Source organism: Eumetopias jubatus, unplaced genomic scaffold (assembly GCF_037043125.1).
Source record: "Eumetopias jubatus isolate StellerSeaLion01/CBP00866 unplaced genomic scaffold, mEumJub1_p1.0 scaffold_4, whole genome shotgun sequence".
Lineage (NCBI taxonomy): Eukaryota > Metazoa > Chordata > Mammalia > Carnivora > Otariidae > Eumetopias > Eumetopias jubatus.
The window spans coordinates 92,749,381-92,887,281 of record NW_028274810.1 but is presented as its reverse complement, the minus strand read 5'-3'; the positions used below and the strand labels follow the sequence as shown (position 1 = coordinate 92,887,281).

Sequence of the window (137,901 nt, the reverse complement as noted above, 5' to 3'; positions counted from 1 at the left end):
GAGAGACAGAGCACACGATGGGGAGAGGGAAAAGTAGGCTTCCCGCCGAGCGGGGAGCCTGATGCGGGGCTCGATCCCAGGACCCTGGGATCATGACCTGAGCCGAAGGCAGACGCTTAACTGACTGAGCCACCCAGTCGCCCCTTTTAAGGAGATTTTTCAACAAATTTATCTGGAGCACCAAAACCTTAAGAAAAAAAGCTGTTCTGTAGGATATTAAATATGCATCAACTCTTGAGGAGGGAGAAAAGGTCTGTTCTCCGTAGATTTGTGTGGCCACTGGGAGCTGAAACACTGGAAGAGAACAATGGACAAGTGACATTGTCAAGGAGTTGACGTGCCTGGTGTGGCCCCCGCCATGGCAACCTCGTCCAGTGTTTACCACGAGCAGCAGGGTGAGACACGCATGCCCCTTTCTGGACAGCCCAGCTCTGGTGCGGCCACATGGAGGTGGCGGTTTGGGGAGGGGGGTGAAGGGAAGCAGAAGGCAAACAAATGAGGGGTAAAGGGGTGGTTGGGGACAGCCCCTGGCACCCCGTCCCTGGCAACATCAGGGTGTTCAGCTGTTAGAGCCATGACCACCACGCTAGGCTGCCCCTCTGGAGTGGAAAGGGACAACCACTGACAGAGAGAGAGACAGCAAGAGAGGGAACCCAGGCAGGGGGAGTGGGAGAGGGAGAAGTGGGCTCCCTGCTCACTGGCTGGGCAAACTGAGGCAAATCCTTCCCTCCATGGGAGAGGATAATACACAAGCGGCTCCCACTTCTTGGGAGGGGAGCATGTTTCAGGCTCTGCGCTTCGTGTGCACGGCTCTCGGCGAGCCTGTAGTTGGGCACTGTTAGAATTCCTATTTCACAGATGAAGAAACTGAGGCTCAGGAAGTGTATTAGTTGTGTTCAATGTCGGTGTCCCTAGGTGTGGCCCAGGGACACCGACCCCCGCCTTCCCTCTGCTGGGTACAAACCTTCCTAAGATAGCTTTCAGTTTCTGGAGCACACGCTGGTTTCCAGAAACTGTGCCGAGCACTTTGCATCCATTTATCTCGAGTCCTGGCTCCTCATCACAACCTTCCCTTAAACGTCACCTCTGAGGGGCGCCTGGGTGGCTCAGTCGTTAAGCGTCTGCCTTCGGCTCAGGTCATGGTCTCAGGGTCCTGGGATCAAGCCCTGCATCGGGCTCCCTGCTCAGCGGGAAGCCCGCTTCTCCCTCTCCCACTCCCCCTGCCTGTGTTCCCTCTCTCGCTGTGTCTCTCTCTGTCAAATAAATAAATAAAACCTTTAAAAAAAAAAATCACCTCTGAGCTGTCTTCTGCGGCTTCTCTCATCCCCTCACCCCCTCTGGCTCACTTCGTTCCCTCAGAGCACTTAATGATGAGAAACCCATTCATCTGTTCCCGCGGACTCTGCTCCCTGTCCCAGAACACACGCACCTCAAGGGCCGGGACCTTACTGGTCTGGTCCGCTGTTGTGTCCTCCACACTCTGTGCCCGTCTGGCACATAGTAGGCACGATAAACATCTGTTCACTAAATGAATGAGTCCTGACCAACAACCCGGTGCAGTACCATGACCAGCAGAGAAGGAACCCGAGACCCAGGCAGGAAACAGCTTGCATGGAGTCTCAGGGGTCCCAGAGTCAGCGGGTGATGGAGCAAAGATTCCGACCCAAGCAGGAAGACTCCGGAACCTTCTGTGAGGAGTCCTAGTGGCCCCTCCCAACTGCAAACGTGGACGTGTGGAAATGCTTGTTCCTTATCTCATAAGAAGAGGGAGGGACTGTGCCTCTCCCGGGGGTGGGGGGGCAGTACCAACCCTCTGATTGAGTGGGCCGGACTGGGAAGGAAGGCTTTTTGCTTGTTTTCACTCTCCAGGAGAGCGCAGAGGTTTGCACCCCTGTCGAGGCCAGGCTGACTGGATTAGAGTTAACAGCTGGCCCGAGCCCGTGCCCGGCGGGAGGGAGCTCACATTCCCGGGACTCAGGGAGGGAGCAGCTCCCCACAGCCCGGCCACATTCCAGGTCGGTCATTTTCTTGAGCCCAGATGTTTGCTAATGAGCTGGGGAGAGAGGCTTTCAGCCCTCTACCCCAGCTCTGGGCCCCACATTACTCGGCCCCAAGAGGCTGGCCCGGGGCCAGCAGGCTCTGGCTTCAGGCCCGTGCCCTGTGCCAGCCAGGCCTGTCGGGGCAACTGGCTCGCTGCTGCCAACCAGGTGCATCTCCGTGAGCTCGGGGACTCTGGCGTGACAGGTTCTGCCTTTCCTGCAGGGGCCCCGTCACCTTGGCTCCCGGTGGGGTAGCATCCTCACTGCAGCCTGATGGGGAGAGGCTCTGAGGCAGCCAAGAGGGTGTGGCGGGCGAAGGAGCACAGGTTTTGGCCTTGTCAGGTCTGGGTTCAAGTTCGACTCTGTCAGTCACTAGTGGTGTGATCTTGGATGGGTCACTTAACTTTCTGAGGCCTCGATTTTTCTCTCTAAAACAGGGATAATGTTGAGACTGTGGTAAGGATTCGATATGATAAAGCGGGCGTGATACTGGGCACACACTGGTGGCTGCTGGTATTATTGACCAGTCACCTTCCAGGCTTCCTGCACACGTTGTAGTCCTTCTGTGATGACCAGTCTTCCCCAGGCAGGGGTGACTCAACACCAAGTCCCGTGTCCTTGATTAGGTGGTTGGGATTGTTCTAGAACCTCCCTGCGTTTGAGAGAGTCCTGGCTGAACTGTCAAGGACTACTAGTCCCTGCTCTCTGTGCGATCTGACAAGCTCATGAGGCTACACAATTAGCTTCCTGCAGTGTTGGAGTAGCTTCTTTCAAAATGCAGACATCCACTGCCCACCCTGCCCAGAGTCTGCATTGAGAACGGTGGCAGTAAGCACAATGGTAAATATTTCCTGAGTGCCTACTGAGCACCAGGCAGTGACGCTAGGCTTTGCAGGACTTGGTCATCTAACAGACGGTAGCTGGCCTCATCTCCTGCTGTGTGACTTTAGGCCAGTTACTTAACCTCTCTCTAGGTTTTGCTTCTTTCACTTATAAAATGGGGATAACAATACTGTTAATCTTATAGAATTATTGTGCCGGTGGCAAGTGCCTAGAATGGGAGCAGGCACCCACTGAGGTGCTCAGTATGTGTGAGCTCTTGTGATTGTTATTGTACATACAAATACCATAAGTAATATACACATTATGTATTGTAGGATTGTTATTCTTGTCACTGTCCTGGGAACACTTATCTATGGTGGTTAATAATTACTTCCATTCAGCCAAATATATCGGACACGTCCTTAGGCCCTGGGGACACTGAAATAGGCCATCACTGCCCTCAAGGAGCCGACGGTCTAAAGGAGGAAAGAGACCCGCACAACCAGCGTAGAGGGAAATTGGCACTGCCAGAGGCACTGTTCCATGCCCAGCGACACACCTGAGGAGGGAGAGGTTTATGCTACTCGAGGGTCTTGGGAAGTCTTTCCAATCTCGTGCTTAAAGAATGCCTTTGCCGGGAGAGGAAAGGAGAAGGGAACCCCAGGCCGAGGGAACAGCATAAGCAGGAGCTAGGAGGCATGGGGATGCGTCTGGGTTTGGAGCAATTGGAGCACACCTTGGAGTTACCAGCAGGCCACTAGGAGCCACCCCAGATGCTCAGCCACCTGTGACACCGATAGGCCAGGGGTAAAATACACAGACACGCCCAACTCTGATAGAAAGCAAAATCTCCAAGTCCCCCGATTGTGTCCTGGGCTACTACTTTCCAGGAGCAAAGCTGTTTCCCCATTCCCCTGAGAGCACGCAGGACAGAGAGGGCACAGCCGCCACCGGCCCAAGCGCGGGCTGATTAGTCGGACGGCCGAGGCGACGCTGGGCGCCGGGCCTGCGTTCTGCCCTTCCCGGGAGCCAGAGGAGTGAGTCCGTTGGTCGGCGCTCCTGTTCTGTAGAGTCCTTCCGGGGCTCTCACACCCTTCTCCGGATGCCGAGACCGGTGCCTGCGCTGAGAGGAGGCTGGGCGGACGCCGAGGGACAGCGGGGTCCCAAGAGCCGAACCTGACCCGGGTCGTGCCCGAGAGCGGATAGGTTGGACGCACCGCGGGCCTGCGGAGCCGGGACGGTCGCCCGGCGTCGGGACTCGGTGGACTGGAGCGCCACAGCCTCGCAGCAAGACCGCAACGCCCCGGTCCCCACAAAAGGGAAGACCTCCATCTTTGTCACCCCGAGGCGCGGCCAGTGTCAGGAAAAGTGAGGCGGAGGGAAGTTCGGAGCGCAGAGAAAGCCGGCGGAGGGCGCTTTAGGACGGGCCGGGGCGCCGGGCTCTCTGCCCGATGCCCGGGGCGCCGGCCGGGGCGGCCCTGCAGCTCCGCCGCGCCGTCGGATCGCCGCGAAGGCCGGCCCGAGGCTCGCAGGCGGGGAGAAGGGCCGGGCCGGGCGGCCGGGGCGCCCCCTCCCGCGAGCCCGGAGGGAGCGGCAGTGCGCGCCCGCCCGCTCTTTCTTTTTCGCGTCCCTCCCTCCGCTGCCCCCGCCCTCGCTCCCTATTTGGAGCGGAGACACCCCTGACGTCGGAGCCGCTCGGCTCGCCGCTCCCCCGCACCGCGCGCCCGCTCGGGGCCGCAGACGGCGCGCAGCGCAACCCAGCCGAGCCTCGCGGGGCCGCCGCCAGCCCTGCCGGCCGCCTCTCGAGCCTCCCCGGGGGCGCCGGGCCTGCCGCCCCCGCGGCCCGCAGACAGCTCCGCAGGAACCGGCGGGCGCGCCGCGCTCCCCGCCGCCGCGCGCGCGGTAAGTCCCGCCCGGGCCGGCACGCGGGCGCCCGGCTTCCAGAGGCTTCGGCCGCAGCGGCAGCGCCGCGCCCCCGGCCCGTCCGGCGGCCCGGGGCACGGGGCGGAGGCGCCTCCGGACGCCGGGGCTGGGGACGTGGGCGCGGCACGGGGTGGCTGGGGGGCACCGCTGCGCCCCGAGCCGGTGCCCGGACTCGCCGGGGGTGTCCATTGCTCGGTGAGAGTTTCGGCGGCCGGGAGAGAAAGGGAGGGAGGTGCGTGGCGAGCGCACGCCGGGCGGGTCGAGGGCGGGTCGGGCCGTGCGGGCGCCGGGGCAGCGGCCGGAGCTCGGCCGTGGGGCTCGCGCGTCTCCCCGGCTCTGCCCGGGCCTCGCCGCGCCGCGAGCCGCTCCGCTCCGGTACGTTTCTGCCTCCTTTTTGTCTCGCTCCCTGCCTTTCGGTCTCCCCATCCGACTGCCCGTGTCTCTCGTCTCTCTCTTTTTCGTCCCCCTCTCTGTTCGGTCCCTTTCTTTCTGTTTCTTCCCCCCTTCTGCCTTCGTGTTCAGTCTCCCTGGGTTTGTGCCTCTGCCTTTATGTTCTCTCTGTCTCTCCGTCCTTGCCCCTCTGGGGGAGTCCCTCAGGGTCTGTGCATCTCCCTGACCCCCCCACCCTCAAATTCAGACAGCCTCCCAGTGGGGTTCATGAATAGTTTCCTAGACCCGGTAAAAGAAGCGAAACCGTCCCCCTCCCTTCCGCCTGCCCCCGGGGCCTGGCCTGGGTCATCCCCCTGGAATTGAGTCTGGGGCAGGGGGAGCCAGCCTTTCCGGGGGCTCAGTTTTCTTAAGAATTCCACCCCCGCGAGGCGGCCCGGACAACGGGGCCCCGCTGCCGGCCACCTGCCCGCCCCGCTCCCTGGGCGGGGCGGTTCTGATCTTTTACAAGCTGCTGTAAAGGGGGCAGCTGCCTGCCTTGGCGTGGCCAGGGGCTTGGCAGGCATCAGGGGAGAAGGGCACATTTTCAGGCTTTCTGAGGCCCTCGCCCAGCTGGAGGACACCAGCCTGTAACTACGGGAACCCCAGGAAAACAGAGGTCAGGGCTGGAGGCCAAAGGCTGGGCGCTGGCTGGGAAGGGCGGTGGGGAAGCAATTTGTCAACAAGGGGCCCCTCACCCTTTGTTACTGTGGAAACCACCAGCCTCCAGAAACTCCCCCAGATGCTGCGACTGCTTGGGTGTGGTTTGCCTTTAGTTGGGGCCAAAGAAAAGGCAAGACTGGAGCATTTCCTTGGTGACCCATGCCCCCCCACCCCCACCCCGGCAAGCTGGACCTCTTTTCCCCTGGGCCTGCGCCTTGGAGGGGTGGATGGGGGGAGTAGGTGGTCTGCATTAGCCACCGGTATATCCTCACTCTTTTAAAGTGAGATTTCAGACTGCGTTTGGCTCTTTCTCCCCACCCCCAGCCCCAAGGGTCGGAGGCTGCAGAGTGGGCAGGGATGCTGGTGAGGTCTGCAGTGGGACTTCTGCTGAGCAGATGTGCGGTGGGCCCTGCAGCAGCTCATTAGCATAGATTTGTTTTGGAGACCGTTTTTGGTGTGTGGGCAGGAGGGTCTGCAGGTGGGAGAGCCGTGGCCTGGGTCTGGGGGCTGGAGCCCGGAAGCTGGAGCCGCCTGGCAGAGGCGGGCAGGCCTTTGGAGCATGGGCCTGGCCCTCTGTGTCCGCCCCCTGGACAGTTAGTTCATGCTCTGCCAGAGCAGGGAGGAAGGAAGCCACCCTGCGGTGAGACTGGGGTCATGGAATCACAGTGGCCTTAAGCAACACGCTGGAGCCAGACTGCCCTTGAGGGAATCCGCTTAAATGGACATTCCCAGGCCATGCTCCCTCTTCTAGAGCAGGCAAACGTGGGGCTCAGGGAGGCAAAGCAAATGTTCAGTGGCTCCGTCTGTAACTATTAGACTGTCTTGCGCCCAGGCACACAGTGAGTCAATGGATGAGCTTGGGCCTGAACTTGTCCCTGGACCCCAGGGTGGGCCCGGGAGAGCCTGCTGAGCCGATCAGGGCTGGGGTCTGAGGCCTCTTGGCCCGCATCCCAGAGCGACCTTTCCAGCTGCACCATTCAAGGAAGTCCCTGCGCTCATTCCAAGACCTGCAGGGACTGCCCCAGCCTGGCTGAGCCCAAGCCTAGGGCTGTGGCCACAGAGGCCACACCCTCCACACCCACAGCAGGGGACAGCCTGGCAGCCGGGCCCAGCCTGTTTTCTCCGGGGGGGGGGGGGGGGGGCAGGGAGCTGATCTCTCCAAGACCCTGTCCCTTCAGTCAGTGGCTCTAGGGTGAGAGTCTGAGGGCGTTCTTCCTCTCGGCTCCCGCCCTGGCCGGTCCGGGTGGCAGGCAGCACTCTACAGTTTATAAAACCCTTTCTGCGCTATCATCTTATATGGTTGAGTTTCCCCTAAATCCACTCTCATCAAGGCAACTGCAACCCCGGATTTAGGTATTTTCAGGACCGGCCCAGGATCTGGTGGGAGGACGTGAGGGAGGGGGAGGGCGAGGGGCATCTTGCAGGAGGCAGGGGGGTGGGGGCAGAGTTCAGGGACCCCAGGCTAGCCCTAGGGGTGACGTTACTGAGGCTTTATTCCGTGGCAGCCGCCCTCTGCAGGCCTTTCTGTGCACTCCGTGTGCCCACCTTACAGATGAGGAAATGGAGGCACAGAAAGTTTAAGTTGGCTGAGGTAGGATGTGAACCTGGGTCTGTGACAGTCAGTGGTGGGGAACCGAGAGCTGGCCCTGTGTGTACATGCACAGGAAAAGCAGGAGGGGGGGGGTGCTGGGGTCATCTGGTCTGATCAGCTCAAGAACAACACACCACAAAGGCCACGTGCTTGCTGTGTGAATCGTCATGTTGCCCGGATGCTGGGCCCACAGGTAGAAGCCTCCGTCCAACTCAGGTGGGGCTGTAGGTGGGAAAGGTGCCAGGAGAGGTTATGGGAGCGGGAGTTGAAGTTGGGGAGAAGCTGCCTTTGCCACCAAGGATTTGCCACCTGCCCTCACCTGCTTCCACACCAGGCTGGTTGCTGTAGGGAACGGTGACACCAGGGGCCTGTGTGGATGTGTGACTGGCGGCGAGTGGACCATTCTAGCAAGAAAATCCTGGTGTACGTGGCCTGAATATTCAGATTTGCCCCAAAGAGGAAACGGGCAGCAATTGTTCTGTTCTTACAGAAAATCGACTCTGCTCTACGAAGGGTTTCACGGTGGGTGTGGGTGGGCTAGAGGTCTCCCTGGAAATTCTAGGCCCCTCCAGTGACTTGAAGACTTCATTCCAGGCCCTAGAATCCAGGCAGCAGGGTGGGTGGCTCCTGTCAGCAGTGCTCTTATGGGGGCCACAGCTCCTAACCTGGCTGGGCCTCAGAATCATGTGGGAGTGTTTGTAGATGATGCCCAGGTCATGGCCTGGACCTGTGGGGTCAGAATATCCAGGGCTGGGGCCCGGGCATGTGGGTTTTGGCAAGTATCTCCGGGAAGATGCTAGGTTCTGGGAGGGGTGGAAACAGAGAGAGAGGACCCCAAAGGCCCAGCCACGAAGCCTGTTCTTGCTGCCCCACCCCTGGCCCCTCCCCAGGGACCTTCCGAACCAAGGATCCTGAGAAAGCCACCCAGCGGCTCTGCTGTGTTTGTCCACTGCCCTGTTCTCTGGTGTGAGAGATCTGGGGGCTCACCTCCTTGGTCTGTGCCTCAGTTTCCACGGTGCTGGCATGGATCAGCCAGCGACCCCTCCCCTCCCCCACGGAACTTTCTTTCTGTGTTGTTGGCAGCCTCAGGACGTGTCTGGTGTTTGCACAAGGCCTCTGAGGATCTGGGGGGTTTGGATTTGGGAGTGGCAGTGGGGTGGTGAGAAGACATTCCCCCCCCCGCCCTGGGCTGAGGATGCCCCCATTGAAATCTCGCCACAACTCTGAGGCAGGGTTGTATCAGGCCTTTCCTGAGGCTCCAAGGACCCAGGGGTCAGCCCTGGCTGCTCTCTTATCAGTTGGGGCATGTGTGCGAGGGTGTGTGTGTGTAAGGGTGTGTGTGGGGGGTGTGTGTGTGGGTGTGAGGGTGTGTGTGAGGGTGTGTGTGTGTGTGAGTGAGGGTGTGTGAGGGTGTGTGTGTGAGGGTGTGTGTGAGTGAGGGTGTGTGTGAGGGTGTGTGTGTGAGGGTGTGTGTGTGAGGGTGTGTGTGTGAGTGAGGGTGTGTGTGTGAGGGTGTGTGTGAGTGAGGGTGTGTGTGTGAGGGTGTGTGTGTGAGGGTGTGTGTGTGAGGGTGTGTGTGTGAGTGAGGGTGTGTGTGTGAGGGTGTGTGTGAGTGAGGGTGTGTGTGTGAGGGTGTGTGTGTGAGTGAGGGTGTGTGTGTGAGGGTGTGTGTGAGTGAGGGTGTGTGTGTGAGGGTGTGTGTGTGAGGGTGTGTGTGTGAGGGTGTGTGAGTGAGGGGGTGTGTGTGAGGGTGTGTGTGTGAGGGTGTGTGTGTGTGAGGGTGTGTGTGTGAGGGTGTGTGTGTGTGTGAGGGTGTGTGTGTGTGTGAGGGTGTGTGTGTGAGGGTGTGTGTGTGAGGGTGTGTGTGTGAGGGGTGTGTGTGTGTGAGGGTGTGTGTGTGAGGGTGTGTGTGTGTGAGGGTGTGTGTGAGTGAGGGGTGTGTGTGTGAGTGAGGGTGTGTGTGAGTGAGGGGTGTGTGTGTGAGTGAGGGGTGTGTGTGTGTGTGAGGGTGTGTGTGTGAGTGAGGGGTGTGTGTGTGAGTGAGGGTGTGTGTGAGTGAGGGGTGTGTGTGTGAGTGAGGGGTGTGTGTGTGTGTGAGGGTGTGTGTGTGAGTGAGGGGGTGTGTGTGAGGGTGTGTGTGAGTGAGGGTGTGTGTGTGAGGGTGTGTGAGTGAGGGGGTGTGTGTGAGGGTGTGTGTGTGAGGGTGTGTGTGTGTGAGGGTGTGTGTGTGGGCTCTCATGGCACTGGAGTCAGGAGTGGGACTTGAACTCTGCTCCCAGGTAGTGTGAATAAGGATAAGAGACGCAGCCTGCTGGGGCAGGGAGCCCCAGGCCTCTTGCCAACTCCGGACCCTTCCCTGGACACCTTCTTTCCCTCTGTTTCTGGCTTTATCCTCTGGGAGCCTTCCCATCGGCAAAGGTAGCAGGTGCTTACCTTGCTACCGTCCATGCTCAAATCCTGGTGTTAGTCAATCCTAATCTTATAATCTTGAGCAAATCTCTTAACCTCCCCGTGCCTCAGTTTCCTCCTCTATAGGATGGGGGAGACAGTAGTATCCATCTCATGGGGTTGTAAGGACCGCGTAAATGCGTACATGTTAAAAGCACCCGGAACAGTGCCTAGTCCACAGTTAGCACCAGCTCTTGCTACTGTGAGACAGGCAGGGAATGTGCTGGGCTGTTAGCGATGAAGCCCGTCTCCTTGCTTTTGTGAGTGCAGTCCCTCAGCCAGGAGCTCCCCCCTCTCCCCATCATTGGTAACTCACTGCAGTCCTGAATGAAATCCAGAATTAAGGGGGCGCCTGGGTGGCTCAGTCGGTTAAGCATCTGCCTTCGGCTCAGGTCATGATCCCAGGGTCCTGGGATTGAGCCCCGCATCGGGCTCCCTGCTCAGTGGGGAGCCTGCTTCTCCCTCTGCTGCTCCCCCTGCTTGTGTTCCCTCTCTCTCTCTGTCAAATAAATAAATAAATTCTTAAAAATAAATCCAGGATTAAGAATCTCTCCTTCTTTGCACCCCAGCCATCTCTGACTATCTGAATAGCTGCTTCCTCGAAACCCACCTCCTTCGACCTCCTCCTCTAGACTCTGAGCTCTGAGTGGGTGTAGGGTCTGGGGCCCCAGCTTCCCCTGCCCTCACCCTTGCCTCTGTCTCCTCCACCACCTAGAAGGTGCTCAGTGGACTGAGCGCTAAACTGTAGGGAACCGCACGCCTCAGTGGAAGAGCATTGCTTGGCCCGATTTGCTGGGGTGGGGGGGCCTTGGGGATGACCCCTTGGCAAAGCAAGGGGGGTTGTTGGCCTGGGGAAATCCGTCTTCCCACCGTGGTGTTCTAGGAGTCCCATGACTTGTGGTGTGACCTTCAGGGAGGGAGGAAGAGATGAGAATCCGTGGGTGAGGCTCTTGTCACAGGAAGGCAGGTCCCCCTGCTGTCTAAAAAAATTAGCTGAGTTGCCGCTCGAAAAAACAAAAAAAGCATAAACCAACAAAAAAGAAAACTTGCTAGCAAAGAGCCCACCCCAGCGCGAGGGGGGCAGCAGGGATTCTTGGGGATTGGGTGTGAGGGCGGCCGGAACGTGGGTGCATCCGATGGCAAGCGTGTGTGGGTGGGAAAGACTAGCCCAGGGTGCCCCCTGCCTCCCGCTCACGCCCAGGGGCCTGAGGCCTGCCCCGCCTTCCCCGCGCTCTGGGGACTGGGGTTGAGGACTGGCCTGAGCTGGGGGCCTGCTGATTGCATCCTCCCAGGCCTTATCCCCAGCAGTGCTGTACTCTCGATCTTAGGGTAGGGGCAAATAGGTGCAGAGAGGTGAGCTTTATTCCTGGAAGTCACACAGCTCCCAGGTGGGAAGGCCAGACTTGAACCAGGGGACTCCGGGGGCTGTGCTTGTGGTGGGGGCGGGGCAGTTGGCCGGGGCTCAGGGCTGCTGGCCTGGATAAGCAGACCGTGGCTCCAGCCCCCTCTGAGGTTGGCTTACAGGACTCCCCCCACCCCCCAGCCCCACTCCGTGGGCACCGCTGGATTAGCTCCGGCCTGTGTACTTGCTATAACCTGACCCTAATAACCAGTCCCCATGCTCCAGGCCCGTGACGCCCCTAAAACCTCACCGCTGCCCTGTCTTTCAATAAGCCTGATTATTCCCCACCCCCAGTCTCAGCTCTGCCCCCCCTTTAGCCTGGTCCTGGCCCATGGCTGCCATTCCAAACCCCACCAAATTCAGCTGCAAAGCAGACCCGTGGGGCTCCAGGCTACTTCCATACCACCCCGGTCTCAGCTCCCAGTCACCTCCCGCCCAGCCCGGTCTTCCTGAGGAATCGCCACAGGGTCAGGTAGAGGACAAAGTCCCCAGACCTGTCTGAGGTCTCTGAGGGAGCTGTGGCCTTGGGTGGTCCCTGCAGGGCCCCTCGTGGTGTGCTGTGGTCAGACCCCGACTCGGAGCCTAATTCCCTAGGCACAGAAGAGGACCCCGTGGGGTCAGGGAGCCTCCTGGATGCTGAGCTTGTTGAAAAATTAGTTGGGTTGCCAGTTAGGAACGAGTCCGTTCTATTTGGTTAGGATGTGATTGTACTGAAAACATGGGCTTTGCTGTCCATCTTGTGAGTGAGACCGGAACTATCTGGGTGAGAGCCAGGGCCATGACACAAATGTATTGGGATGGGGCAGGCCGTCCCGACTCACCTCCTACTGCTCTCCCCGCTTCACCCCTCTCCGCTGGCGTTGGGGTCCAGTGAGATGGGACTCGTCTCTGCTTCTGGAGACCTCCTGCAGGGAGAAGGGGCTGAGCAGAACTTCGTGGGTGGAGAGAACACAGTGATGTGGAGGTGGTCACAGCCCTGCAGGCTGGCCTGGTCCCTCCCCTAGAGCCCAGCTGAGCCAGCCCACCTAGGTTTTCCCTGGAGCAGCAGACAAGACCCCCAACCCCTCCGCCTTCCTGGACACTTCACCAAGGAGGCGGGCTGAGGGTGGGATCATTCTGAACGGGAACGTTCCCACTCTAGTGCTGGGCGTCTGTGGGACAGCACCTGGCCCCTGATCCCGACTCGGCCATGCCCAGGCCCCTCTTGGGACCGTCCCAAGGCATGGAATCCCAGACTGACTGAGCTGGACCATTCTCGAGCCTGGCTCCATGTCAGAGACGCCTTGGAAGCTTGCTAGAAATGCGCAGTCCCGCTCCACCCTAGAACCTCACTCCGCAAGTCCCCAGGGGACTCAGGGGATTCTCATGACTTGCCGGGTTTGGAAACCAGCGGTCCAGGGCACCTCACTCATTTTAGAGGTCGGGACACTGAGGCCTGGGTGTCCAGGGTCGCAGAGCAGGTGCAGACTCTTTGCTCCCCATCCAGCGCCCTTTCCCATGTCCTGTCCCCAGAGCACCCCCTTGCAGGCCTTGCCCTCATTTTCAAGTCACTCTGAAGCCTCCCTCTTCCATACATTTGGAGGTGGGGGAGAGGGCAAAACCTAGGGAGGCTGAAGTTGGGGAACACTGGGAGAGCCCCCGCTAAGAGCAGTCCTTTAGACACGCTGCCCTGCAGCGCCATCTTCTGGCAAATTCTGGTATTAGTGTCTCCTTCCATCCAGTTTACAGGGGGTCAAGCGCTTGTCTTGTTTTTTTTCTTGAAGATTGGGATGGAACTGGGGGTAAATAAGGATGTATGGAAAAGACTCAGGGCTTGAGGCTCTGGTGGGGCATCCAAAAAAGAAATAGCCTGGTCTGGGGTTAGCCGTTTCACCTGACGCCCAGCCAGCCAAGGTGGTCCAAGAAGTCACAGTGCTGGACGGAGGAGGTTAGCCTTTCCTGGTGGCTGACCTGCGGGCGGCATGCCCAGGAGACGCGCTGGGTGGCCAGCCCCTCGAGGGCAGGCACTGCGTTTCCTGGGTAAGCTTTTGTGTTTCCCAGAGGGCCCGAAGCATCACAGTCCTCTGCCATCCCTTCTCTCCATCCCCATTTCTTAGATGAAGAAACCGAGGCACAGACGTAAAAAGTAACTTGCTCGAAGCTGCACAGGAGGGTATCAAAGTAACACCCACAGAGCGTGCATTATCTGCTAGCCTCACCGCTGAGGGCTTTTGTGTCATCTTCCTGACGCCCATCCACGTGCATATGTTAGCAGCCCCATTGTCGGGGTCCAGAAAGGCAAAATAACTTGTCCAAGGTTGTGCTTCGCTGGCAGGTGGTAGAGCTAGGATTTGAACCCAGGCAGTCGGGGGTCAGAGCCCATGCTTGTCGCACCGCCGTCCCCTCTGCGCACGGCCCCCTGGGCCCTGCCGGCCTCACCTGCAGTCTGTGCTCAGACCTAGGGCTCTAGGGGCCACGGGCACGATGCTTCGGGTCCTGGTTGGGGCCGTCTTCCCCGCAATGCTGCTGGCCGCCCCGCCGCCCATCAACAAGCTGGCCCTGTTCCCGGACAAGAGCGCCTGGTGTGAGGCCAAGAACATCACCCAGATCGTGGGCCACAGTGGCTGTGAGGCCAAGTCCATCCAGAACAGGTGCGGTACAGGGGTGGTGGGTGGAGGGGCTGGAGACGGGGGCCAGGAGGGAGGCAGAGGACAAGGCGGCCCATCCCTGCCGCCGCTGCCGCCGCAGTGTCACGAGCACAGTGACCTCTCCTCCCACAGGGCGTGCCTAGGACAGTGCTTCAGCTACAGCGTTCCCAACACCTTCCCGCAGTCCACCGAGTCCCTGGTTCACTGTGACTCCTGCATGCCGGCGCAGTCCATGTGGGAGATCGTGAGTACTGCTGCCGCCCCTACCTGCCCCGCCTCCACCCACAGCCCGCGCGAGCCTCGGCCGCAGGGCTTACCCGTCAGGCCCCACCGTGTGCCGGGGCTGAGGCTTGTGCTGGGCATCCAGACGTGGCCCTTGCCGCAGGATGGCTTATGCGTCTGACGCCAATGTGCGCAGGACAAGAGATCTTTCTTATGTCAGTCACATGATGAAATCCTTAAAGTGGTTTCCTGTTGTTTTACGATGAGAACCCAATCCTTGCCGGGTCCCACAGTGCCCAGCATGGCCTGGTTTCCCAGGCTCTTGAGTTTGTCTCGCCTCTCTCATCCTTTTTACTTGCTTGACACTTGACATCAGTGTGCTTTCTTTCAATCTCTTACACCTGCTCTGCTTGCTGCTACCACAGGGCCTTTGCACATGCTCTTTTCCCTGTTTGGAATGCCTTTCTTCTCACCCAGTTAATGTCTATTCATTCTTCTGCTTTGGGCTCAGCACTATTCTCAGTGCCCTTTCCCATCCCCCTGAGCACCATGTGCCCCACGGTTTTCCATCTGCATTTGGATGATTGTGACAAGTCTTTCCCCCGCTGCTAGGCTCTAATTTCTTTGAGGGACCATGCCTATCCTTGCGTCCCCAGCACTGGCAGGGAGTAGGTGCTCTGTGGAAAAGGGAGGAAGGATGGGAAAAGAAGAGCTATTGGGAAAGTGTGAATTAGGAGAAGAGTGAGACCCCTGCAAGGTCCGGTAGGGCAGACCTAGGCTGGGCTGCGGCTTCGGGATGGGGCTCTTTGAGGAAGTGATGTCTGAGCGCAGACCCCAAGGTTAAGTAGAAGTTAAGTGGGCCAGTTTGGGGCAGGTGGTCCAGGGTGGGTTAGGTGAGCACCTTCCACGCTGAGGGAACAGCATGTGCAAAGTCTCGGGCAGATCCAGCAGCTCAGAGTTGGTGGGAGTGGCACAAAGTCAGGGGTGGAGAGGCAGCCTGAAGGTCCTGGGAGGGGGGGCCTTGGTAAGGAGTCTGGACTTTTCTTCAAGTGCAGTGGGGAGCACTGAGGGGGGTTGTGGGCAGGGCAGGCCCCGTTGGATTTCTCCCCTCAGGCTGCTGTGAGGGAATGGGTAGGGAGGTGGCAGGACTGGCTGAGAGGAGACAAGTTGGGCGGCTCCTGCAGGGGCTCGCCCTCCTGCCTGTGGAGGGGCCCACAGAGCTAACTGGGGTACCCTCCCCAGGTGGGCTCAGGCATTTTGGGGTCTCTGGGATTGTCAGTCCCGTGAGGAGTGTTGTTGCCCTTGGGGCCTCTGGAAACATGTCTTCCCTTCTCTTCTGTCCTCTGCAGGTGACCTTGGAGTGCCCCGGCCATGAGGAGGTGCCCCGGGTGGACAAGCTGGTGGAGAAGATTCTGCACTGTAGCTGCCAGGCGTGCGGCAAGGAGCCGAGCCACGGGCTGAGCGTCTACGTGCAGGGCGAGGACACGCTGGGCTCCCAGCCGGGCACCCGTCCCCACCCCCACCCTGGAGGGCAGACCCCTGAGCCCGAGGATCCCCCCGGGGCCCCACACGTGGACGAAGAGGGGGCTGAGGACTGAGGCCCCAACTCTTCCTCCCCTCTCGTCCCCTGTGGAATGTTGGGTCTCACCCTTGGGGGAACGGTGGGGAGAAAGGCTGGAGCCCCCCTTTGGCACTGGATGGACTTGGGTTCAGACTTGGACTTGGAATGCTTTCCGGTTGCCATGGAGATCTGAAGGGAGGGGTTGGGGCCAAGCTGCACAATTTAATATATTCAAGAGTGAGGGGAGGTAGCAGAGGTCTTCAGGGTTCTTTTTCGGATGGGGGGTGGTTTTCTTCCTTTCTGCCTCCTAGAGATGTGCCTTCGGGAGGGGAAGAGGTTGGCTAAGCTGCTGAGGTGGGTGTGAGGTCCTCACCGCCCCTGCTGGGGCAGGGCCCCTGGGGTGCAGATGGTGGAGCGGGGGCCCTGAGCTGAGGGTGGGCTCCTTGCCAGCAGCAGCCCTGAGGGAGGGGCTGGGCCCAGGCTATAGGAAGACCCCTGGCAGAAGCTCTAGCCCCATAGGCTTCCCCAAAGGCCTCGCATCCCCAGGACAGCTTCTCCCCAGTGGTACCGAAATGGCCCTCCCTCGATGGCGTACTTGGGAGTCAGGTCTGGGCAGGACCCTGCTGACTCATGGCCCTGGAGCTGGGAGCCAGGCTCTCAGGGCCTGTCTGGCTTCCTTGGCTTTCCAGGCGGTGGGGGAAGGCAAGGGAGGAGCCTACCTGGGCCAGGGGGAGGGGAGGGCTCCGGGACCATCACCGGAGTACCCTTCTGCCCCTCCCTCTCCGAGATGGTAGTGCCTCCCACTGCCCCCCAAGTGTTGGGCCTCTCGGAAAGCTGATGGAGCCAGCCTTCCCCTCCTGGGGAGCTCTTTCTAAATTTCTGACAGCAGTGAGGCTCCAAGGAGGGACCTGGGTGGGATGGACTCTGGCTGAGCCTCAAGAAACCAAGAGGAGGAGGGGGGAGGGCTCATGGCGGCCAGTGTCCCCGTCCCACCCATCCCCTCCCTCCCGGCTGCACTTTAACCCAGAGGGGGAGTGGGGTCCTGGGGACAGGGCAGGCGGGCACCCACACCTGCCTGTGTCTGCTCTTCTGTCCCCAGGGCGGCTGTCAGCTTCCCCCCCCACCCCCCGCCTCCTGCCTGGGGCGCCCCGCCCCCCCCACGGCTGTTCCGACAAGAGCTTCCGGAGCTTGTAACCAGTAGATTGTTTCCCTGAGTTTTCTCATGAATAAATTCGTTCAATGCTTGTGTTCTCTTCCTCACGTGGTGGCTCTGCCGACCCAGGGTCCCCCAGGGGGCCCTCCGCGAGGCCCGGGGGAGGGGATCAGGCTACACAGTGAGCCCCGCGAGCAGACCCTGTGTGCGGCCCACTGGCCGCTGCCTCCCTGGCTCCCACCTCTTTCCTTGGGCGCCCATTTCCAGCCTTGTGTATACCTTGGGTGGGCCTCCAGACCAGGCACGTCTAATCCTGACCCCTGGGGGCCCCTTGGGCTTGCCTCATGCCATCTCTTACCCCTCACAGTGACCCAGCATCAGCCCTTCCCTGGACCCCAGTCTAGCCCGGCCCAGAAGAAGGGGAAAGAGACGAAACCAGTGGTTATAAAGGAATATACGAGGTGGGGTGCTGTGCTAAGTACTTTACATAAAGTCACTCAATCTTCATCACCACCCTGTGATGCAGATGTTGCCCGCACCGTACAGATGAGGCGTGGGAAGAGGGGAGGGATTACGTCATCTGTCCAGGGCCGGGCAGTTGGGAGATGGCAACCAGGGGCTCGAGCCCAGGCCTGATCACTGCTGTCAGCAGAACCTTAGCGCTTGTCATTTGTCCGTCTCCTGCCATGTGCCACGTGGGTGCCTGACCACCTCACAGTGACCCTGTGGGCTTGGATCATTACCCCCATGCCATTACCCCCATGCCCCAAACTCTCCATCATTGAGACACAGCAGGGCTGGTGGGATGGGTGAGGGCCCGGACACTTTCTTCCTCACCCACATTGCTGTAAAACGCCACATACCAGGCAATTTGCATATATTACTTCTAATCCACGGAAAATCCTGCTTTTGCAACGGAGCGCGTTTATGCCCTGGGAGTGCTCTGCACGGGCGGGGAAGCCGCGGCGCCCGGAGTCTAATCTTGCGCCCTCTAGCGACAACGGTGGTGTACCACACGCGTGATTTCCTCCGCGGACGCGGTCTTCCCTTCATGGCTGCTCTGTGCTGTTGTGCAGATTGTGTACTTTCCAGCTCCAGAATGGCGCTTCTTGCAGTTGTGCGGACGTAACCATCCACGGGGGCCCTGCGTCCCTGACGTGGAGTTGGATTGGAGAGAAGTATACCTCCTGCGTGCAGACTTCAGTGGCCCCTAGTCTGGTAGGGACAAGCCCTGGTCATGTTAATAGCCATTCTATACGGCTGGAGGTGAGGCCTGACCCAAGGGCGCAGAGAGGATGCTGCGGGGCTTCCAAGGACTCGGGGACCAGGTCCAAATGCAGGACTTCCTGGGGCCGTGTCCCTGGTGCTGGACCTCTGAGAACCCAGCACCGTGTTGGCAGGATGAATCTTGGTCAGGAGCCGCCTCCATCCTGTGTATGGAACCAGGCAGGGTAGACATATAAAGAAATTAAGAGGCTCGTTGGAAAGAAAGCAGGAAGGTGGGTTGGCGTGGCTGGTGGCAGGTCTGGAATGCTAGCCAGAGTTCAGACTTCATTCTCTTTGCAGTAAGAGCCCCGAAGGGCTCTGCACAGAGCTGGGTTTCCGAGAGAGCGGAGACAGACGGCGGTGACTGCACCAGTCCGGGCAGAAGACAGAGACGAGAGACCGTAGAGGCCAGAATCCGGTGGGGGCAAAGGGGAGGCGGAGCCAGGCAGGAGAGGCGCCGCTGATTGGATTCGGGAGCAGCAAATGGGAGGAGCCAGATTTGAGTGCTGACGTCACCTGTTACGCCAGCCTGCAAATGGGCGTGAGATGGGGAGTAGTGACTTCGATTTTCCTTGTCAACCTCAAGCTGAACCACCAAGAGGGCCCAGAAAAAACATTTCAGGTTCTCTGCCCTTCGCTCCCCCCCACCACCCTGCCCCACAGCAATGGTGGAAAGATCTTAAAATCTTTACAAGGGATTAACACTGACAGCACAGGCCCCTCTCGGCAAAGGGCGGGTAAGTAATTAGCACCAGCTACCCAGCCTTATTTGCCTACACGGAGCCTACAACTCCCAGCTCGTTTTCTTCCCCTGCTCCAAGCCTCTGGGGATATCCAGTCAGCCTGGGTTTAAATTCTGGCTGGGCCACTTCCTAGCTGTGTAATCTTGAGGAGGTCAGTTAAACTCCCTGAGGCTCAGTTTGCCCATCTGCAAAATGGGGACTAATGATCGCACCTCTCTTACTCCCAGGGTCATGGTGAGCTTTACATAAATTAAAGTACAAGTGGAGCTTGGAACAGTGCCTGGCATGTAGTAAGGACACGTGGCTGGCTCAGTCCGCAGAGCGTGTGACTTTTGATCTCAGGGTCCTGAATTCAAACCCCATGCTGGGTGTAGAGCTTACATTGCAGAACAAAACATACACACACAAGAAAAATGCCGGCTGTCACCATAATTATTGAGAATGAAAGATTGGGTCACAACTGCTGGTGGCTCGGCTGATAGTTTTGTTCATTCATTCATTGAACAGATGTTTACTGAGAGCCTGTTAAGTGCTGAGGATACAGCAATGAACAAAACAGACAAATCCCTGGCCTCATGGAGTTTATCCAGTTAATCAGCACCTTCTATGAGAGCAGCTTTGAGCAGGCTTTACAGCCTCCCTGGATCTCGGTTACTCCATCCCCATAATGCGGAGCTCCGGTGGGCATGGAGGTCTGGGGCAGGGGATTCAGAAGAGTCAGCTGTTCCAGCGTGGCACCAGCCTTCTCTTCCAGAGAGGGAGCTCCCCATGGCTAGAAGTAATTGAGCAAAGGCTGAGCATCCCTGAAGGTCCCTCTCTACCCTGAAAGGTTAAGGAAGTCTGGGGCTTTATTATTCCATGACAGGTATGATAAACTTAAGAGCATGAGCACACACATGGAACTTCTGAAAAAGTTCTTAAATTCAAGATAATAGTGTGGCCACAAGGTGGCACCACCACCCAGGCCCAATCTTGAAAAAAATTTTTTTAAAAAAATTATAGTTAAGGGGATGCCTGGGTGGCGCAGTGGGTTAAGCATCTGACTCTTGGTTTCAGCTCAGGTGGTGATCTCAGGGTCATGAGATGGAGCCCCTGTTGGGCTCCATGCTCAGCGTGGAGTCTGCTTAAGACTCTCTCCCTCTCTCTCTCTGCCCCTCCCTCCCGAGCCCGTGTGTGTGCTCGTGCGCTCTCTCTCTCTCTCAAATAAATAAATAAATCTTTGAAAAAAATTATAGTTAAGGGGCGCCTGGGTGGCTCAGTCGTTAAGCGTCCGCCTTCGGCTCAGGTCATGATCCCGGGGTCCTGGGATCGAGCCCCACATTGGGCTCCCTGCTCCTAGGGAAGCCTGCTTCTCCCTCTCCCACTCCCCCTGCTTGTGTTCCCTCTCTCGCTGTGTCTTTGTCAAATAAATAAATAAATAAATAAAATCTTTAAAAAAATTATAGTTAAGTACGGATCACAATATAACAAATGTCTCTGAACCCGTCACCCAGAATGAACAAATATTAACAAATTTGTCATGTTTTCTTTAGGTCTTTAAAGAAAATAATAAAGGCCCCGAATCCACAGGGCTGGTATGCAACAGCAATGGGATGCCAAGTCTGGTCTTTACGATTTTCAGTCTAGTGCCTGGTGTCCTGTCCTCTGGGACATGGCAGAAATTGTCATAGGGGAGTCACATGGCAGGGAGGACGGGCCTCCTTTTCCTGCCACATAGACCCATCTGTGGGCACGACTGGGACTCTGGGCCCCAAATAGTGGCTTGGGGGTGGGTGGGGCGCTGCAGGGTCTTGAGGTTTTTCTATCTTGGGTGTTGGGCAGTCCCGAGTTTCAGTTCCACTTCGTCTCTTGCTGCTGGTGACCTTGGATGAGGCCCTTGGCCTCTCTGAGTCTCAGTTTAACACCTATCTATCAGCACTATTGTAGTGGTAGGAATAAGAGAATAATAAAGCCCCTGGAACATAGGAGGAATCTTACATGTGGGGGGTATGACTTTTCTATTTCTGTGGAGGGAAAAAGACCCCCTTCGCTCTCAGATTCCCTTTATGTTGCTCTTCATTTTCTTTTTCTTTTTCTAAAGCAGTGATCCCTTTATGATGACTTTGTCTATTATGCTTACTGTTTATTGTCTGTCTCCTTCCACTAGAACATAAACTCCATGAAGCTGGATCTTTGTGGTGGTTACTGTAGTGTCCTAATTGGCCAGAACAGTGCCTAACATCTAGTAGGTGCTCAATAAATGTATATTGAATGAATGAGTGGGATCTGCAGTACTGATCTGTGAAGCATCTGGTAGAGACTCGTCTTAGCTAGGGGCGAGAGAGCACCTTCAGAGGGTGCTCCCTGCAGTGGCTCTGCCCCATCTGGCCTAGGGATTCCCAAATCTGTTCACACTCTTTGTTAGATTGGGAGTACCAGCACATCAGGGACTTCATCCTTCCCGCCTGTTGCTGTCGGGGAGTGGTAGATTTCTGCTCAAAGGCAGAAATCCTCCCCGAGGAGAAGGTAACCTACTGTTTAAAGGTTTGAAGGAAGAATTTATATGGGTTATTATATATTATGTATACTATTGTATACATGTACATATGTGCATATATATGTGTGTGACATCTGGGTGTCAAGCGAGCTCCCCAGTAGCTCCCAGTGGGCTCCCCCTGCTAGCGCGGCGACCCCCGCTGCGGGTGGGCAGCGCCCCCACTGGGAAGCAGTCCTAGATAAAGGCGGCCACAGCCCCTCCTCTGAACTCCTCCTGCGCCGCAGCCACGTCAGGTGGGAGAGGGGTGTGCGGGGACTGGGCGAGGCGGGGGGAGGGTGGAGGCCGCGACCCGGAGGTGCGGAGGACCCCGCGCGCTGCGGGGCGGGGGCTCGGCTCTCCCCGCCCACCGCGGGGCGGGGCGCAGGCTCCGCGGCGCTGGGACCGCGCGCTCCTGGAAGCGCCACCCGCTCCTCCGCGCGCGCCGGCCCCTCGCGGTGCCTCCCGGGCTCCCTGGGCGTCTGCCCGGCCCGCGGCCGCCTCTTCTTCCCCAGCCCCGCGGCGCCTGTCGCAGTCGCCGGCAGCGGAGCAGCGCCGAGCGCCCAGGTACCGAGCGCGGGCGGGAGCGGGGCCGGGGACCCGGCGGCGGCGCGGCCGCCGCTGCTGCTCCTGTCCCCGCGGGCCGGCCGGGCGTCCTCCCGCACGCTGCAGGGGACCGTGACAGCCCAAGCCCTGGCTGCCTCTGCGTCGGCTCGGAGACCTGCCTTCCCCACCGGGGGCTTTGCTGTGGTTCGCGGGCCCCCGCCCTGCCACCCCAAGTGACCGCGGCTCGCGACCTAGCGCCCCGGTACGCCCACCTGCCGCGGAGGGGGCTGCCCCCTGCCGAGCGCGCACGTTGGTCCCCGGCTCCCAGCTCCTCAGGTCCCCGCCCCAAGCGGGCGTCCCCGTCCCGACCCTCCCTCCCGCCCCCTCTAGGGGGCTCTGCTCCCACCGGTCCAACCTCCCAGTCATCTGCGGTCCTTGACTTCCCGTCCGCTCCCTCTCGGGGACACTGCGCCTCATCAGGTGCGCCCTTCCAAACTCCCTACCCGTTTGCTCCGTGTCCCCACCTCACACCATATAACCCCTCTCCATCTTCCTTGGGTCCTTGCCCCTTGACCTAGTGCCCCTGTTTCTATCTTCCCATCTGACCCCTGGTGACGGTCTGTTCCCACCGACGACGCCCATCCAGCCTCCGCTCCTCCAGTCCCTCACCCAGGCCTCCCGCCCACCCTACCTCGTCCTCCGGACCCCTCTCGGGCCTGACGTCCTCGCCCCCCGCCCCCATGGTCCCGGAGCCCGGCCCTGCCAACAACAGCACCCCGGACTGGGGGTCGGGGCCGCCGTCGGAGCTGGCGGGCAGCGGCTGGGTGGCGGCCGCGCTGTGCGTGGTCATCGCGCTGACGGCGGCGGCCAACTCGCTGCTCATCGCGCTCATCTGCACGCAGCCCGCGCTGCGCAACACGTCCAACTTCTTCTTGGTGTCGCTCTTCACGTCGGACCTGATGGTGGGGCTGGTGGTGATGCCGCCCGCCATGCTGAACGCGCTGTACGGGCGCTGGGTGCTGGCGCGCGGCCTCTGCCTGCTCTGGGCCGCCTTCGACGTGATGTGCTGCAGCGCCTCCATCCTCAACCTCTGCCTCATCAGCCTGGACCGCTACCTGCTCATCCTCTCGCCGCTGAGCTACAAGCTGCGCATGACGCCCCCGCGCGCCCTGGGACTTGTCCTGGGCGCCTGGAGCCTGGCTGCCCTCGCTTCCTTCCTGCCCCTGCTGCTGGGCTGGCACCAGCTGGGCCGCGTGAGGGCCCCTGCCCCGGGCCAGTGCCGCCTGCTGGCCAGCCTGCCGTTTGTCCTCGTGGCGTCGGGCCTCACTTTCTTCCTGCCCTCGGGCGCCATCTGCTACACCTACTGCAGGATCCTGCTGGCCGCCCGCAAGCAGGCCGTGCAGGTGGCCTCCCTCACCACCGGCACGGCCGGCCAGGCCCTGGAGACGCTGCAGGTACCCGGGGCGCGCAGGGAGACCCGGGCTTGTGGGATGGAGAGGAAAGAGCAGGCGTTGGGTGCCCACGCGGCATCCATCGCTTGATATATACACTTGCTGGTGACCTCCAAGTGGGCATCTCCAACACACACGACTCTTCTGCATTCTAGACTCAGTGCTAACTGTCCACAGGACAGCTGCGTCAGCATGCGGGGCAGGCTTCGAGAAGGTAGCATGTGCTAAGGGAATTCAGGGTGTCCCCACCCTCCCTGTCGTTCCTGTCATGGCAAATGGCACCATCATGGCAGTACCCCACAGAAACTCAGGAATAATTTTTCTCCCTCAGGCTCATGGGGTTCATTATCAAGGCCTGTTGGTGCTGTCCCGAACACGTACCACCTCCAAGGCCACCGCCCCTCAGCCAGGCCCCTATTGCTTCTTTCCTGGAAGCCCTCGCTAGTCTCCTACTGGCTTCCCCTGCTTCCTCTTCAGACTCACTCCTGTCTACTCTCTGCCCAGAAGCCAGAGCATATGACAAAACAGAAGTGAGCCCCTCACTCTTAAGATAAAAGAGGAGACCCATGTTGGGATCTGGTCTGGGAATGTGGTCCTGCCAAGCTCTCCAGCTTCACCTACTCCCCTTGCCCTCTCTCCTTATGCACCAGCCCTTCTGATGTTTCTGGAAGGCACCAGACTGCAGTGTCCAGGACTTGGCATCGCTGTTCCCTCTGCCTGGACAGCTCTTCCCCTGGAGCTGCCCTGTCTGACTCCTTTTCAGCTCACAGGTCACCTCTTCCCAGAGTCTGTCCCTGACCACCCTGTCTGCAGACCCATCGGCACTCCCTCACCCTGTTATTTATCCCAACCGTAGGTTTATATGTTGACTTGTTCATTGTGTCTCTCCCCCACGAGAGTGTAAGCTGGGCACATCTGGGGCGGTTTTGATCCCCACTGTACATCCTAGGTGCTTACTAATGACTTGTGAGTGCTAAGGCCCTGCAACGTCTGGAGTGCGGTGGCTGTTCTTGTCACTCAGGCCATATGGCACCCGAGTCTTACTGTCTATTGTCCTAAACCCCCAAGGAATGGGAGTTTAGGTTGATGAGGCCTGAGGCCCAGAAAATTAGGTCACAGGCCCCGAGGAAGGTCCTGATGGGGCCCTCCAGTCTTGATGTAGCCCCAGGCGGAGGAGGCTCCTGCAGGATGCGGGTAGTACCTGGGGGCTTGGGTGGATGGGGGCTGAAAGGCGGGCCCTCCGAGCAGCTTGCCTGCCCCATCAACCAGGGGAACAGGCCTTGGGTGGACAGGAGGTCCAGGCTGCAGTCCTACTCCCTCCCTCCGTCTGTGCTCACTGGAGAACTTTCCTGAATCACAGTAGGTGGCTGTGACCCTGACTCTGTTCTCCAGCAGTAGGAAGGCTGCCCTAGGGCATCCACACTCTCTCCCTGGGTTCTTGTAAAGGAGCGTTTCCCAAACTCGAGGCATCTGGAACCACCTTGGGCCGTCCGCCTTCTTTCCAGCCACCCACACGCCTCAGGCGGCTTCCTTCTTCTGTAGTTTGCGTTTTTCTCTCCATCGCCTCACTTATCTTTTTACTTCCATGCATTTGTTTAGAAAGGAAACTTCTTATCTCTTCTGGAAATGGAAACTCGGGTACCTTTGCCATAAACAGAAGGCGGTCCCAAAGACAGGGGCAGTGCGTGGTGGGAACCCCAGCAGGGTTGCTGAAGCCCGGAGGGGAGCTCCAAGTGGCCCGGCCCAGGCTCGCTTCCTCTTTGGTGGTAGCGGGGTGTTAAAGACAGAGCGGCATCAACACCCACTTCCTCTTGACACAGCCGGAAAAGGAGCTGGAAGAGTGCTGGAAAAGGCTCATGTTCTCAGTCTGTCATTTAGTTCTGTTATGGGTCATCTTCCTCTTCCGCGCTTTGGGGAGCTCTGCACCAGTGACTAAGGATGTGAGGAGGTGGCTGGTCTTGGTGAGGCTGGGGTGGGACGGGTCTGGATTTTCCGTGCCAGTGTCACCTGTGACACACTTTTCTGTCCCTGAGGCTAACTGGCTGGTGCCAGGATTGAACCTGAGACTGTGGCCTGGAGCCCCCGGGGTGCTGTCCCATGGTTTCTCAGTGCCCACTGTGTGCCGGCACCTGGCCAAGTTCGTGCCCCAAACACTCACCCCGGCAAGGACTACCATCATCCCTGTTGGACAGATGGGGAGCCCGGGGTTCCGAGAGAGGGGAGGTGTCAGAACCCACCACTTCCCAAACCACTCAGCTCCTAAGCCAGCCTCCTGCCTGCCTGTTTTCCTTATTGTCTGCACAACTGCCTGTGTTTTGGGAATTTGTTTCTGCGACATAGCCTCTACTCCATCTTCCTGGGTCACGACCCCCTTTCCTCCCACCCAAGCTGGCCGGCCCCTGAGACTAGGCTTCCAGCTGGGCACTTGAGGCTCCCAGTACCTGGACCTAAAGGAATTGATGAGAACGAACAAACCTTGGGGTGCATTAGACCCTTATCCTCCTGTCCTCAGCCCTACTTAGCCCTGAGCTCCCTTCCCCAATCCAGCCGCTAGCTTCTCCACGGTGGGTAGGGGATTGGAGGGGGACATGGGTTTCTGAAGCCCCAGCTCCTCTGGGTTTGAGGCCATGGTAACTGAGCAGGCTTGAGTATTTTAAGCTCTCCTCCCACCCCCCCACATCTGCTAGGTATGTGAACAGGCTTTTCAGAAGCCACCGGTCAGCTCAGTGATTTCAGCCAGGCTTTCCCAGCCCCGCGGCCATGAGGTGGGGGTCTCGCTTACAGCTGAGGCAGAGACTGGGCTGGGGATGAAGAGCGGGGCCTGGGGAGAGTGGTTTCAGAGCGAGTGAGATGCCGCCAGCGTACGGGAGAGAGGGAGAGAGAGACAGAGAGAGATCTGTGCCAGGGTGGGATGGTGCTCATCCTCGGGAGGGACCCTTGTGGGAGCTCAGTGATGGCGAGCAGCAGGTCGGCCAGGGCGTTTGCCTCCCCAGCCTCTTTGTCTCTGCGTCGGGACCTGTGCCTTTGGTTTGGAGCCCTTGCCCCTCTGTCTTCCTCCGCACCTCATCTTCCTTCCCTTCTCCCACCCCTCTCTCCTCTGGGTCCATCTTGCCCCCTTCTCTGCCCTCTACACCCTCCCGTCAGCCTCTCCCCTTCTCTCCCATCAGTTTCTCCCCCTCTCCTCCTCCACCAGCCTTTTCCACCCTCCCTCACCCAACTCTGCCTCACTTTGTCTTAGCGATCTGTCTTCCCTTCCATCGCGGTCCTTCCTCCTCAGAGGAGGTGGCTGTGATCACAGAAATATCTCAGAGGAGGAGGAGGGGGCTGAGCTGGGAGAGGCTGACAGAGGAGCAGCGCCAAGAGCATGGCAGCCTAGGCTGCTGCTGGGGACAAGGTGGCCCGGAGCAGCCAGAACTGGCTGCAGGAGCTTGTGCATCTGGCTGGTCAGGGGTTCAAATGCTGCCTCCTTTCCCTCCCTGCTGACGACTTTGGACCAGTCATTCAGCTCCCGCTGCCCCAGGGGTAATGCCACTTATCACATGAGGCTGTTTGAGGAATCAGTGAGATAACATATGTCAGCCTGGCACATACTAGGTGCTCAGCACGTGTTAGCTCGTCCCCTTTCCTCTTGGAGGTAAGATATGTGGTTCTGGAGAAATCATCATCCCTTTGAGCCTCTCTAGGGAAAGAAAATCTGCCACTTCTGCCAATAACAGCATCATCACCAGAAGCAAAGAGCTGAGTTGGACTCGAACAACAGAAATGCTGGCTGACGCTTACATGGGGCTTACTGTGTGCCAGGCACTGATCAGCTGACTTTGTGCATATTATCTTCATTAGTTCTTACTACAACCCTGTGAGGTAGACGCCACTGTAATTGCCATTTTACAGATGAGAAAGCTGAGGCACAGAGAGGTGAAACTCCTTGCCTGAGGTCACACAGTCAGTTAGAGCCACGATTTGAAACCAGACCATCTGGCTCTGGAGTCTGTCTTAGAACCGTCACACTACGAGTAGGTGATCGTAAAAATTTTGAATTACACAAGGGAATACATAAATACACTTTAAAATAAAAATCCAGGGGGTGCCTGGCTGGCTCATTTGGTAGAGAATGAGGCTCTTGATCTTGGGGTCGTGAGCTCAAGCCCCACGTTGGGAATAGAGCCTACTTAAAAAAAAAAAAAAAAATCCAGCCATAGAGATAAAGTGAAAGACCTTCCCAAATCCCACCCAGTCACCTTCTGTTCCCAGGGACACTCTTATCGATTTAGGATATTTCTTTCTACTCCTGTATCTTTGTGTTTCCATGTTTGTTTATGCACCCAAAGGACTTAGTGCTTTGTTTTATGTATTTTTTATTTAAAAAAGATTATTTATTTGAGAGAGAGAGAGAGAGACCACAAGCAGGGGAGAGGGAGAAGCAGGTTTCCCGCTGAGCAGGGAGCCCGAAGCGGGGCTCAATCCCAGGACCCTGGGATCATGACCTGAGCTGAAGGCAGCTGCTTAACTGACTGAGCCACCCAGGCACCCCTGTCTTCTGTATTTTTTAAGCAAACGGAGTCCTGTTGTACCTATTATTTTGCAACTTGCCATTACCACTTAATATTGATGTTATGTCTTGGAGATCTTGTCATTTGACCAATTATATTCTTTTAAACATCTATGTTGTCAACTGTAGTGGGAAGGTACTATGTTTTATTTAACCGCCATCCTTCCATGCACATTTAGGCTGTTTCAGTTTTTTCCAGGAATAGTGCTGCAATACACCTGTCCATGTATCCCGAGTGTACAGACATGCTCGGGTATTTATTGCACAGGGGAACCTGTACATGGGACTGCCTCCTGGAGGGGCAATGCCAGCCTGTCATCCAGGCAGCTGCCCTCGGTGTCATTAAGGGGCATGCGGACAACAGCACATGGCCGTGAGGGCAGAGAGAAGTGGGCAGGTGCAGCGGGCAGCAGCTGGACTCAGGGTGAGGTCAGTGGCTGTCACAGGCCTCTGTTCCATGAGGGCCTCTGGTGACAGTGCTGGGGGTCTCTGTAAACCCCCACATGCGGAAGTGCAATTTCTGGAGCTAGAAATGACTTTGAATTCCTGACTCAACCCTTATCTGCTGCATGACTTCGGGCAAGTTCTTTTGCCTCTCTGTGCCTCATCAGCAAAATGGGGATAATAATACCTACCCCAGGTCAAGACTGAATGGCACGATGGGTATCAGATGCTGACACATAGTAAGTGCTCCCTAAATGCGGATGATGGTGCTGATTGGGGGTCACTTGGAGTGCTTTGCTTTGAGGCCTTGTACTGGGACAGTGTGACCTGGGGAAGGTCCCCTATCCTCTCTGAGCCTTGGTTTCCTTCTCTCTTCCCTTTTGCCTGTGTTCTTGGGTCAACTCTTTGGGGAAAAGAAGAGAAAAAAAAACAAACAAACCCAGTGTTTTCCCAGGAAGATTCCTAGAGAGGGAATCTGAGGCCATCTTTAATTCCTTCCCTGGAGCCCCCCTTCCCAGTGATTGCCTCTCACCCAGATGTCTCTCTGGTGTCTCAGTTCCCCAGTGCCTTAGAGCTCTGACAAGATCGGGGCTGTCTCTTGCCCCACCCAGGTTGCCAGAGGTCGGGCAGCGGGGGGTAACCTGTGTGAGTGGCTCCTCTGGAGATGGTGACTCCCTCCTTCCCTGTTATCTATCCCCATCGATGGTGGCAATTTGAAGGGATGGCAGATCTTTGGGGGTGAGCAGGAACCTCTCCTCCAGGCTGACCACGGTGGGGCCACAGAAGCCATATAGAGTCTACCCTGGAAGGGAGAAAAGGAGACGATGAAAGAGAAAAGCAGAGGCTTTTCCCCCTCCCTTGCTACAGCATGGTGAGTCAGAGCATTTGTCCTGACATCTGTGCTGCTTCGGGGAGCTTGAGCTGCTGGCAGAAGGACAGGGCTCCTGAGGATGCTCAAAATTTCCCCAACCTCCAACACATACCACTGAACCAACCTCAGGGCTACTACGTATGTAGCACTTAACTCTGTATCGGGCACTCTGCATGCATTTATTTTCCACAGCCTCGCAATGACTCCACAAGCTGAGTATTGTTTTTCCCATTTTACAGATGTGGAAACAGAGACTGTCTCAAGATCACAGAGCGAGTAAGTGGTAGAGGCATGACTTGAAGCCAGATCTCTTGTCTTAGAGTCTAGCTCTTGCCTCCGCACAATGCTGCCCCACCCAGACAGAGGGGAGAAATCAAGATCTTCTCTTAGGCTGCTCTTTGTGAATTTGTCCTTGGTATTCATATAACCAGATTTCACCTGGATAAACATACTGAGGGGTGGGAGTTATGGTGTGCTTCATCTCTCCCCTCCTGCCCACCGCCATTCTAGACTCCTTGATCCTATGGAAAGATAGCGTAGACCTGGGGTTTCAGCACCACGGACAGGACATCAAGTCTGGATACCCTGCGCAGACCTGCGCCTCAGAGCGGGGTGGGGGTTTGGCTTGGGTGCTCCTGGGGACTGACACATCTTCTTGGCTTTGCCTCCTCCGCCCCCTTTCCATCTGCGAGGGTTGCCTGGGAATCAGGTTCCCTTCCTGCCTCCTTCTGACTCTTCCAATTACCCTATACTCAACCCACCCCTGGCTCCCTGGAGAGCTAAGCTGGGCTCTCTTGCAGTTTAGGAAATGTTGGAGGAGGGGCACCTGGCTAGCTCAGTCAGAGGAACTTGCAACTCTTGATCTCGGGGCTGTGAGTTTGAGCCCCACGTTGGGTGCAGAGATTACTTAAAAATCTTAAAAAAAAAAAAAAAAGAAAGAAACGGAGGAATCCCTTGCTCCCACAGGCTAGGCGTGTTCCCAGGCTGCACACACGACCTTTACACAGTTCAATGAACTGTGCACACCTTGGCCTACTGGTATTTACTTAAATTATAAATGTAAGTTGGTCCCACTTTGTGTAAAACTGATGTATGAAAATCCAAATTGATTACAACCTGCACCTTAGAAGAGGGCTTCCTGTCCCAGCTTTCGTGGGATTTGGGGGTTTCATGGCCGGGCCTCAAGGTGATCTCTGAACCCGCTGGAAATGTGGGATGTTTTCTCCTTCTCTGTGTGTGCATGTGTAACAATTTATACGCTTTTTGTTTTCTGGGGAAAGTTTTTGTAGATTGCATCGGATTCTCAATGAGCTCAGAAGCTTGAAAAAGTTAAGGAAACAGCTGAGCTAAAGGATCCGCCAGTTCAGAGCTTTCTAATGTTTTGGGGCTGCTGGTCACTAGTTTGCAAAGTCAAATTCTAACCTCCTCATGCCTGCGTCCCCTTCAAGGCTGCTGTGGGGCAGCTTCTTTCTCCTTTTTTTCTTCCCCACACTCCAGCTCTTGAGGTCAATGTTTGGGAATGAAGATGTCTGTCAGTCCACAGTGTAATTTGAGTTATAAAATGCTGAGGTCACTAGCACCCCTAGTAGCCTAAAACTGATTTCATTGCATACATTTACTCTGTGCACATTCTCAGAAAAGGACTATTTTGTGCAGCATGAGGGTAATGGTGCAGGCAAAATCATTACTCCCAAATATGAGGAGAATCTGTCTATGAAGATGATTTGTCATGCCCTGGGTGGCAGCAAGACATCTTTTGTCAAATACTGTTGAATTGCAACTAATTCTTGTAGGGCCAGAGGCTTTGTGTGGTGCTGGGGCTCGTGGTCACGTGTGTTGACTTGTGCTGAGTGTTGTCTTTTGCGAGGTGGGTGTGGGGGGGTCTCCTGAACTGTCTGACAGTGTTGGTCTGTCTCACTGCCCTTCTTAGAGCGCCTTGTGTCAGGGTCAGGGCTCAGTGCTGGGCCAGCATCAGGGCTCAGTCTATTGCTGAGCTCAGGCCACAGTGTGGGACTAAGGCTGGGCTCAGTCCGGTCCAGGGTTGAGGCTCTGTTTGAGACCTTGGTTATGAATTTCTGTGGTAACTATCCGGGCTCGGTCTGGAACCATGAGCAGGGCTTGGTTTCTTGCTGATGTCAGGGCTTGGTCTAGAGCCAGGATCAAGGTTGCTCTGGAGTCAAGGTCAGGTCTACTGTTGGGGAATCTAGCACTATAGTTGGGGCTCAGTCAAGGATCAGGAGGGCTCAGTTTATTGCTGGTACTAAGGCTCAGTCTAGAATTAGGATTGAGGCTTAGTCTGTGGCTGGGATCAGGGTCAGACTGGGGCTGTTTCGCAGGTGACTTATGTATGTGGCCTTCCTTCCACAGGTACCCAGGACCCCACACCCAGGGATGGAATCAGCTGATAGCAGGCGTCTGGCCACCAAGCACAGCAGGAAGGCCTTGAAGGCCAGTCTGACACTGGGCATCCTGCTGGGCATGTTCTTTGTGACCTGGCTGCCCTTCTTTGTGGCCAACATAGCCCAGGTAATGCCACCGCAGGGGGCAGGTGAGTCCAGGCCTCGCTGGGGAGGCCCCGAACTGCACCCTAACCCAGACATGGGGATAGAGGGGGGTGGGCTGCCTCTCATGGCCTCTGTGTTTGTGGGTTCCTGTCCCATCCATGCTGGCCAGGGTGGTCTGTGACCCTGCTCCGGGACCGAGCATGATGTACCCCATCTCTCCAGGCTGTGTGCGACTGCATATCCCCGGACCTCTTCGATGTCCTCACATGGCTGGGTTACTGCAACAGCACCATGAACCCCATCATCTACCCACTCTTCATGCGGGACTTCAAGCGGGCCCTGGGCAGGTTCCTGCCGTGTCCCCACTGCCCTGAGGAGCGCCGGGCCAGCCTCGCCTCACCCTCTATGCGAACCTCTCACAGCGGCCCCCGGCCCGGCCTGAGCCTGCAGCACGTTCTACCACTGCCGCTGCCACCTGACTCCAGTTCTGACTCAGGCTCGGGTTCCGGTGGCTCCTCGGGCCTGCAGCGCACGGCCCAGCCCCTGCTGCCTAGAGAGGCCCCCCGGCAGCCCCCGCCCTCTGCCAGGGCTGCCACGGTGGTCAATTTCTTCAACATCGATCCTGTGGAGCCCCAGCTGCAGCTGCATCCCCTTGGTGCTCCCACGAACTGACCCGGGCTTGGAGCTGGTCGGAGGGAGCTGGACTGGATAGAACCAAGTCCCCAAGTCTTTGGACCAGCTCTTGGCTAAGGCTGGCAGGCTGCAGGTGTCCTGGGGGCCCTCGGAGCGCCAGTGGGGTGCACTGAGCCAGCCCCCACGGCCCACCCCTGGGGGGGGGGGAAACAGCTGGCTCAGATACGGTTTTCTCCAGGACGCCCCACTGCTGAGTGCAACCTGTGGGTGTGTGCGGACGTGGCTGGAGGATTCTGGCAGAGGGGAAAAGGACTTCTGGGTTCAGGTTAGGGTGAAGACAATCATCTTTGACATTTGATGAGACTGCAGGGGAGGGATGCCTCTGTCTGCAGAGGTGGATGAGTGCTGGGCTGAGTCCCTCATTCCTCAAAGGGTAGTCCTCAGGCCACCAGCATTTGTGGTACCTCCCTGGAGTTTGTTAAAAATGCACACCATTACCCCCTCCCCTCCCGCCACCCAAGACCTGCTGAGTCAGAATCTGCATGCTCGCAGGAGCCCCGGGTGGACTGTGTGCACCGTATAGTTTGAGCCACGCTGGCTTGGATGATCTTTAACCGTGAGAATGATTTGTTTTCAGTCTGGACAGTGCCTCAGGATGTGTGTGGGGCTGCACAGAAAAACACCTGGCCTGGGAGTCAGGAAGGCAGAAATCCGAATCTCCGCTCCACTACTCACTAGCTCTTGCATAGGTCTCTTAACCTTTCTGAGCCTGGTATTCCATGTACAAAGTGGGGTAACAATGCCTGCTTCATAGGGTGTCACCAGAATCAGGAGAACATGTGTAGAGTACCCAGTACCTACAGGTGGTCCTGCCGTAGGTGGTACCAGCTGTTGCCACAACTCCTGGGCATCCAGCCCCCTTGGCCTCTCGCTATGGGCCAGGAAGCGCTGTTTGTTCCTACTGTTTTTCCCATCTCCCTCCTCCTCTTCAGCCCTGGCCCAGATCCCACCACCTGACTGACCATGGCTCCCCACCTTTTTGCTCTGGTTGCCAGGCGGGGCTCCCATCCCCGCTCCCAGGCTGCTGCACCACCTCTCCTGGGGGGGCAAAGCGGGAGCTGGTGGTTTCTTGCTCAACACCAGGAATAGGTCTCCCTCCACCCTGGAAGGGAACTAACTGATGGGGATAGACCAGCCCATGGCCCCACCTTCTCCTGGCATTGCCTGGGTCGGCCAGGGAAACAGGAGTGTTGGCCACTCGGGTCCGCAGAGCAGGGTGCAAGAGCCCGGTGTGGGTTGCTGCCCTCAGGTGGGTCGGTGGACCCTGGCACAGGGACCTGGGTTGTTTTTGAGGGGGGACTCTTGGTTCCCACAGTTTACCTGCCACAAGGTCCTTTTCAGTCTGAGGCCCCCCAGATCCATCACCCCAAACTCCCAGGGAGCCCTCCACTAGTGGCCTGGGGCTCTCCTTGGTGCTGATTAGATTCAACTCTGGCCCCTGTCACTGGTTACAAGAGGGCTCATGGTGCTTGTTGGGGCTTCCCCTCCGCCCCCAGGCCTGCCCGAGTGGAGTCTCAATAAACACTAGCTGAGGCAATGACCGTGGTGTGGACTGGATTTGCCTGAGGGGTCCCTGGGGTTGGAGAAGCAGCTGGTGGGAGTGGGATGAGACCCTGGGCCACATGAGCTGTGTGGACTCACAGTAGCAGTTCTGTAAATATTTGTTGAACGAACAAGCAAACACACACATGCGGGGACCCAGCCACCCTTAACAGTCTAGTTCCTTCTGCTGTCCTCCTCCGGGCTGCCTCCTCCCAAGGCCTCGTCAATACTTTCTCTGCCTGGGCCTTGGTTTCCCCATCTGCACAATGTGGGAGAACCATCTCTGGCCCCTCATTCAGGGACAATGGAAGGAACATAGGAGGCTTCCATGGAGACAGATTCAGTAGCCGAGAACTCGGGCTCCGGAGTCTGACTGGAGTTAGAGACTGACCAGCTTTGTGACCTTGAGGAGGTTACCTAACCTCTCTGGGTCTCAAGAACCTTCAGTAACATGCAGATAATAATAGTAGCTACCTCATAGGGTTATCGGTAGGGTCAGCCAAGACAACCCACGGAAGCACTCTGTCCTTGCTAAATTCTCAATGAGTGGTACCTATTATTATTTTTATTATAATCATTATTCCCCTTTCCTGCTGTAGGAAATCCTTCCCCCGTGTAATTCATTCTTGTCACCAGGCCCACTTCCCACCCATAGTGCATGCTGATTCAGCATATATTCATCACGCTGTGAGTTACATCCAGAGCACCACACAGCACAACTGGGGGGACGCTTCACATCACGTCCATGTGATCCATGCTCCTGGGGTTCTGCAGTGCACAGCCTGCATATGGCCCTACAGGCACATCTGATCGCACCTCCCCAGAGCAGAGTCAGCTGCGGGCTCCCCACCTGCGTCCACTCTGTAGGTGCATCAGTGGTGCCCCGTGGGCTGGCGGGCAGCCCTGCTGTGTGGATGGAAGAGCAGGCATCCACCTGGACTCACTGGGGCCGTGAAAGCCCCCTGGGCCCCCAGATGGCCAGCCAGCCCCCACAGCTGCGGCCTGAAATACAGGAAGCCCAAGGCTGGCAGAGTCCTGGGGCTCTAAACTGTGGTTGGTTGTCTCTGCAGGGCTCCGGCCTTGCTTCCTCGCGGAGGGAACGCTATCTCTCTTCGACTCCCCTCCTTCCAATGCCTTACTTTTCAGTCCTAATGCCTTGAACCTGGGAGAGGCACTGGTGGAAATTCAGAGCTCACGTGGGGCAGCTGGTGGAGGGGTAAGGGAGTGTTACATGGAGGAACCTGGGAAGGCAGCTCAAGTCCCCTTCTGCGGTCAGTCCAGCCCTGGGCAGGGCCCCTGGGTCTCGCTGGCACAGTCGGGGCAGCCCAGTGGGTTGGGGCCCGTGCCGTGGCTGCAGAGCTGGGGGCTCCCAGCCGGGCTGGTAGTGGCAGGAAGGGAGGCACCTTCAGACTGGTCCAGCCCCGTTGGCACCTGGACTCGGCTAGGGTCAGCGGGTGTGGCCACTTCGGGGTTGTCTCCGGGTGTGGTCTTGTCTGATGAGGAGGTGGCTGCTACCTGGCGAGGCTCCTCTTGGGGCGGACTGCCCGGGGTCAGCAGGAGCCCCTTTTCATCCCAGCCTGGCTTGGTGTGGATGCCCACAGTCTTCAGGATGATGTCCATCTGCCTGGCGTAGTCCAAGTGGCCACTGACCTGCAGGAGGGCAGTGAGTGAGGGCCATGGGGGGGGGTGGCGGTCAGAGCCCTGCCCTCCCCAGGGCCCCCAGCGGAGCTCTTGGGCCTCACCCTCTCCCTCTGCAGCCTCAGCCACCTGATCCCTAACGCCAGGACTCCAGCTCTCAATGACCTCAAATCCAGAGTGGGCTGGGAAACCTCTGGGCCCACGGCCACTCTCGAATTTATTAAACATAGATGAAGGATGTTTCTCTATAAAATCTGGGTCCTTTGGGGGCAGGAATCATCACTAAGACAAAGGTTGAGGACTCAGAAGAAGGGCCCACCTTCTTCCTCAGAGAATAGAGTTACCCCCACTTTTGTGTTGGGATGTGTCAGTGAGTGAAAAGTAGGGGTGACTGAGAACACCCGATGCCTCACGGTGATCACGGACAATGCCCAACACGTAGTATATCCTTAATACGCTGTGATGAACTTACTGGATACGGTCCTTTGACAGGTGTTGGCTCCTACCTGTAGATGAAGGAATTGAGCCAAGGAGAGCTAAGGTGACTTGACCAAGGTCATATAGCTAGGAGGTGTCAGAGTTGGATTTTGAATCTGGGCCTGTTCTCTTCATAGCAAATGAGTTGGGGAGGGGAACTTTGAAAATCATTGCCATTTTACCAAACAGGAAAGCAATGTTCATAGAGGGATGGTGGTTTGCTTAATGACACACGACACGTGAAGAGCAAAGCTGCATGGGGCTGGGCGTGAGATGCTGCATGTGCAGTAGTCTGCTCAGCTCAGATCTGCTCCTGAAATGCAGCTGTGCGCTACCCCCCACCCCCAACCCAGTCCACAGGGTCTGCTTTAGTGCCAGAAGCAAGCGCAAGACAAAACATTCCTTTTTGTTTAGAAAGAAGACTGGGGTGGGGGGGGAACACTGCGGACACTTAGGGAACCACACAAAGGCTCAGTTGGTAACATCTGCATTTCCATTTGAATCACAAATCACACTGAGCTATTCAAATGAGTTTTCAAGAACACAAGAAGACAATTCCCTGTAAGGTTTTGTTACTTTCTCATAACCAGAACCTGCTGACTTCTCCTTCCTTTTTTTTTTTTTAAAGATTTTATTTATTTATTTGAGAGAGAGGGAGAGAGAGAGAGAGCACAAGCAGGGGGGGCAGAGGAAGAGGGAGAGAGAGAATCCCAAGCAGACTCCATGCCGAGCGCAGAGCCTGACACGGGGGCTCGATCCCACGACCCTGGGATCATGACCTGAGCCGAAACCAAGAGTCGGACGTTCATCGGACTGTGCCACCCAGGAGACCCTCATTCCTTTCTTTACAAATGCTTTTAAACAATGTTCAGTGAACACACACAAGTATACACGCATACAAGGGGCTTTTTAGATCCCTGGGTTCAGGGTGGAGGTCAAGGTGGGGCAGTGTCTTCCCACAGAGGGTGGACATTACTGGCTGCAAGGCACTGGAAAGAACCTGAGTTCGGCGTCAGCAGAACAGGGGTTCCAGCCTCAGCTTTCTCTTACTAGTAACTGGGGGAGTCCTTACAATGCCCTGAACTCCAGCTTCTCCATCTGTAAAATGAGGATCAGGACACCTACCTTGAAAGTCTACTACGAGAGTTCAAGGGCCGGGCACTTTGTAGGAATCAGCATTCGTGACCTCTAACTATTATGTTCCATATATGGCCCAAAACACTTTCATAGGGACATTACCTAATTAGAATTAGTGATACCTACCTTGTGGGGTGGGTGGGAAGAAATAATACATACAAACCATGTGGTATAGCACCTGGCACATGGCCAGTGCTGCATAAATATGAGCTCCCTTGCCTTAGTGTCCTTGGAAGGGGCGATGGAGGACAGAGGGCAGGGCCTTAGCGGGGCTGATCCATTTGGGAACCCCAAATGGCTGCTGAAGCTCTAGCCATCACATCTCAATTCCAGCCAGCAGAAACCTAGACGCACAGGGACAAACCAGAACTATTGAAGGGCTTGTGCTGGGCTGGGTGGAGGCAGACAGGAAGGAAGGAAGGGCTCGTGGCCACCGGCTGTAGCTGATTCCAGGGGGAAATCCCACCATGCAGCTCTCCCAGAACGCACAGCTCTGGCCTTCCATGACTCCAGCCAACTCGTCTCTGAGCTGCCACTCTGCAAAGACCCAGGGGGACCGCTTGCTGGCAGAATTCCAATTTTACCAACTTTAGCCAAAGGGATGGGAGAGCCGAGGTGAGGCGGGTGGGAGAAGAATCTCTTCTTGGTGGCGGGAAGGTCCGCTGTGGCTGATGCAGGACCATCTCTCCAGCTGTCTGGATGGAAAGGGGCCACCCATCCGGATTCACACTGGGGGTCACTGGTGCTGAGAAGCCCTCCCTGACCTTCCCACGCTGGCCGGGGGATGGTCCCTGGGGCTCCCCTGTGACAGTGTTCGCTGCACCCCATCGTCTTTATCTGCTCACACGTTTGTTCTCTGATGGACTGTGAGCCTAGAGAGGGCATGGGCCACTTCCGACTCACTCGGGGCCCACAGCTGGCCCCGTGCAGCGCTGCCAGATCCACGCAACGTGGACGGGCCTCGGCACCACCTGTTTGCGGCCTCGCAAGGCACCGCGGGACTTGCCCAAACAAGGGGCTGCTGTCCAAGCCTTCGCCTGCCACCAATGCCTTCCAAGCCTGTCAGGCCCCTTCGGGTTCCTTTCCCTCCTGGGCCTCCGTGTCCTCATCTGTAAAACGGGGATGGCAAAAGCACCTGCACCGTGTGTGCGGGTGTGAGCAGTCAGGGAGCTGACACACGGGGCGGAGTCACGGACACGTGAGCGCGGTGGCCTCCAGCCCAGGCTCTGGTATGTTCCCCGGGCTCCACCCCTCACAGGCAGCCTCGGCTTGCACACCTGTACGGCGGGGCCGCCATCCCCCCGTCACCGGGACGCTGTGCGGACTGGCGACACACGATCTCTAATACATGCGGCGCCGCGCCCGGCACATGCCGGCTTTGTCAGCCTGAGCTCCTGCCCCACCCTGGGCTAAGTTCTAGAAGCCAGCTGGCATTTCCTCTGGGACATTAGAAGTTCGGAGACCACTGTGCTGGCTCTCGTGCCCCCCAGAAACCTCACGAGTTGGCCCCTCGGGTGGCGGCACCCCCCACCCGCTGCACCCCTGGCCCCACACAAGGCAGGTGGGCGGCCCCGCCACAGGAGATGGCCCCCCGCCTGCCCGCGCCGGGGCCAGCCCCTCACTCCCTGCCGGCTCAGGCTAGTCCGTGGCCAGGAGCCACCGCAGACCACGTCTGGGTCGGTGGCCGACGCGGGGCTGGTTCACGAAGGCTCTGCCGGCGTCGGCCCCGCGGGGAGAAGGCAGACGGTGCAGGCCTCGCTCTGAGCACTGGGCAGCCGGCGCGCCCGCCACAGCAGTAACGGCGACTCTCTCCAGCAAGAATCCTCCAGAAAAACGGGAGGGCAGCACAAAGGCAATGCGAATTACCTCCAATTACCCCGAAAGAGAGCCACTGCTTCTTGTGCTGTGCCCCTAAGGGGTCATAAGGAGCTACGATCAGGTAAGAGCCAGGAAGCTGCCTCAACGACGGTCCAAGGCGGGAGAGGGGTCTCAGGGGCAAAAGAGCCAAAGGGGGTAGCAGGGGCAGGAGAGGAGGGACCTAGCATTGAAATGAAGGCCTCGTACGGGCCGAGCATCTTACACGCGCTGCCCCGGAAGGTGAGTCCCCCCATTTCACAGATGAGAAAACTGAGGCACAGAGAGGTTAAGTCACCGGCCTGAGGTCACACAGCCAACACACCAGTGGCAGAACCTGGCCTCTCTGGGGCCAAAGGCTGCGCTCTTGCCACTGTATCCCCCTCAGGGCCTTCCCAGGGCAGAACGTGGGTCTTGCCAGGGTTCTGTGGTGTTTAAAGGGAATTTCATTTACAAGGCTTTCTTCTGATCCTTTTTACTTTTGATTCAATAGGACAGTGACCCCAGGACACAGGTCAGGAGGCCTCGCTCTGGTCCTGTGGTGTCTCGGTCTGGTCACTCAGCTCACCTCACCCCACAGGGAGGTGGACAGCACAGCCCTGGGCCTGGTGGCACAGTGTTCTGGGGGCGGGGTCCAGGTGCCCAGCTCCACCCACCATCAAGGTGCGGTGGGCGGGGAGGGGGTCACTGGCACGGGCTGCTTAGAAGCCCGAGTCCTCCAGAGTGACCTTCCCTCGGGGGGGGCTTCAGATGCCCCCAGAGGGTCTGGTCTGTCTGCTCTCTGGCAGGGTGGTGCCTTATGGAACCTGGGGGAATGGGGATACGCTGGGAAGTGCTTGGCACTTGACCACTGGCAGCCAACCATGTAGTAACTGGAAACTGGGGTTCTTCCTCTCATGGGCCCCTTGCATCGCAAGGATTTGCACTGGCCCGAGCCTGCCTGGGGACGTAACTGCAGCTTAGCGCCCTCACCCTCCGGGTAGCGGCACCTCTCCCACTGCTGGCCATATCTTCCTGAGCAGAAGCGATGCCTACTGGCCTCAGACCTGGGTTTGAATCCTGCTCGGCCATGTTCCTACTGTGTGACTCTGGGCAAGTCCCTTAGCCTCTCCGAGCCTCAGTGTTCTCATCTGTACAATGGGGATGCTGGTGCCTGCAAAGGCTCAGGGCAGAGCTAGATATGGAGGCTGTCCCACAGGAAGCTCTTAGCTCTCTGTGACAGTTGAGTGCAGGAGGCTGAGCTTCCTTCAAGCCCGAGAGGTGGCCCTAGAACCTCAAGTTCGGTGCGTCCCACCCCATCCCCAGCAAGAATTCTCTTGAACCGGTCGCCTGGGTGGCTCAGTGGTTGGGTGGCTGCGTTTGGCTCAGGTCATGATCCTGGAGTCCCGGGATCCAGTCCCACATTAGGCTCTCTGCTCGGCGGGGAGTCTGCTTCTCCCTCTGACCCTCCCCTCTCATGCTCTCTCTCACTCTCTTCTCTCTCAAATAAATAAATAAAATCTTAAAAAAAAAAAAGAACTCTCTGGAACCATCTGCACCCCCCGACCTAAGCTAGCCTTTGATGTCCAGGACTATTGTGGGGGGGGATGGGGGGGGCCTGTTCAATCGGCAGGCTTTGCTCCCAGAGACTGATCTAAAGGTCTGTGCAGGGGCCCTTTGGTCTGCATTTTATTATTTTTTTCCCAGTGTCCTTGGGGGGGTGTCTTGCATTTTCAATAAACCCCCAGATGTTTCCAAGGTGGGGGTTCCTGGAACACCTTCCCTGCTCTGCATTCCACAGTGTCACAGCCTGGCCATCAGGGGCTTCTGTGGTCTGGCCCCAATCCCTCCACCTGTGTCCTCTGGGGGCTCTCAGTACTTCCAGGGGAACTGGACCGTCCTGATAAGTAACTGGGGGTGGGGTGGGGCAGGGAGGGCACTAATGTAGGGCCCAGAGCAGGGGCTCTGGAGGTGCACATCCGGGCTGCTGATGGCCACTTGTGTGACAGGAACTTTCCTAAGCCTCAGTTTCCTAGTCTGTGAAATGGGCATAATCATGGCTGCCCCGGGGGCTGGGTGAGGATTAGAGACAATGAGTGTGAAGGACGTGGTGACAAAGCGCCTGCTCAGAGACGGTGCCTGTAAACAGGAATTACTTACCCACCCCCCCACAAGCAAATTCTCATGACCTCCCTCCTCCAGGGTGAAACGGGCCAGTGTCCCTGGGGCCAGGGGTGGCTGGGCTGGAGTCACGAAGCACCCCCGCTGGCAAACGCAGAGCCCGAGGCGGGATGGCGATACTCACGACAGAGGACAGGTCCACATTCTCCACCCTCCTGTCCTGCAGCAGCACGGGCTGTAGGCCGGCCACGCGCAGCTGCACGGAGGACGTGCGGTACACGAAGCTCAGGAGCCAGTCCCCCCTGCGGGCAGACAAGGGGGCGACGTCAGCCCTGGGGGGCCCACCTGGCCCTGGGAAGCCCAGTCGGAGCCGTGCACCCGTGGGCAGGATGGTGGAACAGCGGCTGCCTCTTTGGGGGTGAAGCCCGGGCCACAGCAGCCCTAGAAGGCTGTCCGTTTTGTCCCTGCGGGGGTCCCCAGAGCTAAGAACAGTGCCTGGCATGCAGCAGACGAGTGCCTGCTGGATGCATGCATGCGGACCCCGGACGACGTTCTCACGGGTAAGCATGTGGCTTTGGAGGGGTTTCCGGCTCGGGGGGGTGCCGGGCAGTGGGTGGCCGCTCTAGGGCTCCATGGGAAGAGAAAGGCAGCGGGGGTCCTCCTGGGGGCTTCTGTGCTCTGGGGGACGGAACTCAGGGGTCTGGGTTCCTGTCTGTCTGTGAGCTGGGGGGCCCAGCTTGCCCTCTGACGCAGGTCCAGCCCAGCCTGTAGGCCTCCCTGCCCTCAGCCATCTTGGAGGCGGCAAGGCTGGCTGCCCAGGCAGGTCCTGCCCTGGGAACACACCTTCACTTGCACGGGTGCGGTGAAGCCCACTCCTGGCACCCTCATCCCTAGCCAGACACACCCCTACAGGATTGAGGGAAAATAACCCTGGACCCCGTGCTACCTGTTTCTTCAGGTACCGTGAGCACTGTCCACGGAGGACATGGTCAGAGGGGCCCACGAGACAGCCTTCTCCTTGAACCCTTGACTTTGTCCAGTTGAAGCCGGGCCAGCCGCGAGCCGAGCACTTGGCCTCACTGCTCAGCAGGTTTGTGCAAGTGGACACTGCTTGTCTCCCCTCTGCAGGGGGCGGGGGACTTGCATCCAACTTAGCACATCTGGTTGTGTTTTATTGGGACTGACTCCCACTCTGGTTTGCATGGCAACGTGAGACCATGGTATTTGTGTGCTCATGTGGAAGAAGGGTCTCTCTTGCAGTGCTGCATGAACCAAGAAGGGGCTCAGAGTCCGGGGTCCCTGGGCGCTCTCCAGGCCCCCTCACAGGTGGTCTCTGACCACAAGGGCGCTCCTGTGCTTACCACCCCAGAAACCCCTGGAAGGACTGGGACAGAGAGTTGAGGGGGCCCTCTACAGGCCCTCCTGTGGTGTCCCACACGGAGTGCCCCAGCCCTGACTCCCTTTCTACTGTCATCCGCCCGGTCCCCCAGGCAGAAACCAGTGGGGCAATGTCAGGCCCCTTTCCCCCAGTGGCCAACCCACCAGAGTCCTGCTGATTCTTCTCACCTGCCCCCATTCCGGTCTCTCTGCCCCAGCCCTGCGATCAAGGCAATGGCCTCCCCTCCCACACGCCACCATGGCTTTCCTGAAACACCCATCTGACCACGGCCCTTCTCTCTTAGAAGCTGATCGTGTCTCCCCACGGCCTGTAGGCTTTCTCTTCTAGAAAATTCCTTTACTTTCTCCAGAGAATAATGCTTACCAGTCCCAGTGATTATCTTAATATTGAGGGCCCAAGAAGCACCGTCTCTAAGAGCGGACGGCCAAGTGGAGAAGAAAGATTCACCCAAGTTGTTCTCTTGCACTAACCATGACTTAATTGCATCAGATACTGGGAATGAGGGTGGTCCGTAAACATTTCTGTTATAGACAGTTATAATGAGCCAAGTCAGCATCATCCCTTCCACATTGTTTCTGTCTTCATTATGACAACACTCAACTTAAAATGTTAATTGCTTCTGGCCTGCAATGTTTCTGCTGAAAAAAAAGTTAATTGCACTTCCTTGTGTACATTTAGGAACAGAACAGGAACATATGTTAGAAGGTTCCATATCCTCTAAACTGTGCTGAGCAAACCACAGGGTCTTCCCTGGCATTCAAGACCCTTCTCCATCTAGCATCTGTCTCTCTCGCCCGGGGTGGGCCATAATCCCACACACAGGACCACACAGAGCCAGGCTCTAGTCCTGCCTTGTCAGTTCCTAGCTGTGTGAGCTTGGGCCAGTTGCTTGGCCCCTCTGGGCCTCAGTCTCCTCACTGCATCTTACTGCCCAGGGTGGGCAGGAGTGTATACTAAGACGGCACATCACGGACACGGTGCTCATGCACGTGAATATTCAGGAAGCATCTGGTCTGATTATGCCTCCCGCTCTGGGAACTCTTGCTTGGCCCAGTCTCCCCGTGTCTGGTGGGCTCTTATCCATCCTTTCAAAATTCAGCTTGGATATCATCTCCTCCGGGGAGTGCCCCTGAGCCCCTCCACCTGATATTGTTAATAATTTGCCCCTCATGTGCCTGGAATATATGCTCCTTTGGGGACATGAGTCCCATGTCCTCTGTGTGTCCATTCTTGAGTCTTTTCCTTTTCTAGGCAGAGAGTTTTTTTTTTTATTTTTTTTTAAGATTTTATCCATTTATTGGACAGAGAGAGTGCACAAGCAGGGGGAGAGGCAGAGAGAGAAGCAGACTCTCTGCTGAGCAGGGAGCCTGACGTGGAACTTGATCCCAGGACCCTGGGATCATGACCTGAGCTGAAGGCAGATGCCTAACTGACTGAGCCGCCCAGGCGTCCCTATATTATACATTTATAAATGTTTAGTTTTTGGTAGTTTTGGCCTGAACACTCTCCTCCGCCGCCACCCCCCCCCCCCCCGCCATGCTTAAGGAGGTTCGAAGCAAGTAAAACACCTTTGGGGGCCCAGACCATGACATCTTGGTTGGTGCTAGAAACTACAGTTATGGTGGTCTGTGTTCCTTCCTCCTACTTTCCCTGCTTTCCTCCTCCTCCTCCTTTGTCTCCCTAGAGAGATGGCTCAGGATCTCACAGAATAATTGAAAACCAAGCTTATTAGCCTCAGGTTTGCAGCAGAACATATGGGTTTAATAAGTTTTTGCTGCTTTCATATTGCACCCATGCAATTTTAATTCCTTCCCTTTGCTGTTTATGAAAAGCACCAAAAAATCATGTGCTATGTGAATGGGCCCAGTTATTATAACTGCTACAGTTTATTGAACACCTACTAAGTGCCTGCCCTTTTCCTAAATAAGGTCATTTAATCTCCCCAGAAGCCCTGTGCAGGAGGGACTATTATTCAACAAGTAACTGGCTGAGCCTAGATTTTAACTGAGTACTTTTTTTTTTTTTTTTTAAGAGAGAGTAAGTGCATGGGGGGGTTTGGGGGGATGGAGAGGGGCAGAGGGAGAGGGAGAGAGAATCCTCAAGCAGACTCCCTGCTGAGTGCAGAGCCCGACCTGGGGCTTGACCTCACAAGCCTGAGATCATGACCTGAGCCGAAATCAAGAGTCGGACGCTTAACCAACTGAGCCACCAAGGCGCCCCAACTGAGGACCGTTGGACATCAAACCCGCAATGACTCTGTGCCTCTGTTTCTGTGTATCTAGTCCAGCAGGATCACAGAAATCAGAATGTGTGGGATCAGAAAACTGGCACGTTAAAAATTTTGGTGGATATGGCCACTTGTTCTCCAAAAAATATTTACTAAATTCAACTGTCACATCAACAGTGTATGACAGTGCCCATTTCTCCACATCTTCACCAGCACTGAATGTTACTCATATTTCAGATGTTTGATAATCCGATGGGTGATAAATAGTATCTTACTGATTTTAATTTGCATTTATTTCACTCATGATGAGGTTGGGCATCTTTTAAAAAATGTATTACTGTGGGGTGTCTGGGTGGCTCAGTTGGTTAAGCGTCTGACTCTTTTGATTTTGGCTCAGGTCATGATCTCGGGGTCATGAGATATGGTCTGCATCAGCCTCCAAGCTCAGTGGGGAGTCTGCTTGAGATTCTCTCCCTCTCCTTTTGTCTCCCCCCTACACTCTCTCTCTAAAATAAATAAATCTTTAAAAAAATTAATTGTATTTATTCTGTGAGTTTATGTGTAGATATCCTTTGAACGTTTTATTAGTTTTTTTATTGATTTGCATGGGCTCTTTATATATTATGGCTCTGTCTTTCGTTTCTTCGTTCTTCCTACCATGTCCTAATTCTAAGAACTCAGCTTAGAGTATACGTGAGAGAGCTAAACTGATGGTCAGAACTCCTGTGTCCTGGCTAATGTCCTCTGTCTGTGGCTAAAAGTCATCTTTATCTTGAGCTCTGAACTATAAGCTGTTGCTGTGGGCTAAATCATCAAATGATAAAGACTTCCCAAATCTGTTCCATTTAGTTTTGTGTCCTACTTAGGATGGTTGGGCTTAGATCAAAATTAAATTTAACTGGCCTTAGTTTTCTCATTCGTAAATGGGGATTAAAGTACTAACACCACAAGGTTTGGGGGAGGATTAAAGGAGATCATGACCACAGAGACAGGACGGCACGCGGTAAAGAGTCTAACATCCCTGATATCTTCCCACTCACGTTGTGGCACTGCTGCATTTTTAGTTTTGACTTTTTAATAACTGTCTATTTCCGTATGTGTCCTTTCCACTAGACGTGAACCTCTCTCACCAGGCCCATCTTTGCACTCCCGTGCCCAGCTGCGGTCTCGGGCACAGAATGTTGGACGATCCTGCGTCACCCCCAACCTCAGCTTGGAGCCTCTTTCTCCCTGCAAACCCGAAACATATTCTTTAGAATTGGGAATCCAGCACTTTGCTCTTTCTCTGTGTTTTGCCTTTCCTGTGATCTCCCCTGCCCTCTGGCTTCAGCGGAAGCTGGGGACCCCACTGGCCCTCACTCCAGCTCCGACTTCTCTGAGCTCTAGTGTTGTGTTTCCAGCCGGTTGGGAGAAAGGTCATGTTCATGACCCAGTGGATCGGCTGCTTCTCCGAGTCCTACCTCCTTGTTTTCTAAATTGTTCATATTTTAAGTTGTGTTCACGGAGCCCACAACAAGTCAGCCAACCTTCCCGTTTTCTAAATTCCAAACCTGTTCTTTGGATCAGGGCTTAGAATGTCACCTTCTGGTCCATACCCTGAGCTTTGGGTCATGACCATAAAATGCGCGTCCCTTATCTAAAATCCGGGAGGCTGACTGTGTTTCAGGATTCAGGCCCAGGTCTGTGTGATTCTAAATCACTGCTCTTCAACACTGTCACCCCAGCCTTTGCCTTTGGAGGGGCCCAAGCACCTTCGCAGGCGGTCCTCCTGCAGCGGCAGCGGTGGGCTTCCTCTTCCCTTCCCCAAAGTCTGGGGCATGGCCTTGGCCAAAGCTCCCGAGTCCCCCTTCACCAAGCCCAACAAAGGGTACCTCCTTTCCAGCCTCACAGCCACCAGCCTTCACAGGCCCCCCCACATCTTGCTGAGGGATGCTGCCCGGTGTGGGTCCTGGCTCCTCATTGTCGGCTGACTCTTCTGTTACCCCACCTGAAACGGGGCTCTGGGGGCTTGGCCCACACCCTTGCCCACCCCTTCCCGCACTGCTGAACGGCGCCCCCAGGAGCTCCTTGGCGGCATTCGCAGACCCCTGCTGGGGCCCAAGCTTTGGTTTTCAGTCCGTCCCACTCACCACATGCCTTTCCCCCAGATCATGGTGGCCAGCCTGGACTCTCCTGTCACCCCGTAAGCTGGCCTCAGACCCAACACAGGGAGCCCCTGTTCCTTCATCCTATGGGGACAGAGTCCTCCCCCCGCCCCCCCCAGTCAGAACACCTTGCTCCTAACAGGCCAGAGCCCCACTGGTCCCTGGGATCCTCCAGGACAGGGGCCAGGCCTCGAGCGTCTGCACACTAAGTGCTCGGTTAGTACTGTCACCCCCGGCGCAAGACTGGGACAGACCTGCTGTAGCCGTTAATGATCCTCCCAGACACCACCTTCCGGAAAGGCTCCCAGTGCTTGGCTTCTCCTTCTACGGGTGCGCCCAGCAGGACGACATCCTCAATGATCCCTTGGCAATCTGGAGAGAGACCCAGAAAAGGCGGTCAGTGTCCCTGACCACAGCGGGTCCTGGAAAGAACGCTCCAACAGTGGGGGCAGAGATGGATGTCACACGCACACGTGCTCACACACACACACACGTGCACACACAGTAGTGGGGGCTTCCACACACTGAGTCGCAGGCCAGGGGGCTGATCTCTTCCTGCAAAGCACCATTATCCCTCTTTTATTTATTTATTTATAAAATATTCTATTTATTTGAGAGTGAGAGAGCACAAGCAGGGAGAGTGGCAGGCAGAGGGAGAAGCAGGCTCTCCACCAAGCAGGGAGACTGATGTGGGACTCGATCCCAGGAACCCGGGATCATGACCTGAGCCTGAAGGTAGATGCTTAACTGACTGAGTCACCCAGGTGCCCCCATTATCCCTATTTTAGAGTTAAGGTAAACCACAGACACTGTCAAGATCACATAGCTCGGAAGTGCCACAGCCTGAGGTGGGACCCGGTTCTGTTCTCAGCATCCGTGACGCTCCCAACCAGCCATGGGCTCGGAGGGAATATCTTTAGAAGGGACCGGCGGGCCCCAGGTCATCGTGTACATCAGGGTGAGGGGGCGATGCCCAGCCCTCCTCGGCAGCAGTTCCCTGGGGCCTGGGCGGCGCGGCGGGAAGGCAGGAGGGAAGGGAAAATGGGGGCAGACGGGTCCCAGGGCAGGGGGTACATCCATCAGTTTCACTGACCAAATGGCTCAGATACATTTTAGGTGGGCTTATTCAAAGTGCGATTCAACAGACCAGGGCTGGCCCCATGGACATTTGTCCTGTAAACACAGAAAGAGGACAGCATCATTTCTTCTACCTTGGGGCAGACTAGAATGCAACAGTTCGCAGACGGGCGTGAGCACACCCTGAGAAGTGCCGCTCCTGACCGAGAGGGGCGCATGTCCCCCCCGGACCCCCTGTCACTCTCTGTCCCCTCCTCTGCTGTGCTTTTCTTCTTGGCACGTACCACTTGTTTCTGTCTTTCTGGGTGCGGTGAGGGCAGGTGCTCTTGCCGCCTCCGTCCCAGCTCTACGGCCGGGTCTAGAACAGTGCCTGGCCTGTGCCTGGTGCTCCGTAAAGATTTGAGTGAATGAACGAAGAGGAAGTTCCGTCCCTCAAGGAAGCCAGGATGTGTATTTTGCAAAGCCTTTGTAAAGCCGTGGCTTCAAATAACTTCTGGGTATGGGACCTGGGCCGGGTCACTGAACTTCTCTGAGCCCACAAGTGGGTGACGCCACTGGCCTTGAGGGTCTTTAGAATTAAGTCACAGCGTGGGAACAACCCAGCAGAGGCGATGCACAGGGTAAGTGAGTGTGGCCTCCCCTTGCCCTGAGCCTCCGCCTCTCCCCAAAGGTGGCTCTTTCTAATGCTTCTGAGTGTCTGTATGTCCTGGGAAGCAGCATGCTCAGTGACACTGCTGGGGAATGTGCCCAAGAGGGACCACTCTGCCCTGTCTTCCACGTTCCCACCAAGGGCCACAGGCCTGGTGGCTTCCTCTCTCTGGGCTTCAGATTCTAACCAGAGCGCTTCCAACTGTTCTAGGTCTGGGATTCCAGCTCAGCACTGGTCCAGGCTAACAGGTGTCCAAGCACCCCTGGAGTATCAAGTGTTCTTAGGGCTCTCCTGTCTCTGATGTTGAAAGATGCCATGGCGCAGGATTCTGATTTCACCCCTTTTGTTTCCAGAGCGATGATAACCTGGCAGAAGGATTTAAAACTTCAGGAAGCCGGCAGTGTGTTCTGAACAGCAAGGATGACTCAGGGGCCCCTTGATAGAACGGTTATTTCGGGTGCTTCTGTGGCTGGCAAGGCCGTAGAGAATGGGATTTTATCCTAACCCCTGCTCTTGGCAGGTGAGGAAACTGGGTCTCAGAGGGGATGGGGCATGTCCAAGGTCATACAGGTAGTGAGAAGCAGAACCCAGACTGCTTGGACGGAAGTGGCTGGGTCCTTGGGGCCATGCTCTCTGCTGTTTGAACCAACAACGCAAAGCACCGTGATCACGTGTGGGTCATCACTGTTCCCAGAGTGCCAAACGGTTGTTGACCTGGGGCCAGTGACTGAGCTCAGCAGCTCTGCTCTGGGGGCTGGCGGCTCAAGGTACCTGCTCAGCCCCACATGATCTTGCCTTCTCTGGAGGGCGGGGACCCCTTGTGGCCAGCAGTGGGAACGCAGCATTCCTGATGGGTTGCCCTGAGCCAGTGGCTGAAAGAATGCTGTTAGGAAAAGCCAAAAAAACGTAGTGGCCTGTGACCTTGAACTGAGACCGGTAGTTGAACCTCACAAAACAGTCCAGAATGCAGCCAAATCAAGTCAGGGTGGGCAGTGAGCTGGAAACACATTTACCCATCCATGACACCTGGGTGGCCCTTGGTCCTCAGGCCGTTTGCCACACTCAGACACGTGCCTTAAAGAGGGTTTGTTGTCTGCGAGGCTGCAAACCCGGAGACAAGCCATGTGGCAGGCTCTCGGTAATGCACAGGCATCAGCTGAGGGAAGTCGGCGAGAATTACTTTGGACCCACCCAACGCAGACTCCTCTATGCCAGGTCATCATCACCTGCCCGGTCCTGGGAATGGGATGGTCCAGGACGGGAATCTGGGGTCAGGGGAAAGAGGGTGCTGGCTGCTATAGTAGATGCTGGAAAGGAACAAATCTCAAATTTCACCGTTTGGTCCCAACCCTTCTAATACCAGGAGGTTTCATCCTTCTGGGTAAAATAGAGAAAACCCTCCCTAGGTGCTGCTTTACTGTCCAACGGTGTCCTCACTGCCTTTTTGCTGCAGCGACAATGAATGTTTGTTGAAACATGTTTGGATTTACTTCTATTGCTACCATCAACTTTTCTTCTTGTGAATTTTTTTTTTTTTTGAGAGAGAGAGAGAGAGAGAGAGAGAGAGAGAGAATGTGTGCATCTGTGGGGCAGGGGAGGGGCAGAGAGAAAGGGAGAGAATCTGAAGCAGAGCCCAACATGGGGCTTGATCTCATGACCCTGAGATCATGACCTGCGCCGAAATCAAGAGTCGGACGCTTAACCGACTGAGCCACTCAGGTGCCCCTCTTCTTGTGAATTTTTAAGGTATGAAGATAGTTCTCTAGCTTTACAAATAGACTTTTGATGTAAAGGGAGGCAGGAATCCAGCATGGGTTCAGTCACCTTCAAGTCAGGAGACATGGCCTTCAAGCCTTGGATTTCTCACTTAAAAAAAAAAAAAGATTTCCTTATTTACTTTAGAGAGAGCCAGCAAGCAAGGCGGGGCAGAGGGAAAGGGGCAGAGAGAATCTCAAGCTGACTCTGTGCTAAGGACACAGCCCAACTCGGGGCTTGATCTCACAACCTCGAGCTAATGACCTGAGCCGTCAAGTGTCAGACGTTCAACTGACTGAGCCACCCAGGTGCCCAGATTTCTCTTTTAAAAACAATTCTCTGTATGTTACTAATATCCTGCTTTGTGGGGCCCCTTAGTGGCCCAGTCAGTTAAGCAACTGACTGACTCTTGGTTTCAGCTCAGGTCATGATCTCAGGGTTGTGAGATCGAGCCCCTCGTCGGGCTCGGTGCATGTGAAGTCTGCTTGGGATTCTCTCTTCTTCTCCTTTTGCCCCTCCCCCCTCGTTCTCTCTCTCTAATAAAAATAAATATTTTTTTATTAAAGATTACAATTTATTAGTCAGAGAGAGAGAGTGTGTGAGTGAGCAAGCGTGCACAAGCAGGTGGAATGAGAGAGGGAGAAGCAGGCTCCCCGCCTGCTTCTCAAGCAAGGAGCCCGATACAGGGCTCGATCTCAGGACCCTGGGATCATGACCTGAGCTGAAGGCAGACGCTTAACCGACTGAGCCACCCAGGCGTCCCCAAAATAAATAAATCTTTAAAAAATATCCTGCTTTGAGGAAGAAAAGGGGAGTATGTCAGAGGGGGAGACGAACCATGAGAGATGATGGACTCTGAAAAACAAACTGAGGGTTCTGGAGGGGAGGGGGGTGGGGGGTGGGTTAGCCTGGTGATGGGTATTGAGGAGGGCACGTTCTGCATGGAGCACTGGGTGTTATGAACAAACAATGAATCATGGAACACTGCACCAAAAACTAATGATGTAATATATGGTGATTAACATAACAATAAAAAAATTAAAAAAAAAATATCCTGCTTTGTTAAAGCTGGAGGCCCTCTACCCTGTTAGAACTTTGATGTAAAGGAGGCTCTGAGCCTCCAGGAATTAAGAAAGAAAAGCTTTGCCAGTCATGTCTTTACCTCTCCACTTCTAGTCCTTTCTGTCGTTCACATGTTTGGTGAAAAACATTTCTTTCCCACACTTTCTTTGCTTCTACCTCTTGTTTTTATTCTTGACACAGGAGCCAAAGTGATCCCTTTACAACGCAAGTCATAGGCATGAGGCATCTTTTGGGGGTGATGGAAATGGTCCAAAATTGGGTCATGGTGATGGCTGCACAACTCTGAGTATTGACTAAGTATCACTGAATTGTACACTCGGAATGGGGGATTTTGTGGTGTGTAAATTATGCTGCAGGAAAGTCAAGTCATTTCAATCCTGTACTCAAAACTCTCTCATGGGTCCCACGCCCCCTGGAGTAAAAGTCAGTCACGGTGACAGCCCTCAAAGGCCCACGTGACCTTCCCCTGCTTTCTTCTTGCTCACTCTGCTCCGGCCACGTGGCCTTGCTCTTCCCTCTTCCCGAATGCTCTTCCATCTGATTTCCACACCTCCACCCTCCCTCACCTCTTTTTTTTTTTTTTAAGATTTTATTTATTTATTTGAAAGAGAGAGACAGAGCACAACCAGGGGGAGAGGGAGAGGGAGAGGGAGAAGCAGACTCCCCACTGAGCAAGGAGCCTATCATGGGGCTTGATCCCAGGACCCTGGGATCATGACCTGAACCGAAGGCAGACCCTTAACCATCTGAGCCACCCAGGTGCCCCTCCCTCACCTCTTTGCTTAACTGTCACCCTCCCAGGGTGGACAAATGCACACACCCCGTGCCTCACCTCCCTTCTTTGATTTTTCTCCATTGCCCTTAAGACTATTCTGACTTCCTACCTGTTTTGCTTTTAAAAGCCTCATTTATGGTCTGTCTCCTACTAGCATGCAGGCTCCCCCGGGGCTGAGATTGGTTTTTTGGTGCTCTCCAGTGAATCCCCAGTGCCTGGAACAGCACCTGGCACAGATGCTGAGCTCCACAGCTATTTGTGGAATGAATGAAAGCAAGCAACGTGACTGAGCGGTAGGAACGCTTCATGGTGAGAATACATGGAAGGAGGTTATTTCTTCTTTTTCTTTTCTTTTTTTTTTCCTTCTGGCACAACTCCTTCCCAGCAGCTACAGTTGGGGATCTCTGAAGACTGGCTAAAAGCAAATGAAGAGTGCTACCCCAGCTGAGAGTAAATGGAAGCGTCTTTAATCACTGTTCTCAGCTCTTCAGTTGCTCATTTCCAGAGCTCTGTTCTGGGGGGATGGAGGCTACCGAGCACGACCGTAGTCTGCAAAGGGCAGACGAGCGAGTGGTCCTTCTGAGGCTAATGCTGGCCCGTCTCCTCCCCTGGCTTTGGACAACATGATCCAAAGGCTCATGGTAACCCTCCCAAGAAGAACCTGATGTCAGCTGTATTTATAGACTCCCTTGTGTCTGGCCTACCTAAGAAGACTCAGGGTCGCCAGCGCCTTTAGCTGATCCGTGGTGCAGCTCAGGGGTGCCCAATCTCCGGGCGGCAAAGCTCCAGAGTGACTCTGAGGGCCTAAGAAACTGCATAAGCACCAACAACCGTCGGCCAGTCAAATGCCGCCAAGGACTCACACAGCAGGTGGCATGATTTCAAGACTATGAGGATGCTGTGGTGACTCCCAGGAGTCATGGTCAAGGTTGCTTTGGGTCATCACATATCTTTTCAACCAGGAGACCCTGAAAATGGGACGGCTGCCAGAGGCAGGTCTGTGAAGACGTCTGCCATTAGAAAGGGCTCACGTGCTCGAGAAGGCTGGGCATCACGGGTCCCGGGGAAGCGGCCTGGCCTATGGCATGAGAGAAACCTGGGTTCGAATCCCCGCATCACCGCGGTCTGAAGAGAGGTCAGTTATTCAATCATGTGGGTTCTCAGCTGCCTCATCTGGCAGATAGAATAAAAGAATATTGATTCTCCAGGGCCGGCGTGAGGCCGTGTGTTTGTCTTTGGAGACTGCCCGGCCACTGACAGAGACACAGCTGCTTCTAGCCGGCCGCTAGCCCACGCACTGCCGCGGCTCAGCAGAGACCTACCAGACCTACCTGTCTGGTAGGTGGCAGCAATGAGCGGAACCTCTGCAGAGAAGCAGCCGAAGAGCTCTAAACCGGGGTTCAACACTTCCTCCCTTACTTTTCTTTAAACAAAATTTTAAATTGTGATAAAATGCACATAACAAAATTTGCCATCTAACCATCTTTAAGCGTGCAGTTCAGTCGAATTAAGAATGCTCCTGTTGGGGGTGCCTGAGCGGTTCAGTTGTTAAGCGTCTGCCTCCGGCTCAGGTCATGATCCCAGGGTCCTGGGATCGAGCCCCGCATCGGGCTCCCTGCTCCGCGGGAAGCCTGCTTCTCCCTCTCCCACTCCCCCTGCTTGTGTTCCCTCTCTCACTGTGTCTCTGTCAAATAAATAAAAAATCTTAAAAAAAAAAAAAAGAATGCTCCCGTTGCCAAGTTATGGGTCCTCACTTCCGTCAAGCAGAATCTAGATAAATTAGTGTATGTCTTGTCCAGCACGCTCCTCACGCTTCCCACAGTTCCCACTGCATGCCTGACAGGACCCTTTTACCACCTGACCCTCTGAAGATGGTCTTAGCTTTTCAAAAAAAAAAAAAAAAATCAAGAGCTGGGGGCACCTGGAGGGCTCAGTCGGGAAAGCGTCTGACTCTTGATTTCGGCTCAGGTCACGGTCTCAGGGTCATGAGATCGAGCCCTGGGTCGGGCTTGGTGCTGGGCGGGGAGTCTGAGAGTCTCTCTCTCTCTCTCTCTCTCTCTGCCCCTCCCCCTCCTCTCTCCCTCTTGTAAAAAAAATCGAGAGCTGAGGATAGACAGCTTCTGTATGACGGCAGAGTTCTGTTTACACTATAGCGTTGGCCTTGAAAACTGTATACAAATTAAGTTTTTGTGAAACTAAATATTCTTACAACATACCAAGTAGGGTCGGTTCTTCCAAAGAGCCCTGTGGAGAATCTTTCTGTACAGTAAGGGGACCCTTTGTCACTGGGAACGACCCCTTTGTCATTGTGTCTTGTCCATAACAGTGGGCTTTCTTCAAGTGAGGCAGGCTTGTCCAGAGCTTTCCAGGTATTTCCAAACAACCCCCTCTAGGAGTTCACAGAAATCTCATCAAACGGCTGGAAAGGTGACATCACACACTCCCACATGCCTATCACGTTGTCAATAATGAGATTCCCCTGGCCTGCAAAGACCAAAGGATCTCAAACTTGAGAAGCTAAAAAAGCAGCATTTTCTCCCTCCTGGCAGGGGGTCATGTGTGCAGGGAGCGATAAGGCGGGAAATGAAGGAGGAAATTATCTCTTGACTGCGGGTCCAGAAAACAAACCTTGAAGGAAATGATATGCACTGCATCTAACAGAAACAAAATCCGCTCCAAATACACACACACACGCTAAGCACACGGACAGAGGCAGCCAGAGAGGGAGGGAGGCTGGGCAGGAAGGGGGCTGGAGAAAGGGAGGCTCTGACTATCCCCCATCCCCCCCACAAGAATGAGGTTCACACTGGAAAGAATCACCTCAGGGAGCCCGTCTGGATAGACTGTAAGGATCTGGGATGAATTCCTGAGGGAATGAGTAAGGCTTTATCCACCCCCCCCACCCCCGCCGCCTTCGATTCCCGTCTCTTTGACTGGGCCATGCAAAGTGGTGAGGCCGGCACCAGCATCCCAGGACCCTGGACATTCATCTGCATGCCTGACCTCTCCTCGCTCTCATCCGGGGGACAAAAGCCTGGTCTGTCTGAGGACAAGGCAACTGGTGAGTGCAGTTCCATGTGAGGGACATAAATCACGTCCAACGTGAAGTCTGCTATCACGGAGATGAAAGGGCCAGGTGACCGAACGGCAGTCTGTTCTGCATGTCAGCTGGTATCTAGTGGTGACTCAGAAACCGTTTTCAGCCAAGTGGGAACTTAGGAATTCAAGGGCCAGGCGGCTGAAATGTATCTGTGTGAGCTTATCCACAAGCTCTTTTGCCTTGGGTTTATTTTTTTTTAAGATTTTATTTATTTGAGAGAGAGAGAGAGACACAGCGAGAGAGGGAACACAAGCAGGGGGAGTGGGAGAGGGAGAAGCAGGCTCCCCGCTGAGCAGGGAGCCCGATGCGGGGCTCGATCCCAGGACCCTGGGACCATGACCTGAGCCGAAGGCAGACACTTAACCGACTGAGCCACCCAGGTGCCCCTGCCTTGGGTTTATTTTGCAGACATCGGGGGTGGTAATGTTGGTCCAACTTCGTAGGGGCTGGGAATGAAATTGAAGGGAGAGATCTTGCAGCAAAGGTTTTCTGTTTTCTTTCCCCCCTGTAAATAAAATTCTAGAATTCGATTTTATAACCCCCCTTCTTCGTTTCTTTATCATCATTATTGTCATCACAGCTTACTTTGGGAGAGGCTAAGTGCTTTCTATGCATATTATTTCATAACTCTTCATGAGGATCCCAGAAGGTAAGCGGGACTACTCCCATTCTAGGATGGGAAAAGCACGCCTCAGAGACACTAAGCAGTTTGTCCCCGTTCACACAGTAAGTGGCGTCCTGACATTTGATTATTCCTACACGTTCTCTCCTACCCTCCTGTTCCTTTCCCCTTGGCTATCAAATAGAACCTTGAACCGAACTATGTTTATGGACAACCGTGACATCTTCCAAAATTGTATTTTAAATACAGAACACACACAACCTGCCAAGATGAGCATTTCCAATTTGGCTGATTCAGGAGACACATTAGCAGGTTAAAATTTGCTAAAAGGTTAACATCCTGATGTGTGCACCAGGCCCAGGGTATGTGACCTCTTGTTTTGGTCATCTCTGGTACATCCGCCAAACCAAGTGGGTGAACAGATACTGCTAAGAGGGAGAAATATGGTCCCGGGTTCTGGGCACCGTGCTAGATGTTTCTCTATATTGTCACAGTAATCGTCACTGCCTTTCCTTTTTGTTGTTCGTTTTTAAAGATTTTATTTTTAAGTAATCTCTATACCAACGTGGGGCTTGAACTCACAACCCCGAGATCAAGGGTCACTCGCTCCACCGACTGAGCCAGCCAGGAGCCCCATCCACTGCTTTTTGAAGTAGATCCTTGGTGGTTATTGCAGCAAAGGTCTGTTAGAAGTAAACTTGCTCAGTTTAAAAATAACTGTATTTTGTCCTTTATCTTGAACGATAGTTTCACCACACATAGAATTTTAGATCGACCGTTCTTTTTCTTTTTCCTCTGGCTTCTACTGTTTTGAGAAGTCTCATCAGTCTAGCTGAGCTTTCCGGGCAGTTCTACAATCTCGCTATGATGGGTGTGTGTATAAAATAGTTCTCCTACTCAAGACTCATGCTCCTTGAATCTCAGGAATCAATTCTGGAAAATGCTCAGTCAATAAACTGTATCTCTCTCTCCCACTGTCTTCTTTCGGAACTGATATGACGCAACCATTAAGCTCTGAACTTCTCTCCATGTCCTGGCTCCTTACCTCTCCCTGGTGCATCGTGGGTAATTTCTTTCTTTCTTTCTTTCTTTTTCTTTCTTTTCTTTCTTTCTTTCTTTCTTTCTTTCTTTCTTTCTTTCTTTCTTTGTTTCTTCTTTCTTTTTCTTTCTTTCTTTCTTTCTTTCTTTCTTTCTTTCTTTCTTTCTTTCTTTCTTTTTCTTTCTTTCTTCCTTCCTTCCTTCCTTCCTTCTTCCTTCCTTCCTTCCTTTCTTTCTTTCTCTCTTTCTCTCTTTCTCTCTCTTTCTTTCTTTTCTTTCTTTCTTTCTTTCTTTCTTCTTTCTTTTTCTTCTTTCTTTTTCTTTCTTTCTTTCTTCTTTCTTTCTTTCTTTTCTTTCTTTTTTCTTTCTTTCTTTCTTTCTTTCTTTCTTTCTAAGATTTTATTTATTTATTTTGACAGAGAGAGACACAGCAAGAGAAGGAACATAAGCAGGGGGAGTGGGGGAGGGAAAGGCAGGCTTTCCGCTGAGTAGGGAGCCCGGGACCCTGGGATCATGACCTGAGTCGAAGGCAGACGCTTAACAACTGAGCCACCCAGGCGCCCCCACTGTGAGTAATTTCTTCACATCAATCTTCCGATTCATGATCTCTCTTTCTCCCTTTGTCTAATCTACCATTTAACCCATCCATTAAAGTTTTCATCCCAATGACTTTTTTTTTTTTTCACTTCTACAAGTTTCAATTTGACTTATTTTCAAATCTCCCTGTTTTTTTCCCGGTGTCTTCTACTTTCAACTTATTGATAATGTTTCAATTTAAGTCCTTAATAATTGTAAACCTACTTTTTTTTTTAGGGGGGATCCTTCAGATGGTTCTTTCAAAGATTGAGGGTCCATCCCTGATGCTTGTTGTTTCTGTAACTTTTCCAGGTGGTGGGTTTTTAACTTGTGTGTTTTAGAAGTCTGGATTATGAGCTCGTTTTTAAAGCTGGTCTTATATGGGATCCATCTGTGTGGCCTGGATTGAGGACCTATTTTCTCCGAGTAGTCTGGTGTCAGTTGTTTGACTTGGGGGATTCCTGGAGCCTGTAGGTGATAAACATCTTAACCCTAAATCCAAGTGAGGCATGGTCCTGTGTCTCCGAATTCCCCCAAGAGATATATTTTTTTTCCTCCCTCCAGCCAGGGAATGTGCTTACGGCTCTCATTTTCTGCTTCCTCCTTGTTTCTCATCTCTGAATGATTTCCTTTAATTTGGGGAGTGCTGCTTTACAACTCTTTATTCCACTCGAAATGGATGGTGCAGTGATTGCTGGCGAGGGACAGTCAGGGCAGAGAGCATGGATCAACCTGCTGGTGGTAATAAGTCTGTAGGACAAACTCCGCCATCTCTTTGCATGAGCGGCCCCGCCAAACGGCAGAGCCCCAGATTGTGGAACGGCCAAGGTCCAGCAGCAGCCAGCATCTCTGAATGTCCCTGTGAGCATGAGTGTGCATTCATGGACCTCTGGGCCTAAGCCCAGGTCACCGGTGACACATCATGAACTTAGCCTTTGCTCTTCCATCTCTCTGGCAATGACTTTCTCCACTTGGGTCTCTCACCCGTCAGGGGCCTGCTGGTGTCCTCTGGGATGCTGTGGAATTCTCAAAAATAACCCCACCTGAATTCCTTTCATTTTTAAAATGCGCCACACAGCTTTTATAGAGTTTCGGTCATTTTCAAAAAAGATCCAATTTTTCTTTGTATTTTCTTATAAGAAATTCTTTATCAGACCATTTCCTCCTGATTTTCATCTGCAAAAACATGAGGTCACTGAAATGGCAGCACACTTTGGGCAGTTGTGCTTGGATGGGCAGAGCTTTTGCTTGGAGAATGTGTAAGCAGGGGTCTGAGGCTGGCCCTGCGCTGCCTAGCTGGGGAGTCAGGACCAGAGGGCACCTCTCTGTGTCCTCATCTGGAAATGGCCCAAGAATCCCTAACTTGCGGGGCTGCTGGGAAGGTTCCAGGGGATGAGGTCTGGAAACACCTGTTATAGCGGGGATTCGATAAATATCAGTCCCTTCCCCTCTCTGTATCTTTGGTGCCTAATAAATGCAAACAAGAAGGCTGTAACTGGGTGGCATGGGAATTTCTCAGGAAGCAGGAGCAGCTTCTCGGCTCCGCACAAGCCCTCAATAAGGGCAGTCTGTAGACCCTCCCCAGGTACCACTCGCTGAAAACCAGCCTGCGCTGGGCTTGGAGGAGCCCTTTCCCACCACAAGGTGGTGCTGTGGCGACCACCAGTGGTCTCCAGGGCCTGGCACTACGCTAGGGGCTTCCTGGAATGCCATTCAGGTTAGAGAGGGTGAGGGCGCTCTGCCAGGGGGTGGGCTGACCACACTGCAGAGCACCTGTTCCCCCAGGGACCCCTGAGAGGAGCCATAAGAAGAGGGGTCTGGCCCTGGTTCTGCCTTTACCAGCTGTGCAGTCGGGGCAGGTTGTGTAAACGCTCAGCTAAAAAATTAAAGGGCGGGGTGCTTCTGGGGGGCGCAGTCAGTTAAGCGTCCAACTCTTGGTTTCAGCTCTGGTCATGATCTCAGGGTCGTGAGATCGAGTCCCGACCTAGGTTCCGCGCTCAGTGGGGCGTCTGCTTGAGGATTCTCTCCCTCTGCCCCTTTCCCCATTCATGCTCTCTTTCAATCTTTAAAAATGAAAGGGACCAGTCGAGGGTCCCTGTGGGCGGTAGAGAGAGGCCTGCTGTGGGAGTCTTCACTTACATCTGTGTGACTGTGGACAAGTTCCCCGGGCTCTCTGAGCCTATTCTCTTGAGCACCGGATAGCACGGCCCTCCCTCCCAGGCTGGCTGTGACGGCTGATGACACCACGTGGGAAGGGCACTCGGTCAGCTGGTTTTTTCGTGCGATGCGGCTCACCCAGCCCCAGCCCTGGGGAAGGAGAGTGAGAAGAGAGGCCCCCAGGACATGCAGATGGGTGGGCAGGTGCAGCCGCAGGTGGGGATGCCGAAGGACGGGGAGGGGATGTGGTTGGCAGGGAGGTCCCATCCCTTCCGAGTCCTCCCCAGGGAGTCTGGCTGACCTCTGTCCCCTGAGCAGGTCTCTGCTGACCGGTGGATAAACAAACACAGCAAGGGAAAAAGGTGCTCATATCAAAGACTCGAGGCAGCACCTGCATCCGGGTCTCTGCGTTCCATTCGACAGATCAGGCCCCTGAGTTCTGGACCCTGCTCTCCTCTCCAACCTTACTTTTCCCAACTTCCCAGAGAAACCTGGGCTCCTGTTGCCTGCCCTCCCCAGACTGTTCACCTTCCTCCCTCTGGATCTTTGCTATTGCCAGTCCTGGGCTCAGAGGCATCCTGTCTTCCTCCCAGCTTGTCAAGGCTCACCTTTTCTTCCAGGCTTGCCACCACCTCCCTGAAGCCATCCCTGCCTCCTGGAAGGAAAGGCTCTCTCTCCTTTGAGCTGCTTCATGTCGAGGCCCATGCAATGCAGCATTTGCTACTGTTATTTATGTTCTAAGGCTGGTATCTATTCTAACTAGATTATAGGCAACTTGAGGGCAGCAAGCTTATCATGAGATGCAGCATAAGAGAAGGGTTCACAGGAGATGGTTTGGAGTCAGACGCACCCGCGTTAGCATCCCAGATGTGCTGTGTGTAATCCCAGATTACTAGCTGTGTGTCCTTGGACAAGTCGCTTAACCTCTCTGGGCTTCTGGCTTCCCATCGGTGAAAATGGAAAATGTAACACCTGCTTCCAGTTGTAATAATGCCCACACCTTCCAAGATCAAGAGGGGTCCTCTTCCCGCCCGGCACATAGCTGGTGCTCCACGAATATCAGCTCCCTTCCCCACTCTCCACCTTGGAAAGATGGTTTCTTGTTTTGGAGATGAGCAGTTGTTCTCTCTCAAACTTCAGGAGAGTGTGGCAGGGTGAACTAAAAACCATGCTTTCCACTGTTGTCTGAGCCTGTGATCCAGGCTCAACCACGGTCCCTGCAATTTCCAGCAACCGCTAAATGACAAAATGTAAAATCACCCAAATGGAAATGCAACCGGGGACTTGTCACCTGATTAGCAGTCTCCTCAATACCCGGCTGCTCATGACAGCTCAAGAGATCATCACCTCCCGTCTGAGTTTCCAAAGAAGCCCCTGCGCCAACCTTCCTGATAACTAGGAGGCACCCTGGGGAGATCATTCCCAACCACGACATTGTCCTCGCGGTTCCAGGTTTGTAACTTCCAGTAGAGACCTTTCTAGCTAACCAAAGGCAGAGATGTTTGAGGCTCTGAACCTGAGCACTCAGCTCCTAAAAGGCAAGGGTGTGCTCTCGGACAGAATAAGTCAGGGAGAAACAGAGCGTCTCGCTACCCATGGAGCTGGCATCTCCACGCTCCCTCCCGGAAGTGAGAAATCTGCAGTCGTGGCTTTCCACAACTTTGCTTGCTAGGAAGCTAATAGCAAAATTCACAGCTCAGTTATCGCAACTGGGTAATCACAGGAGAACATATAATAACAGGAACAGTGACAAACCTAGTGGCTGCTGAATGCTACTTGCCAGCCATTCTGCTGAGTGCTTACATATATTATCCCCCTTGCTCAGCCTCTGAAGAAAGTACTACTAGACCCATTTCACAGGCGAGGAGACTGAGGCACAGGGACTAAGTGCATGCACCTGTTTGCGGGGCTAGTGAGCGGCAGAGCTGGAATTCGGATCCAGGCCTGGCTGCGGGGTCCGAGCTCCTTCTGCTCCAGGCCCTGCTCTTCTGCATCTGAGCTTCCCAATTGGCTCAGGCCTCTACTCACACAAGTGTTCCTTCTGCTCCTCATGTCTACATTTATCCTTAAGCTGTTGCATTTGAGGCTGTATTCCCTAAGAAGTCCTGTGAGTCCTTTGAGGAAGGAGATGGGGCTTTGCAAAAATTAATAAATGGACGTTTGAGAAAATGAGTGAACAAAAGATGGAAGAAATAAACAATAATGAAGAACATTCTAGAGACCTGAAAGCTCAGAGTTCACATGGGGACATTCCATGCTGGGGTGGCAGGGGCAGGAGCCCCAAATCTCAGACCCTGTCATTAAAACGCCAAGTATGGGGGACACACTGACCCACAGGTGGGAACTTTTTATCTTCTGTTGCAAAACAGGCCAGGCCATGTTTTACAAGACGGCAGTTTGACAAAAACTGGCTAAGCAGGCTGGATGATCGTGGGCATCTTAGCTACAAGGAAAAACCCCAACAGTTTCCATTACAGAATGCTGTGAACTGAGATGGTTAATTAATATGTAAATCAATGGGACTTGCGGTGTTTTCTTCCCTGGTTGGAATCCACCCAACCCCCATGGGAGTGCACCTTCTCTACACAGCGTCTGGATTCTTCCACGCTTATCAACCGGGACTCACACAGAGGACGGACTTACACAAGATTCTGAGTGAGGGGAGTCCCAGGGAGGGAAGGAAACTGCGAATGGCCATGAGAGGTGGGATCTGTCCACGAGACTGGGAGACTGGGGGGTGGTCACCAGGGCTGACCATGGCCAGGAAAAGGAACACTCCTAGAGACCATCCCCTTCCTAGCTCTGTGTTCACCACGGAAATTCTGGCAGATAATCTGTTTCCCTAGGAGCTTGGGCAGTGAGCATGGACATCTGCTCCATCTGCTGTCATCGGAGGGTGACAATTATTGGTGACCTAATGAATCAGCATTCAGTTCCCAGCACTGTGTCTTGTGAGTTTGCTTGATGGGACTCTGATTAGCTCTGGGTGCAAAAGAGAGAGAATCATGTTTCTGAAAATCCCAGGAGCAGACCTGGGGACGTGTGGGCCACCCATGTAGGGCTTGGGGCTCTGTCGCCATGCCAGCAGCCCCCCTGGACAACATCTGAACATGAGCAGCCTTAGCAGATGCCCTGGGCAGAACCTGACATCCCCCAGGCCACAGGCCATTGATGCTCAGATGAAACTGACTCGTTCCTAAATTCCTAACCACCCTGGGGCAGAGTAGTAAGCTTCCCGTCACCAGAAGCAATTAAGCAGAGGCTGGTAGACACCTCTGACGGATGAGGCCAAGGGGATCCTATATGCGTGGAGGTCTGAACCAGAGGATTCTGAACAGTCCCTTGGAACCTGCATGTAGAAGTCTGTACTTCCTGGTGTTCATGGGATGGGAGAATGCACTGAGGCCCTTGCTGACCGACCCCAAGGATGTTGTGAAATGCCCTTGGATCACCAAACTGTGATCAGACTGAGTGTTGAGTGGCCCTTCCAATGTTCTAATGCTTTCAACACTCAAACCACCTACCGTATCATAGCCAGTGATCAAGCATTTCCTACGTGTCAGGCTGGTGCAAGGTGCCCACTATGTGCCGTTTTCTTTATCTTCACTGTATCTCCCCACGAGGTGGGTGTCATTAGTTCCACCTCACTCATGAGGAAGGCTTGAAGAACATATGTAACCTGCACTGGGTCACAGGGTTAGCAGTGGAGTCAGGATTTGAACCCAGGGCTCTCCGACCCTGAGCGCATGATTTTAACCCTGTGGCACAGAGAACTGTGGCCTTCTGGGTAGTTATTGGCAGATCCTTCTATAACTTCTCATAGAGTTAACTCTCCTACGTTACAGTTAGGAGGAGGAAGCACGTCTACAAATGCCCAGACGGGGTGGTAGGAGAGACAGGCCAGGGAGATAGGCTGATTTCTGGAGGACCCCCAAATGGTAAGTGGACTCATCTGTAGGCACCGGGGGCTGGTGGCTCTGCCCTGTGGGTTGATGGTGGAGCAGAGAGGTCAAGCCCCAGAGGCCAGGTGAGACAAGCCCTCCAAGCCTTGCCTTCTTCATACAACCGTGACAACCCAGGTTCCCTGTGTGAATAAATGCATTTCAGCAGGTGGCAAGTGCCAAAATCAAGGGTGTCTTTATCTCCAAGAGGATGCAAGTGCCTTTCCAAGGGAGTCAGCAGCCTAATCTGTGGCCAAGCCCGGCAGAAAGACCCTGTTAGTTTAGATGAAAACAGCAAATGGATCCCATGTTCTGCTGAATCATTCCTCCCCTGGGAGCTGCCATCTAAAGATGTTCCTGTCTTATGGCAAGCTCAGAAGCGGTGTGCATTACAGCCCAGAGACATCCGCCTGGATAAGCTAATGGAGACGGGAGAAAGGAGTTCTTGTTTACTGAGGGTCCACTGCGTGGCAAGCACTGTATTGTCACATCCACTACATGGAAAGGCTAGTGGAGGGGCTAGAGTTGAACCCTGGGTCTGCCATTTGTACATGATCGCACCTCTGCCCTGTTCCAGGTTCTGTTCCAGGGGCTGGTGACACAGGGGAGAAGGAAATGGCAGAGTCCCTGCCTTCAACCTCTTCACAGGCAAAACAGGAATATCAATACCTACATCTCAGAGCTGTTTGTATGTTATGCAAAGTGCTTAGCGCTGTGCCTGGTACGTGGTTAAGTGTTCAATAAACAGAAGTTACTAAATCCCAGAACCAGCCTGAGAGGCATCAGTGTCCCTATTTTACCAATCAGCCTGAAGCTCAGAGGTGGAGTGACTTGCCTTCAGAGCACCCAGAGAGTAACAGAGTAGCAGAGCCTGAATTTGAACTCGGGTTTCTAGAATCTAGGTCCAGTGCTCCTTCTTGATGTCATCTGCCTTGGCTGCCACGATCCCTTGCATCTTGAAGATACAGGAAAACTGATCAGGTGGCACCAGCTTACAGATGGAGCAGGGATGGGGGGGCCAGGTCCCACTTAATGAACTCACTCCAGGGCCCAGAGTGCAGCAGGCCCAGCAGCCTATTATTTGAGGAATGAATTTGCCGACAGGAGGGCTGGCGCATCTCAGATGTCTCGCTGACTACGTGGACAGGGCTACTAGGCAGAGACAATGTGTAATGCCTCTAATTAATTCCCCTCAAATCCTTTTGGAACGAAGAGGAGAATAAATGCATCAATAAACTGAAACAGGACTGATTTTTTGGTTCACGTGGCCATTTCCTGGCTCAGCCTGCTACCATGAGTCAGTCTGAATTGGGCTTACTTTCCAACTACTTAATTTTTGAAACCTTTTAAAGCAAACACAGAGAAAAATGAACAATCCATTACAATCTGGGGCCCAGACCCTCTCAGCGAGTGCTTGGACGGTGGCTCTTCTTGGCACCCGGTGCTGCTCCCTTACCCCTGCCACCTGCCAGAGCCAGAAATACCCTTGGTTGGAGGGTCCGTCACTCCCAAAGCACATTCATCCCGTTGGCTGGCAGATGGGCCATCGGAAGGGGCCTGTTCATCTCTGGGAATTCTGGCTGCATGTATTTCCTGCCCAAAGGCACAAACATTTGCTGGCAGGTGCACATTTTGTCTCAGTTCGGAGTGGGCAGGATCATTGCACAGGGTGTGTGCGTGCTGACGGATCACGCCTGCTGGGCAGTCTGGAAGTGGAGGGGCCCAGGTGCCCTGGGTCACCGGGAGGCTGGCCCAGGTCGTGGGGGTCTGTGCATTGTCCTCTGCAGGCAGTGCTCACGGTGAACTTCCTGGCTGCATTCATGGGCTTCCGTAAATCAACTACTAACACGTACTGGGCACCTCCTAGGGGCCAAGTCCTGGGGAAGACTGAAGCCAACAGGCAGGTCTTCTGTGAGGCTGACCACCCTCTGGTCGGGGAGGGAGACCAGTAGGCCGCCCAAACAGGATGGCCCCCACTTAGGGCTTGGGTACTGGGCAGGAATCCCAGCTCTATCACCTCCCGGCTCTGCCTTTGGGCAAATCCCTTCAGCTCTCTGGGTCTCTCCCTCCTTCGCCACCATTCTATAAAACGGGACAAGGAATACCCGCCTTGTGAGGATGTCTCGAGTATCAGTTAGTAACACTTTGCCATTAGGCCTAAGCACGGCATCCCGCCCTGTCGCGGCCAACACCCCAAACAGAAGCAGGCCCGCGCTGTATCCTCTGAGAGAGAGCAGAAACAAGGTTACCGCGCCAGGTCTAGTTTGCAAAGGAACAAGCACCTCCCACCAGCTGCTGACTCCTCCATGAGAACAGCTCTGTCCCCAGCAGCCGGGGCGCCGATGTCCGAAGATACAGACACCCCATGTGACTTCCACAGCCTCCTGAGAACACGGCTGCTTTTCTACCAAGTACAACCTGATGAACACGGGTAACCTTGGGACTCATGAGTATATGTTTTCCCTTTAAGAGCCTGCCACGCGCGTATGTGTGTGAGCTATCTGGTAAACCTGGCCTTCCAAAGTCTGACTAGTTTACACCTTTTTGCAAGAAACACTTTTTAAAAAAAAGATTTTATGTATTTGTTTGACAGAGAGAGAGAGCGAGAGAGGGAACACAAGCAGGTGGAGTGGGAGAGGGAGAAGCAGGCTTCCCGCGGAGCAGGGAGCCCGATGTGGGACTTGATCTCAGGACCCTGGGATCATGACCTGAACCGAAGGCAGACACTTAACGCCTGAACCACCCAGGCGCCCCAAGAAAATCTTTTTTAAAGATTTATTTACGTGAGAGAGAGAGTGTGCGTGCATGGGCAAGGAGGGGCAGAGAGAGGGAGAATCTCCATCAGACTCCCCATTGAGTGCAGAGCCTGACCCGGGGCCCAATCTCACGACCCCGAGATCTGGACCTGAGCCAAAATCAAGAGTTGGACATTTAGCTGACAGTGCGCCCCAGGCGCCCCAGATATACTATCATTTTCCCCTGTGTTTCATAGAAATCAGTGCAGTGGAGACAAGTCAAGTGACTTGCAGAGTGCTGGGTCTGGGACTCCCAACAGACACTCTAACTGCAGAGCCCACAGGCACACGGTTCTTAAGCTGGCAGCTTCTCAGTGGGGAAGTGGCCCGTCACAGTGTGACCGCCCAGCCCTGCATCTCGCTCCCCTCCTCCCTGCCGGGCCCGGTCTGCTGAATGGGGGACCGGAGGGTAGGCTGTGGAGCCCTGGAGGCCAGGGGCTTGCCGGATGGCTGGTACGAGGGCTGCACAGCCGGGCTTTGAGGGCCTCCCTGGAGGGCGTATGTGTAAACGTGCATGTGTGTTGAGCAGGTGCATATTTGTGTGAGCACGTGTGTGTCCGTGTTTCTATTTGTTTCACTTTCTGGTGTGGGTTAAAGAAGCGTGGCCCGCAAGGTGCTGCTAGAGTCCCCGTCCGCTCCTTCGGCCTACCCTCCCCCCAGGGCTGTCAGGGAGTCATGTTCTCTGGATTCAGGACCCTTCAACTCCCCTTTGCAGGTTGGTGTGTTTTGTTTTCAGCCTCCCATTTCTGGGAGCTGTCAGGAGTTCCCTCACTTACTCTCCAGAAAGAGAAAAGGAAATGGGGGAGGGGGTGGTTATGAAGAGCTCTGTGGCCCAGCTTTGGAGAGATGGCCCCTCCATGTGGAGGTGCTGAGAAGGCCAAGGGCATGAAGCAGATTAACCAAGAGTGGCCTGCACACCCCGGGCCTGGGAGAAGCCATCCATCCTAGACTGCCAGGCCACAGGCCACATTGCCCACTGAGGTGCACACAGCTGCCGCTATGCTGGGAATAAGCCAGGGCTAACTAAGGGACAGACCCCCTGGAGCGTCTATGACCAAGGTCACGGCAGAGAGTTACCAGAGCCCTCTCAGAACGATCAAGAATAATAAGACTTGTTCAGGGGCGCCTGGGGGGCTCAGTCGGTTAAGCATCTGCCTTCGGTTCAGGTCATGATCCCAGGGTCCTGGGATCGAGCCCTGCGTCGGGCTCCCTGCTCAGGAAGGAGTCTGCTTCTCCCTCTCCCTCTGCCCCTACTGCCCCCTCCCCTGCTCATGTTCTCTCTTTCATGCTCTGTCTCAAATAAATAAAATCTTTAAAATAAGTAAATAAAAATAACATGCAGAGGTTTTCTCTATAAATGCAGACGAGCTATACTACCAACATAAAAAGGCCTCTGTTGTTCCTGTAAAAACTTACGAGCATCTGTGCTTGGCACAAAACTGAGCAGGGCATGGTTCTTCCCTACAAGGAGCTTCGAGAGTGGGGAGGCTGACATGCAGACTCCTGCACCCGACCCGCGGTGGGCCTTATTCCTCCACTTGGTTCACTCACCACGGGTCCACCGAGTACCTAGTAAGTGCCAGACGTGGGCAGGTGACAGGCTCGGGAGGCAGGGATGAGAAAGAGAAGCAGCACCCCCCGCCCCCGTCGGAGCTGTGGTTCCTGGCCAGGGCTACACACCACTGCTGCCCGGGGGAGCTCCTTCCACGATAGGGGGTGACTGACCCCTTCTGCGGAGGGCCCCAGCATATATGTTTTGGGAAAAGAATGGCCCAGGTAGTCCTGCTGCGCACTCCTAGGTTACAGTTAGCGGGCCGGCAGGACTGACGAGTAAACAGGCGGTTCTCAGCAGTGACGCCGGTGCCGGGAAAGATGCTCCGGCAAGAACGGAACTGTGGCTTGGAGAGATGGTCGGGCGTTGGGGTGGAGATCACACAGCCTCTGGCCAGACGGCCTGCTCTGCCACCCGCTAGCCATGTGATTTGGGCAAGTTACCTACGTCCGTATTTCAGTTTGCTCATCTGTACAATGGGCACGACACCAGCATCAACCTGATGGGGCTGCTGGGGAGGACTGCGTGAGACCACAGGGGGGAAGAGCGTCAGACTGTGCGAGTGCGCACACAGGCCCGTGGGTGAACGAGAGGCTGCCCTACGCGGACTCCCTTCACAGGACCCACTCAGCTACTCATTTCCTCCATGATTTAGAGGCTGAGCATCTAACAAGTCATTCCAGCTGCCTAACCTGGCATTGAGGACTTATGCCAGGCTCCTGTCCTAAACATCTCCTGCCGTACCACCGCGGTCCCCTTTCACAGCTACAGAAACACCAAGAGACCCCTCCTTCGCTGTGCCGGCCTGACTCTCCAGAATGCCCTTCCTCTAGCCCCACTGGATGACCCCTACCCGCTGTTCAAGGTCAAGGTCCTCCACAAAGTATAGCCAGGGGTTGAGAGTGAGGCTTCTAGAGCCAGGTGCCCTGGGGTTGAAGCCTGGCTCTGGCACTTGGGATTTGCATGGCTTACCCTGGAGGCCTGTGTTATCTTGTTCTCAAAGCACGGAGAATGGCTACCTCCCAGGGTCGCTATGAGATCGAACGAGATCCTGCACGTAAGTGCTTTTGTGTACGTGGCTGGCGCACAGTGAGTCTGCACCTGGTGCAAGAGCCCATCAGCGTGTGCTTGAGTCCCTTGCCCCAAGTCAAGTTCCTCCATCTTCCTGAGCACCCAACATATGCCAGGTGCAGGGGGAGAGGGTGGGGCCCAGACAGACCCCGCCCACCTGGAGTTCCTGGTCTCACCTGGGAGCCAGGAAACGGACACAGATGACAAGGTCCTTTACACCATACTCACCAAAGCTCCCTGTGCAGAATAGGTTTTCAGATCAGAGTTTAGAAGCAGAAACACTCACCGAGTGTCCCCACATCAGGGCAGCTACTTCACATTCATCATCTCATGGTCTCCCGGCCAGCCTTCGAGGTATGGGTACCAAGCCCCATATTTAGATGAGCAAGCCGAGGTTCAGAGAGGTTAAGTGACTTGTCCAAGGTCCTGCAGCTGGTCAGCAGCGAAGCTGGGACCCAAATCCGGGTCTGCCTAATACCGAAGCCCCAATTCTTATGGGTGGGCCATGAAGACCCAGGGGAGGGAGCAGTGACCAGGAAAGAGGCAGGAAGGAAGTTGCCTTGGGAACCATACCCCCAAATGCTGAGCTGTAGGAACACCTCAATGTCTTGCCAACCTGCCCTGCCACTGAGAGGCCACCTGCCTCCCTCCTGGCAGTTCCCAGCCTCACATTCAGCTGATGGGTGATCTCACTTCTGACTGTCACAGCCAAATGGTCAATGGTAATTAATTCAATTTGTTCAGCAGGGAAATTGAAGACTTGGCTTATAGTAGTGATCTGACGTTAATGTGTAATTTATGCTAGCTGGAGCCACAGACATGCCCTTCTCCTCTGAACTGAGAATGGGTCCTACTAGAAGACCATGTCACTCCAGGTAATGAGGAGCCTGGCTTGTGGTCTGCTGCTTGGATTGAGGAAGAGATGGCTAGGGAAGAGCAAGATGATGTCAGCACAGAGAGTAACAATTCTTCCATGCCCCCCCAGGGATGAGCAGATTCAGAGAAGGGAGGGCCTAAGTGAGGTGCTAGAGGACGTGTTCACCAGGACCCAGCATGGGGCCAGGTGCCTGACCTCCATGCCCTCTGGCCTTTGCCGCTGCCCACATGTGACATTAGCCTCTGGTTGCAAACAGACATATGGATGTCCAGGGAGGCTTTGTCCTTCCCCAGCCCCGGTGACCCAGCTGAGCAGAGGCAGGACTCAGATCCAGGTCTCTGCGGACTGCAAATCCAGGCTTTCCTTTATCCTGGCACAGAGTCTGGATTGCCCTTTGGTGAAGATTTGCTCCCCTCCCCACCACTGTGGGCGGAGCGCGCTGCCCCACCCTGACCACCCGGGGCTTGGCCATCACTTGCTTAGGCCAACAGAATGTGCAGAAGATTAAAAATTGCCAAAAACTTTTTGCTCCTCCTCCCATTCCGGAGAAGGCATTTTCCCTCTGCCCCCTTGAATCTGATCTATTTGTGACTTGTTTTGACCAACAGCATGTGGCGGAAGTGATACGTTCTGGAACCTGGCCTTAAGAGGTCTTGCGGCATTCACTCCTGCCCTCTTGAAACGCTGCCCAGAGAGAACCATGTCAGGATGTCAGCCGAGCCTGCTGGAGGATGCGTGGTCCACCAGAAAGGACTGAGGCATGCCAGGTGACCACCAGCCAGTGGCCAGTCAGGGAGGGAGCCCGGCTGGCATGTTCCAAGCACTCCAGCTCTGACTGCGAGCCCACGAGCGAGCCCACGAGCGAGCCCAGGCGCGAGGAGGAGAGGAACTTCCTAGTCAACCCACGGAACTGTGAGAAATGCCCAGTCATTGCTGTTTTAAGCCCACTAAGTTTGGAGAGGTTGTTTGCAGCAATAAACAGCTGATACAGAATGTTAGTAAAGACGGCATGAGCAGAGGTCTAAAATGTGTGCGTGTGGGGCATGAGCAGAGGTCTAAAATGTGTGCGTGTGGTTTGCCTTGGCTCTGGCACTCTGTGATCTACCCTGAGAGGAACATGCCCTGGGGGGCCGCTGCTCCTTCAAGCTCACGGAGACAAACGCAAATGGGGCAGATGTGAGCCCAGCCCACAGCCTGGGGCCAAGCCTCTCCAACCCGTGGCCAGAAACAGAGCCTGTTCTAGAGCCACCAAACCACAGCAGATCCTGAGCATGGAACTATTTGGTGTTGTTACCCTCTGAGTTTGGGGGGGGGGGATAGTTTGTTATGCAGCATCACCTTAGCCAAAGCTGACTGATAAACCATCCTGCCTCTAACCCACACATTTTTAACAAAGGTCCTGTGTCCTGCATGAGAAATGCCATCCCCCTAATTTTCCTGAGAGATTCTGACAGTCCAGTTATCATCTGTACAAAGTTGCAGGAGCACAGAACATGGCGTTATGCAGGGGGAGTCAACGGTGCCGCTGTGGTCCGACAAAGCCCTTTACTGCAGGGGATAAACAGCTGAGGGCGGGGAGACGTAGTGGGAGGCGGTTCCTCCCGGCCGGCTAGAGGGTCCCAGGTGGATTATTTGTACCAGGTAGAGTGGGAAAGGCAGGTAAGGGATGTCTTTTAACTTGCTCTGCTCTGGTGATGTCTAGTTAGGGGAAGAACTTAGGCAGAAAGTACGGTGTTCCCTATGGTGGAAGTGGAAGCTCACCTGCACCAGAGCCCCAGGTTCAGCCCTGCTTCCGGGCTGCTTTTTGCCGGACCTCTGACCCCAGCCTGGATTTCCCCGGTGAACACAGCTCCAAGCTGGCTCCCCAGGCCCTTCTGCATAGTGGTCCCGGATTACCCAAAGCTACTGGAAATAGGACAGAGGTATCTCTCCAATGCTTAGTGATGCAGACAAAACCGGGTGACAAGGGGGCTGTTGAAGGCTACAAGGGAGTAGGGTGGGGTGGGGCACTTCTCCAAAATGACAGAGAGAAGATGACAGGGCCTTCTGCAGGGCTCACCCACAGGGGTTTGGCCCTTCCATGGTAAATGCCAAGGACGGCACACGTTGCCCATGAAACCAGGAAAACAGCTCTGGTTCTCAGTCCAAGGTGGGGAGACATTTTAGCAAAAGAAAAAGAACAGGAATAAATCAGGCCCCTAAGGTCCAGGGTCTCTCGCACACCCTCCGGGGATGCCAACGCCGAAGATAACACCAGTCAGCCCCGCCTGGTTCCCTCAGGTCCAGCCAACGGCGAACATTCCCACTCCTTCTCACTTGCCGGCAGTGGGTCAGCAATCGGGTCGCACACTCAGGCTGATCGAGGAGTGGCCAGGGGCCATCTACAGGGCTAGCCTCAAGCAGGCAGCAGCTCTGAGAGCATAAGCTGCCAACAAACATCCCAGAGCTGAATCTGGTTAGAAGGTGCAGAAATACTGTATGTAGGACACCTCAAAACAAGCACACAGGCTGGGTATTATAACTCCGTTCTGTAAGTGGGGAAGCCAAGGCCCAGAGAGGCATTCCAGGAAATCCCCAGTGAGACCGCTGGGCAAACTCCAGCTCTCTCTGCTGCCCACCCTCTGCTCCCAGGCCGGGGGGGGGGGTCAGTGAGTCAGCTCCTTCTCTTGCCTCAGGGGTCTGCTGCTGCTGTGCTCCCCCAGAAGAGGGGTGAGTCTGGGTCCCGCAGACCGTGCGCCACTCCCAGGGCCCCAAGTTCTGCACCTCCCTCCGCTAGCTGTCCCCCGCTGACAGATCTGTCCCAAACCGGCATGCCATCCTGGGGACCTCTCCCACCCAAGGTCTGAGCAAAGGCACTCAAGCTTTCCACTGCCCCAACACTCAGAGCGTGTCACTGGACGGCAAGACACACATCCAGAGGTGTCCCTAGTTGGCTTGAATGGTGGTTCCCCCATAAGGTATGTCCACCCGGAACCTGTGGATGAGAACTTCTTAGGAAGAGGTATCTTCAGATGTAATTGAATTATGCAACTGTAATAAAGTTAAGGATCCTGAGATGAGATCATGCTGGCTTTGCGGGGGTGGGGGGGCTAAATCCAATGACACTGTCCTTAGAAGAGAAGACAGGACGGAGAGATGACGTGAGGACAGAGGCAGAGAATGGAGGGATGCATCTACAAGCCAAGGAGGGCCGGGGACTGCCGGCCACCCCCAGAGGCTGGAAGAGACAAAGGATCGTCCCCTAGGAACTTCAGAGGGAACGTGACCTTGCTGACACCTGAATTTCAGACTTCTCATCCGATTCCCTTCCTTCCCGCTCAAGAACACTACATGCACATGAGAACACCAAGGCCAATGTCATTATTACAGGACTGTTTCGCATCCACTCAAATTAACGTACAGAAAAAATAAAACCATTTTCCAAACGACTTAACCATTTTGTCTATTTTCAAACTATTTTTAACTTCTAACTACTATCACCAAGAACTGGGAACACATTCACAAGGCTCATGATCCCTGGCCCAGAACCCTCTGCCTGGGGAATGAACTTGGGAAGGGTTTTCATCTGTGACAATAAGCCAGACTCACCTTTCTCCTGAGCCATCTCTTGCAGACAGAAGTAGATGACCCTGGCTCCTAGGCTGAAGCCAATCAAGGTGACAGGTCTCCGGCCCTGCAGGAGACAGGACACAGTCTGGAGGTTGGTACACTTGCCAGTTCAGCATCGGCCCTGATGAGGACGGCCCTTGCACACTCCTTAGCGCTTGCTTCACGTTTAACGAATCATGCATCTGCTACCCCTGGTTGGTCCCAGAGCTCCGATGTCTTAATCAGGACAGGCAGGACCCTCACTCATGCAGGAATCCACCTGCTGCTGGAATTGCTTTCTCCAGGGCCGACGGGCAGCCTCTGGCTGATTGATTCCCTTTCATCTCGAACCCTTACCCGGCCACTGTCTCTTCTTGCCCAGGGGACAGGATGCATCTGTTGGGTGGCAGACGACTACAGTGAAGTGGGGTGCCAGGGAGAGGAGTCAGAAGGTACCCCAGGGTGTGATGATGGGCACCGAGGCAGAGGCACCTGGGGGGAGAACTATTCTGTTTCTAGAGAGGAAGGTGGGACTGAAATGTTGGCTTTAAATAAGAGAAGGTAGTAAGTTAGACACGGAGAAGGATTTTCTGACTAAAGAACTTGTAGAAAAGGCAACTCCTAAGAGGAAGCGTTACGGGGGTTATCTGGGTACCAGCTCTCCATGGAAGGAGAGGACAGGAGCAGAGGAGCTCCAAAGGTCGGGTCTGGTCCCGCCAGTCTCTTCCTTTTCCTTGTTTCTGTGCCAATACGTGCGTATTGACCCTCCCTCCCCTCACCCCCATCTACGACGACAGGAAACCCTTGATCAAATAGTAGCGCAGTCCTGCAGGAACCGTGTGCAGCAGCTGCTCGTCATCCCCCAACTCCCACTCACGCCCCTTGGTCCCTGCTAACAGAACTCCTGAGTTTGGCTGGCCCACAGCTCTCCGGCCAGAGACCAAGTCACTCCGACTCCCTTGCAGCTCGGGAGGGCCAAGGCATGAGAAGCAAAGAACGGTGTGATTTCCATGCCCCCCACTCCGCTGTCCTGCCTCTGTTTGGATGGGGGGTCGTGCCAGCAGATGTGTCTCAGACCAAAAGAGAGACCGAACACTCAGGACGCGTGACCATGACGTCGACAGAGTCTGGGCTCCTGGTACTTACTGCAAAGCCTCCCACATGGGAGGTAGAGTAATGGCCCCCTGAGGATGGTCCCATCCAAACCCTGGGGCCCCGTGAGTGCCACCTTATGTGACAGAGAGGGAGGCAGGAGGGTCAGAGGAAGACGGGTGACGTGCTGGCAGGAGCAAGGGACGGAGAGAAAGATGTACAGATGCCACACTGCTAGCTCGGAAGCTGGAGGAAGGGAGTTACTGGAGCCTTTGTAGAAAGTAGGTAGCCTTTGGCAGCCAGAAAAGGTGGGGTCGTGGATGCTCCTGGGAGCCTCTGTAAGGGATGCAGCCCTGCAGACCCATGGTAGATTTCTGACCTCAGAGCTGTAAGATAATAAATCTGTGTTGTTTTAAGCCTATGGTCCCATGTTACAGCAAGAGGAAACAAAGACACATGGCATTGCCCCGGATGCTGACATCCAGGCTGTTCCAAGGGAGAGGGTAAACTCCCGCCTTCTTTAAGCCAATACCACTCTGGTCTTTGCCTTACAGCCAAACCTGGCACAGGACTTCTCTCTTTCTTCTGGCAAAGACACAGGAATCGGTGGGGGGGGGGTGTTGTTTCTCAAGCAGTTTACCCATTGTGGCAGAAACTGCTGGGTGTCCCTCAAAGTCCCTCCTCCCCTTTTCCCATAGCTGAACTTCAGCTGGGTTCACTGACATGCAGAAGAAAGACGACCTTCCCCAGCTGCTGCGCCAGTAGGGATGGTCCTAGGACCAGGGTCTGGCCAGTGAGACGTTGGTGGAAATGCTACAAGGCCTTTGCTCTTTCGTCTTCAGCCCTTCCTTTCTCCTGCTGGCTGGAGCTGATGCTGACATCTGGGACCATGAGGGCAAGGCCACGGACAGCAGAGCAACAAGCCAGAAGGCACCTGGACCTCTTCATGGCAAGCATTCTCGTGTAAGACTGCCTTCCTCGGCTTCTCCTCGAGAAACAGACTTCTGCTTTGTGTAAACCACTGTGAGTGGGGGTTTTCTCTCACTTGCAGCTCAAACGAATCCTAACTACACAGTCATCTCTGAAACTTTTCCCCAAACTTTTGTCTCCACTTATTCAAGTTTATTTTGAAGGGGGCAGTTTCATTTCCCTGGTAAGTACTGGATTCAAATTTAAAAAAATTTTTTTTTTAAAGATTTTATTTATTTATTTGACAGAGGGAGACACAGCAAGAGGGGGAACACAAGCAGAGGGAGAGGGAGAGGGAGAAGCAGGCTTCCCAGGGAGTCAGATGTGGGACTCGATCCCAGGACCCCGGGATCATGACCTGAGCTGGAGGCAGACACTTAACGACGGAGCCACCCAGGTGCCCTAAAGTTTTTTTTTTTTTAATAAAGATTTATTTATTTATTTGAGAGACAGAGAGAGAGAGAGAGAGAGAAAATGCATGAAGGGGGAGGGGCAGAGGGAGAGGGAGAGAGAATCCTCAAGCAGATTCCCCAGTGAGCGAAGACCCCGATGCGGGGCTCAATCCCAGGACCCTGAGATCGTGACCTGAGCTGAAGCCGAGAGCCAGACGCTTAACCGACTGAGCCATCCAGGTGCCCCCAAATTTTAAAAGTCTGATGATCATTGATCTTCCTGACCATCGTATGTGGTATTTGGACCACTGAAGATCCGCTCAGATGGTAGCTCTATGCTTGCAGGAAGGAGCTCCTGGCCCTGTCCAACCCCGCAGATATCTGTTACTCAGTGCTTACCTAATTACCTGCTAGAAATGCACAATCGCAAATTCTCTTCTCACTGGTCCATCCTGGGATACTTTTGTGACTTGAAAGATGGAGCAGTGAAGACCGTTCAGCCCCCCCAAAGCCACTAGACTGTCTCCATGTGGGCTTGTGTCTAGGGCTGACGTCTGTGCACAGGTCAGCTCACTCACTTCCCTTCTTGCCCCCGCCCCGCGCCCCACAGCCAGTCCCAGGTACCTGCTGCCGGGAGAGCAGGATGTGGGCCAGGTGCTTGCCGACCTCCGCCGACCGATGGAGACACACACCCCAGGGGTTGTCGATGACGTTGGCGACAGTGAGCAGTGAGGCTGGCCAGGTCAGGGCAGCCACGATGCCTGCAGAGGTGGGGTATCAGTGAGGAAAGCAGTGCGGAGAGGCCCTTCTAGGGAAGTGATGGGCTGGCTAATCAATGCCCAAGTGAACACATGCAGAGTCTTGAACTTGGAACCCGTGTGTTTTCCAAGGGCCGCCAAATTGCTAAACAGCAATGAAGAAAATTGCAGCTCATGCATTTTTGATTCATGGACCAGATTCCTTCTGTTCAAGTATCTGTCATGGCTGGGATTCCAAAGATGGCCTTGATTTGTCACTCCACCCTGTGCCCTCCCACTTTGTGCTCTACTCTGCGGTGCCCAGCCCTGCCCTGCCATCCACACTAGGCTCAGCCATGGGACTTGTTTTGGCCAATGAGATATGAGTCGATGTGAGGCTTGAAATGGTTTTGTGCATGGGGGCCAGCCTCTTGTACACTTCCACAGCTGGTGTGGGCTAGCCTGCTGATCCCAGGGGGAGGGTGACAGACAAATGGAGCAGAGCCAAGTTGCTCTCGTTGCCCCAGACAAGGCCAGCCTAGATCACTGGACAGTCGGCTGATCCACAGATGCATGAGCAGGCCCAGCCAAGATCAGTCAAATGAAGCCCCGTGACTTCTCTGCTGTTAATAAGAAATGACTGCTGTTTTAAGCTACTGGGTTTTGGGGTTGCTTGTTATGCAGCCATAGCTAATGGATAAGCTGTGTGACAATGTGGTTGGTTGTTTACCTGTCCCCTCCCTGCAAAGACCATAAACTTCATGGACAGGAATGCGGCCTTCACTTCTCTGTGTTCCTAAAGCCCAGCACAGTGCCTGGCTCCCTGGGAGCCTCGGGTGTGCAAAGATATGGTAGCAGTGGGCATGCTGCTGGTGGTGGGGCAGGGTGTGGGGTCGGGGGGCTTACCGGACAACACCGTGTACTTCAGGGCCTCCTGGGCCACCATGTTGGCCAGACCACTGAGGATGGTCTCCAGGGCATTGCCAAGCTCCATCAGGTACTTGGCCTCCCAGGCCAGGCAGTACTGCTCACTGCTGCGGGCTAAGGCCATCCACGGGGCGCTGAAGGTGCCTAGGGGAGAACACAGGTAGGTGGGGGTCTCTCCTGTCTGTGACGGGGACCACGTGTCCTTGTGGGCAGACAGAGGACCACCCCTGCTGATGAGCGGCAGCTGTCAGCGAAGCACGGCACCACCCTGGGAGTCAGCAGGCTGGGGTTCGAGTCCCAACTCTGCATTCAATAGTAGTGGGGTGACCCTGGGCACACCACTTTCCCACCCGCAGCCTTACTGTGCTTATCTGTGCAGTGGGGAGATGAATATTTAGCTCCCTTTACAGTGTAGTCGTAGGAATGAAGTGTTGGAACTTCTCTATGTGTGAAGTGCTACTCTCGCTCACCCTGCAGTCATTCTGGCATCAGCTGCTGAGGATGGATGATAGGAATGCGCACTGCGCCAAGCAGCTGGCTCTGGGAATCAGCGGGAAGCCATTCTACAAGCTCGGGCTGGGAGACGATCTGGAAGTTTGGGGCAGAGGTACCTGAGCCCAGCTCTGCCACAGTCTCACTGGGTCACCCGGTGTTTCTGAGCTTCAGTGTTCTCACTTAGGGACTAGAAATGGGGGGTGAAGACAGCACCACCACAGTGACCAACATCAGACACAAGTCCAACGCTGACCGTCTGCCTCCCTCTCTCCCCTGCTCTGTCCCCTCCCTCTGCCCTGAGTGAGAATAGTGTCACCTCTCCGGCATGACACTGAGGCCCTCAGTGAGCTGGTTCCTGCCTCCTTCCCAGCCCCATTGCTCCCCAATTTCTCACTTACACTCTGCCCGCCCCCCCCGGAAAAAACCTGCATCTTCCACGGCCTCTGAAATAGGGTGCTACCACTGGCCCTGCTTCGTAGCTGAGGAAACTGAGCCATCTAGGCCTCAGTTGGCAGGGACAGGGAGGTGCACACATCACACAGTCACTCTGCTCGGCAAGAAGGACAAGGGAGTCAGCTCCCTGCCTGACTTAAAGACCTCATCCCTACCGGAGGGTGCCAGGCCAACGCAAGCACCACCCTGAGGCTGCTCCCCCCTCTGCAGGGACCCTGTCACGGCTCCGCGACAGCTCAAGGTAGAGAGCAGGGGCTGGGGTTGGGGGAGGGTAAGGGTGAGGAGGGCTGTGTCCCGGCTCTCGGCAGCTTCCTGGTTGCTTGGCTCACACAGCCAGGCATGCCCCCTGGGGTCCTACATCTGTAAGAATGGAATGATAACATCTGACTCCTGAGAGTCGTGGGGATCACGTGAGAGGTCGCACGCACTGCCTTATATAAACACTAAAGCGTTGTATCGCCCTGAGGCCCCAAACATGCGCTATGGAGCCAGACAGAACAGTGATAAGTCTGCCCCAGTCCCTGGCTAGCCAGGTGACCCTGAGCAGCCCTTGTGCACCTCAGTTTCCTTATCTATAAAACGGGGGTGACAATGATGCCCACCTCCCTGGCTTGGAACGAGGGACTCAGTGAGCAAGGCCCCCCGAGATGCTCTCACTAGTACCCGGGTAGCTGCAAAACTGTTGTCACTAGTGTGCATAATCCTTAACCAAGGGCTGGGCTGCAGAGAATCAACTATCCCTATCACACACAGGCTTCTCTCCCAGCAGAGACGGGAAAAGCTACCCTCTTCTCCCTCCTGAACTTCATCTAGTTTGCTTGTTTCTTTGACCCGCTCCCCCACCCCACCCCCGCCACCTGCTGGAGAGCACGCTGCACCAGGCTGGTGGAGGAGAACACTGAAGAGGGTTTCTTCCTGCTACAGTGAATTGGCCTTCGACCTGGGGCCAACAGAGCAAATCACACTGAATTTGGCTTTTGACCTGGGGCCAACAGAGAGGGTGAGGGTAAAACAAAGAGAAGGAATTTGTTTCCAGATTGGGCAGAATCACAAATTCGTTAACTTAGATGCCTGCTCTTTCTTACTCCTTCCCTCCCGTCTCGGTCCGGCCTGCAGCGTGGTATCACGGAAGGGAGTGAACAGAGACACCCATGAACTTTGGGTCGGGAGACAAGGGTTCAAATCCTGCATCTGCCACTCTCCTGAACCTCAATGCGACCCCTCTGGGCTTCCTCTTCTGCCAGATCAGGACAGGACCAGCCCCCACCTCAGGGGGTGGACGTGAGGATCCCGTGGGGGTAGGGCATATCAAATTCCCACTTTGTGGGTAAAATGCCTGACTCGGGGTAGGCACGGACTAGGTGCTCAGTCAACACTGGAGGCCCACTGTGCGGGGACGGGGCCTGGCCATCCCACACCAATAAGGTTCTGGCACTTGACCAGATGCAGGTGGATGGATGCCTCTACACAGAGCCTGGACATTTTCTCACTTGCTTTCTTCTGTCTTATTTAGAAGAGCTGTGGCTTCTACCCTCAGATCCCAGAGATCTGGAAACTCAGGAGAGAGATCTGGGAACTCAGGAGGCTGCCAGCACGTGTCTGGTTGGGATGCTCTGGGTTCCCTGACCCACCCTGCTCTCTCTCTCCCTCTCTCTCTCAGTGATGAACTGTTTGCTGAGCCTCACACTGGGCACTTGCAACAGTGAGCCAGGCAGTGGATGGATCACAGTGTTAGTCCTTGATGCCACCCTGGTTAGAATCTCCCCGAAACGCATGTTCAAATTAGAGCAGCAAAGGGGACAAATGTTTGTGGAATGTCAATGAGAAACCAGGTGCCTTCCATGTGTTAGCTTGTTTAACTTAAACTTTGCAAGTATCTCGAAAGGCAGGAATAATTTTTCTATTTTACAAATGAAGCAGCTGAGGCACAGAGAGGTTAAGTAATTTGCTTGAGGTCACACCGTCAAGATGTACTGATCTCTCACCTACTTCAAGTCCTTTCAACTTTAGGTCACGTGCTTAAAATCCTTTGCTCTCTCCTACTTGCTCTGAGGATAAATTCAAACTCCTCGTCTCACCTCACATGCTCCAGCATGATCTGACCCTGTCAATACCCCTGCCTTCTAGCTCCCTGTTCCAGTCATCCTGCGCTTCCTTTGCACCCCTGGGCCTTGGTACATGCTGCTCCTTTGCTTGGTTTATACTTCTTGCTCCTTCTTTACCCAGTTAACTCCCAGTCTTTAGCCTAAATGTCACTTTCTCCAGGAACCTTCCCCTCATTCTCCAGAAACACTCTGTTGTTTCCTGTACTGTGCCATCCATAAACCTTCCCTGTAATTATTGCTCAGTCATCTGTTTTCTCCCTTGGATCACATGTTCCACGGGAGCCAAGGCCATGGCGGGGCTGCTCACCACTGATTTCCTAGGGTCTGGCTCAATGTCTGGCATGTGCCGTGTACAATACTCTGTAAGTACTGCTCAATGGATGAATTAATAGGTGAATGGGTGGGTGAATGAATGGGCGAATGGATGGATGGTTGAGTGGCTAGGTGGATAGATGGATGCAGGCATCGATGAATGAATGGGTGGGCAGATGGTTGGACAAATGAATAGACAGTTGGATGGATAGATAGGCAATGGATGGATGGATGCACCAATGGATGGATATGTGGATGAGTGGGTGAATAGCTGAAGGAGTGGATAGGTGAGTGGGTGTACGGTGATGGATGGGTGGATGGATGGGTGGGTGGGTGGACTGGTAGACAGGGGGATGGGTACGTGGATGGATGGTTGACGGATGGGTGGGTGTGTGGATGATGGATGGATGGATGGAGGGATGCGTGCACAGATTGATGGATAGATGAAGAGTGGATGGGTGGATGGGTATGGGATGAAGTCATCTCACCTTCTTGAGCCTCAGTTTCCTCCTCTGCAAAATGGGGCTCCTCCCCCACCCCTCCAGCGGTATACATAGGCAAGAGCCTAGGCCAGGGTTTGGCCCACAGCAGCTGTCCCAGCTCAGTTGACACCTCCCCCACCCCCCCGCCCTTCTCTGTTCTGCCCCTGGTCCTCACGGTATTTGCCGGATGCCAGCCATCCTGTGATGGCGATGGTGATATGCAGCTGCCTGCCTTCTGTTAGAGGCAGAAATGTGAACTCTTCAATGGCCCCGACACGCTTCTTCATCTTGTACCCTAAAGACCCAGATACAAAAATGAGGGTGGAGATGACTGGGGACCCCAGGAACGTTAGTCAGGTGGCTCTCTGTGCTTGCACGCTCACACTGAGTGCCCTCTCCCTGGACAAATGTCTCATTTTTTAAGTCATTAAAGGGTAGTTGCCATTATTGTCCCCGATTACAGCCAAGGCTAACAGGCTTCCAAAGGCCGGCCGGCTCCCAGCGGCAGAGCTGGGGCTGGAACTCACTGCTCCATCCTGACCCCATTGGTTCTAGATCTTTTCTTCCCACGAACATCACGGGTGTAACACACTCCTCTCAAAAAAGTGGATCAAACTGACCATGATTCTCCATGTGGGGAGGGATGGACCCCCCTCCCCCCGGGGAGTGGAACAGGGATCTCTGTGTGACTAGGGGGCTGCTGACACATATGATTTAGAACCCCCTCCCCCGGTGATACTGGTAAATGCAGGAAGCCTGTTGCGAGTTCCCGCAGGGCTGGGACCCAGCGTGAGAAGAGCCATGTCCTCCTCTGTCCCCTGGGGAGCCATCCCGGGTGAGAATCCAGGTCTGTCCTGTAAGAGCCAGGCCTCCCTGGCTGAACATCCCCCAGGGGCCACCACTCCTTTGGAACCTTACCTGTCAGGCCAGCTCCAGCCGCCCCGAACAGCGAGGTCATGACGGCGATGCCGGCCACTGAGCCCAGAGCCGCTGCCCCAGCACTGCCAATGATCGTGGCAGCCCCAGCGGCCACGAGAGGGGCAGCTAGACCCCCAGTCACGCCTGCAAGGAAAACAGCCCATAGTAGGTAAAGGCAGGAAGATGCGGCCTACCCAGTTCTTCCTCCACTGGCCACCCACTGCCTTCCATGGATGCTTCTAAGAAGGCAAATGAATGCTCTTCCTGCTGACCGAGCACCTGGTGCGCGCCGGGGGCCACCTCCCAGCTGACCCCCTTACACTGTCCTCTCGAGCTTCGAACCTGGCATCGTCCCTTGCTCCGCACCACCCCGGCCCCAGGTGGCCCCCGCCCAGCCTGGGCTGGCCTTACCGATCACGGTCCCGCCCCCGACAGTTGCCAGGCCTATCAGGAGATAGCGTTTCCATTTCCTTCGGTTTTCTTTCTTCTTCCGGGACGCCTCAGCCGTTCTGGGGGAAAGAGGTTGGTTTTTAGGGCTGGCTGTGCCTGGCACCCCTTGAGACTACCCCGCCTCACCGAGCCCCCAGCTAGGATCCATGCTTGTACGCACGCTGCCATGCAGAGCGAGGTACCGAAGACACCCTGGGCCGGTCGATGGTTTTAAGAAGCCGAGAAGTTTCTAAAACCCAGCTGGGAAGTCCCAGTGTGTGGGATGTGCTACTTACCCAATGGATCCATCCTAACAGGGTTGCAATTTGAATAATAAAAAGACAAAAAAAAATAATAATAGCAAAAGCAGCACAAAAAATATCTTCGAACAGATGGACCCAGAACAAGTACAAATACAATCACAGACTCCATCGCCCCCGTCTGCCCTTCCCCTCCCTGCTCCCCACCATCTGATCCCATCTCCCGCTGAAAATGTCTGCTGTCAGAGACCTTGGCCTTGGGGCAATAGCTACAATCAGCCAGACTTGACCTTTAAAAGCTATAAAATCGAGCGGAAAGGAAGCATGTGGGGTGAACGGGGTCAGGTGAAGCTGAGGACAGCCACCGTTAGCGTGCATCAAGCCCGGCCCCCGTGTCAGGTGGGCGGCCCCCGTGCTGTGAGGCAATCAGGAGCAAGATGAGGGACCCAGGGCAGGTCGGTGCAGTCCTCATGAGCACGAACTCTGAGCTGAGGTTGGAGTTTGGACAACTCAATGTATAGTGTGACAGCATGATAATCAAGAGGGGAAATGGTTAATATTTACTGGGATCCTTCTCGCCAGCCGCCGTGCTTTGTACTTCACATGGTTTCTCTTACCCTGGAAGCAGTTTTATTATTGTGCCCGAATGACAAACCAGTGAAGGGACAACAGCATCCCCCTCCTGAGGGGCTGTGGGCATCGAGGAAGAGCACGCCTGTCACGCATTTAGCATGATGGCACACCGCAAGGGGTGACCGAAATGGGGGCTGCTGTTATCATGAGACTATGCGCGTTTCTCCAAGCCTCAGCTTCCTCTTCTGTAAAATGGGGTTAACAACAGCTATCACGTCAGGTTGCAGGTTGTAAAGATGGAACACATTCTTTCTTCATCTACCCAACCAACAACCCGTCACTGAGGGTGGGCTTTGTGCTGGTACTTCTGCACGCCGAGTATCTGTGAGCAGAACCACGCAGCCCTCGACCAAGACCCGTTTCCTTCCCATCTCGTTCCTCCTGAACCGCACGTTGTCTTGAGAAGTAGCTCATCCTCCAGTCATCGAAGAGAAGTGGGATTTGAGCTGGGCGTTCAGGAGCTGCTCCGCCGTTTGGTTCTCTGCCGGCTCACCTCAACGAATTCTTTTCCCACACCCCCTTCCCGGGTGTCGAGTACAGCCCTTCACAGCTACTTCACTAAGGGAAGCAGAAACCCAACATCAACATCCCCATGCACACCACAGGTGCTGCTTCTCCGTGGCTGAAATTCATGCCATTGGACGTGGGATGAGGCTGAACTGTGTACATTGAGCAAAGCAGAAGGCAGGATGGCAACAGAGCGTGGGTTCTGACGTCAGGATTTGGCCCTGTGAACTTGACCTCGACCTCTGCTGTGTGGTAGTGGAGTACCATCCACCAGGTTCGGCTATCCCTCCCTGTACTGGTCCTCCCTGCACAAACATTACACATCCCTGCCCTGTTGAACTGAGGGGCCCCATGACCCACTGTCGCCAATGGAAGGTCAGTGGAAGGGGTGTGTGCATGTCATTTCTGGAACAATCTTTAAGAGTCAGCGCAGGGGTCTCATGAGCCTCCTTCTGCTCTGCCACGAACCAGCAACATCCCAGATAGGGGTCACTCCGTCACCCTGGACCCAGGACTGACAGTGCAGTGTGGACTAAAGCCGCCAGTCTGCAATGGACACTTGCTATGAACAAGAAATGCACCTTTGTTGCTGTAAGCCATTGAGATTCGGAGGTCATTTGTTAACTGCAGCAAAAGCCAGTCTATCCTGTTGGTTGAGCTACTTGCTGTGACTAAGTACCAATTATTTGACCTGTCTGACTTGCCTCACCCTGCAAGTGGGGATAATAGTAGCATTTCATCCCTGGGGGCACTGGGAGGGCAAACAAGATAATCTACACACAGCCATCGGCATATTATAATCAGTCAGTACGTTTGCTGTTATTATTGTTCCTTTCATTATTACGATAACCGCCTCCTACATGCAGGCTGGAGATATAGTTTGGCCTTTGATCGCTAGCACCGCTCCGTGCAAACAGGAAGGTTGGCAATTAGTTGTTTTTGGCAGAGTTCAAGGTCTGAGGAAAGGACTCAGGCTGCTGAGGACGTGCAGCAGGAATGCGCATGCGCCAAGCACCTGTCTCTGAATCAGTGGCACCTCATTTCACAAACTCGGGCTGGGAGACAGTGCAGAAATTTGGGGCGGAGGTATCCGAGCCCAGTTCCACCACGATCTCGCTGGGTCACCCAATACTCCTGAGCTACAATTTTCTCACTTGGGGACTAGAAATGGGGGGATGAGGACACCACCACCGTAGTGGCAGATACTATAACCCTGATCGTCGGCCTCCCTCCCTCCCAGCCTCCGTGTCCCTGCCCTCTGCCCTGAGTGAGGATAATGTCACCTCTCCGGCATGACACTGAGGCCCTCAGTGACCTGGCCCCTGCCTCCTTTCCAGCCTCGTTGCTCATTATTTCCTCACTCCTATCTGCCCTCCAGAAACACTGCTCTGCCCCTGGGCACTGCCTGGGCCTCAGTCCCTGCGCTTCTGCTGGACCTCGGCTGTCAAGGACCCTCTCACCTTCCTCTGGCTGGCTATACATTAGTCATCATTCAAGAGTGACCTCCTCCAGGAAGCCTGCCTGAGCCCCAGGGTTGCCTAAATGCCTGGACTCTGGGGCCCCTAACCCTCTATACTCAGCATGGACTTCTTCTAGACCACAGGGTTTCAAAGGGTAGGGCTTTGTATCAACTGCATCACAAGCCCCCAGGGTAGCTGTTAAAATCACAGCTTCCTGGGCCAGAAGGTCTGGGCATGCAGGTGGTCAGGCAGCTGTACCCACAGCAAGCCCTCCAGGGACCTGCTGTATCTTAAGTTGGACAATTGCCCGGACAGGACCTTTCTTGCTCTCTACCCTCAGCAGCTTGTCCTGGGCTTGGGACCTGGAGGGCGCTCAGAAAACGTTTCTTGAACAGAACCTAATCATTCCAACAAGGACTGGATGGGAACATGTTGCTACAGTATCTACTTCCCCACGCACTGCCTACATCTATAAAGCTGGCGAGGCATTTTGGCTAAACAAAATATTTAGCCAGAGAACAGGCCAATCACCATCAAGAATAAAACTTCTGAGCTACTAGGATCCATCTGAAATGTTGTAAAATTATATAAATTTCTGCTTCTAGATTCTTCCTGCAGCGACATCTGCGCAACCGTGATACTAGATAATCTTCCCTTTTAGGGGAGTTTATGCGGAGTGGGGGCGGGGAGCTCATACCCTAAAGGGAATAAAATACCTAAACAGTAAATATGGTTCTTGAAGCTGTTTTACTTAAATGTATGAATCCTAGTGTATCAAATCCATTTAACAAAGATTAGATGGATGATATACTCTAATCTCTAGCATTATTATTTAAATGTTTATAAAAATTTACTGAATCAAAGAGAATACAGTCTTTTCCCCCAAGTTATTTAGCTAAGGACCTCTCTCTCAATATTAACCCAAACCGATTTCCTTACTTATTTAAGTACTCGAACGTTCTTAATAACTGTTTTGTACATGAAACGAAGGGCTTTGCCAATCCTCATTAATTAACACAGCATTTTACTCCTGCAGTTAATTCCATTGTCTGACTGAATTTCAACGTCTAAAGCACCACAGGAGATGTTGGCTGGGAGTTATGTCTACAATGCTTCCTATATTTGGATATGGGAATTCAGGGCATGACGCTAAATCCAAATGGAGCCCCGTTCCCATTATTGACCACCCACAGGTCAGATACCATGGCAATCTCTGCCATGCTCATGCTCTGGGATGCCAGAAATGACCTGGAGTTGGCGTTCCAGGTCAGCCTTCCAAGGACAAAGGTTGAAGCCACGTACACATGGTGAAGAGCAAGACACCCATGTTGCCCATCTCATGGATCCACAAATAAAGGTCACCCCCTGCCACTCATCTCCCACCATGAGAGGGTGTTTCTTAGCCTTATCACCATTATCGACACCTTGTTTTTCTTTTTTTAAAATCACCTTCTCCAGTTGATAGAGGGAGAGCTTATTTCTGGGAGGTCTAGAGACAGATTCCTAAGTAAAAGCGCAGAAAGCCCCATTGAGAATGATCTTTACTGGGGTGCCTGGGTGGCTCAGTCGGTGAAGCATCTGACTCTTGATTTCGGCTAAGGTCATGATCTCAGGGTCATGAGTTCAAGCTCCGCATTGGGCTCCACGCTGGGCATGGAGCCTAATTAAAAAAAAAAAAAAAGTATCTTTACTGCTTTCTTTAGAATTAAGGAGAGAACCTGGGGGTGTCAACCATGCCGTGAGGGATGCACTGAGTACCGTTCAGATGGATACGGTGGTTGAATCTGATGGTGCCACTGGCCAGTGGTGTGACCTTAGCCGAGGTACGTCACCCCTCTGACCTTCTGTTACTTCCTCTGCAGAACCATCAGGGGACTGTCTGTGCATCAGATGAGATGGCATCTTGTCCTGCATCTACTGAGCGCTCAGGGACAGCTACGTGTTGACCATGTCATTCTGATGTGGTCAGTGTCAAGCCAGCAGGACATGCACTAACATTTATGGGCACCTACTATATGCTAGGCGCTGGTCCAAGCTTCTGATGTGCATCCATTCATTTAATCCTCCTAACAGCCCTGCGATGGAGATACAACCATCACCCCTCTGCTGGAGGTGAAGGAGCTGAGGCACAGGGAAGTGAGGTCACCGAACACGTGGGGGAAGCTCGGATGGCCTCTGGGCTCCGGTGCGGGGGGGGGGGGGGGCACCCAAGGACAGAAATGTACATCATCCTCCGAACCCGAGCTGCAAAGGATCGCCTCAGGGTGTCGAGTGATAAGCTCACCTTGCAGAAACACAAACCATGGAGCTAAAAGGAAGCTTTTAGCTCAAACAGAATTTGATCCTCTCCTTGTCTAGGTGAAAAAAACTGGTGCCGTTGCCCAGAGAGGGAAAGCAACATGCCCAGGGCCACACAGACATTTAGTAGTAGAATCACACTGAGAACTAGGTCTCCTGGCCCAATAGTCTCTAGGCCTCCCTTGGGTATCAGACCCTTCCAGAGACCACAGGAAGAACCTGAAAGGTCTCCAGTGTCCCTAAAGCAGAATTTAAAACTTTACACATGTGGAGTATTTTTCTGGGGAAAGGGCTCATATGTAGGATATTAACGATGATGATTGTCCTACAGCAAATAATGATATTTTTCAACCAGTTACTCCGTGCAAGTCCTGCTTGAAGCACTTCACATGTATGAACTCATTTGAGCCCTCCCAAGGACCCTATAAGGAGGGTGCTATTATTGTCCCATTTTGCAGATGAGGAAAACAGAAGCCCAGAGAGGTTAAATAACTTCCCCAGTATCACACGCTGAGCTGGGCTTTCCTAGAACTTCTGTTTCGCATCATCTCTGATCTGGCATTATAAGTACAGGCAGAACAAATCCTCTCGATAACATGTTTTTTTTTCTGATAATAACATTTCCAAACAAATAGCTAAGATTTTCCAAGCATACATATATGCGTGTGTGTGTGTCTGTGTGCAACAAGACAAGACTCTGGGCCCCGCTCGTGATTATGGTCATGGGCCTGGATCCAGGTGTTTCTTTACTGACACCGCTCTGGGTATTAACACAAGCCTGTTTTCAGGTTATTTCAACAGATCAAGTTGCTTCCTTTCTCCAGGAAACAGCCCCTTCCTTTGCCCTACTAACCCCAGGCAGGAGGGCAGCTCCAGCTCTGAAGCTGGCTTCAAAGCTACATGGAACTGGCGCAAACTGGCTGCTCCAAGAGAGCCATCGTGCTGGACAAAGAGGGTGCTGGGAGACGTGCCTGGTGCAAAGAGCCTGCAACTAGGCTGTGACCAGGATTGATTGCTCTGGTATCAGATCCCGTGGAAGGTGTTCCGCCAAGAGCTGAGCTCTGGCCAAGCGACCAGGATAATTTCCCTCTATACACGCCCGACCATGCATAGATAGCAAAGCCGCTCTGCAGCTGGAAGGTACCGGGGCCTGTGGGGGAAGGGAAGGACTCCTATCTATTGTGCCCCTGCTACGGGCCAGCCCTGGGCCGAGCCCTCGACATGACCACGTTCGGTTTTCACAGTGACCCTGGGAAGACACTATCCTTATTCCCATTTTACAGATAAGAATATTGTGGTTTAGGGAAGGGGGGGGCTGTCCAAGGTCAACAAGTAGATGGGTGTCAGAGATAGGATTTTGATCCAGGCCACTCTGGCCCATGGACAAGGTATCCCAAGGGCTTGAGGTGGCAGAGTGGGGTGCCAGGGTCACGGACTATTGAAGTCACAGACTCATGCCCCCAGCCATAATCCATTCAGTCCCCACTTTGTACAACTGAGGACTGGGGGCCAGAGAGGGGAAGTGACTTGCTAAGGCCACACAGCGAGTCAGGGCTGCATTGGGACTCTCGGTGGCGTGCTCCTTCCATCCCCCTGCACCAGCTCTTAATGGCGGGGAGGGAAGAGGGGAGCATCTGTTATCTGAACAGGGCACTCAAGTGGGAATTCTCAATTCCTGGCAGGCAGGGCTGGGGTCACGGGGCTCCCTTACTCAGATTCCTCCTCTTTGGTTTCCTTCAGGCTCTCAAGGAACGTCTCTTCAAGGAGATCCAGCTCCTCCAAGGGCACTCGGAAGAGGGAGGTCACATGGCAAATGAGGACGCGGGCCCGTGCATCATAGCGCCCTCCAAAGAGAAACAAGGGCAGAGAATCAGTTTAGCTTTTAAGCACAGAGACCTTAACAGCAGTGTAACAGACACAGCCCCAAGCCTGGACACGCCCTACATGCACAACCCCACAGGAGGTGTCAGCCAAACCACAGGCCAGCCTCCCGGATGGGATATGGTGCAACGCTGAAAACCACCGACCAGAGGCAAGGTGGTATTTTTCACCAAATCACGGGCAAAGATCAATTTTTTTAATCCCAAAGGTTAAGGAGGGTGATGAAAACAGGTGGGTGCTCGAGGACCTCGCTGGTGGGAGTGTGCATTGATATAAACCGTCCGGAGGGACATTTGACAATACGGATCAAAACCTGAGAACAGGGGCGCCTGGGAGGCTCAGTCGGTGAAGGGTCTGCCTTCAGCTCGGGTCATGATCCCAGGGTCCTGCGATCGAGCCCCACATCGGGCTCCTGGCTCAGCGGGGAACCTGTTTCTCCCTCTTCCTCTGTCTCTCTCCCTGCTCGTGCTCTCTCTCTCTCTCTCTCTCTCTGTATCTCTGAGAGATACAGAGTAAATAAAATTTACTCAAAGGAGTCTCAAAGGAGTAAATAAAATTTTTAAAAACAAACAGAAAACAAAAAAACCCTGAGAACAGCGTGTACTCCCAAATCATAGAGACACAAAGTAGAACAGCGACCAAGGGCTGGGGGAGGGGGAAAGAGGGCGTTAGCATTTAGGGGGACAGAGTTTCAGTTTCGCAGGTTGAAAAGAGCTCTGCAGGGGCACCTGGGGGGCTCAGTCGGTGAAGTGGGGGGCCCACTGGGGGGCTCCCAGTCGGTGGAGTGGCCGACTCTTGGTTTTGGCTCAGGTCATGATCTCAGTGTTGTGGGATTGAGCCCCATGTCGGGCTCCACACTCAGCAAGGAGTCAGCTTGAGGACTTTTCTCTCTCTCTCTCTCTCTCCCCTCTGTCCCTCCCCCTGCTCATGCTCTCTCTCTTTCTCTAAAATAAATAAATAAATCTTTAAAAAAAAAAAAAAAGAAAAGAGCTCTGGAGATGGACGGTGGTGGTGGCAGACACAGTGAATGTGCTTAATGCTACTGAACTGTACCCTTAAAAATGCCTAAAATACTACATTTTATGTTATGTGTATTTTACCCAAAAAAAAAAAAAAAAAGAGGAGGGAAAGATGTGCACCCCTGCTGGCCCAGGAATTCTATTTCTGAAACGCTAATCTTAAGAAAACAATCCTGAATGCAGCAAATAGTAAGTAAAGACCCTACCACTGCCTTTATAACGTGGAAGTGATAGCAATCTGGAGATTTCTAACATCAGGGGATCCGCTATGTAAACAACAGCACATCCACCGCGTGGAGAATAAGCAATAAAAAAAAGATTCTGAAGAAAAGTTTGCAAATCTGAAAAAGATGCTTATATGATGAAACAAAATTTTTCTTTTCTTTTTTTTATTTTTTAAAGGTTTTATTTCGTTATTTGACACACAGAGAGAGAGAGTGTGAGAGGGAACACAAGCAGAAGGAGTGGGAGAGGGAGAAGCGGGCTGCGGGGCTCGATCCCAGGACCCTGGGATCATGACCTGAGCCGAAGGCAGACGCTTAACGACTGAGCCACCGAGGCACCCGAAACAAAATTTTTAAAATGGATAGATTTACTTGAGAATAGGGTCCCAGCTAAGGAAAAAAAAAAGCCCATTGCTGAGGAAAAAGGGAGAGAAAGAAGTCAAATAGGACTTTTTTTTTTTTTTTTGGTCTTTTCAAAATTATCCCTAATGAACTTGGGTTAATTTTATAATTGGAAAAATTAATCAATCAAAATTTCACCAAAGGTGGTCTGTCCAAGCCCAGAAGCTCGTACGAATGCGTTACTATCTGGGTAGTGAGGCACGGGGGAACGTGAGGGTGCCCTACCTCCGAACATGACATCACTCAGCCGCCCAAGCTGGAGATGGGGGATTCGCCCATCCTCCTTCACCCCGCACACCCAAAGTCCCTGAGACTGTTAGTTTATCTAAAAAAATCTCCACTGGGGCGGGGGGGGAGGGGAATCACTGCATCCCTGTCCCGGCTTCCCACCCCCCACTGGGAGGGCGTCCTCTCTGACTGGGACCAGTCTGGGGGTCTCTGTTCTCTGTAGAGAACCTGCGTGTTCCGCCACCTGGTGGGCATAGCGGGGCAGCGAGGCCCCTTGGGGTGCAGCACGTCAGCACCTCAAGCCCCCAAACCTCCACCACCGTCTCCAGTCATCCACGGACACTGGGGCTCCTCTCTGCCTCACTCAACTGGCTCCAAACTCTGGTAGGGACGGGACGGGTGTTATTTGGACCCCAAAGATTCTGGTTCTGAAGTGTGGGACGGGCCCGGGGAGTCTGTCCCCGCAGGTGCACAGCCAGGTTTGAGAACTGCTGGTCTGGGGGCCGGGAGTAGGAGGAACAGAGCTGCTGTCACTCTGGACCCTGCTCTCGGGTTTTCCTCCCTCGGACTCCCACTCACCCTCCTCGGCTCCTCCCCAGCCCAGAAACGTCTCCAGGCCTGGGCTCCTGGCACTCTGCTTTCTTCTTTCTTTGGCGACAATGTAGAAATGTCACGATTAGAACCACATCTAAACCCTATCATGACCTTCAGGGGCCCTGTTCAAAGTCCCCGACCTCGACTTCTAGAATGTTCCTGCTTCAAGGGCCTTTGCACCTGCTGTTTCCACCACCTGAAAGGCTCATTCCTCAGATCTTCATGGGGGGCTTCTCCTCCTCATTCAGGTCTCCGTTCAAAGCCTCCTGCCCAGAGAGGCCCTCCTGACCATTGGCCTATTGCTCTTTGTCCCTTTTCCCTGACTTTTGTTCCTCACAGAGCTCACCAGCACTGACATATTCATTTACTTTTGTTGGTCTCTCCTCCTGAAATACAGACTTTATAAGGGCAATCTTATAAGCGTAGTCATTGCTCTATCTTTAGTTCTCAGAATGGTGCTTGCCACAAAGAACAAATGTTCAATGAATAACTTGACGGACTTGGGGAGGGATCCTGTTTGTGTGTCTAACCCTGGGCAAACAGCTCACCCTTGCTCGGGTGGAAAGCAGAAATGGTGAGAGTCACCTCACAAAGGTTTGAGGAGAGGACCCCCAGTCCACGAGAGGCCCCTAATGAACGTTGGGCGCCCTCGATGTGGGCAATTGTATTATACTAAAATAGTAGTGGCTAGCCTTCACCATGCACGGCCCTCCAAAGTCCTTAAGTTTGAAGTTTCAGCTTCTGCAGGATAAACCAGTTCCTTCCTAGCACAGAGCACTCAGTGAGCTGCAAATTGGCAGTGTTTGCCCCCCTGTCCTTGACCGCAACTGTCTACGTGCTGGGGAGTAGACACGTCTTGTCTCGGGATTACTAGGTCAGTTAAAGCTTCACAAAGGAGCTCCCCGCTCTCACAGACTATTGCATCCAGGTGATAACTGAGCTGTGGAAAGCCAGCCAGCCTTGGCCATGGTGATTAATTGGTGGCAATTATAATTAGCTGTGAATTCACACTCTGCTGGTTAAGGCTGCCGTGATTCAGCTTCTGGAATATAGGATGCCAGGTACATAGGTGATCAGCTCCCGATGTATACTCAGGCACGGGGTTCTGGAATGTGTAAGGGTCACTGGTGGCCAGGCTGCTGGACGTGGAGCTGAGGTCCTATATGAGGCAGATGGTAGGTGGTGGGGGAGCGGCACGAGTCCAAGGCGACCCCGACACTGGGGTTTTCTGGTCCTGGCTCTACTGCCAACTTGCCAGGTTGACCAACTCACTCCTCAAGGGCCTGACTATCCTGTTGTGGAGCTTGGGTCAAGAGCCTGGGCATCGTTCCTGGTTTTTCTGGTTGCCCTACTCAAACATCCAATCCACCAGCCAATGCTGTCAGCTGCACCTTCAAAATGTATCCTGAGTCAGACCCCAGCACTCCACTACCATTGCCTGCCACGGCCACTGTGACTGCCTTCCCTCTTCAACTACCGGCCATCACCCTGGTTCTCAGCTTTCACGCATGCCAGCACTCTATGTGTCGCCCAGAGCCAGAGGGGCAAAGTCATATGGATGATTGTGCTCTCTGTCCAACTAAAAACCCTCCCAATGCACTCAGAATAAAATCCACATTTCTTCCCATGGTCCACAAGGCTGAACATTACCTGGCCCCTTCCCACCACCTTCTTCTACATCACTTTCCCCTGATCCCTGTTTCACGCACCAGTACCTGGCCCACCAAGAAGCCAAACTCTTTCCCACCCCAGGGCCTTTGCACTTGCGGTTCTAACTAAAAGGCTCCTCCCCCAGAGCTCTGCCCGGCTGGTCCCTTCTCATCAGTCAGGTCGCAAATTTTATGTCCTTACAGAAGGCATCAGCCTCTAAAGTACAGCAGCCCACCGCTGGTCACACCGTCCCGTTCGTGGCTCCTACCACTGTTGTGTCTGTGGATAGCTTGACTGTCTGGCTCTCCCCACCAGACTGTCAGACCCACGACGGCAGAAACTTTTGCTTTGTTCCTTGTTGTCTCCCAGTGCCCAGGATGACGCCCAGCAATTAGTAAGATGTGTTGGCTCAATAACTAACTGATGCTCTCCCTTGTCTGCCAGGGTTCTCTGACCGGCCCACGCATTTCTCCTCCCACCACCAGCTGAGACTTATTCTCTCTTTCCAGTACCCTCTGAGCCCTGCATCCCCAGGGGACAAGGGAGACAGCGGGTTTGCTGGGTAAGGCCTCTCTCCTCCTCTGGGTAGGGTCATCTCTTACAGTGATGAGTTACTTTTAAATGTCAAAGTCTTGACAATGCCTCGAATACCCTCTCTTGGATCTGTTCATCACTCAGTTTCTTCCTCAAACGTCACCTCCTCTGAGAAGTCCTCCCTGACTCCACTTCACTGCTTTCTGCTCTCTTATCAGGAGGTATTTTCTTATCACCTTTTAAAACCTGATTTTTACATTGGCCGACTTGTTTATGATGTTTCCCCCTCTGGAACAGAAGCTCCAAATTCACTGTACAGTCCTAGCATCCAGGCCTGTGCCCAAAACAAAGCAGATGTGTAATTACCTTTATAAGAGTAAAGAAATAGGAATGAATGAATGAACGGATCTCTGTTGGGAGAGGTCCAAAATAGGGGAGAATTATGCTGGATAAGATTTGTATCTCCTTCCAGCAGGAATACCCAATGATTAATACTCGTATTAATACTGGAAGCTTCATTTATGCACTGCTTCCTCGAAACCGGACGTGGTGCTGCCCTCCGCAAGCAGGCAGCTGCGGTCCTATCTCATTCAATCCAAAAAGGACACAGAGACGACTGGGTCACTTGCCCTGGGTCACCCATCTGGGTGGGTGGTGAAGCGGATGGTCCAACTGCAGAGGCTGTGCCCTTGGCCCCGCCCAGGACACGGCAACTGTGGCTGAGGCAGCAAAACACTGTCTTTTGGCTTCCACTCCTCCCGCCTGGCCTCCCCTTGAATTTGGGTCAGGTCTTGATCTTCCCCAGCCTGCCCAGCAGTGGGCAGTGGGCACACGAGGTCACCCCTGCTACTCCTAAGGACTGGTCAGATCCCAGTCCAGCGCCTGGGCCAGCATTTCTGGAAACCCACCCGAAGGACCAAGGCCAGAGAAGCTGGTCTCCCAAGGTCCCTTCCAGCTCAGAGATCTAAGGGTCAGCCTCTGGGTGCCTGTTCCCTATCCCACTCCCTGGGAGGAAACTTCAAAAGTCCAACGTGACTTGGACTTGAAACAGCTCCAAAGCAGCCTCTGCCCTATCTTTCCTCGACCTCAGGAGAGCAGAGTCTGCAAGTCACTGAGCACGTGAATCCAGATGATGCGATGTAGGGTTGAGACCCACAATGCGAGGTCACAGGGGAGCTCGTGAAAATTCTGATTCCCTAGCCCCACACTCAGGTCTGGCGTGGGGCTCGGGAATCTGTACTTTTCACAAGCTCCCTACGTGATTCTGAAGCAGGTGGTCCCCACTCTGAGAAGCACAACAGTGGGCAAGCAGGTTAGTGCTTCCTGGTCTGAGAAGGTCTGGGCACCCTCATGCCCGGAGGCGGGGGCGTGATTGAGATCCCCTGTGCTGTCTCTGCAGGAAGGAAAACCGTGGTCCAGGGCGCTCCTCCTAAATGCCAGGCATCACCGGAGGAGTTTGCCTGTGTGACTGGTTGCTCATCCTCCCAACGGTCTTAGGAGCTTGGTATGACAATGCTCGGCTTTGCTCAAGAGGGAAGAACAGGTGCAGAGAAACTTTCTAAGTCACTCAGCTGAGAGAGTGGTGGAGCTCGGATAACAAGCCAGGATTATCTGATGCCAACATCTCTGTCCAGTCCAGTATGGCTGTCTCTTAAAGGCAGATTGACTCTTGAGTGAGTTTGGGGGTTCCAGAACAAAACCATGTGGTCAGCAGTGAATCCTATTTTCTGTGTTCAGGGGTATGTGGTGTGCACACACAATTCCAGGCACAGCCCTAGCCTATGGTCCACAAGACAGGTCACCCTGTTCTTTAAGAAAATCTTGGTGGGGGTGGTGGTGATGGGGGAGGAGCCTAGGGATCTCAGCTCTGCTACCAGGGGGCAGGAGGGCACCAGCCCCACACAACTACTGGGCAGCCCGGGAGCCCACCCCAGACATACAACCACACACCGCAGAAGCCCTTGGCGCCCAAGCGGTCCCTCTGGCTTAGGAAGCAAGGGGGTGTGTCCAAAGTCACCCAGTATGTTCATGACAGAGTGGGGGCCAGAACCAACCCTTCTGGGCTCTTCCGTCCACCAGCATCGCCCAATAGAGAAGCTATTGCACCCGGTCCTTCACTGTCCAGGGCTGTCCTATGCATCGAAGGATGCGCAGCACCCCTGGAGCTTGGCACTAAACGCCCATTGCACCTCAGGTGTTGTGATAACAACCTCACTCTCCCCACGTTTTCAAATGCACCCCCCTGGGAGGGGGTGGTATAATCTTCATTGCAAGGCACTGAACCAGCCTCTGTTCTCAGTAGGGCCCCATCTCCAAGTAGAGTCACATGGCGGGCCCAGGGTTGACCCTGTACTTCCTGCAGAGCAGCAGGATCCCGGACCTTTGGGAAGAGTTCATGGTTACTCCCTTCCCTTTGGGGGCCGCCTCCCAGGCCAAAGAAAGGGAGCCCAGGGGCAGAAGCTTCACCTTTGTTGTCACACAGATTGGGTTTTGAATTCTCAGCTACCTAGCCGAATAGCTTCAGGCAAGTTTCTTGACCTCTCTGAATCTCAGTTTCTTTGTCTGTAAAATGGAGACAAGAATATTTTCTTAATCTGGCTTTTGTTGAGATGAAAGAGGAGGACGCCCACGAGCGCCTGGCCAGCACCTGGGATGCCCTACCTGTTCAGGAAAGGGGGGCTGATACTGCTCTTTTCATAGTAGATTCTTTTTTTTTTTTTAAGATTTTATTTATTTGAGAGAGATAGTGAGAGAGAGAGAGAGAGAGAGAGCACATGAGAGGGGGGAGGGCAGAGGGAGAAGCAGACTCCCCGCCGAGCAGGGAGCCCGATGCAGGACTCGATCCCGGGACTCCAGGATCATGACCTGAGCCGAAGGCAGTCGATTAACCAGCTGAGCCACCCAGGCGCCCTCATAGTAGATTCTGACACCTCCTTGATCCTTAGGCTAAGACCCTAAGAAGCCCGGGCTGCTGGTACCACCCTGCTGGTGTCAGGAAGACCAGGGACTCTTTTTTACTTCTCCCCCTAGGGTCCGAGGACTGTGGGGTTTAAATGAACGAGTATAAAGCACTTGGCTCAGGGCCAGCACATAGTGGGCCCTCAAGGGGCATCGGCTGTGATGAGAATTACTCCCGGGGCTTCACACAGGATCTGGTGCACACAGTGGGTGCTTAGTTCTGGCTGACTGATGAACCAGTCAGTTTTGATACTGATAACAGGTTGCATGAGTCTCAGGGATGCTGACAGAAAACCCAGTCCGTGCAATTTCACCATGTCAAAACACCAATATCTCAAGCTTTTCTGATTCATCAGAGAGGCAGGGTTTGCAATTCAGTAATAAAGACCTGGTCACAAAGTAGAGTCCAGTTTGCGGGAAGACGGCTGTCCCATGTGGCATGCACCTCCTTCAGTTCCGTGGCTTGGAGTTGATGTTATCTTTGGATTCAGAGTCCAGAGGGCAAACCCTCTGATTCGGGGGAAGTTGCCTGGACACCAGTGCAGAGCTCACAGTAACATTCACTTTGCCTTACATGGAATTTTGAAACTTACTTTGAAAGGGAACCCTGGGCTACTTAACCTCCTGAGTCAGACCTCCTCCCCTGTGCATGGGGGTAATATTGCCTTCCTTCGCAGTTGACCTGAGGATTATACACCATGCAGCAATTCATAATCTATGTGCAGGACCTAGGAGGCAACTAGAATAACTTACAAAGATTGTCAACTACAAATAACCCGACCCCACGTGACATGGACGAATGCTGGGTCCTAGAGTGGTGGTTCTCGGCTAAGGACATCTTTGCTCCCCAGACAACACTTGGCAACTATGGAGACATTTGGTTGTCATAGCTCAGGAAGTGGTACCGGCAGCTGGTGAGTACAGGTCGGGATACCCCTAAACGTCCTACAGCGCACAGATGGCCCAACAACGAAGAATGACCCAGGCCCAAGAGTGCCCAAGAGTGCCGAGCTTGAGGAAACTGGTTTAGAGTTATCAGCTTAGATTCAGTTTAACCTTCAGCGAGTAAAAGAATTACTTTTTCATTTGTGTGGGAAAAGAGCTCGGTGGTTGTTACTGGATGAAACCATGGTTATCACCCACAAAAGTCCACCCAGCTGCCAAGGGGGCACCTGTCTAGTGACTAAGATCCCAACAGTGTCGGTAAAGGCCAAATTTCCAGGAAGTTCTGGGAAACGCAGCCTTTCATACTGATTTCCTGGGCTGATTCCATGACTAATCACCCCACCTCATGCTCGGAGAGAAACCCAGTAGCACAGAAGGCCTTCTCCTAGCCTATCAATCTCTGTACAAGATGGTTTAACCCTCAGGTTCAGACAAACCAACCTGCTGGTATCTAAGCTCATTCTCTAAAGAAACGCCATCCATCCATCCATCTATCTTTCCATCCATTCGTCCGTTCTTCCACCCATCCATCCATCTAACCATCTGTCCGTCCACCCACCCTTCCTTCCTTCCATTTATCCATCCTTCCATCCATTCTTGCATCCATCCTTCCTTCCTTTCTATCCGTCCATCCTTCCATCTATCTATCCAATAATTATTAAATGCCCACCATGTGCCTATCAGTGTGGTAGACGTTGGGGTGCAATGAACAAGCCAGACCAGGGCCCTGCCCTCATGGAGTTTATGGGGGAAGCGCCTGAACAAATGGGCCAACTATGACACTGACCTTCTCTTTATAAGATCCCTAGCCATGCTCTTCAAACCAAAGACAGGTTTTTTGTTTGTTTTTTTTGTTTTTAAGGAGTATCTGTCTGTTGCCCCTCCTTTGGATTTGATGCTGCAGTTCAGAGAGGTTAAGTGACTTGATCAAGGTCACATAACGAGAGAGTCTCAGAGACAGGATGAGCATCCAGGTTTCCTGATTTGCAGGGCTTTGCCACTTTACCTCTAACCACCACCACACATGAGCAGCACTCGTGTGCTCTGTTCGGAGCACTCTGCATGGTGTATCTCATTTAATCCCCACCACTGCCCTCTAAGGTAAAGACTGCTGTTATCTCCATTTGATACGTGAGAAACCGAGGCACAGAACCATTCAGTAACTTGCCAAAGTGGAGCTTGACTTTTAACACCAGGCAGGCTGACTCCCCAAATGCCCTCACTTCTTGGTCCCTGGTTCTTCATGAATACGGATAAAGAGTTGGCCACGACAATTACTGGCAAGCCAGGCCCGCCCCTGGGTCTCATTTTCCCATCTGTGCCCTGAGAGGGTGGTCTAGATGGTTTGAGGATCCACCCACCCCTGACCTCTGCAAGCCTTCGGAGCCCTAGCACCTGCCCCTGTGGGGTCCCCGATCTGGGGAGGCTATCAGATGATAATGGTTTCCATGCTGCTCAGAATACCCCTGGGAGGGCACAAAGTACCAGGTGGTGACATGAGACAGGCCGTTTTAAATCCACTCCAACTGTTCTGCCCGAACCAGGCCAAGGTCCCCCATAGCAGAGAGGGCTAGGTTGTGTCCTAGTTGCTCAGGGGGGCTCAGGAGCATTTGTGGTTTGTGGGTGGGGGGCCGGGGGTAAGATGAACATGGCTCTCCAGGTAAGGAAAGGGAGAAACTGAGGCAGAGGGGGGCGCATTGGGACCCCTGCCCCTCCTACCCGGTGATAAGGCAATAGGACGAAGCGCTGGCCTCAGAGGCCAGGGACCAGGTTCTGACTCCCAGTCTGCTTCTAGCGCTGCGTGTCTCAGGGAAAGCCCCCTCCCCTCTCTGGCCCTTCACCTCTCCACCTGGAAAAATGAGAGGCTCATCCGAGATGCCCTTGGGACCATGCGTCTCGGGTCTATAGCCTCAACCGCCCTGCAGGGTGCTGAGTAGGCTCCATGCCTGTGTGGCCCTCAGCCTCGGGCCAGGCCCACCGTGAGTGCTCAGTAACACATGGCTTTGCTGTTACAGGATTATAAGGTGAGAGTGTCTGTGCTTTCTAGCTACTGGAGTCTCAGACCTCCATGCAAGTGCAACCCTTGACTCTACGAGTGTCCAGGAGCATCAGACATGATTATTCCTCCCTTACTTCTGTTAAAAAAAAAAAAAAAAGTGCTACGATTGGGCAATGTTCTCAGACCATCTCTGCCACTTCCTGGGGCAAGCCTCAACAGCAAACGGGAGTAATTACTTAACGCCATGCCTGCCTGAGCGCAGGGGCTCAACAAATCATCCTCGAGGTCCCACTCAGCTCTGAGATAGGCAGTGAAAATATTTTGTTTGGGTAGAGCAGGGCCAAAAATACACATTGGGTTTTGAGCCTGAGAGCCGCACTCCTCAGACTATCAAGGAAGCACCTGGGGCCTGGTCAATGAGCAGATTCTGATTCAGGAGGTGTGGGTGGGGCCTGGAAGTCTGGCTTTCTAACAAAGCTCCCGGATGTTGATGCTCCTGGTCCATGGACCATACTGTGAAGAGCAAGGACTTAAGGTTCTCTCTTTTTAAAAAATAAAAGAGACCATGCGTTAGTCTCATAATCAGAAGCCCCAAGGTACAGTGACCTGGACACCCTACCACCCTCGTGGATATTGACCATGCTGAACACAGCTTCATGAGCAGGCACGCATGGGAAGACAGTCCCTATGACCTCTTGTGTAGGGCTGGAGGAGGTCCCGGTGCCCTTCTCTCTTAGGTTCCCTGAACCACCCACTTTGCATGAAAGGGTCACTCAAGACAAATACCAGGGTTCCCCAGCTGGTCCTAACACCCTGGCGACTGGCATCAGGCAACCAGACTTCCAGGGCTGAGACATCACTCCTGGCTCCTCTCTTGCATTCCCTCTATCTGGTCTGTCAGGGATCCTGCCGTCTCTTCCATCAGAACGACTCCTGGGTCAGCCCTTCACCCCCAGTATCTCTGCTCCCTCGTTGAGGCCGCGTTTCCTCACACTGGGCTGATGGGGATGCCTCCTAGAGTCTGCCCAGGTGAAATGCATCCTGCTCTCTTCCCCAGCTCAGTTGCCCGAGGCGGCCAACAGGCCCAAAGCCTAGCCCGCTGGGCTGCTGCCCCAGGGACCTTCCCCTGTGAGCTCTTTTCTGCCTATGTTCGTGCACCTGCTCTTCCTGTTCTTCCTCCTCCCGCCCCTCCGCTCCCCGACGAGCCGGGGTTCCGAGGGGCTGGTGCAACTTTCCCTACGTAATTTTTCATAAAGGTATAACCTTTTTCCCATGCGATGGTTTGGAGGCTGTTGGGATTTCACTTACAATTCTGTGCCTCTCCTCCCTGCCATCAGAATAAACATCAGGGGTCTTTGCACCAAAACCTCTCGCCAGCACAGGGAATAGAAAAAGCCACACACACAATGACGGGGGGCCCGGGCGGAGAGGGGTGGGGAGAAACAGAGGCGGAGCGATGGGGGGCAGGGAGGTGCTCATGAGGGAGCCCTGTAGTGGTCTGATGTGGGGACACCCTGGGCTCTGCAGTGGGTTGCACTGGTGACCCCCCCCCCAAAACAATACAACCCAATGGAAGCTGGGAAGGTGACCTTATTTGGAAAGAGGGTCTTTGCAGATATAAGTAAAGAGCTCTGGATGAGGCCGCCCTGTACAAGGTCCTTACAGGACGTACAGAGAGGAGAGGAAAGGAAGAAGCAGGCCACGGGACGACGAAGGCAGAGACTAGAGAGACGCGGCTGCAGGCGGAGGAAGGCCCAGAGAGAGGCAAGAGGGATTCTCCCCTACAGCCTTGGGAGGCAGCGAGATCCTGCTGACACCTTGCTTTCCGAATCTGGGCCTCCCGAGCTGTGAGGGAATACATTTCTGCGGCTTCAAGCTTCCCCGAGTACGGTAATTTGTTACGGCGGCCCTAGGAGAGAAAGCAGGTGGACTCCCACACTGCCACTTACTGTGCAGCCTTGGGTAAATCGCTTAACCTCTCTGAGCCGACTTCCTCAGCCACAAAACGGGGCAATAAGATCTATCTCATTAATTCGTTCATCAGATATCTACTAGAGTATGTACTATGTTCCAGGTGCTGGGTTAGGGACTAGAAACACATGGTGAAGGAAACCAGGCGGGGCGCTGCCTGCCTGGAGCTACGGTGTGGAGGGGAAGCCCGCAAAGTATCCGGTAGCTGTTCAACCACAGCCATGGCCACATGGTGCTGGGATGAGCATCCCAGGCAGAAGCCAGAGGCTTTCCCAGGGAAGTGCTGCCTGAGTGCAGGGAGGAAAGCAAGAGGAGCAGGATGCTCTGTGGGCAGGGGAAGGGCACCTGCGAAGGCCATGGAAGCACGGGCACTCGGGGAGGGGGGCCGGCGTGGAGAGCGGGAAGGGGTGTGCTGAGAGATGAGGCGGGGCCGGGGCCAGCCCGCGCGGGCCCCCCTCCTGAGGGCAGGGGGAGTCACGTGGGGACGGAGCCAGGAGGCAGCGTGGTCCCATGTGCCTCTGCAAGGATCACCGAGTTGCCGTGCAGAGACCAGACTGCTGGCCAGAGTGGGGGGCAGGAAAAACAGCGAGGACACCCCTGCTGTCGTCCAGGAGTGGGTGATGGTGGCTCAGGCCAGGGCGGTGGGTGGAGCCGGGGAAAGAACCAGATTCAAGAGCTACTTAGCAGGTAAAACCACGGGACCTCGTGAGGAGAGACGAAATAATGGCTACAGAGCCCCAACGGTGTTTGGCACGAATGAGGGGCTCACTGGCTCCCTGACTACACAGGGTTCCCTTTCCTTCCCTGCACCAAAAAGACCACGGGGGATGGACCCACAGGTGGCAACACCCATCACTGGCTTTATTGGTCAAGTGTCAAGATGAGCACCCCAAATTTGCAGAATTTTAAAAAAAATTTCTAGAACTTAGAAAATCAACTTACCATCCTTGAGTGAGAAGCTCAGAAGGTCCTGGGGAAAAAAATAACAGGAATTAGCAATATGTTGATAGGAAATTAGCCTGCTCCTGGCTGAGCCACTTGTCAGCTGCGTGACCCCGGACAACTCACCTAACCCCTCTGTGGCTCAGTCTCCTCATTTATAACAAGGGGAGGATCATACTACCTACTTATGCTCATAAAGTTGCTTTGAGAATTAAATGAGTTAGTATTTGCAAGGTACATAATAAGCACCATGTAAGTATTACATTAAATCAATGGTAAATATTCAATAACAATAATTTACTATTAGCTATGATCATCATCCTGTGATATTATAATGAAATATTTTATTTATTTATTTATTTAAAAAAATTATTTATTTGAGAGAGAGAGAGAGACAGACAGCGTGAGTGAGTGAGGGTGGAGGAGCAGAGGGGGAGGGAGAAGGACAAGCAGACTCTGCACCGAGTGTGGAGCCCAACGTGAGGCCCGATCCCAGGACCCTGAGATCAGGACCTGAGCCAAAACCATGAGCCGGACACTCAACTGACTGAGCCACCCAGGTGCCCCAAAATATTTGATCTTTCAACTACACCACCCCACTAGAAGTGATTTTCAGACTGACTTTGTTCTCCTTTCCCCAGCAGCCGCCCCCTGGGTGGTGGGTGTACCTGAATGATCACCAATGGGTTGTCCTTCAAGATGGGGTCCTTCAATAAAATCGGAGCAAACACGTCCGCGCCTTCGCCTCCCAGGCCGTTGGCAAAAGCAGTCATGGTTGGCAGGACGGCTTCGGGTAACTCCAGCCACTTTACAAGGCCCGCCACAAACTCTGTGCAGAAGGAGCTGAAAGACAGACGTACCTTAGATCCCCAAGGCTTCCAGAACAGGTCTCACAAGGCTGCTGGGAAGTGTAGGTCAGACAAGGTCATGGGTGGGAACAGCCAGCATGTACGGAAACCATGGTGACTGTGGCCTATGGAAGAAGACAGCCAGCCAAACACCTAAGAGGCTGAGGAACCAGAGGCACAAGACACCACGTCGGGTGAGAAGCTCACGGCAGGGTGGACACAGGCACGGGACGCACAGACCCTCGGGCCGCGCGACATGCCGGGGGAGGGGGGTGGAAGCGTGGGCAAGGTGGCTCTGCTCAGCCAAGGCAGCCCTCTCTGCAGTGGGAGGAGGCCATCGCCAAAGGGACATCTGAGCAACGCAACACACTGCCAAGTGAACTGACCTCCCCGTGCCTCAGTTTCCCTATCTGCAAATGCATTTAAGGGACTAACCTCATCAGGCTGTTTGAAGATTCAACAAGACAGTACACATGAAGCCCCCAGAGCAGAGCCTGTAGGAGATGCCCAAGGAATGTCGGCTGGCCTCCCGACTTTTATTTCTAAGGTGACCAAGGGAGGCAAAGGAGAAGAGGTTTGAGTGGGGCTCTGACGTCCAGGGCCCAGGGGAGTCCTGGCCCCCTCGGTGACTGTCTTCATGCCCGCACTTCACCTCTTTTAGCTTGGTTTTCCTCGGCTATAAAACGCGGACGATAACAGGATATGCCTCAGAGATTGGATAGAAAGATTAAGTGACATTGTAATAGGGCCTGGCACCTGACAACCCCCCTACTGCTGCTACAGTTATTATCATTTGCCCCATGGCAATCCACCAGGGTAACCCCGGGCCGGTTACGTGGGTGTGTGTGGAGGCAGAGAATGACCTAGTGAGCTAAAACATTACTTACAGGTCACCGAAGCATGGCCTGGCCCCATGTCCAAGAAGAAAATCTTGGATGTAGAAAAGCATCTCATCATAAGAGAGGAGGGGTCAAGAGCACAGACTGGTTCCAGTCCCAGCACTGCCACTCCCTGTGTGATCTTGGACAAGTTACTCAACCTCTCTGTGCCTCAGTTTCTTCATCTATAAAATGGTGGCGATAATGACGAAACCCATTTCATAGGGTCACTGGAAGGATTACGTTAACATTTGTCCTTGTACTTAGAACAAAATCTGGCCCGTATAAAGCGTTATATATGTGTTTCTTTCAATGAAGAAACGAGGGGTGCCTAGATGGCTCAGTTAGTTGAGCATCTGCCTTTGGCTCAGGTCATGATCCCAGGGCCCTGGGATCGAGCCCCGCATCAGGCTCCCTGCTCAGAGGGGAGTCTGCTTCTCCCTCTCCCTCTTCAGCTCCCCCTACTTGTGCTCTCTCTCGCTCTCTCTCCCTCACTCTGTCAAATAAATAAATAAAATCTTAAAAAAAAAAAATGAATGAATGAATGAATGAGTACATATGTAAAGTGGAAACACACAGCCACGGATTGCAGAACAAACAGCGTTCTAGGCTGCAGGGCTTTGGGAATTGCTTCTAATGTGCTTCTTGGTTTAGCCAAAATGGGTGAAAATCAGCAGCAACAATGACAACAAATGACAATCACAGAGCAATGATCTGTCGGCCTCTGGGCCAGATAAGTGCTGTATTCACACCACTCATTTACTTCTCACCATACCCTCACGAGAGAGGGAGGTGTTTTTACCCCCAGTCTAGAGATAAGGAAAGGCAGCCCCAGAGAGCTGAAGTGACAGGTCTAGGGTTCATCTATCTCCACGAACACCAGAGGTCTTGCTTAATCACAACAGACACTGCTCCTCCTCAGTGATCACCCGCCTGGGCGCTCACCAAGCGCCGGGCAACGGCTAAGCAGGTGCACCAAACATTCCCTGAGTCTTGGCCCCCGCTTGCTGATGGAGCATCTGGCTGCCGAGGTTAAATCAAGGGTCTCGGCGCCGGGAAGGGGCAAAACCTCACCCGAAATCCAGGGTTTCTCATCCTGAGTCCAAGCTCCTCCTAGTCGCCAGGGGCTGGCAAACTACCCGTGTGGGCCGGAGTGGGCCTGTAGCCTGCTTTTGTTCTAATAAAGTTTTATTGGAACACAGCCACACCGTCCTGACTACTACACAAGCTACATGGCCTGTGAGCCTAAAACACCTGGCCCTTCACAGAACACATGTGCCATGCCCTGCTCTACCCCATAATTTCTCCACATTTAATAAACAGAGTTAATTGTAGGGAACAGCATCTACGACGTTTACGGCTCAGATACAAAATACATTAAAAAAGACTTGCTTTTATGTCCTGTGTGGACCAAAAACGTCCACAGGGTGCCTTCTAAAGATTACTGAAACCAAGGGCCTGAGTTGTAACATGATCGAAATTGTTTTTTTGTTTGTTTGTTTTTTAAAGATTTTATTTATTTGACAGAGAGACACAGCGAGAGAGGGAACACAAGCAGGGGGGGTGGGAGAGGGAGAAGCAGGCTTCTCGCCGGGCAGGGAGCCCGATGCGGGGCTTGATCCCAGGACCCAGGGACCATGATCTGAGCCGAAGGCAGATGCTTAACGACTGAGCCACCCAGGCGCCCCTTGAAATTGTTTTTAAAATGTGTTCTGGGCCTAAGAACACAGAGATCAACCATGCGGAATGAACTGGCCTTCTGAAAGGGAAACTTTCAGGAAGGAAACACCCAGGGCAAATGCTTCCGGGCTTCGGGCGGGGCAGGCGCACGTGGGCTTACAGTGGTACCCGGATGTGTGTGTGTTTGCCGGGCGGGGGCGGGCGGGGGCGGGCGGGGGGGGGGGCACACAGGACAGTGACTCGCTTCTCTAGTTCCCTCCTAGGAGGTGCTCAGCACAGGCCTGGCACACAGTGCAGGCTCATGAACATTTGTTTATGGAAACAAAGTACACAAAGGTCTCCCCCCACCATGTACTGGTTTGTGGGGTACACCCAGCTGTACCAGAGACTCTAGGGACTCACAAGTGAGGGAACAAGGCAGCTCCCGCCCTCCAGGAGCCCAAACCGGAGGGGTGGTGGGTGTGGGAAGAGCTGCAGGGCAGCATGGTGGCCACAGGGCTGGGTCGCTGAACATACGGCTGGAGAAACACCCTGGTCTGGGCCTTGGGGAGGGTCTGGGAAGGCTTCCTGGAAGTGACGCCCAAGGAGATGAATAGCTCAAGTATTCAGTCCGGTGGGAGAGGTGAAGATAAAAGACAAACAAAACAAATAAAAACCCAGGTAAGACCTAAGGCGTGGGAAAGTTTACCCATGGCGGACGTTTTGGGAGTAAGTCTTGCAAATACTGCAGACCCCAAAACATCCTGTCTTTTCCTGCTCCCATCTTTTGTTTCCGGTCACAGTAATGGTATTTGTCCTTCTAGCCCCGCCCACCACCTGGAGCTTTGGGGCCACAGTGAGCTCCTCCCTTCGCAACATCCACAGCATCCATTCTGTCCCTGAGTCAACTCTGTTCTCCCCGAGAAAAGTCTGTCTCACCTGTGCACCCCTCCTCCTGGTGTCATTCAACCTGTCCAGCTTTTGTTCCCATGACACCTGGTTTAAACCCATCCAGGCACTTACCCTGTCTTCTAGTATAATGGTAGTCAGTTATCCGGGTGCTCTACCCCAGATTATAAGCCCCTAGAGGGCAGGAGCCAGGCCTTGTTTTTCTCCCAGCAGTACACCTAGCATAGAGTAGGTGCTCAATAAATGCATGTTACATGCATGAATAAGTATCTTTTCTCCCATTAGACTGTGTCCTATTTGAGGGCAGGGAATATCTGCTTTGTTCATCTCATTCATGTATACCTTCCATGTACTCTAAATCATACCTGGCACACAGTAGGTGCTCAGAAAATGCCTGGTGTAGATAAATGAGTAAGTACGAATGAGGTATGTCTTACCCCCCAGATTGTGAACTCTTTAAAGATAAGGACAATGACTTTCTCCCCTTTGCCAGCAGCACCCGGTAGGTGGCCTGGCTGTTAATAATGGCCTCCCTGAAGAAGCATGACATTCCCTCTGTGAGACAAGAGCACTCACCTTTGCTCAGGTTCTGGAAAGAGCTGGGACAGGGAGATGCCACAGAGGGCAGCATAGGCAAAGCGGCTGGCCTCGGCCAGCTCGTGGCCCACGGGCAGATGCGGCCCCCCCTCCACTGCCGGCTCGGCCACCGGAGGCAGCCTCTGGCTCGATCTGTCCTGTGTGGCCATTTCCAGCCCTGCAGGATAAAAAAAAAAAATCTCTGAAAAATGCAACTGGGGGTAGGTAAAAGTTACTTAAATAGGACACAATGACTACCAATCATGAAAGAAAAGGCTGATAAATGAAACTTCATTCAAATTAAGAACTGCTATTCATCATCTTCAAGAGAGTGAAAACACAGACCATGGACTAGGGCAGATATTTCAATGTGTATCAACAAAGGATTTGTACCCTAGTATATAAACAACCCCTATAAGTCATGAAGAAAAAGAAATAAGGCAAATTTAAAAATGGGCAAAACACCTGAACAGGTACTTCATAAAAGATACCCAATGGCCAATAAGCACATGAAGTTCAACATTGTAGTCATCAGAAAAATAAATTAAAGCACCCAAAGAGACACTGCTACTTACTTGTCAGAATGGCTAAAAATAAAAATCTGACAATACTAAGTGTTGATAAGGAAAGGGACACATAGAACTTCTACATGCTGCTGGTGGGAGTATTTGTGGTACAGCCTTTTGGAAAACGGTTTGACATTTTCCACTAAAGCTAAATGTATGTCTTTTCTATGCCCCAGTAATTCTACTCCTGAGAAACGAGGACTTATGTCCACCAGAGGGCATGTACATGAACGCTCCATTCACAGCTTCATTCACAATAGTCCCAAACCGGAAGCAAGTCACATGTTTGTCCACAGTGGAATGGAAAAACTGCGCCATATTCAGACCATGGAATATTACAAAGCAATGAAAAAGGATGAAGTCTGGCTAACCACAACAACATGAGCGAACCCCACAGGCACAATTATAAGCAGACATACTTATCTGTGGAATTGTGTTCCTATGAACTTGAAGAACAGGTTGAACCAATCTAGGGTGAAAGAAGATGGAAGAGAGGTTGCCCATGGAAGGCAGTAAGTACTGGCTCAGAAGGGGCACAGTGAGGCTTCTGGCTGATGGACATGTTCTGTATCTGTATCACCCAGTGTGATTACATGGGTATAAATATATTTAAAAATTCATCAAGCTTAAGGCTTAAGGCTTAAGGCTTAAGCTTTGTGTACTCTAGGGCAATCCTCTTGGATCCCCTCCCTCCTTGGGAGCTTTGTACTATCATTTTGCTATCACTCAATAAACTGCTTTGTTTCCCACCAAAAAAAAAAAAAAAAGATTTGTGTACTCTATATATGTTACACTTCAATGAAGGGAAGGAAGGAGAGAAGGAAGGGATGGGGGGAGCTCTCTTTTTTCCCCTCCCTTTATTCTTTCCTTCTTTCTGAGGGGCAGAAGGGGAAGCAAGGAAAGCAGGGGAGGGGACAGACCAAGCCAAGTCAGACATCCAAGGGGCAGGAAGGGTCCTGGGAGTGAGTACTAGGAAGGGAACCTGCCTTGACCACAGGGCTTTGTGGATATGAACGCAGGCTCAGGACCAGACAGACCTGGGTATGAATCCAAGCACCTCCATCTCATAGATATGGAGCTGTGGGCAACTCAACCTCTCTGCACTTACACTTCTTCACCTGACAATGGGACTATAACAGTATTTGCCTGGAGGACCCGGATTGGCAGCAAGTGACATAGCTATGTGGGTTAGTATCTGTAAAGCACTTAGAACAAAACCTGGCATCTGACTCATGCCACATACATGTTTGTTTTTGTTATTTTTTAATTTTTTTTATTTTTTTATTTTTTTTTAAAGATTTTATTTATTTATTTAATTGACAGAGAGAGAGAGAGACAGCGAGAGAGGGAACACAAGCAGGGGGAGGGTCAGAGGGAGAAGCAGGCTTCCCGCGGAGCAGGGAGCCCGATGCGGGGCTCGATCCCAGGACCCTGAGATCATGACCTGAGCTGAAGGCAGTCGCTTAACCAACTGAGCCACCCAGGCGCCCCTCACATACATGTTTGTTAAAGAAATAAATGCATTAAACAATCAACAAACACGGGCGCCTGGGTGGCTCAGTCGGTTAAGCATCCGACTCCCCCCACTCGTGCTCGCTCACATGCATGCACGCTCTCTCTCAAATAAATAAATAAATCTTTTAAAAAACCAACAAATCAATGAAATGCTCAGCACAGTGCCTGGCACATAGCAGAGGTGCCCACATAATGGCAAGAGCTAACATAATGTGCCTGTCGCTGGGGGCCAGGCCCTGGGGCTGCAGTGTTAACGTGCCCAGTCTCAGCTGACTCTATGAGCCAGGCACTACTCCAGTCTGCAAACAGAGGAGAAGTAACTGGGCCCGAATCACACAGCCAGTAAATGGCAAGCTGGAGCCCAAAGCCAGAGTTCTTGGCCACCACTTCTGCTTAAAGAGATTTCGAGTCTAATACCCACACTCTGCACCGGCTTTGGTCCATAAATTCATTCTCATCCAGCTGAGCAATAAAAATTTTTGTCCTTGAAATATTACTTCTACAGAGGACTTATTTAAAAGTCTGTGCATGGGTGCCTGGGTGGCTCAGTTGGTTAAGTGACTGCCCTCGGCTCAGGTCATGATCCCAGAGTCCTGCTTTGCAAAATAACCCTGAAGTAGTGAAAGGCAACACACCAACATCTGTACAGCACGTAACAGTTTACAAAGCACTTTCCAATGCAATTAATTCTCACAACTATCATGTAAGGTTAAGTGTGACGTGAGCCATTATGATTCCCTCCTATAGCTGAGAAACAAGCTCAGAGAGGCTAAGTACTTTTCCCTGCTTGCATTCTGGTGGGAGACAGGGGGCACCTGGGTGACTCAGTCGGTGAAGTGTCCAACTCTTGGTTTTGGCTCAGGTCAAGATCTCAGGGTCGTGAGATTGAGCTCCACATTGGGCTACGTGCTTAGTGCAGAGTCTACTTGAGATTCCCTCTCCTGCTGTCCTTGCCTCAGCTCACTCTTTCTCTAAAATAAATAAACACAATCTAAATACAATCTTTTTTTTTAAAGATTTTATTTATTTATTTGACAGAAAGCGAGACAGCAAGAGAGAGAACACAAACAGCGGGAGCAGGAGAGGGAGACGCAGGCTCCCCGCTGAGCAGGGAGCCCGATGGGGGGCTCGATCCCAGGACCCCGGGATCATGACCTGAAGGCAGATGCTTAATGACCGAGCCACCCGGGTGCCCCAATAAATAAATAAAATCTTTAAAGAAAGAATACAGCAATACATGATAATAATCTAAGTAACTTGCCCAAGATGATGTAGTTAGTGGTGGAACCAAGATTCACACTCAGGTCTGACTGTAAGGATCCATGCCCTAAACAACTGTGTCAGGAAGCCATCATCTGGGAAGAACAATTAGGGTGAGGGGCTACAAAGTGATGGGGTAGGAGGGGGTGACGATGCTATATGGTCGAAAGGTGTCTGCAGGAAACAAGGGGACAGCCCTGCGGGTGCATGGGAGACGGTATTCCGCAGAAGAAACTGCGCTGTGGTAGAGACAGACAAGCAAACAGACAATGACAGACCAGCAGGACAAACGCTGGGACGGGGTGGGGGGTGGGGACACAGATGGAGGGATACGAACAGGGGCCTGCAGCCCAGAAGTGGCTTCCAAGAGAAGGTGGCGTCAGATAGGGTTGGGGTGTTAGGAAGAGCACGTTCTGGGCACAGGGGATGGCACGCGTCAAGACCCAGAGGTAGAAGAGAGAAGATGCTTTTGAAGAACCAAAAAGATGCTCAGGGTAGCCAGGCCTTGGACAGTAAGGGGTGGGAGGGAAGAAATGAGCAGGTGGGGAAGCTGCTGGGGGCCCCGCTGTGCCAGACCACGTTCTTCCAGCTCAGGAGTCAGACTTCATTGTAAAGGCAGCAGCCATGGGAATGCGGAGTAAGGGTTTGTGGGACCTCGCAGTACTTGTTTTGCAACTGCCTGTGAGACTGTAATTATTTTAAGACAGAAAGCTTTGAAAAAAGCAGCAGGATGTCTCTACAGAATTTTAAAGACGTTTTCTTTCTTTTTAAAATTATTTATTTATTTATTCATGAGAGGCAGAGAGAGAGAGAGAGAGAGAGAGAGAGAGAGAGAGAGAGAGAGAGAGAGACAAGCAGAGGGAGAAGCAGGCTCCCAAGGAGCAGGGAGCCCGATGTGGGACTCGATCCCAGGACCCTGGGATCATGACCTGAGCCGAAGGCAGACACTCAACCATCTGAGCCACCCAGGCGCCCAAAGACCTTTTCTTAAGTTCTAAGTAAATGAAAAATAAATGTCCACCTCACCCCAAATGAACTAGTGCATTTAATAAATACATATATGTGCCTATAGGCGCCAGGTGTCACCCCACATGCTGCGGGCACAGCAAAGACAAAGACAGACGCACCCCTCCATCATGGAGGTATGTTCCCACGAAGGAGACAGACAATATGCAAACTCATGATATTTAAAATAAGACAATCTTAAATAATGGCGAGGATGTGAAGAAAAAGAAACCTTAAATAACACTTACCCAGATTTCAGGAAACAGTTGTGGGCCTCCCCTCTCTTAAGTGTGAAAACAGGCTGTTCAGCTTCTTGAAGGTTCTTGGAGAAATATGCCAATTGCCCTAGGGGAAACAAACCAGAAAAACCAGCCGGTGGGTCCATAGGGTGTGGGATCTGGAGGAGGAGAGACAGAGGGACCAGGTTAGCCTGTGGCTCAGGGGAGCCTCGCTACCACTTCTACCTACTACCTCTGGGCCTTGGCCCCAACAGGTTCCTTTACCTGGGATGCTTTTCTCAGCAGGTTGGCAGGCAGCAGCTACTCACTGAGCACAGCCCGGGCACCTGGCGTGGGTTGTCTCATTTAATATCCTTGTTCTAGCTCCTCATAACCTGAGATGTGGTTATAGCGCCCAGCTCCCTGGTTAGCCTGCAGTACCTGGCAGGCACGGGGTCTCCTTCCTATCTGTAGCCGGTGCCCCAAGCACTTACCTGCCACAGAGTGCTCAGAAGATGTCTGTTACAGGGGCGCCTGGGTGGCTCAGTCGGTTAAGCGTCTGCCTTCAGCTCAGGTCATGATCTTAGGGTCCTGGGATCGAGCCCCACATCAGGCTCCCCACTCAGTGGGGAGTCTGCTTCTCCCTCTCCCTCTGCTCCTCCCCCTTGCCTGTGCTCTAGCTCACTCGCCCTCTCTCTCTCAAATGAATAAATTAAAAAAATCTTTAATAAAAAAAAAAAGATGTCTGTTACAGGAATGAATGAATGAACTAGCTTTTAGGCTTAAGCAAGAGCTAGATTTTCCTGCTAATTCTCTCCCCAAAGGCACTCCTGTTCTTACACTTAAATCGAGCATCAGATAAGGAAGGGAGATGGGGCAGGGGCCAAGCATCGGGAATTACCCAGGGTCCCCCAAGACTTCAAATAATCCAAGTTTCATCCTAACGGCCATTTTCCATGCCAAAGAACCAGAATATTATTTTCTGCCACTTTAATCTTTTTTAAAGGAATTATCAGGGATAAGGCCCTTCTCCTGGATAGCCCCTTCCCCTGGGACGTGAGAATGTGCCTGCACCATGCCTACAAACTACGAGATTCAAGCTATGAGTCCATCCATGTTAGAAAGATGCAGAGAAGACAAAATGGCTGGAAGGATATTCTCCCAAATTCTCTGTGAAAGGCGAGATACCAGAGACTTCTGGATTTTCCCAATTTTCTGCCATAAATATGTGTTGCTTCTGAACTCTGAAGAAAGTTCTCTCGTATATGTGGAGGCCAGCAGAGTGTCTCTATCTCTAAGTAGGAGGGTCTTGGATTCTGGACCGTTGATTGTTTCTCTTTATTGTTTATGTTTTATAAATTTTCGGTAATGAGTACATATTGATTTTTAAGATTAGAAAAAAAAGGTCATGGTTTTATCTTTTTTTTTTTTTTAAAGATTTTATTTATTTATTCATAAGAGACAGAGACAGAGAGAGAGAGGCAGAGGGAGAAGCAGGCTCCCAAGGAGCAGGGAGCCTGATGCGGGACTCGATCCCAGGACCCTGGGATCATGACCCGAGCCGAAGGCAGACGCTTAACCATCTGAGCCACCCAGGCGCCCAAAAAGGTCATGATTTTAAATTATAACATGGTGTGCCGACGCAGGCTCATTCTGGCTGGGGAGAACTGATTCTGCATGACTCTGGCAGCCTGAGATGGGCCATGGTGGGAGCAATGATACCACAGAAAGAGGCAGATGCTACCCATGATGGATTTTATTTTCCAGAGAGTTGGTTAACAGCCTACCACTGGATATACAATATGATTCCAGGTAGGTTTTTTTTAAAAAATGTTTCACCGAACAAAATGATCACAAGGAAATCTAGCCAAAAGTCAATAATCATCGTCTCTCAGTGGCGGGGCTGTGGGACTAGAAGTAATTGGGTTTTGTTCTTCCTATTTTCCTGTATTTTTTTTAAAGATTTTATTTATTTGATAGAGAGCATAAGAGAGATAGCAAGCAGAGCGAGGTTGGAGGTGGGTAGGCAGGGGCAGGGCAGAGGGAGAGGGAGAAGCAGGCTTCCCGCCGAGCAGGGAGCCTGATGCGGGGCTCGATCCCAGGACCCTGGGATCATGACCTGAGCGGAAGGCAGACGCTTAACTGACTGAGCCACCCAGGCGCCCCAATTTTCTGTATTTTTAACATTTTCCATCCTGAGCGCATCGGCGCTTTTATAATGAAAAAAAATTTTTAATTAAAACCAATTTTGCTCTCGATCCCCAGAAGAAGAGTGCTTTATCTCTAACAGCCCTGGCCCTGTGTGGCCCACCAAGCCCATGGGGCTGAGGTCACACTTAAGTCCCATTCCACTGACCAACAACCAGGTCTTATAATCAACAAAATGGACAAAGGGTAGCATGACAGGCTGAAGCGATCCCCAGCTACCCACGATGACGTGATGGAGGAACCCTTGTTTCCAACCCTGTGGACTGTCCCCTTGGATGGGCTGGGCCCCCAAACTCTCCCAGCTGAGGAAGTGTGCTGGCAGCTGTGGGGCTGGAAGATCTATCACCTGAACTGTGTACATTGGTCCTCAGGGGACTCTACCCCTTGCTTGGTCTGATTTGGGATCAGGGTCTGGTCTAAGAGGAGCCGAGGTTCTCAAGTATGTCTGAGAAGCTAAACTGGTTTTAAGACAGAGTGCTGGATTCCCGCAGTGAGAAAAAGACCAGTGGTCAGGGCCAGTGGTGACTCCACGCCCTGGGGCCACCTAGTGTGCAGAGAGCTGGTCCCAAGGCACCCAGGGCCTAGGAGGTCACTGATGGACGGAGTAACTTCCGGATATCACGGGTCTCCTGGGGATCTGTCCCTGTCCAGGTGCTGTGAAGACACCAAGGGACTCTGAGAGTCCTGTACTTGACCCAGAAGAGCTCCAATTGGCAGGGAGAGAACATATACATAGCGAGAGCCAGCACGGCGATCGCTCACCCATGGCTGGACTGCAAAGCCCAGGCCCAGGATGGACGAGCGTTACGTCAGCGGGGGCCGTGGCATGATGGTCTATGATTGTGAGTTTTATCGAGCCAGCTACATTACCTACCGCCAAAGAAAATGCTGGCTGAGCTGTTATTATCAGTTGTGGGGGTAGAGAGCCATTCCACGACAGCTGTCCTCGGCTTGTAAGCACCCACAGTAGGTGTCCAGCCCGTATTTGTTAAGTAACACTGTAAACGACTCAGCAGGATTTCTTCTTGGGGAGATGAAAAGTCCCCAACTCAGCAGCGAGGGGAAAACAAATATGATCAGTATCATCCTGGAACACCCTTTAAATCATCCTTAAAACTCCATGACCTGAGCTTTTAGGAGATCACATGCAAGAATGACATTCTTTTGTGTTTTTTTTTTTTTAATAAAGATTTTATTTATTTATTTGGGAGAGCGAGAGAACATACATGAGTGGTGGGGAGGGACAGAGGCAGAGGGAGAAGCAGAGCCCCCACTGAGTGGGGAGCGCAATGCGGGGCTTGATCCCAGGACCCTGAGATCATGACCCGAACCAAAGGCAGATGCTTAACTGAATGAGCCACCCAGGCGCCCCTGAACTTCTTTACACGGCAGCCCATTATGGCCTTTTTTTACCCCTTGGAGCAGCCAGTAAAGGCCAAGGTCAAATTTGATGTGAATGTATGTGTGTGGGGCAGGTGGGGAGAGGTGTTCTCTTTCTCTTTTTCTGGTGAACCGGTTAGAATTGAGGTATTTTTTTTCTTTTTCTTTTTTTTAGAGAGAGGGGGGTGGAGGGAGGGGGAGAAGAGGGAGCATCTCAAGCAGACTCCACGCCAGTGCAGAGCCTGATGGTGGGCCTGATCTCACAACCCTGAGATCATGACGTGAGCTGCAATCAAGTCGGCCACTTAGCTGACTGAGCCACCCAGGCGCCCGTACAGTTGAGTTTTTAAATGAGCCTGTGGTACAGTAACAGAGGCATCACTAGTGGGATAACAACGGTATTATGGGAGGGCTGGGGACTAACTGTTCTGGAGCCAAGGAGAAAGAAAAGCATTTGGTTGAAGAAACCCTTCACAACAAATAGAGCTACAGCATCGTTCTTGGGCCAGAAACTCTGAAGAGGGTAGTTCGAAGCTCATACACACACACACACACAACCTTGAGATGGTCCTAGAAGGGAGGATTCTAGGCAGTCCCAGCTCACTCCCCCACCCTGCCCCCCTCCAGCATTTTAGGAGAAACCCATTCATTCGATACCTCTCTCTGGAAGTTAAATTGGAAGCCACCGGTACATGTAGCATCTCAGGAGGGCTCCATGGCAACAGTTCCAACACCTTAGAATCCAGAGGTTTTCAGACACTCCCCCTACAGACCAGAAGAGAGGGATGTTGGCACAGAGGGAAAGTTCCTATCCCATCTCACCTCAGCAGCCTGGAGGATGGGCAGGTGGTGGAGTGGGGGGGCAGCGTGCCATTGGGATGGACGCTCAGGTCGTATGACATTCCATCCACAGTACGGTTGCTTCATTCCTCCCCAGCTAGCGCCCTGGTGCAAGCCAACATCGTCTCAGGTGGACCCCGGCAGGAGCCTCCCCACCGGGCTCCTACTCTGTTCTCCCCACTAGCTGTCCGCCATGCTGCGGCCAGAGAGCTCCATCTCCACCTGAAGTCATCCTGTCCTTCTCGGCTCCAAATCTCCACTAACCCCCTTTCCAGAGTCCCAGCTCTTCCGGTGGTGCCTGCGCTACCTGCAGTCTGGTCCCTAGCCTCTCGGCCCTCCTCCCCCTCTCCCCTTCACCCGCTCTGCTCTAGCTGCACACCCTCCTCGCTGCTCCTGGAGCCCATCAGGCACGCTCTCACCTCAAGGTCTTTGCATAGTCTGTTCCTTCTGCCCGGAACACTTTTCCTGCAGACAACCACATGGCCAGCTCCCTCACCTCCTTCCCGTCTCTGCTTAATCTCACAGTTCAGGGAGACCACCCTGCCCCTGCCTTTCATCCCAATCCCCTTTCCCTGGCTCCTCTGCTTGGTCCCCAGCACGAATCACCATCTGACACACTGGATCATTTACTTGTTTACACCCGTTGTTTATTGTCTATCTCTTTCTGCCCTTACGCAAAAGCACAGGAGGCACTTATAAACATCTAATGAATGAATGGTGGTTTCTACTCGGGAATACCTAAAACATAATGGGAGGCACATTTGCTGAGGAAGGAGGTAAGGGGGGAAATGGCAAAGTCTGTGATGGTTTACTTGATCTGCTGGTTTTCAAACTGTCCCACAGGGCCCCAGGGACTTCTCTTACTCTGGTGGGCAAGAGGAGATTCGATGAGGACCCTCAATGCCTCACCTTCAAATTATAGCAGTAAATAATCCAGCAAGACCACTTTGGGGGTATTATCCCTCCAAAGGAATGAAAGCAGGGTCTCAAAAAGATATTTGTGCTCCCATGTTCATAGCAGCATTATTCACAATAGCTAAAAGGTAGAATCAGCCCGAGTGTCCATCAATGGATGAATGGATGAACAACAAAAAAGCAATATATCCGTGCGATGGAATATTATTCAGCTTTTACAAAAGGAAGGGAATTACACCATGGAAGAACTTTGAGGACATTGTGCTAAGCAAAATAAGCCAGTCACGGAAAGACAAATACTGTCTGATTCCACTCACAGGAGGTACCCTAGAGTAGTCGAAATTATACAGACAGACAGCAGAAAGGTGGGTGCCAGGAGCTGGGGGAGGGGGAAACGGGCAGTTGTTGAATGGATATGGAGTTTCAGATTTGCAAGTGGAAAAGTTCTGGTTGCAGAGTGATGTGAATACGCTTAACACTACTGACCTGCACACTTAGAAATGGTTAAGATGGTAAATTTTATGGTTTTTTTTTTTTAATTTCATTTTTTAAGTAATCTCTACTCCCATGGTGGGGCTCGAACTCACAACCCGGAGATCAAGAGTCGCAGGCTCCACCGACTGAGCCAGCCAGGCACCCCAGTAAATTTTATGTTATTTTATCACAATTAAATTTTTATAAATTATAACAGTGACCGTTTGGTAAATGTTAGCCACGGGCCTCCCCTTTCCCCCCATCATTTCATTTCTTCCCAACAGTCCTCCAGGGTAGGTGCTGTTATCCCCAATTTACAAGAGGGACACAGAGGCCCTAAGAAATGAAGGTCAAAGCCACAGGGCAAGTAATGTGGGATTTGAACACACCTGGGTCTTAACCCCGAGGCAGCCATCTCAACCTTGATGCTGCACAGCTGTCTTTAGTCTAGTTGATGTCCTGGGGAGGGCCAGGAGACCTCAAACACAAACTGAAAGCCACCAGGTTAGGCGAATCTCACTCACTCCCATCTGTGCACAGGCTAACACCCCACTTCTCAGCCTGCCCTAAGCACCTCTGGGACAGACCTAACCTGCCTTCCGTGGTCATTTTCCTCCAGTCCCCTTCTTCTAGCCAGGCCTCAGCCAAACCGCACCATCCGCTGCTTCCTGCCCATATCGGGATTCCCACCTCAGGCCTCAACTCCTGCTGACCCCCAGGTGGGCCCTCATGTCCAAATGGTATTGTTTTTCAAAAGCACAGTTTCATAACAAAATCAGCAAAGACTTCCCGTGGGCTTACTCTTAGGAACGCATTTCAGCCTCACAATGACCTCATGAAGAAGAAACTGTCACTGTCCCCATTTTACAGATGGGAAAACTGAGGCCAGTGGAGGTGATGGCCACCTGGCTGGCAGTGCCATGATGCAGCCTGTAGGCCTGTGTGACTTCAAACCCCGAGATTTTCTCCACTTTACAAAGGGGACCAAGGACTGCCATGAGCCTCCCTGGATTTGTTCAGCTAACCTGAGGCCTGCTGCCTCTAAAGCCCCCAGGCTTCCTCTGGGCAGCCCCCTCCCCAACGGCTGCTTGCCTAAGTGCCGGTCTCCCAGCCTGGGAGGGTCAGGGTGAGAGTGGACGAGGCTCAGGACATCAGTGCTTTCCCCGGCTGGCCAGCAGAAAGAGCAGACCCGCTTCCCCTCCCTCCCAGCAGACCCTGTGTGACTTCCTTCCCACGCAGTGGGCTACAGGTTTACTTGTTTGTGGGTGATCTGTCTAGAAAAAGCTCCACCAGGGCAGTGGCTTTTGTGTCTTTCCTGGATGTGCCCTGGAACGGTGCCTGTCAGTGTAGGTGCTCACTCCCTGTGTGCAGAATGAATGAATGAAGGAATGAATGTGTGAACACCTACCCCTACAACAGCAAAATGACTTCAGCCTTATATTTTTTTCACTCCATCCTCCTGCCTCAGCCCTATATACAAATAAATAAATATATAAAAATAACTATAATATATAATAAATATATATTTCAGAGGCAGAGAGGGCGCGGGCACACGCGTGCACAAGTGGGGGGAGGGGCAGAGAGCAAGGGAGAAGCAGACTCCCTGCTGAGCTTGGAGCCCCACACGGGGCTCAATCCCAGGACCCTGAGATCATGACCTGAGCCAAAGGCAGATGCTCAACTAACTGAGCCATCTAGGTACCCCTCAGCCTTACATTTTTGAAGAAGGACAATACAGTTTTATATAAAGTGAGGTTTCCATATTTGCTCAAAAGGTACTCCTAAATGTAGATTTCATCCCTCAGCACCTCTCAGCAAACTCAGTCCAGTCCTGGAAGTCGGGGGGGTTACATTAGAGGTGGTGGACAGGGTACAGGCAGAAATTACCCCCCAAATGAGTATGCAACTCCCTCCGGAACTAAACCTCCCACACTCCTGAGGATGTCTCCTGGCCTGGGGTTGGGCTCAGATCTGAAGGATAAGGAGGTGTTAACCTGGGAAAAGGGAGATAAGGGGGGAACAGTGGTCTAGAAGAGCATGTGCAAAGGCCCTGAGGAGGGAGGGGGCAGCATGCCTCAAGCGCAGAGGGCTACTGATAAAGCGGTCTGAGATGTAGCTGGAGGTATAGGCCAGACTGTGCAGGGCCTTATGGCCCATATTCATGGGTTTTGTTCTTTGCCCTAAAATGAACAGGAAGCCATAGCAGAATTTTAAGCAGAGGGTGGTAGAGCTGAATTGGTCTGACTGCCCAAGCGGAGGGTGAGGCATTGGTGGTTCAATGGTAGAATTCTCGCCTCCCAAGTGGAGGGTGGCTAAGTAGAAAATGGACTGATGCCCCCCCTTCTGCCCCGTTCTGCCCACTAGAACACATTCAAGGCAGCAAGCACCCTCCATCTCATCTGCAGCCTGTTTTTTTTTTTAGATTTTATTTATTTATTTATTTGAGAAAGCGAGAATGAGAGAGAGCACATGAGAGGGGGGAGGGTCAGAGGGAGAAGAAGACTCCCCGCTGAGCAGGGAGCCTGATGTGGGACTCGATCCCAGGACTCCAGGATCATGACCTGAGCCGAAGGCAGTTGCCGAACCAACTGAGCCACCCAGGGGCCCTGCAGCCTCAGTTTATAAAGTATAGCAGTGTTTACAAAACACACAGGCCATAAAGGACCCAGTGATAAATCACCTCCTGACGTTTCTCAGGCACAGGTGCGGGCCCAGGTAGCTGGCTCCACCTTTGCAGTCTGGAGCACCAGCGCAAGGAGACATGGTTTCAAAATTCTCTAGGCTCCAGCCTTCATGAGCTTTCCATGCTGAGCTATGGCAACCTACTCGGTCAACGGCACCCATCCAATTGCTCCTGGGCCTTTGGTCGAAAAAGCAAAAAGGCTCCCCGAGCGCCAGACACAGGGCCTTTGTGTTCTCAGCTACTTTCATCCTCACGACAACCTTAGAGACAGTATTTTACACATGAGGAAACTGAGGCATATAGGACCTGAGCCCATATCTGTCTGCTACCATGCACGTGACAGCAAGTGCTGTAGAAACTGAAATGCTGTGTGGCAAACATTCCATTTCTTGACCCTGGCAGGGGGCCTGAGCCCCCTTGCCTGGAACTCAGCCACCCCCACCTCTGCCTCTTACATCTCTCTACAGAGAGTGGTAACAGGTTACCAGCAGGGTCGTTGGAGCCTCTAAATAAATATGCTCTAAATAAATCCACCCTTGCTTACTCCTGATTTGGCAGGGCCTCTGCTGGAGGCCACACTTTGGACCATGCTTTACCATTTAAGAAGCATTCTGACACGATATCATCAATGCCATGCACTTTTACGACACCTGTTGAATGATAAATGAAACAGAGGCCCACAGAGGTGATGTGACATAACCAAGGTCACACAGCTAGGAAGGGGCAATGCCAGGTTTCTAGACTCTGACGTTAGTTTAGGGCTTCCTTTGGACCACCCTCTACCCACCTAGCGCCTCCCCACCAAATCCCCGGGGAGTCGGGAGAACGCTCAGGCTGGCTGGGCATCTGGAACAAGGCCCATGAGGGTTTGACACTATGAGGTTCAATCTCCCTCTGCCCTCTGCACACACTTCACAGCTGGTAAGATTCAAGTGGTCTGTCCTCTCGGCCCAACCCTCAGCACCCCTCCACCCCCTGAATGGAGAACGGTGTTTTGTTCCACTCTTCCTAGTGTACTCCCCAAGGGCAACACTTCTCTTGTTCAGTGCTGTATTTTCAGGGCCTAAACAGTGCACACAATGGCACACAGTAGGTGCTCTGTGTCTAATAAATGAATGGATGCCCCTAAAACTTAAAGGGGTTTCATGTTTTCGGCAGTGAAATGAGTACTGAGTCAGGGAAAAGAGAAGTAACATGTTAACTCCTACTTTGTGTTAGGCAGTGGTCTCTAGGCCAAGACCCAGAGTCTAGGCCTGCTGTGCTCTCCGGGGCAGAACAGAGAAAGGATGTGGTGAAAGCCTACTTTTCTCTGTGCCAGGCACTAGGTCAGTCTCTGGAGTCAGGTAACACCCAGGTTCTGAAAATGTTGTCTTTCCTAGGGGTGCTGTCTTGGGGAAGTCATCTCTCTGAGCCTGTTTACCTCGCTGTATAGTCCCCCCAAAAGTTAGTATACCAACTATATTATACCAACAGGTGGCAGAGTGAGAAACATGGCCCATCTGTAATTGGGGGCCTGGGCTTTTTTCCAGAAGGAATTCCCAGCCGCCTACTGGAATTCTGTTTGAATGTGTGCTATGAGCTCACAGGGCTGTAAGGGCAAGAAGAGAGGGGGTGCGGAGTGCCGGGAGACCTTCCGTGGAGGGGCTCGTGGGACAAGGGTAAGCCCAGTGACCCTGTGTAACCTTGGGCAAGTTCCTTTCTCTGCCTGGACCAGAGCAGCGTCCTCACTTATCCAGGAAGGTGCTGGGCGACCCTTGCGGGCTCAGAGCCCCGAGCTGGAAGGCAAGAGATGCCCGGGTGCTCCGCCCGGCCTCAGTTTCCCCATCTGCCGCCCTACGGAATTCCTAAGGACACTTTCCGCTTTAAAAGCAACCAAGCAACAACCAGGCAGCCTGGACTCCCCGCAGTCAGGGCCGGGAGCAGCGTGCGGCCACTCCTCGGGCGGTCTGGCGCCCGACGGGGGGAGGAGGGCGGGGCGGGGGGCAAAGGCCCGCGGGGCCGCGTCCGGCCTTGCGGGAGCAACCCTCGTGAGGCCGGCGTTGGGGAGGGGCCCCGGCGTGGGTGAACCCCGCCCGCGGCCCATTGGAACCCTTGTTTCCTACCTGGCGGCGGCGGCAGCGGCGGCGGCAAAGGCTCGGACTCCTCCCGGCCCGCTCGCCCCTCGGCCCCGCCCCCGGGCCCGCCCTGCCCCGCCCCGCCCCCTCGGACCCTCCCGGCGGATTCCGCAGCCTGCGCCGCCTGGAGCTCCCGGCCGCCCCGCCCCTCCCGCTCGGCCCCGCCCCTCTTGCCAGGCTTGTCCCGCCGCCTGCGCAGACCGTCTCCGGCGCGTGGTCCGGGCTTCCGGGCCCAGTCTCACGTATTGCGTGTCCCAATACGGCTCTTCTCGCCGCCACCCTGCGACAGGGGTGCCGGCATCAGGAAGTGACAGGCCAACCCGGGCGCGAAACGCGGTGTGTGGGTGTGTTTACCTTGCAGGATGCAGCGGGACCTCAGGGCCAGAGAGGACCCTGCAAGGTTCCACTGAGCGACACTGCTAGCCAGGGGCTTGGTCCCAGAGTGGAGGGCCAGAAAGCGACTTGGATGGAAACCTTCAAAAATAAAGCGTGTAAAATCAAGGAGCCAGCCACAGAAACAACCTTCCTGCATGTATATACAGCACTTTGGAGTTTCCAGAATATTGAGATTGCCATGCTCCCTCTGATTCTTCTTTTAGTTTGTCTAATGCTAAGTTTGGGCCAGTCTTGGGGCCTTCGCATTTGAGGTTCCCTTGCCTGGCGCTCTGCCCCGAGACCTTCTTCTTCCTGCGTCTGTTTCCAGCTTTCCGTTTGGGTCTCCACTCAGGGTGGTTGGTATCTGTGTCTTCAATGATTGAATGTTTCCTGTTTGCAGTTTACTGCCTGCCATTCCCACTAAACTCCTAGTGTAGGGCCTCGGCTGCCTTGTCCCCTGCTGTGTGCCCAGCACCAGGGACTGTACTGGGCACTTGGTAGGTGTCTAGAATTTTATGAATGCAAAATTATTCATTGTGTATCTGAAATTCAAATGTAAGTGGGTGTCCTATATTTTATCTGGCAATCCTACTTGAGCCCCATCCCCAGAGATTCTGATTCTGTTGGTCTGGGGTCTGGCCAGGCATAGGCATTGTTCTCAAGCTCACCAGCTTACCAGGTATCAGCTTACCAGGTATTTCTAATGTGTGCTTAGCTTCAGGAACCACTGTTGTAGGGCCTTGTCTATGGATTTTATTCTGCATGAGATGGAGAGTTGTAGAAGGTCCTGGGCAGTGGTGTGACATGATCTCACCTTTAAAAAGGATCCCACTCGCTCCTTGCAAGGACAGAGGGATAAGAATGGACATAAGCAACTGGTTAGGAAGCTGTTGCAATATCCAGGCCAGGGAAGGGGCTTATACAATTTGATATTTTGATGTATTTGAGTGCCTACTAAGGGCTAGGCACAAAGCAAGTATGTAATGGAGGCATAGATTCTGGAGCCCAGCCCCAGACCTACCCAAGGTTGAATTTTTCAGGGGTGTGGAAGCCTAAAAATTTATATTTTTAACAAGTTGCCCTGGTGATTCTGATGATCAGTCAGGTTTGGAACAACCAAATAGTTGGATTCGATTCTCCCAGGAATTATAGAAATAACCATGAATATTGTTTCGGGAATATTACCCTGTGGTTGGCTCTACATGCTTCCCATACTTACTTTATATCATTCAATCCTGTGCAGTTGATAGCGTGATTAGCCCCATTTCGAATAGGAAGGAACCGAGGCTCAGAGTAGTTAAATAACTTGGCTGGTGTCACCGAGCTACCTGAGGGCAGAGCCAGGATTTGATCGAAGACGTGACTAATTCTGCTGTCCTGCCCTTCCACAGGCCTAAGTATCGACATGCGTTCAGAGATATTTAGATGAGTTTCAGATCATGAATCCCCAGCAGGAGAAGCCTTCTTCATTATGTCCCATTGATGTCTGTCCTTCCGGGATGTAGGTGGGGCTGGCCCAGCGTTGGTGTTCGTTGAATGGAACTGAATTACGGGCGTGATGTTACTGAAGGCAGCCCTACATCCCTTCCTGTAGAGTATCCTTATGATGCCCTCATGCTGACTTTGAGACTGAAGGACCCAGGAGATTGTTTATGGTCCCTTCTTTCCTAACGATGTTCAGAAATAAAAGCTGCCCTGGGGAAGGGCAGGACACACCTTCAGAGGAGGCCCAGGGTGGAGGGCCCTGCGGACAGTTTGTAGTTACCATGGATATTGTGATATTGCTGAGCAATCTCTTGTTTTTTTTCCAAGGCATCTTTGACCTGGAGAACTGAACATCTTTTTGTTAATTGGACCATCAACTGGCCCAATTAATTGGAGTTGGCGAAGCTAGGTAGCAGGGGTTTGGGGTCAAAGCCATGTGGGTTAATATTTTCCCCCCATTGCACTTGTGCATCGGGTGATAATTTTGTAGTTCTCTGCCTTATCTCTTACACAGAGGCTTGGGTGACAGCCTCTGCCTGCTTCTTATCTAAGAATGCTTTGCACTTGCCCCTGGTCTCATATTTTCTAATGGATGATGAGACTCACATCATCAGTGGCATGTGAGATTCTTTAGCTGGCCCGTGAACTTCCATTAAATCTCCTTGGATAGTACATGAGAAAGTTATTCCCTTCAAGCCTTATTCCATTGAGAACACAGTTTAATGCTATCGAATCTTTTTTTTTTTTGAGGTACAATTTTTATTTGTTTCTTATAAACTACTAACTAAGGCCATTAATTAAACTCCTGTTTAAAACATTTTTCTCTGTGACTTAAAGGTTCACAAACAGAAAGGAGACATATATGTTATATATATATATACTTTCTTTTTAGAAACATTATTGAGATATCTTTGATGTATAAAATTATATGCATTTAAGGTATACAATTTGATATTTTGATGTATGTGTACCTTATGAAAAGTTCACCTAGAACAAGCTAAATAACTTAATCCATCACCTTTACATAGTTACCATTTGTGGTGTGTGTGTGTTGAGAAAATTTACTTTAAGATATATCCTCTAAACCAGTGTGGAGGTTCCTCAAAAAGTTGAAAATAGAGCTACCGTACGACCCAGCAATTGCACTACTAGGTATTTACCCCAAAGATACAAATGTCGTGATCCGAAGGGGTACGTGCACCCCAATGTTTATAGCAGCAATGTCCACAATAGCCAAACTGTGGAAAGAGCCCAGATGTCCTTTGACAGATGAATAGATAAAGAAGACGTGGTCTCTATATAGAATGGAATACTACTCAGCCATCAAAAAATGAAATCTTGCCATTTGTGATGATGTGGATGGAACCAGAGGGTATTAGGCTAAGCAAAATAAGTCAATCAGAGATAATTATCATATCTCACTCATATGTAGAATTTAAGAAACAAAACAGGGGATCATAGGGGAAGGGAGAGAAAAATAAAACAAGACAAAATCAGAGGGAGACAAGCCATAAGAGACTCTTTTTTTAAAAATTTTATTTATTTGACAGAGAGAGACATATCGAAAGAGGGAACACAAGCAGAGGGACTGGTAGAGGGAGAAGCAGGCTTCCCATGGAGCAGGGAGCCCGATGCGGGGCTCGATCCCAGGACCCTGGGATCGTGACCTGAGCCAAAGGCAGATGCTTAACGACTGAGCCACCCAGGCGCCCCACCATAAGAGACTCTTAACCATAGGAAACAAACTGAGGGTGGCTGGAGGGGAAGGGGGTCGGGGGATGGGGCAACTGGGAGATGGGCAGTAAGGAGAACACATGATGTGATGAGCACTGGGTATTATATAAGACTGATGAATCACTGAACTCTACCTCTGAAACTAATAATACATTATATGCTAATTAATTGAACTTAAATTTAAAAAAAAAAGATCCTATCCTCTTAGGAAATTTCAAGTCTCCAATACGGTGTTGTTACCTATGGTCGCCATGCTGTCCATTAGATCTCCAGAGCTCATTCATCTGGCTTAACTAAAACTTTGACCTTTGATCGACGTCTCCTCATTTCTCCCTTCTCCCTGCCCCCAGGCCCTCACAACCACCATTCTGCTCTTTGCTTCTATGAGTTTGATTATTTTATATTCCACACATGAGTGAGATCAGGCACTATTTGCCTTTCTGTGTCTGGTTCATTTCACTTAGGACAATGTCCTCCAGGTGCATCCATGTTGCCGCGAATTGGAGGATTTCCTTCTTTTCTAAGGCTGAGCAATATTCACTGTCCTCCTCTAACATTTGCTAATCTTCCTTTTTAACAAAGGAGGAATAGGCCTCCGCTCAGAGCCTCTGGCTCTCCAAAATACTGAGTTATGATTTGATCCTTCTGTTATTTATTTAATAAACTTTTTATTTTGGAATGAGCTCAGATCGACGGAAAGGGTACAAAGGTAGTACAGAAGAATTCTTGCCTAAGAATCATGTATCCTTCACCCTGTTTCCCCAGTGTTAGCATCTTACATAATCATGTTAACGTTTGTCACGACTAAGACACCAATATTGGTAAATTACTATTAAGGACAAATCCCCGGCTCAGGTCCACTCTCTGCCCGACAATCTGATCTGTGTACTGACCAGCTTCCTGCTGCCTGCAGTGCTCTCGTTCAGCCCATTTTTCCTGGCTGTTCAAATCAAATCCTGGCTTCAAGGCCCAGCCAGTTCCCATAGCCTTCCTGAGATCTGCCCCGACCCCCTTCGTCAGGTCTGCCGTGGGAATTCACATATGCCTTGTCCTGCCCCACACACTCTTCCGTTTAACAGAGATCACAGGCCTCACGTTGGGGAAGGGAGAAGGAGGTATCAGAATTCTCTAGGTAGCCAGCTGATTTAAAGAGAGATACGAAAGTATATGACAGGGGTCTCGTGGACAGGCAGGAGAGTTATGGCAAACAGCTAGGACCCACCAAGACTGGTGACTGGGGAAGACAGAATGGGAGGCTTCTCTCTCTGCCTCTAGAGGCCACATGGCCTCCCTCTTGTCTGGCTCTCTGTGAGTGTCAGCTCCACTAGTCACTTGCATTCAGCTTCCCACTTTTGACACGCACCTGGCTCCGTATCAGCTCCTTAACTTTCACTGCACGTGACCTTATAACTCAAGCATGTGCAAATGAGTCAGGGTTCCTTTAGGTTACAAGAGAAACAACCTAGTCAAAATGGTGGAAGCAAAGAAAGGATATTTATTGACTTATGTAACTACTGAAAACTCCAGAGGAAAATCAGGTTTCAGGCATGCCAGATCCGGGTACTCAAATAATATGATTCGGAACTTCTCTCTATTAGAAAGCTGGGCTCAGCTTCCCTCTGGGTTGGCTTTACCAGTAGAAAAGTCTTTCCCTTGGGGGTGGCAAGACTGCCATCAGAAAGTCCAGTCAAACATTCTACCAGCTTAGCAGCTCTGGTGGAGAAAACACTCCCTCCAGGTAGCTCTAGCAAGATTCCTGGGTAAAGCTGTTACTGGCTTAGCCTTGAACCGGACCCTGTGGCCAGGGCACATGATGCTTTGATTGGCAAGCTTGAGACACAAAGCCTCCCCTCAAAAGACAAATACAGTATTATTACCATGAGAACCCACCTGGACAGAGATTGGGTGGGGAGGAGGCCAGCCCCTCAAAGAGGACTCCCATCAAGGTGGAAGGTCACCTCTCATTAGCCGGGGTCAGGCTGGGGGATTGGTACACACGCTAGGTTCTCTATAGGGCCATCCACCACTGTCCGTCTGCTCACTGCCCCTCGTGCCCCTCATTCTTCTGCAAACAGCAGAATGTTCCAGGTCCTTCTCCTCCCCATCACAAGATTCTACTGGGGCTGCCAGTCACAGCCCTGCTGGTCACAGAGGAGGGCATGTGACCCAAGAGGACCAATCAGAGTCTTCCCTTGGGATTTGTCATCATTTACCCAAGGAAGAAACTTTGTCTCTTTCTGGAGGTGAAGTGAGGAAGACGTCAGCAGGAGATGGTCAAGTTTCCAAGCTATTGGAAAAAGCTGGTCAGAAAGAAAAAAAAAAGTCTAAATGCAAAGAGAAAAGGAGGCAGAAATAGGGAGAAACGGTCTGAATGGAGAAGGCCCGGCCCCAGAGTCATCCCTACCAAGGTCCACCAGGAGACTGCCTTTGCCACCACTTGGTTTAATGAGCCAGTACATTCATCTTTTTGCCTAACTAAAGCAGTTAATGTTTGGGTAATTGGCATATCCTCTGTGCCAAAATACTGTGCTAAGTGGTCTCTACAGGTGCTCTTGTTTGATGCTCACGAATCTGTGATTGTGATTATTTCCCCTTTTTATAGATGTGAGAACCAAGGTTCAGAGAGCTTGAGATTAGGAACTCGTTCATATAGCCAGCAAGTAGTAGAGTTGGGACTCAAACCAGACTGTCTGCAGAGTAACCCACAAAGCTCTATAACCCTGGGGCAGACAGCTCAGCACGGGATTAGCCCTGGGCATCAGGTTCACACTGAGTCTTTGTCCTCCAGCTGCTTAGACTCCATAGCATTGTTATGTGGGGCTTAAATTGTTTTTAAACTATGAAATATGTACAGAAAAGCACATGCAAGATGTAGACACTGACACTCCGTGTTTTAAGTGTTTAATCTGTGAAACAGGGATAATAATTCAGTAATTCTCATATGGTTGTCTCAAAGATTAAGGGTATTTAGGAAATGTGGGTGATGAATCTAACTCCATCTCTAACACGTTGGGCACTTTTTTGCGGGTGGGGGGGGAGGGAGTCACTGGGCTTCTCTGAGCCTCATTTTCCCATCCATAAATGGGAGAGGTAAGACGTAGTCTTAGGAGTCAATCAGATGTGACTTGAGCCGACGTTGCCACTTAACGTGCTACAAGACTCTAGGGAAGTTATAGGCTGATCTCAAAGTAGCCCAGCTGCACGGGCACAGGATTAGGGCTGTAGAGTTTCCTAGGGCTGTGCTAACAAGGTGCCTGCCAACTGAGTGACTTAAACGACAGAAATTGTCCCTCACATTTCCGGAGGCTAGCAGTCCAAGAACCTGGTGTTGGTGGGGTTGGTTTCTGCTGAGAGATCTGGGGGAGAATCCCTTCCAAGCCTTTCTCCCAGCTTTGGGTAGTTTGATGGCCATCTTTGGCATCCTTTGGCTTGTAGAAACATCATCTCAGCCTGCCTTCATCCCCACATGGCGTTCTCCCCGTGTGTCTTCACCTTGTCTTCCCTCCATGCATGTCTGTCTCCATGGCCACACATCCCCTTTCTAGAAGCACACAAGTCATATTGGATTGGGGTCCATCCCAATGACCTCATTTTACATTGATTATCTCTATAAAAGCCCTATTTCCAAAGAAGGTCATATTCTGAGGTAGTGGGGCTTAGGGCTCCAACATATTTTCTTTTTAAAAGGGGGACACAATTCAACCTCTACCAGGTGCTCAGCATATAGTAGGTTTCCTTCCTCATCAAACTTCCTTATGGAATGAAATTAAATACCTGGCATAGATTGGGTCCTCAATAAATGTTTGTTGAATAAATGCATGGATAGATCCTAGGTTCCAGAGTGTTCTGAATTCTTCAGAGAGTTGTCTACTGACCTAGGAAATATCCACCCCCCCCTTTTAAAAAGGTAATTTCAATATATTCAGACAAGAATATAAAGTTCCTAAGAACAGCCCTAGGCAGATTCAAAATTTCTGATTTCTCTTTGAATATGTTCTATGCTGTTCCTACAGCCTGAGAAATGTCAGGCAGGTCCTTCATTGCTGGAAATGCTTTCCTCTGCCACTAAGAATTCATTGCTTTAGCAAAGGCTGAAAAATTTCCTCCAGGCATTTGAAAAGAGGTTCCAACAGTGAACAGGGGCTGTCAGGTGAGATGAGAAAGTGCCTGTGGGTAATGGGACAGGTAGGTTCCCACAACCCTGTGTCCCAAGCACCCACTAAGTCGGGAAGCTGTAACCAAATGGAGGAACCCCATCTCTTCTTAATTCTTTATCCTTCAGGCCAGGGCACCCACATACCTGAACACTCATGATATGCCGGGAATGTTCCATCAGATACAGCTAAGTGACTCAAAGTCCAGACTCTGGAGGTGGACTTCTGCGGTGCACTCTTGGCTCCAGCACTGCCTCACTGTGTGACCTTGAGCCAGTTACTTAACCTCTCTGTGCCTCAGATTACCTGTTGGTAATTTGGGGGTTAATAATATTTCCTACCTTATAGCAAATGTGATAACATATGTAATATGCTTTGCACAGTGCACTCAGGTCACGTTAGTGATTATTTTATTAATTGTTGTTGACAACACTGCTGCTGATGAAGTTGATAACAGAAGAGATGAATTCTAGTGCCCAGGCTTTAGTAGACTTCCTTATCAATAGATTGGGTAAAATAAGACGAGTCTGTCCTCATCATTCCTGTTAGTTCTTTCTAGAACTCAACCCATCTCTTTCTCCTTGTCTTCTCCCTCCCTTCTTTAACTCCTTGTGACCCCCAAGGGCTCAGCCATGGGCTACTTCATCACTCCCCCACAACCCTATGAGATATGTACTATAATCTCTATTTCATGCATAAGGAACCTGAGCCTCAGACAGGTGAGGTGGCTTGTGAATGGTGATGCTGGGATCAAGCCAGCTATGCCTGACTCCAAGGCCACAGAATAGGGAGATGGTCCAATAAGGATGAAATTTGACTTCTGCCTGCAATCCCTCTTCGTCCTTAGGACCTAAGCGCCAAGTTCTCTACCAGACTGGCCTGGACAGCACTACCACTCTGGGCTGACTTCACCCCACTATCAAGGCCAGGCCCCTGCCCGCTATCACACTGAACAGCCCCAAGAAGCCCATTTGCCCATGAGGGTCGCTGATTGATGATAAAGGCCGACTTTTAGGGCCTGGGATTCTCATCCAGTAGCTCTGTGAATCCTTGTGGGGGCCCTGGCAAGTGTGTGGCCTTCTCCTCTACTTTATAGGTGAGCAAAGTGTGGCTCAGAGAAGTTCCGTAACTTCTACTGGTCACGCACTGGGTCAGAGCTTAGCTTTGGGCTTAGCCGGCCTCTCTGGTTTCTTCCACATGCACCCTTTCCCAGTGCTGCCTGTGTCCTCTGTTTTCCCCCGCCCTCCAGGACAGCCCACACCGGTATCGGCCTCTAGTGCCCTCCATGTGCAGATGGCCAGGGGCCAGATGGTGCTTGGGACCAGCTAGCTTCCAAGGGGGTGGACAGAGCAGCGTCAGGACATCTTCGCCCTGGGGGGGACAGAGGGCCCACTGGTTGGGGGCCACGTGCCAATGCAGCTTCCTGCAGGGGAGGTTGGGGCTGGGTAGTGAAAGTCTATAGGAAAGCCATTCCATTTTTATCATTCTCTTTTCTTTTCTTTTTTTTAAAAGATTTTATTTATTTATTTTAGTGATAGAGATAGAGTGTGCATGGGAGGAGGGGCAGAGGGAGAGGGAAAGAGAGAATCTCAAGCAGACTCCATGCTTAGTGCAGAGCCCAGCACAGGGCTTGATCTCATGACCCTGAGACCATGACCTGAGCTGAAATCAAGAGTTGGACGCTTAACTGACGGAGCCACCCAGGCGCCCCTTTTCTTTTTCTTTAGCATAGACCACAGGTTCTGGAATTCTGTGGCCGCTCTGGGCACCTGACCACTAGAATTCAGAGCCTCCTGAGGGTAGTTCCCTGTTCTCCCTTGCAAGCCTACAGGCAGCAACCAGCTTCCTGGTCATTCTGGAATGGCACACAAAGGAGACAGCTTGATGGAACAGAAAGAGCTCTGGATTAATTCCTTGGGGAGCTCTGGAAGTGATTGGCTGTGTGACCTTAGGCAGATGAATTTACCTCTCTGATCCTCAGTCTCTTCATTGGCAAGAAAATTTTTTTCTTTTCTTTTCTTTTAAATTAAATTTTATTTTATTATGTTAGTCCCCATACAGTACATCATTAGTTTGTGATGTAGTGTTCTATGATTCATTGTTTTTGAATAACACCCAGTGCTCCATGCAATACGTGCCCCCCCTTAATATCCATCACCGGGCTAACCCATCCCCCCACCCCCCTCCCCTCTAAAACCCTCAGTTTGTTTCTCGGAGTCTATAGTCTCTCATGGTTCGACTCCCCCTCCGATTTCCCTCCGTTCATTTTCCCTTCCTTCTCCTAATGTCCTCCAGGCTGTTCCTTATGTTCCACAGATAAGTGAAACCATATGATAATTGACTTTCTCTGCTTGACTTACTTCACTTAGCATAATCTCCTCCAGTCCCATCTATGTTGATGTAAAAGTTGGGTATTCATCCTTTCTGATGGCTGAGTAATATTCCATTGTATAAATGGACCACATCTTCTTTATCCATTCGTCTGTTGAAGGGCATCTCGGCTCTTTCCACAGTTTGACTATTGCAGACTTTGCTGCTATGAACATCGGGCTGCATATGGCCCTTCTTCTCACTACATCTGTGTCTTTGGGGTAAATACCCAGGAGTGCAATTGCTGGGTCATAGGGTAGCTCTATTTTTAATTTTTTGAGGAACATCCACACTGTTTTCCAAAGTGGATGTACCACCTTACCTTCTCACCAGCAGTGTAAGAGGGTTCCCCTTTCTCCACAACCTCTCCAACCTTTGTTGTTTGGCAAGGTTGTTGTTGTTTCTACTTCCTAAGGCTGTTATGAAGACTCAGCTAGATAATTCATGTGAAGCAGTTAGGGTGGTGCTTGTCACAACCTAAGAACTCAGTAAATATGTGCCTGCCATTAGGATGTTAGAAATGGGGTTGTCATAGGCAACTGAAATCTTGGTGGAGGTTTTCTTCATGGTGGAGGGCCCAAGAACTAGATGGGATGTGAGTAGAGGTGAGTGGGGAGAGAATGTTCTTTCCCTATCCTATTGGCAACCATCCCAAACGGTACATGCCCGAGGCCAGCTTGGGAAATGCTGAATGATTTCCATCATTTGCTCATCTTGGGAAGACAGGGTGTTCTTCAGGCCCACCTGACCTTGGCTTAAGAGTGTGGGAACATGCATACGTACACACATTCACACACACTCTCAGCACAAGGAGTAAACATGGCCGATAGCATGGGTATCCCAGAGTTGCCCTGGAAATACCTTTACAAGAAACAAGGGAAGGCACCCAGATTCCAAGAACAGCTATTTGCATAAATCCTTATGTTTTGAGTTTTCTCTGTGTGAGCCCAGAGGGGATGTGACTCACGAGCACTGCTCAGGGGCCCAGCAGTGTCTCAGTTCCTGGACTTCAGGGGTCTTAGGAATAATAATCCAGTCTAATTAGCTCATTCTAGGGAAAATGAAACACAGAGAGACAAAGGATCTTGCTCGACAACACATATCCGTGGGGCCAGGATCATCCCTTTGGGCTCTAGTGGTCGACTTCTCTCATCCCTCTCTGACAGAGGTACAATCGCCATGAACAAGCAGCATTCCTGCACCTGTCATCCTCCCAGGAGGCAAGGCGGGGCAGGGAAAGGACAACGGATCTGCCCAGTGAGCCTCTCTGAGGTTTCAAGTCTGCTTCCCAATTATGAGGCCTTTGGAGGGAAACAAGGCATCATCTCCCACCCTCCAATCCCCCTGCACCCCCCAATCCCCCTGCACCGCCCAAGTCCCCCCTCTGGCTGAGACCCCATCCTGGCAACCATGGAAAGTCATTCCCTCCAGCAGAAGCCTCCTCTGTGTTCCAGAGCTGCCTTTCAGACAGCTGTGACCGTCAGAGCGAGGTGGGAGAGGTTCGGTTATTGTCAAGAACCATTGCATTTATGGGGCCTCTTATCTTTATGACAAAAGCTCGGATGGGAATTGAAAAGCAATCGTGAAAAGCAACACCCGTAGAGAGCTGGTACTATAGCGTGAGACCGCACATCTGATGGGCAGTGGGACCTGCTGTTGGGCGGGGGGTGAGAGGAGTCCTTGTAACCCTGAGATTCTCTGTGAAGCCAGAGCCCAATGACATGGGGCTGGGCAATCCAGTGGGAGTGCTGAGAGCAATTCCCAGACTCCCCTTCGTCCACCCTTCCCCAACTCTGCCGACTCGAGATGGGACCCCTGGCGGCCTCAGAACTCCTTCCCACAAATTCTCCCCCTGCATCCCTGGGGGCGACTCAGGGGGACACCCAAACCACCAGAACTGTTGTCGAGGTGGATTCCCTCAGGCTTCAACTTCCCAGGAGGAAAAATGTGTCACAGCCACAGAGCTGAACAAACTGCCCCGAACACAAAAGACCAAACCAAAACAAAGCGAGAACATAAAACCAGCCACATAAATTGCAAAAAAGGAGTCTCGGTTCTATTTGTTCTGCAATAAGTTCACCAACGTATATAAAGAAAAGCCAGGAACATTAGAGTAAGAGGGACAGGAGACCCCGTGTGGGGTTCAAGTAATCTGTGCCCCCTCCCGGACCCCACGCGGTTTAGACGAGCTATGCCCTGGGCAAACATAAGTCTATCAACCAGGCACGTCGTTCTTGACCCAACGCAGCCCCCTGGCTTTGGCCTGTGAGTCCAGCTGGTACTTAATCCCCCAAGGGAAGCAGCCTTAGTTCAGAGCCCCTTCACCTGTTCACTGTGAGCCTAATGGGGCCCAAGAGGCAGCAGGTGCCCTCTCTTTGGAGCGCACTCAGGCGATGGAAGAGATCTCACTGTGTTTCTGTCCTCTGCAGAAAAGAGTCCCGGGGGAGGCCCAGCAGCTACCCTGGCTGCTGGAGTGACAACAGAATAGGGAGGACATAAGCAGGGCCAAGGTGATAACGGAGGCAAGCACCCACCGGACGGCGCCAGGGTAGATGAAGGGCAGGATGAGAATGATGAGCAAGACCAGTAGGAGCAAGTGTGCTGCCAGGCGCCGGGCTGCCATGCGGTTGGCGCTGACCACATCCCGCCCATCCTCTCCCACCGAGCTGGGGGTCCACGCTGCTGAGGTGGCAGAGTCTGCCAGCCTCTGAGGACAGAGCTGCCACTCCAGGCCCGGCCGGCCCGGCCACCCCCTTACGGTCTCCTGGTCACGCAGGCTGCAGACGAGGCCCCCGGGGACAGAGGTGGCTTGGCGGCACAGTGGGCAGGTAACAGACCAAGTGCTGTCCCGTACACACAGCAGGAGCTTGATGCAGACCGCACAGAAGGAGTGCTGACAGCTCAGCAGCTTGGCCGGCCGGATACAGGTGTAGGGCTCCCGGCACACCAGGCACTCCAAGCCGCCATCCGCGGAGCCCCAGTGTGCCCCAGCAGGGTCCGCGGCCTTAGGGGTGGTGGGGGTGGCTCTTGCGGAGATGGGCTGGGGCTGCTCTGGTTCTGGCGTCTGCAGGACCTCAGCGCAGGCCATTCTGGGCGCGGAGTCAGCGGGGATGGGGCAGCTCAGGGCCTGGGCATGGACAAGGGGTGTCTGCCAGCACCACTGGGACCTGGATGTGGTCTGGCTTCAGGCCGGGCATCTCAGCCTCCCTCACCTCCTCGTCAGGCCCCTGGTGACAGCAGCCGTCTAGCACCCCTTCTCCTGGGGCTGCTCAGCCTGCTTCTTGGCTTACGTCTTCTCTCGAGTTATTATTATTTCTTTTCTTGAAACCTGGGGTTAATCAGTAACTCATGAACCTGGAGACCTCGAGTTGCCTGACAGGAAGGCCGAAGGGGGCAGGGCCTGCACCATGAGTCAGGACTTTCCTGTTGGGGACCAGGTGCCTCGGAAGCACCAGCAAGATGGTGGCTGATGAGCTTTGAGATGCGTTAGGATCCCCACCCCACCCCCACCCCTAGAGCCTTTAAAAATGCAGATCTCTAGACCCCAGACTGTGATCTGCCAGCAGGTCTGGATGGGATCTAAGAACGTCTGGGCACAGTTAACAAACATCTCATCATGAGGCTGACGTGGGTGGCCTGGGGAACCCACTTTGAGAAACACCACCCTAGCCAGGTTTCACACAAAACTTTCCAGATGTCAAGATGGGTGGACAACAGTTTCGTGCTCTGAGCACATTTGCCTACAGGTGGCCTCGTGAAAAAGAGAGAAGTGAAGGGAAAGAAAACTCTGAGTGGGTGGTGGGTGGTAGGGTGGGGGAAGAAAGCCCAGGCTGACACAGAAAAACCCAAACCCAAACTGCTCATGGGTCTTTAGTGCACCTGCTAGTGTAGCCAGTTCCTTTTTTGTCCCAGCAGCTATATGAACAGCTACGAATTCACGAGCATCACGCTCGGGGCCACATACCTAACAATCGGTTCCATTTGTTGTGCGCTAAACACATACATCCTTGGTGGTTGTAAGAGCCGCCGCCCTTTATTTGGGGTTACTGTGAGCCAAGCCCCGTGCCAGGGGCCGTCCTCTGCCATCTCCTAGGGTCCCGGCACAGCCTGTAAGGGAGGCACTGTGAGTCCCGGGAGTAAAGACAGGGTGTGGTGAGGGCAAGCTGGCTGGCAGCCTCCCAAGTGGACTCTCATGGGGCCAGGGCCCTGTGGAATCTACCAGGACCCAAGGTCAGGTTCCCAGGAACTCAATCTCACCAGCTCATGCAGCCTCCAGGCAGCCGACTCCA

At 53.2% G+C, this 137,901-nt stretch overlaps 4 protein-coding genes across 11 annotated transcripts; 2 read left to right on the top strand and 2 right to left on the bottom strand.

Moving 5' to 3' along the window:
* Positions 1–13,749: 13,749 nt before the first annotated feature.
* Positions 13,750–16,830, top strand: NBL1 (NBL1, DAN family BMP antagonist). Its single transcript, XM_028108141.2, has 3 exons — positions 13,750–13,944; positions 14,074–14,185; positions 15,513–16,830. Exons 1-3 carry the CDS (start codon positions 13,778–13,780, stop codon positions 15,759–15,761), a joined length of 528 nt encoding a protein of 175 aa, XP_027963942.1. The 5' UTR covers positions 13,750–13,777; the 3' UTR covers positions 15,762–16,830.
* Positions 16,831–22,372: 5,542 nt separating this feature from the next.
* Positions 22,373–33,993, top strand: HTR6 (5-hydroxytryptamine receptor 6). Its single transcript, XM_028108135.2, has 3 exons — positions 22,373–23,398; positions 31,627–31,785; positions 31,986–33,993. The coding sequence occupies exons 1-3, from the start codon at positions 22,685–22,687 to the stop codon at positions 32,433–32,435; spliced, it is 1,323 nt and encodes a 440-aa protein (XP_027963936.1). The 5' UTR covers positions 22,373–22,684; the 3' UTR covers positions 32,436–33,993.
* Positions 33,994–34,534: 541 nt separating this feature from the next.
* On the bottom strand, positions 34,535–123,547 carry TMCO4 (transmembrane and coiled-coil domains 4). 8 transcript variants are annotated; one of them, XR_015768014.1, is made up of 18 exons: positions 123,483–123,547; positions 117,126–117,233; positions 115,963–116,136; positions 112,911–113,059; positions 108,317–108,494; positions 104,115–104,289; positions 103,447–103,474; positions 89,811–89,943; positions 82,924–83,021; positions 82,513–82,656; positions 81,770–81,889; positions 77,727–77,891; positions 76,708–76,844; positions 73,631–73,715; positions 47,229–47,346; positions 41,389–41,506; positions 37,470–37,594; positions 35,570–35,648 (listed from the first exon to the last, which is right to left on the bottom strand). XR_015768014.1 is itself a non-coding variant. In XM_028108480.2 (17 exons), the coding sequence occupies exons 5-17, from the start codon at positions 108,484–108,486 to the stop codon at positions 35,271–35,273; spliced, it is 1,869 nt and encodes a 622-aa protein (XP_027964281.1). In that variant the 5' UTR covers positions 108,487–108,494; positions 112,911–113,059; positions 115,963–116,136; positions 117,126–117,233; positions 123,483–123,547; the 3' UTR covers positions 34,535–35,270. The 8 variants fall into 8 exon arrangements, 7 of the variants coding, with proteins under 7 accessions (XP_027964281.1, XP_027964285.1, XP_027964283.1 ...); XM_028108480.2 differs by lacking the exon at positions 37,470–37,594 and having other exon boundaries at positions 34,535–35,648; XM_028108484.2 differs by lacking the exon at positions 37,470–37,594 and having other exon boundaries at positions 34,535–35,648; positions 112,911–113,007.
* Positions 123,548–135,716: 12,169 nt separating this feature from the next.
* RNF186 (ring finger protein 186) lies at positions 135,717–136,892 on the bottom strand. The gene has a single exon (XM_028108620.2). It carries the CDS (start codon positions 136,698–136,700, stop codon positions 135,999–136,001), a length of 702 nt encoding a protein of 233 aa, XP_027964421.1. The 5' UTR covers positions 136,701–136,892; the 3' UTR covers positions 135,717–135,998.
* Between the last annotated feature and the right edge of the window lie 1,009 nt (positions 136,893–137,901).

Coding starts and splice junctions, on each gene's coding strand:
- NBL1 (XM_028108141.2), top strand. CDS start 13,778: ATGCTTCGGGTCCTGGTTGGGGCCGTCTTCCCCGCAATGCTGCTGGCC. Junction 13,945..14,073: donor GCCAAGTCCATCCAGAACAG/GTGCGGTACAGG, acceptor CTCCTCCCACAG/GGCGTGCCTAGGACAGTGCT. Junction 14,186..15,512: donor CGCAGTCCATGTGGGAGATC/GTGAGTACTGCT, acceptor TGTCCTCTGCAG/GTGACCTTGGAGTGCCCCGG.
- HTR6 (XM_028108135.2), top strand. CDS start 22,685: ATGGTCCCGGAGCCCGGCCCTGCCAACAACAGCACCCCGGACTGGGGG. Junction 23,399..31,626: donor AGGCCCTGGAGACGCTGCAG/GTACCCGGGGCG, acceptor TTCCTTCCACAG/GTACCCAGGACCCCACACCC. Junction 31,786..31,985: donor TTGTGGCCAACATAGCCCAG/GTAATGCCACCG, acceptor CCATCTCTCCAG/GCTGTGTGCGACTGCATATC.
- TMCO4 (XM_028108480.2), bottom strand. CDS start 108,486: ATGGCCACACAGGACAGATCGAGCCAGAGGCTGCCTCCGGTGGCCGAG. Junction 83,022..89,810: donor ACCAAAGAGGAGGAATCTGA/GTAAGGGAGCCC, acceptor TCTTTCCCCCAG/AACGGCTGAGGCGTCCCGGA. Junction 47,347..73,630: donor AGAGATGGCTCAGGAGAAAG/GTGAGTCTGGCT, acceptor GTCTCTCTCCAG/ATTGCCAAGGGATCATTGAG.
- RNF186 (XM_028108620.2), bottom strand. CDS start 136,700: ATGGCCTGCGCTGAGGTCCTGCAGACGCCAGAACCAGAGCAGCCCCAG.